Source organism: Malania oleifera, chromosome 2, assembly GCF_029873635.1.
Source record: "Malania oleifera isolate guangnan ecotype guangnan chromosome 2, ASM2987363v1, whole genome shotgun sequence".
Lineage (NCBI taxonomy): Eukaryota > Viridiplantae > Streptophyta > Magnoliopsida > Santalales > Ximeniaceae > Malania > Malania oleifera.
This window is the reverse complement of record NC_080418.1, coordinates 8,276,359-8,420,537: the sequence shown is the minus strand read 5'-3', so window position 1 is coordinate 8,420,537 and position 144,179 is coordinate 8,276,359. Positions and strand designations below refer to the sequence as shown.

The window sequence follows — 144,179 nt, the reverse complement described above, 5'->3', positions numbered from 1 at the left end:
CTGAATACTGGGGAGCATGCAATCCCTCCAAGGCATAGTTGACGAAAATCCACACACTATCTGAGATATGTGGTTGCACTCTGATTTGAAATAGCTACAGTATCGTGCTTTGGTCACTAAATCTGACTAAAATAATTCATTAGGATCAAATACTATATAAGTATCTTACTGTTTTATTATGATTCTAAAATAACCATAATACTGTAAATCTGATCTAAAAATACTGTAATATTTGATTAAAATAACTGTAATATCTAATCTGTATTATCTGACTGAATAAACTGTAATATCTAAGTGTTATGGATTTGAAATTCTAGAAATTTTGGTATTCTATAAATACTGTAAAATATGTGTCTGTATACTAATATATGTTAGTATAATGTTTGTCTGTATATATATTGTAATTTATAATTCTGTAAAACTAATAAAACATATTTCTGTGCAAAAATACTGTAAATCATGGTATTCTGAAAAACTGTATAAATTCTGAACTGATATGATATTAACTCATGTCATACAATTAAATAAATAAAAACCCTTGTACAAAAATTTGGAATTTTTTATAATGAAAATAATTTATACTCTGTAGAATTTACCCCGAAACAAATAGATATTACTGATAAAATTTCTGAAATTCCTAGCATAGTATATTTCCCTTACCTAGGTAACTGAACTCGCCTACTAATTCTAACTCACGCCCACGGCGTTCATAATTCCATTATCCTGAAATTATACACATATATATTTTCTTGTTACTAACTGAATTTCCTTAATAGTTTTATACTCACATTTCTTAAATTATAAACTATTTATCATTTACTTGGGTTCCTGAGGAAAAATACCCACTGAAAACCTAGCATATCTGTCGTGTATACACCAACCCTAAATTATACAAAATCCCAATTTCTCCATTTAACCTCAGAAATACATTCACATCTAAGCTTATATCTTTAATAATTAAATAATCAACCCAAAACACTCAAATAACACTTTTACCTCAATTTTAGGATGGTTCCCCAAAACCCCAAATTGAAATTCTATTCTACCTATGTTGTAGAGAATTTTCCCAAGAACCCTGTGGTGGTTTCTGATCATTGAAATGAGACTTAACGAAACATAATTTGTAGAGAGAAGTGAGAGAGGTTCGTGGGTTTGAGAGAGGAAAGAGAGAGAATATGATTTGTTTTAAAAAAAATGAAGTTCTCTCGGTTCTTTATAACTTTCAGCACTAGCCAGAAACCTATTACCGGTTTTTGTGCTTCTAAGAAAATCATCGCCGATTTTCTATTAATCGGCCCCTAATTTACCGTTTTGCCTTTACCCGGTTGCGGTTAAAATCCCAAAACTATTGCCAGTTTTTTAGCTCCTTCAGAAAACCGTCGCTGATTTTCTTCTACCTTACTCAAAAATTTATTTTTTCATTTTCTTTTATTATTACAATTTCTAGGTCACTACAATAACCGTTGGGAATACCAAGGGAATTATTAGAATTTTTTTAATTGAGTTTTAAAAAATTAACTCTATTTAATCTCAATTAACCTCAGTAAAAATTAGGCTAACCTGAGAGTTTCGGTCGACCACATTTTAAGTTCGGTCTACCAAGGAGATTTTGAATTGAGGTTTTGGTCGACCATATTTGAGACGATTTTGGACCCTCCGAGGTTTGGTCGACTAAGCCAAGTTCAATTGACCAAATTGATAGGTTCGATCGACTAGGACATTTTTCAACTAGAAGTTCGGTTGATCAGGGCGTTAAGAATCAGTCGCATGCCAATTCAATCGACCAAACCGTTCAAGTTCATTTTAAAAATGGTCGATTGAATAGTCAACCTATTGACCCTAGGAGGTTCGGTCGACCAAATAGTCTATGTAGGTTTGGGTTCGGTCGACCGAACACACTAATTTAGGTAATAATTTTTATCAGAAGTTAGCCCTGTTCATATGGGTATAACTTTTAAGTTATGGGGGGCTTGTTATGAGGTGCTTGGGGACTTAAAGTCAGTTTATGGCCTACGCTTTTAAATTAAACCCAAAAATCTGGCGTTGGTCGACCGAAGGGTGATCCCTAAGATCAATATGTGATTTTGAGCTTATAAGATCCAACATGCACGATATGCATCAATTATTACAAATTGTTCTCAAAAAATATTACATGCCCGAATATAAATTACAACAAATAAATATGTTAGGTCTTCATTTTCTTCAAGTTACCACATGTCATCATATGATTTCATCAATATGATCATGCACACAAACTTGACAGACATTAAATATCATAATATTTGTCATAATTAAAACGGAATATGATCCATAAGGTCAACAAACTATTTTTGGATATTAAAATTTCTGATAATAGATTGTTAAAATAATAAAAAATTATAAAATTTAATTTTTAATTTTTTGAAAAATAGCTAAAAATGAGTGATAGAAATAGATAAGTGACAATAAAAATAAATTTATCTTTATAATCTATTTTTTTACCATGGAGAAACTGAATCGGAAAACAAGAAATAAGAAAGATACTCCTAGTTTTAAAAAGTAAAAACTACTCTTTTCATCCATCTTGAAAATGAGAATGAAATTCTGATTACACGAGTTCATCAGCAGGTTACATGAAAATCGTAAAGCATTAATTGATCTCACGTCTCTTATGTCAATAACAAACAAATGAACAAAGTGCATCTGTACAAACCTACACTACCAGTAACGTACTAGCTAGCGCAAAAGCAAAAACACGGTCGCGCCTCATTGCGTTTTATTCTACCTAGGGGGAGTTTCGGTGACGTGGAGAGCCTGCATTCGAGCTCCTTGCCGGGTGTAGTATTTGAGGGCGTGCCGGGTGTAGGAAATTGAAGCCGGGGCACCCCGACGACGAGTGGCGAGTGCCAGACACCGGCCGTGGAGATTCCCGAACACCGGCGGCTACACGGAGATTCTGTGACGCAACGGTCAGGTGCTGACCCAAGTGTGGAAAGGAAGGGTTGCCCTAGCCCAAACAAGGAATTGGTGAATTGCATGTCTTGCATTTCCTTCGCTTCTGGCAAAATTAAGTAATTATGTTTTCAAGTTGAAGTAAATTCTAAATTAATGAACCAAATGGGGATGGTGTTAAAGCAAACTGAAGCTGTGAATGATTGAATAAGAAACATTTTGAACTTATTAAAATGTATTTTTGGATGAATTTAATTGGTTTATTTATGATCCAATAAGAGATCACCTCTATTAAAAAGTTATTCAATGCAAATAAAGGATGCCTTATACTATTATAAGTCGCTTATGTGTCCAACAAACAAATTATTAGAGTATAGTTATTTTTGCTCAATAACTTTATTTCGTTATGGTTCTCTTGGTTGAAAGCATCAACAGACTCTTATGAACCTTATGTGTTTACTGTCATAGGTGTAGTAACCTAAACCTGAAAATTAAAAGAAAATAAATATGAAAGAAAGAAATAAAGAGAAATAAAAAAAAAAAAAAAGGAATTTGGTAAGACAGGGCCCAAACCGGCGACGGTTTCACAGGCGCAAAAAAAATTAGCGATAGTTTCGAGTCAACTGGGTGAGTCAACCACAAAACTGGCGAAAATTTTTTGAAGTGAAGAGAAAACCGTCAACAGTTACGTGATTTTTCCACGAGCTGGTAACAAGTTAAATGATAAATTTGGGCCGATTAAAGATAAAACCGGCGACGGTTATCTAGAAGCCTGAGAAAATCGGCGATGATTTTCTGCGTAGAGGTGGTATATAGAAGGTCCTGTGAGCATTCCTCAAAAGAAATAAAAATTTCCTCTCTTCCTCTCACGAAACCCTACGGTTTCTCCCTCTTCTTCTCTTCGATTCTCGCTCCATTAAGGCTTATTTTTGACGATTCAGAACTACCACGAGATTCATGAGATCATTCTTTGTAAAGCTACTAGAACAGATCGTTGAATTGGGATTTTGGGGCACCATCCCAAAATCAGGGTAAGTGAGATATTTTAAATGAAGTATATGGAACCTAGGAAGTGTTAAATGAGTAGTGTTCTAATATTTGAGTAAGTTGATATTTTTGGAATACAGGGTCTCATTTTTCAGTTCGATTTAGGCAGAATCTCGAGGAGCAGGTAAGGGGAAAACGTTATAGCAGTTTTTCATTAATTTTAAACCGGTTAAATTTGAGTATAAAAAAATATGTATATTTAGGAATGAATTATCTGAACAGTTAGAAATTTGGAAAATAATGATTTTAAATATATTTTATATAAGGGAAAAACCGTGTGGTATGAAAATAACTTTCGTAATTAAATGGTTGCGAGTACTGCGTGATTATGATTACTGTTCGCTTGTGGATACCATTTGGGTTGTAAATTATACTTGATTATGAATACTGTCTGATTGTGTATACTATGGTGAATGCATTGATGTGCTTGGATGATTGGTCATGTTATGTATGTGTATTGTTTTATGGTTCATGTAAATTGCGATATAACATTGGAAGTCGTATGAGGATGTCATTATATCGTACTTGATATAAATCTTCATATAATGTTGGAAATGGTATTAGGAGATCATTATATGGACATTTACATTAAGGGGGTAAAACATTGGCAATGGAATGAGAAGTTTGTTTTACCGATTAACTATGAACAAGGTTGTGTGTGTGTGGATTTGTAACCTGTGTGGTTGGGAAGCTTGTGTAGTAACCTGTGTGGTTGTGAGTCCTGTGTAGACGATATTCCTGTGTGGATGTGAGTCATGTGTGAACTGTATCACTTGTGTGGTTATGGACCCTTTGTGGGTGTGCATGAAGTATGTGTGTATCTTGTGTAGATGGGTTGTGATATGTGTGTATACGTGGTTCTCCGTGAAATGATGACATTGGATGCTCGTAACTATAATTACATAAGTATTTATGGTAAAGTAGAATTCTCAACCTGAGGGCTTGCTGAGAAAGGCGAGTGCCTTGGTAATTTTCTGTGGGTACCAGAGCAGAGGAAAACTACTTATATGGGCTGGTAATCTTCCCTATTCTCGGAGAATTTGCCTGGATACATAACCTGAGGGCTTACTGAGTAAGGTGAGTGCCCTAACATTAGTGTTAAAGTAGAGGGAAACTACTTGTATGGGCAGATAAACTTCCTTATTCTCAGGAATTATCGCTAACAAAATATTTATGTTGTGTGTATGTTATCAGATGTCAGTGATGTAATTGATGATGCGGATTCTTTAGTGCTAATGATATTAAATAATAGATGATTATTTTTGTATGTACTAAACTCTCTGCCACACACTATTATAACTTTTTCTTTCTTACTGAGAGGTGTCTCACCCTGACGATTTATTATTCTTTTCAAGTCCTTTAGGTGATCGAGTTTAGAAAGTTCTAGGGCGGAGTTTAGTTTTGTGAGTGCTTAAAGGAACATATATATGTTAAGTGTTATGTTTAATTTCTTTCCTAGATATATGATATGGAGAATTTGGTTATACTACTTTATGGGTTTGTATATATGTTTATAGTACTCTAGTATTATATTTGAGGTTGTTTAATTAGTTCAGCTGCATGAATGGTATCAGAGACGTGTGATTGGTCTCATAACACGCTGGGCCCCACTTGACGGGTTCGAGGAGTTACAATAGGGTTATACACGCAACAAAAAATAAGGACATTTATGAGTGTAATTTTCTTCTACATTAAGAGCATTAATCTCTATGAATTGTGTCATTTTGTTGGCTAACTTATGTGATTGGACTAATGATTTCTGACTAAACTCACAATAAAACTCTATATGACCTTTGTTATTTTATATTTTTTTTAAATTAAGGTCATCATCAATTTTGAATATGATTTCAATATGTCCCTCGAGTTTCAAAATCATTTTGGTTATATTTGGTTCATGAAGTGCCTATAAGATATATAATATAATATAGAGAGAATTTAATGAAAACTAAATAAAAGTGCAAAGAAAAAAAATCACTGGTACAAAAGTTCATGTTATTACAACGAATTAAGAAAGGAATAGACATTTTCAAGACAAAATTTGCGAACAGTTATTCCTTCTCTATTTCTTGTTATAAATTTATAAAAAAATTTTATGTTGTTATTTTTTCTATGATTATATTACATTTTCTTATTCAAACTATCAAACTAATTTATATGACAACTACTCTATTAATAAGAGTGGACATTTCACAAACCAAATATAATGTCTAAATCACAAACATTTAATAGCAAACCATGTAAGATATTTTATTCAAGATTCATGAGTATTATTGAATTGTGTTTGTTTTTGAAAAATGATATTGAGTCATGAGCCAACTTTGACTTCTAATTAATTCTAAATAATTTTGAACCTTGTTACAAAACCTAAAACCTACCACTCTGAACTTTTTATTGCTTCCAAGCACCCAATAGACTCCAAATTTTTTATAACCTCTTAACTACTTGTAGCCACTAGGCTCCCTATATAAGCTTTTAAATAAACTTTAAATTGACTTGTAGCCTTTGATCTTCCTATAGCGTCAATTATAGCCTATAGACTTCCTATGACCTTGAGGTTTCCTACAAAACTAAAAATTATTTGTCTACGGCCACTCTACAATTTCTTGCTCCATGAGCAAAGGTTTCACTGTAACGACCTCAAAATTTACATCATCATCATCATTTTTTAATTATATATATATATATATATATATATATATATTCATACCTAAGCAACAGAAACATAAATCATATAACCATATATACTATACAATATCAGAATCCAGTACATACAGACCATAGTCATACAAAATAATTCATTCCAGTATCATCTACCCCAAAAATAAAAAACTCTATCAAAAACTCACCCTACAACCAAGGTAATCAAATAAACTCCTTATTCGCGAGCTTGATCTGCTTGTCTAGTTAGCTCACCTGAAAAATGATAAAGTAATGGGGTGAGACGACGCTCAGTAAGTGAAAATATGCTATTACTAATGTGTGGCGACTGAGTTGTAAAACTATAAAAAAAGTATGTAAAACTGCATGATCTGGTAAATCTGTAAAAACACATATATCATATGTATAGTAGCTTAAAACATATGTATCATCTGAATTTTCTATCATTCATACTACTAATATCACATTATATACAACAAAAGCTGTAAAATTGTATACATATACATAACTGTGATTTATCCCTGAAACTCTGTATGCCATGATTTGACCCCTCATGACAGGGTTGTGCGGCCCGTAGGCGGGACTTAATCTGGTCTGCCCTCCAGATAAGTCACTATACTCTACACTACCTTAGCCCAGCCAAACTGCATACTCTCCTAGGTGCAGGACTGGCTGCTACCTCGTCAAACCGGCCCCCTTAACCCAACGAAATGGGAAGCTGCATATTCTCCGAGCACGGTTGACGGTACCCACACACTATCCGAGATATATGGTTGCACTCTATTCTGTATATAGCAACGATACCGTGCTCTATATTCTGTGTTTGTACTGTATCTGTCTGTAATCTTTCCATAGGGATCTAATACTTTATATATACATACTATCTTCTTTATACTGTTTTCATTATGTTTTCAAAATAACCATAACACTACATTTCTGTACTGTAAATATTGTAATATCTGTAGCATCTTGATGCTATAACTGTATAATCTGTCTGTACTTTCTATCTGTATAATCTGTCTGTACTTTCTCTTTGTATAATCTATCTGCACTCTTTGGGTGCTATGGTATTTAGGAAAACATAACTTTCTATATACACCATATATACTGTTCTATCTGTATACTGTTAAATATCTGTCTATGTAATCATCTGAGTAAAACTGTATATGTATACATATTCTGTCTATATAAAAATCTGTAAAATATCTAACTATATCTGTATAGCTTGCTATATTGAAAACTGTACAAAATTTCATATCAGGTAATATCTACTCCGGCCACACATACTTTAAAAATTCACATTTTGTAATATAACTGGTACACATGCATATATAAATGTATAAAATTTCTGATAACATAAATAAATTTCCTAGCATAGCATATTTCCCTTACCTTATCTCTGAAAAGTCCCTACTGTACTCTAGCCCTATACCCGCAGGGTTTTCCACTTAACACCCTGAAAACAACATCCCCCAGTACAAAACATCAGTATTTTCTTACCTCTAACATTTCTTATAACTACAAGGAAGGCATAATCGGAATAAAATACATTACCCTGAATTGGGACGAATTTCAAACCTCTTTCACCAACGATCCGCTCCGGCAGACTTGTAGAGAACTTCGTTAGGAGCATCGTGGTGGCTTCAGATCGTCGATCCGGCATGAAACAGGGCCGGGATCGAAGAGAGAAGGAGAGGGGTGCGTTTTAGAGAGAGAGAGAGAGAGAGAGAGAGAGAGAGAGAGTGAGTGAGTGATTGCTGCGCCAAATTTTGCAATTTAATCCGAGTTTTCATTATTTATAAACTTGAATTTGTCGACAAGACACGTCATCTCGTCGACAAGTCCTTAAGGAATTTCGTCGACAAATTTCAGAGTGGCCCAAAACACCCTCTCGGTATTTTCTCGTCGACGAGGCCTACTTATGCCCTTGTCAATGAACTCCCTGTGTTCGTCGATGAGGCCCTGTGTAAAAATATTCCGAGTTATTATATTCAAAATGCAATGTCGTCGACGAAGCCTGCTGCCTCCTTTTGTTTCTGTTTTCATTTCCCTCTTTCTTTATTATTTAATTACCATTATTCTTCGGGTCATTACATTCACTCTCGTATAATGTTTATTTATGAAAAGAAGCTAGTGGCGGATCTAAATTAATATGACCTGAGAATAGAAACCTTTGCCCATTCCTAAACGACTTCAACAAGACCAAACTTTGAGATTTTCTTGAGCATACTCCTGAGGGTCTATCTGCAATATGAACTGAGCTTGAAGTTTCCCAAGTCTTATTGCTGTATTGAACAACCTAGAGTTGATAAAATTCTGAAATTATAAGAACATGAAAATAACAAAGCAAAATTTAAAAATGTAAGCCATGACTTCAGTTAAAATCTTAATAACTGATCCTGGAAGTACTTTAATAGGATGTTTCATGGCTACACTCTACAGGTTCAGCACAACCCAAGAGCCAAACTGAATCCCTTTACATTTGAAGTTTATTCAGGTTTCGAATCCCCATTAAACTTTCAAATTTCTTATTCCCTTTGACCTTTTAGTTGTTCAGTGTCCCCCTTGAACTTTTTGCTTCAATGTTACTCTTCAACTAAGGTCCACTAACAAAACACAAAATATGGTACTCTTACAAAAATGCAAGGTAAGGCTGTATATTATAGACCTATCATGGTCCGCCCCTTCCTTGGACCCCACATGCGGGAGCTTTGTGCACCAGGCTACCCTTTTCAATGTTGAATGTCCCCCCTTAAACTATTTATTTGTTTCAATGTCCTCCATCACAAATAATTTTAGCTGACAAAACAAGCAATATGATGAACTAGTCCTCAATTTGTGAGGCACACTGACTTTTTGCTCATATAGTTTGCCCTCGTTTTTTAAATTTTATGAGGAAAATTGATTACTTGGTAAGAGAATTAGTCCATGATTCAACATGACTCTAGTAAAATTTGTATTGTAAATTATAATTAAACATTATAGACGATAATGTAAAATAAAAAGTTATTTTATCTCACAAATTTAGTATTTTGTATGTTAAGATTTGACGGTGGCTGGGTGACATGGAAACAAATTAGAAAAGGCTATTTCATTTGCAGAACCACCATTATCAAGCGCCCTCTTAGAATCAATAAAGTTTTAACAAGAATGATGAAAGAGGTTAAACGGCACAAAGGGGAACTTAATGCACTTTCAGTTTCAAATCTCAGATGTAGCATATCTTGACTTTTACAAGTAAATAGCTTGGACTTGAAATAGTTTGTAAAATACAGATACTTGTGACGAGGATAACTCACAAAAAAAATCTGTGAATTCTTATAACTAATATTATAAGTTTATTTAAACATCATAGATGACAAATATAAGATCAGAAGTTACTTTATCTCAAAAAATGAGAACATATTTGGCATTTTGTATGTTCAATTAATGGGGATTTTATAGTAGGGGTCGACGTGTAAATAAATTGGAATTTTCTTTTGAGAGGAGCATTGAAACAAATCAACAATTTAAAGATCCAACGAGCTCGTTGAAAGTCAGCCACAACTTTAGGGGAGAATCCGAAAAGCAATACAATTATATAATGACATCCTAAAGGGGCAATTTTTGTGGTCGATCCTGACATGCACTGAATCCCATAATGCTAATTGTGAACCAAAATTAGGCTGAAACTCAGATTTAAGACAATGTCTATGTACACAACATCTAAAAACGGTACGCACACACATTCATGTATGCATGCACAACAAGAAATCTTGTCATGGAATCCGGTAAATAAAAAGACAAGGTGAGTAGAATGAAAGAAGGAAAAAGCCTTTGCCTAGCCTTTGGTTCAGAAGCATTCTTCTGCTGAAACACAAGAACGAACATTATTGCTTCTTCTGGCTCCAAGTCATCCAGTTGGTTCTCAAACAAACAATGCGTGCATATCAACTCTTCCCCCGGGTTCATCTCACATGTACGATGGCCGTTGATCTGAAATATAAGGTCTGCATCTACATAACCAATATCTTTCAGAACATCGATCTGCAAATGAACACCAAAGGTATCAGGAGAGAGTATCAGTCCGGAGATCATTCAGACCAGAATTAAATACTATAGAGCACAAATATTTAAAAGGTTAAAAACATGGTAGGTACCCGGCCATAAAAGTCTGCCATCTTCTGGAGCGCTTCATCTGACATTTGAAACTGAAGTGCATTAACTTCTTCTTTGTGCTGTTTAACCTCTTTTGCCAACTTAATGTGCTCCACCAATTTCACACACCCATGACACTTATATTCTCTGCCATTTTTGCAATAGGCTGTTCCATTTGTTGTATGCTTCCACGACATTCATGTCTTTTAGCTTCAAATCTATAAAAAAACCACCATTACCAAGTGCCTGTTGGAATAAGTAAATTTTAACAAGAACGATGAAAATTCCAAAATCATGGTCAAATATAATACTAATTGCTACCACAGGCATACGTAGGAATTGCAGACCATATTTCCAAACAAGAGCACTTCATAAATAGGAGCAATTTTAAAACCTTTGTCTACAAGATTTTTGTTTGCAATAATTTAAACATTTAGTTCACAAATATGGTGCATCCAAGAACAAAAGGCACATATATTTTCTTAAGAATGACTGTTACTCGGAGAAGTTAACTTCCCATTATTTAGTGTTGGCACCGGAGGAGTCGATAGGTGTGCTTGATACACATGGATGAGCACCAACTTGACCCAAAAGTTTAAGCCTATTGAGTCTTGGGCTACACCATGTATATAAGCACCCATCAAATACTCACTTTTTCCAATGTGGACTTGTGAGTTCCAATTACTCCCCTTTGAACGGAAGCTCCACCACTCGTGAGTTCCAACTGTTACACCTTGAACGGAAGTCATCTTCTCCCTTATGGGACTAATTCTCCAATAGTTTGCTCAAGTGGGTTTTACCACTGCATCTTACGTGTCTCAGATTGTATTCCAAATAGCTACAAAAAAACCAGGATGTTCATGAACAACTTTTTTGCTTAGCAGGCTCGCAAACCAAGTATATAATCTCTAAATGACAAATTATTGCAGGGTATATATAAGATTTTTCCTTCAAGATTCAAGAGCATCATTGAGTTATGTTTATTTTTTAAAAATGGTATGCAAATGTCTCATGCTACATGCGCTACCTAGTTGAGTCATATAACACAAGAGCAAACTTATACTTCTAATTAGATCTAAATAATTTTGAACCTTGTTAGAAACACTAAAAAACTCCAAACTATTTATTGCTTCCAAGCTTCCTATAGCCTCCAAGTTATGAACAACCACCTGACTACTTGTAGCCACTAAACACCGCACCTCCTTCAACCTTTGATATAAGCTCCTTCAACCTTTGATATAAGCTTTCGGGCTACATTTAACTTTTAAGATCCCATAAATTTTGAACTAGTTATAGCCTTTGGTCTCCCTATAGTATCAATTATAAGCCTTTAGACTACCTACAACCTCAAGGTTTCCTACAACACCAAGGATATAATCTTCAAACTATTTTTAATCGCTAACCTCTATAGTCTAAAGGTTACAATATCTTTTTAGCTTCAAGACTCTCAACAATCTTCAGCTTTCTATATGTAGCCTCTATGCTATATAATTTATGATGTAGTTTTTGCCATCCTTACTTTCCTACCCTCGTGCATTGTATATTTATTTATGAAAGAGGAATTAAATGTCCAACATCAAAATTGTGACCCATTTATTGTAAAGTTATACTAGTGCTCAAAAGTCATTATGTGGGAGGATAGGTATCTTGGTGCATGATGAAAATAGTGGTTTGGCAAAATTAAAAGGAAAGCCTTGTACCAATGCTCCAAAGCTAAATTCCCACAAGTATTTAACAATAACGAATTAATTTAACAATCACAAACTTAACTTAATACAGATGACTTTAATTTTGGATTTTTTTTTAACGAAAATTCCAAATTTATTGATCGCCCTCACTTATGGCGGAGGAAAACCGTGGTTACAAACAAGTTACAAACAAGTTACAAGAGATTTAGAATTAAACTAGCAAAACCATCTGAGGCAACAAGACCATAACAAACCTAATAGAACACGACCCAAAATCCAACTAAAACAAACTAAACAAGACCATATGAATCAAAACAAAACAAACACAAACAAAAACAAAATACCTGCAAATTGATGACAATTACCTGCAAAATAAAAACTTGAGGAAAACATACGAGAACAAATGATGTCAATTAAAAACGAAAGTTTGGAATACTCATCTTATCCACACAAATTAGACCTCTCATTTTACTCGACAACACATCAACTACAAAATATCTCTTCATGTTGCCTCCCTTGCCTTGACAAGCCAAGTAATCCACCACCTGATTATCTTCTCTAAATTGGTGCTTTATAGAGAATTGAAGGGCTTGTAGCTCCTCCTCTAACAATTCCCAAAAGTCCCATAAGTACCAGGAAGAGCAAATTCCAGATGTGATCCAGCCCACCACCAATTCCGAATCGTTTTCAATACAAATATTCTAATATCCCAACTCTTTACAGAATCGAACACCACTAGTAAGAGGAGTTGGGGCAATTAAGTGAAAAATGTATTTTGTTGTTTCGAATTTGCCCCGTTTAACTAAAACCTACTTTGAATCTGTCCTAAATTTAAATAAGGAAATATATATATGGATGGTATGTGTGAGTGTACCTATATGTATGCATATAGATATAGTATTTTTCATACAATTATTCTTAGATGTTATGTATTCTTTTTATTTTATTTTATTAAAATGATTATGTTATTTATAATTATATTAAAATTGTGATTAATAATGTTATTTTAATAATGTAAAGACACATGAATTTTTAAAAAAAAAATTAATATATTTATTTATTATTAGTGGGGCAAATTTGAGTTTTGAAAGGTGATTTTACTTCAAATGAGGGGAGGTTGTGTTGAAAGTGGAGGGCTTGCATGCGTTGGTTACTTGCCAAGTGTGGGGAATTGACGCCTGGAGTACCTCGACCACGAGTGGAGAGCACTGGACACTGGCAGTCACACGGAGATTCTATGACGCAACGATCAGGTGCTGACACTCGTGTGGAGAGAGAAGGGCTGGTCTAGTCCAAACTAGGAGTTGCATCTTTTGCATTTCTCTCACTTTTTGCTATAATTATCTGTTGTATATGGTGGCTTATTTCTTGGAATGACTAAGTTACACAAAGGAAGAAGAACATGTTACATGTTTCTGGAAGAAAACCATCGATAGTTTTCTGAGGCTTTGCTGAAACCGTCAATGATTTCACTGAAAATCTTAGACATCTCAGAAATTGCTCTCTGTATCTCAAACCGTCGACTGTTTTAGAAGATCTCAGAAAACTATTAATGGTTTCGTTCCTGAGCTGCGAGATAGAAATTCAAAATTTGAATTTAAACGTTAAGTTGGTTGGTTTTGGGGTGGAAACCTCTGAAGGAAAGTCTATTTATGCTTATCTGAGTGTATTGTGAAAAAGAAGAGACATCATTTTGAGAAGTGTATTGTGTACTCTATAATTTCTTAGTGAAATTGTTGTAATGATTGCTTCCGTGGATGTAGGCATTGCCGAACCACGTAAATTCTTGCGTTATTGTTGTTCTTGTTATTTCTCATATACAGATTGTGTCACTTGTTGCATTTTAATTATTCTGCTATGCTTGTGCTTCTTATATCTGATATCTGATCATTATTACAACAAATTGGTATCAGAGCGATTGTTGTCATGGGATCGGGATCATCTTCTGCAAGATTTGACATCGTCAAATTTGATGGAACCGAGAATTTTGGTTTATGGCAAAGGAGAGTGAAAGATATTCTTGTGCAACGAAAAATAGGAAAGGCTTTACTTGGCATTCAATCGGATGGAATGGATGAGGCAACATGGGCAGAATTGAAAGCAAAGGCCACTTCTACAATACGCTTGTGTTTGGCTGACGAAGTACTCTATCGGGTGATGGAGGAGGATTCTCCAGCGGCTATATGGTGAAAGTTAGAAAGCCGGTACATGTCTAAATCTCTCAATAATAATTTTTTTCTTAAGCAGCGTCTTTATTGACTTAAGATGGTTGAAGGGTCAAACTTAGATCAACATATTAATGCCTTCAATCAAATCATTAGTGATTTGATGAGAGGTGATGTTAAGTTTGATGAGGATGATAAAACTTTGATGTTACTGAACTCTTTGCCATCGACTCGTACCTATGAAAATCTTGTGACCACTCTTACATGGGAAAAAGAAACTCTTGATCTAGAAGAGGTAACAAGTGCCTTACTAAATTTTCATCAAAGGCTGAAAATATGTGATGAAGGAGAAGGATTTGTGGTGAAAGGAAACAATGAGTGTGGCAAAGGAAGGTTCAAAAGTGATTCAAGTTAGAAATGCCGAAATCAATCCAAGAAGAAGAAAGAAATCCGGTGTTATAAATGTAGTAAAAAGGGACATGTGAAACCGAAGTGTCTGGATTGGAAGAAAGGAAAATCTAAGAAACATTAGGGTACTTCAAAATTTGCGAATGTTGTTCAAGAAGGAGATTCAACGTGTAGTGATGGTGATGTTCTATCAGTTTCAATGGGGTCGGATAATCTAACAGACGCTTGGATACTTGACTTAACATGTTCTTATCACATGACTCTGAAGAAGGAGTGGTTCAACACTTACATATTAGCGAATTTTGGGTCAATTCTTATGGGTAATGCTGCTTCTTGCAAAATCATTAGCATAGGAAATGTAAAGATAAAAATGTTTAATGGTGCTGTGAGAACGTTGTGTAATGTAAGACATATACTAGAGTTGAGGGAGAATTTGATATCATTCGGTACTTTGGATTGTAATGGATTTAATTACAAGTCCAAAGGTGGAGTTCTAACGGTATGGAAAGGTAATATGACTGTAATGAAAGGGTAGAAAATTGGATGGGAATATCTACACATTGCAGGGAACTACAATTGTAAGTGGAGCTGCAGTCGTAGATGTTGAATCAGATAAGATCGTATTGTTGCATATGCATCTTGAGCATATAGGGGAGCACGACATGAAATAACTACACAAGAGGAAATTGTTGAAGGGCTTGAAATCATGTCAATTGGAATTTTTTAGGATTTGTGTTCTTGGAAAACAAAATGAGGCAAAGTTCAAATTGGCTATAAACAAGACAAAGGGTATTCTTGACTATGTGCATTCAGATGTTTAGGGCCCAATCAAAGTTGCATCAAAGGGTGGACATGTGTATTATGTGATTTTTGTAGATGATTACTCACAGAAGGTCTGGGTTTACTTCATGCGTCACAAATCAGATACGTTTGCCAGGTTTAAAATTTAGAAGGCTGAAGTGGAAAACTAAACAGAAAGAAGAATCAAATACTTAAGGTCAGATAATGGGACCGAGTATGTTGATTCTCAATTTATGGAGTTTTGTGCAGAGCAGGCATGAAAAGACACTTTACAATTCGTTGGACACCTCAGTAGAATGGTGTGATAGAATGGATGAACCGGACTCTTGCTAAAAGGGTTTGGTGTCTCAGATTAAATGTAGGGCTACTGAAGAACTTCTGGGCCGAGGTAGTGAGTATGACTTGTTTTCTAATAAACCAATCACCAAGGGCGTCACTAGAGGGTAGAGTGGAAGAAGAGGTTTGGACGGGAAATGCAGTAGATTACTCTGAATTGAAGGTATTCAGGTGTCTAGCCTATGTTCATGTATCTAGCGAGGAGAGGTATGAGCTTGACCCAAAGTCTCGTTATTGCATCTTTTTGGGATATCCAAAGGGTGTAAAGGGGTACAAGTTTTGGGACCCAGTGGCAAACAAGGTGGTGATCAGCAGGGATGTAGTCTTTGATGAAAAGGCTATGGTGAAGCGTACTCAAGATTTTGATGAACAGAAATAGGAGCCAGAAAGCTAGGGCAGTGATGAACATGTTATGCAGGTGGAGTTGGAAGCTCAAGGTAATGGAAATGATTATGGTCCTATGGTTGGAGGGAGCTTTATCTTGGAAAGTTAGCAAGTCGGCGATATTCCTTTACGAAGATCTAGACATACTATCAGGCCTCCGCCAAGGTATGGGTTTGAAGAGTTAGTGTCTTATGCTTTTCTTACAAGTTGCAATGATCCAACTACGTTTCAAAAGGCAGTGCACGGTCAGGAGAAAGGTAGATGGATGGGAGGAATGATTGAGGAGATGGAGTCACAATATAAAAATCAAGCTTGGGATTTGATGGAGCTTCCAGAAAGGAAAAAACTGATATGCTGCAAATGGGTATACAGGAAGAAAAAGGCAATTTCAGAAAAGGAAGGTGAGAAATTCAAGGCACAGTTGGTGGCAAAGGATACTCACAGAAGAAGGGGATATAAGTATTTTGACAACATGTTTACGTTACTCACAATATTTTAACGTTTTTAATGTTATAAAGTATTTTTTATTTTAATCACCAAAGTGATTAAATCATTAAGTAAAATATTCATATGTTTGATGCTAGAATGGTATTAAATTATTTTAAGATATCAAGAATCACCCTTAGGTTGATTAATTGTTCTTATAGTATAAGGATAATGTTTTGGTATTATTATTATTATTATTATTATTATTATTATTATTATTATTATTATTATTATTATTATTATTATTATTATTATTTTATCTATTTATCCAAAGATAATAGATACTTATAATGAGTGCATATAATGTTACCAAAGTAATGTTAAAATTAAAAATTTAATTAGCACAATTTCAAAGCTCTTTACATTAGTGTTTTTTCCAAAGGAAAACATTAATATATTTATGTTTGGGATCTTATAAATGTTTCATTCAAAACATTAAGTATGGTTAATTTTTGAAGTACTTGTTCCTGGATCATTACACTTGCATGCTTCATCTATTCCAATGTTTAATGGGTTGAATTTTGCTAATTGGAATGAACAAGTTCAATTTCACCTCGGTGTATTGGATCTTGATTTCATACTCTTAAGTGATCATTCTGCTGCTATTACTGATTCTAGAAGTGCTGAAGAAATAACATATTACAATAATTGGGAAAGATCAAACAGGTTAAGTTTGATGTTTATGTGAATGAGTGTTGCAAATAACATCAAGACAACTATTCCCAAAATTGAAAGCGCTAAAGAGTTTTTAAAGTTTGTAGGAGAGCATTCCCAAAAAGTAGATAAATATCTTGCTAGACATTGATGGGTACGTTAACCACTATGAAGTTTGATGGTTCACGTACTATGCATGAGCATGTTGTTGAAATGACAAATATTGCAGCAAAACTTAAGACTTTGGAAATGGATGTGAATGAAAATTTTCTTGTTCAGTTCATTTTAAACTCATTACCAACTGAGTATGGACCGTTTCAAATGAACTTTAACACCATGAAAGATAAATGGAATGTGCATGAGTTGCACATTATGCTAGTTCAAGAGGAAACACGACTAAACAATAAAGGAATTCACTTTATTCATTATGTGAACAATCAAGGAGCTGAAAAGAAAGCAAAGAAGCATGGAAAGGGGAAAGAATTTTTAAAGGATAATGAATCCTCTTCTCATATCCAAAAGAAGGTATCAAGTAAGGACAAATGTCATTTCTGTGGAAAACCTAGACATTACCAGAAGTACTGCTTGAAACGGAAAGCTTGGTTTGAAAGGAAGGGTAAGTCTAGTGCTCATGTATGTTTTGAATCAAATTTAGCTGAAGTTCATTATAACACTTGGTGGATTGATTCTGGATGTACAACTCATGTTTATAATATGATGCAAGAATTTCTTACAATTCGGAACATAAACCCAAATGAGAAGTCTATCTTCATGGGGAACAGAATAAAAGTGTCAGTTGAAGCCGTCGGGACTTATCATTTAATCCTAGACACTGGTTATTGTTTGGATTTATATGAGACTTTTTTTGTTCCTAGTATTTCTAGGAATTTAGTTTAATTATCTAAATTGGATGTTTCTGGGTACACTTGTAATTTTAATAAAAGTTTTTTCAGTTTATTTAAGGATACATGTATGGTTGATTGTGGTATGCTTTGTGATGGATTATATAAGTTAAAACTTGATAATCATTATGTTGATACTCTTTTAACCTCGCATCATAGTATTGGCACTAAACGAAGTTTAGTGAATGGATGATCTGCTTACTTGTGGCATAAACGGTTAGGTCATATTTCCAACGAAAGACTGGAAAGATTAGTAAAGAGTGAAATACTTCCACGTTTGGATTTCACTGACTTTGACATTTGTGTAGATTGTATTAAAGGAAAGCAGACAAGACACACAAAGAAAGGAGCCACAAGGAGCACTCAGCTTCTAGAAATTATACACACTGATATATGTGGACCCTTTGACATAAATACCTTCAGTAATGATAGATATTTCATCACCTTTATCGATGATTTTTCACATTACAAATATGTCTACTTGCTACATGATAAATCTCAAGTGGTAAACGTTTTGGAGATTTATGTAAATGAAGTTGAAAGGCAACTAGACAGAAAGGTGAAGATTGTTAGATCTGATAGAGGAGGTGAATATTATGGAAGGTATAACGAAATTGGACAACTACCTGGTCCATTTGCTAAATTCCTTGAAAAATGTGGTATTTGTGCTCAATACACAATGTCAGGTACACCAGAACAGAATGGTGTATCAGAAAGGCGTAATAGGACTTTGATGGATATGGTTAGGAGCATGATAAGTAGAAAGTCTTTACCCAATTTATTGTGGATGTATGCTTTAAAAACTGCCATGTATGTATTAAACCGTGTTCCTAGTAAGGCCGTTCCAAAGACACCATTTGAGCTTTAGACTGGCAGGAAACCAAGTTTGCAACACCTACATGTTTGGGGTTGTTAGACAGAAATTAAAGTTTATAATCTATAAGAAAAGAAGGTGGATGCAAGAACAATCAGTGGTAATTTCATTGGTTATCTATAAAAATTGTAAGGGTATATATTTTATTGTCCTAATCATGTCACAAGAATAATTGAAACTGGAAATGTTAGGTTCATTGAGAATGATGAAACTAGTGGGAGAATGGTTCCATTAAATGTGGAAATTAAGGAAATTACAACTCCCGCTATTCAAAGTAAACCTTTTATATAAAAACCACAAAAGGATGTGTTAAGGTGATCTCAAAGAGAAAAGAGATCTGCTAGCTCAAATGATTATGTGATTCATCTTCAAAAGTCAGACTTTGACTTAGGAATTGAAGATGATCCAATTTTGTTTTCACATGCCATTAGCTATGATAATTATGATAAATGGATGGATGCCATGAAAGAAGAGTTAAAGTCTATGGAACAAAATGAAGTCTACGATCTTGTAGAATTGCCAGAAGGTTACAAGAGAGTTGGATGTAAATGGATTTTTAAAACCAAACGAGACTCTCGTGGTAACCTTGAACATTACAAGGCCAGACTTGTTGCTAAAGGCTTTACTCAGAAAGATGGTATTGTCACACCCCGAACCCGCGGATGGGCCCCAGGTGTGATTTTAGTAACCTAACATGTCTCTATATAATTTAAAACGTACATGATACTACAGTGAATGAGGGTTTGACCCCGTGTGGTATACGTAAACCCTATACACAATCACATACACATACATACACCTCAAATACACAGCGAAAATGTTCTTTCTAATACATACAACGTACCATACCAGAGTCTATACATGACTAGTGTCTACGCTCCAAAATACAGTACATACCCCAGGTGTCCACAAAACCCTACAACGACCACCCGATTACAAAAATCAGTACTTACTCAAGTACTCTACGTAGCTAACCGACACTCACGCTCCCGAATGCTGGGATACTACTTTCGCTACTCGAAGGACCTGAAAAATATTTGTATATTCAGGGTGAGACACCTCTCAGTAAGGAAGAAAACAGTTTATATCAGTGTGTGGCATACAAGTGTTATTTCGACATAAAACATAACACAATACAGTTTCAGTATTTTCACAATCCAGTTCCAGTAGATACGATACCAAACACATGGTCAGTGTTGTCACACTCAAGCGCCCGATATCCTACAATAACTGAAGCCTCACAACAATATCATGCTAATACGATGTCCACTCACACCCATCAATGACCAGTCGGAACAAACAAGCAATATTTCACACCCTCTAATATAGAGCCGGACACTCTCGCCCACGGTAATTAGCCGAGACGTGACAAATTTTATAAAACCTGGAACAATTTGGAACTCATGTTCTTATACCCATTAGCTTACGGTAATTAGCCGTCCCAGCTGTTTTACAAAACCTGGAACATTTTACATACAATAATTCACTCCACACTTATTTTAGTATAAAACAATCATATCATTTTCAATTTGAGAATACATTTTAATACAAATATAGGTACGACCATCTCATTACTATAGTTATATACAACATACGATTTTCCAACAAAAATAGAGATGATACTCGAAACCCCCAATTTTCCTCAAAACTGTAACCCGAAAATCCCGCATTTTCACTCGATATATTTTCCCAAATAAGTAGCCAATACATACATACAATAGTTAACTTTTCAAAAATAACTGATATAAATAGAATCCCCTTACCTTTTCCTGAATACCAAAACACGAGCTCAACGGCTCCAAAACAACGAACCGAGGCACCAAAACCTAAACAACAAAGAACAATATTTTCTTACAATACTATTCTATATAGATATACTTGAACAAAACAAAATCGGACCCTTACCTTGATTTTGGGTCAAAACTCAAAAATCCTCGAAACGAATTTTTGATTTGCTATAAACGTAGAGCTTCTCCTCATGATCCACATAGTAACATTGGATCGTTGATTTTGGCAACATATGACCTGAAATCCTAGAGAGAGAGAGAGGAAGAGAGAGAGGTTTTTGGTTCCTTAACCATTAAGAAAGTGAAAAGAATATTTATAACCCTTTGACCTGGCCAGCCTCATCAACGAGCTGCAGAAGGAAGTTCATCGACGTCAAAGAGGACTCGTTGATGAGCCTAAGATTTCAGGATTTCCCAAAATCTCTCGGTATCTCCTCGTCGACAAGATACTGAATCTTGTCACCGAGCTAAACAAGAGGCTTCGTCGACGAGCAAAGAAGCCTCGTCGACAAGCACTGCAGATTTTTACCTTTTAAATTTTCCTTCCCTTTTCCTTATTTATTTAATACACTTATCTCGGGTCGGGTTCTCACAACCTCCCCTCCTTACAAAAATTTCGTCCTCGAAATTTGTAATCTCTCTTTTACCAACTCAACTACATGCCCAAACGCATACTCGACTCTAGAAAGAGTCGGCGGCCACCCACATGGCAGCCCCATCCCAAATACATACATACCCTCACTTTTGGTGGAGGAATACCATGGTTACATACATTGTCTCAGGAGCTCACAATATTACACACTCTCCCAGAGACTAACCACATGACATTACTACAATAGCAGAATATTACATACATACATACCCATACCGATCCTGCTATCAAAACTACTACTTATAACAACTATGGGTATTTTAGGCGTATTTCCATCTCTAACTCCCAAGAAGCTTCCTCAACCATGTGATTCCGCCACAGTACCTTCACTAACGGTATCTCCTTGGTACGTAGCTTCTGAACTTTACGGTCTAGAATCTGAACGGGTATCTCCTCAAACGCCAACGCATCCCCAATCTCTAAAGATTCGTAACTAATAACATGTAAGAGATCCGACACGTACCTTGTAACGCCCCGAACCCTTAAACCAGGGTCCGGTGCATTATACTTGATAATCCATAATTAACATAACCTACGCAGCGGAAAACATGATCATAATCTCCATATAATATAATACAAGAGTTTACTAATTCTAACTACCAACCATAATAAATTAATCATCCACCAGTATTCAAATATATATGTCTCCAAACCATTATTCACTAATACCAGTATGTTTCACAACTATCCTTTCATAACTGATTTAAAACATAAAATATACATATTAAAATTAACATAAAGATATACCATTTTTCTTATATCTTCCAAAAATGTTATAAAATCTCGAGCTCTCAAGCTCGATCCTGAGAAATCCTGAAAAAAATGAATTCATATTCGAGTGAGACACATCTCAGTAAGGGAAGAAACCATATATTAAAACAGTGTGTGGCAAACATGAGTTTATATATGACATATTATTTAACATTTGAAAATCGTTAACATAATTTCTGAAATTATTCCCTGAACCTAATCAAACACATGCAAATGTTTAACCCACGAGATTACCCGAGGATAGGGGTGATTACCCGCCCATACAAGTAGCACCCTTCTGCTCTGATACCTAGGCAACCCAAAGGCGCAGCTAAAGCATACCAGGGCACTTACCTGACTCAGTAAGCCCTCAAGTGTTAAATTAATCCCGTACTCACGCATTCAACAATAGTTTACCGGCAAAGGCCCCAAGGATAGGGAATTCTACCCACCCAAACAAGTAGATTCCCTCTGCCCTAGTGCGTTATGCAGCTACTGCCACATCTGAAGCTACTAGTGCACTCGCCTTACTTAGCAAGCCCTCAGGCGAAAGGTATGCTTCGCCCAATCGTAACATGTTCTACATACATACATAATTCTATTATCATAATACATCATTTTTTTTCTGTCATTATACATTCATGCACATTCATTCCTGTTCATAACTTAACTTTGCATTTCGTTTCACTTTAAGTGACTCTTTCCCATTTACATCATTTACCTTTGTCATTTCATTTCATTGCATAACTTTTCATTTCATTACTTCGTACTACAGCTGGTCTTTAGCCATCATCAGTTAGTCTACGTAGAAACGTGTTAAATCTGCTAACACAGCTCCTTTTAGCTGTCATCAGTTAGTCTACACAGAAGTGTGCTAGATCTGCTAACATGGCTCTCTTTCAGCTGTCTTACATTTACATGGTTGCATTTAACACACACAGGCAACATTGTCCTTATCATATTTTATTCTCATTGCTTTACTTACTTAGCCTGCATCTCATAGATTTAATATATATTTACACAGATTCCCATGCCACACAATTTAGCAATAAAATTCATACACTGCCTGTAAAATAGGCCAACCAACATTTAATGTTTATATACTGAAAATACCTTTCATTTCTTATTTAATTATCCTGAAAATATTTTTCCACTTTCATCAGTTCATTTTCACATTATCTAATAAACAGCCCTAAACTTGAAAAAAATATAATTTAAACAGTTGGCATTTTACGCATACTGAAACATATACACATACATATAACACAATTTATTTTTCCATTAAATTCATAAAAATTCTAATTTAATATATATTTTTTCCCTTACCTGATTTCTTGAACTACGCCAACAGGGACTCCGAAAAATACCTGCGGCGCTCACCCAGACCTTGAAATTAAATTCCTAGTTCCAATAAATTATTCATGAATAAAATATTAATTTAATACTTCCTAGGGCCATAATTCTTAAATAAATAAATATACCCTTAAATTTAACCAAATTGTCAAATTTCCCAAATCCCACTCTTGCTTTGGAGTAGGGCCTATAAAACCCCAATTAAAAAATTACCTACGTCAAAATGACGACAACGACGATTAGGACCCAGTGGTGGTGCCTGATCGTCGATTCAATAGTAGATTTTACCAGAAATTGAGAAATTGGGGAAAATTGTCTTTCTCCAAGAGCAGTGCCTAAGTCGTTCCCACGACAAATCTGCTCCAGCAGAAATGTCGGTGGCGGAGCTAGGAACCCAACGGCACCTTCCGTTTCCCGATCGGTCGAATATTTATCAAGAAATGAGGAGAGAGAGAGAGGTGGAGATGGAGGAGTAAGAGAGGGTGAGAGAAGGGAACTGGGAGAAGAAGAAGCACGCAGGAAGCCTCTCTGGCTTCTTGCTTTTGTTTTGTTTCTTTTTCCTTTTTTTTTTTTTACTTTACTTTAACTTAACATTACTTATATATATATATATATATAACACTTATACTTTAACTTTTATATATATATATATATATATATATATATATATATATTTTAAGTTTACATAAATATTACATATATATCTTTATTCCATTTTTTTTTACTATTTATTTATTTAATTTAATAACATTTAATTAATTCATTAATTAATTAATAATTTTTTTTTCATACAATTTATTTTTATTTGTTTATTCAATACATTAATTTAATATTGTGTCCAATTAATTAATTAATAATTTTAATTAATTTTTTTTTAATTATTATTTTTTTTCAGGTTATTACATACCTGCTCAACATGGAGACGTGAAACACCTCATAGATCTCAGAGAGTGCTAGGGGTAGTGCAATTTTGTAGGCCACCGGACCCACTCGTTCCAGTGCCTCGAATGGTCCGATGTACCTCGGGCTCAGTTTGCCCTTTTTTCCCAAATCTCATCACCCCTTTCATCTGAGCAATTCTTAGGAATATCGTACCCCTAACCTCAAATTCTAACTCACGGCGGTGAATATCCGCATAACTCTTCTATCGACTCTAAGCTAATTTAATCCTATTTTTTATCAATCTAACCTTCTTAGAAGCCTGTTGTATGAGTTCGGGACCCAATATCTGTCGTTCACCGACCTTATCCCAATACAAAGGAGACCGAAACCTCTGACCATACAATGCCTTAAACGATGTCATCCTGATACTAGCCTGGAAGTTGTTGTTATAGGAAAATTCTACTAACGGAAGAAACTGAATCCAACAACTGCCGAAATATAACACGCAAGCCCATAACATATCCTCAAAGATCTATATCGTCCTTTCTGATTGTCTATCAGTTTGGGGGTGGAACATTATACTGAAAGTAAGCTTCGTCCTCAATGCTTCCTGCAAACTCTTCTAGAATCGAGAAGTGAACTTCGGGTCTCAATCTAAAATAATGGACACCGGTACCCCATGCATTCTGACTGTCTCCTACACGTATAAATTTGTTAGCCTACTTAAAGAGTAGCTAACCTTCATTGGTACAAAGTGAGCATATTTGGTCAACCTGTCCACAATTACCAGATGGCATTCTGCCCGTGTAATGCTGGTGGTAACCTGTTGACAAAGTCCATGGAAATATGCTCCTTTTTTACTCCAGAATACTCAATGGCTGCAATGGTCCTACTAGCCTCTAATGTTCAGCCTTTACCTGCTGACACGTCAGACATTGCCTCACAAATCAAGCAATCTCTCGTTTCATGCCACTCCACCAGAAGGACTCATGCGAATCTCGATACATCTTCATACTACCCAAATGTACCGTATACAAAGAAAGATGCGCCTCCTCCAGGATTGTCCTCTTTATCCCCTCGTCGTTTGGAACACATAGTTTGGTCCCAAACCTCAACACACCTCCCTTGGAGATGTTAAAATCTGTAGTCAACCTTTGCTGCACTTTCTCTACAACCTCGACTAACTCTGCATCATTAGCCTACGCGGCCTTAATCCTCTCAAATAATGTTGGCTAGATTACCAAGCTAGCAATGAAATCCTGATGATTATCATCCACCAACACCACATCAAGACTCTCCAGCTCCTATCTGATATGATGCTGACCTACTACTGCAAATACTGATGCGTGCTCTAATTTCCGACTCAACACATCAGCCACGATATTAGCTTTCCCCGAATGATAGCTAATGGTGCAATCGTAATCCTTGACCAGTTCCAGCCACCTCCTCTGCCTCATGTTCAACTGCTTTTGTGTGAAAAAGTATCTGAAGCTCTTATGGTCAGTGAAGATCTCACACTGTTCACTATATAAATAGTGTCTTCAGATCTTCAACGCATATACTACCACCAAAAACTCCAGATCATGCATGAGGTAATTCTTCTCGTACTCCTTGAGTTGCCGAGAAGCATAAACAATTACTTTTCCCTATTGTATTAGCACACATCCTAAACCCTTCAGCTATGTGTCACTGTAAATCACAAAACCACCATCCCCAGATGGGATGGTTAAAACCGGAGTAGTGACCAGTCGGTGTTTCAACTCCTGAAAACTCTGCTCGCACTTGTCGGTCCAATCAAATCATATACCCTTCCTCGTTAACCAAGTCAGAGGGCCAAATAATTTAGATAATCCTTCCATGAACCGCCGGTAATTCCTAGCCAGTCTTAGGAAACTCCGAACATCCTGCACGCTCTTCGGTTTAACCTAGTCAACCACTGCTTCTATCTTACTAGGATTAATTGAGATACCACCCTTCAACACAACATAGCCTAGAAACGTGACCTGATTTATCTAGAACTCACATTTATTCAGCTTAGCATATAGTTTCTTCTCCCATAGTACCTGAAGTATCAACCTCAGATGGTTTTCATGCTCTTTCGAACTACAAACTGATCCATATATTCATGGAAAACCATGTTCATTAGGTCCATAAATACTACCAGAGCGTTAGTCGACCCGAGAGGCATGACCAGAAACTCATAGTGACCATATCTAGTCCAGAAAGCAATTTTCGCAACATCCTCAGTCCTAACTTTCACCTGATGATACCCTAACCCTAGATAGATCTTAAAAAAGACCTACGCTCCTTGGAGTTAGTGAAACATATCATCTATACGAGGCAATGGGTATCGGTTCTTCATTGTTACCATGTTGATCTCACAGTAATCAATACACATTCGCATCGACCCGTACTTCTTCTTCACGAATAATACTAGAGCTCCCCATGGAAAAACACTAGGTCGGATAAAGCCCTTGTCCAGTAGTTCTTGCAACTGCTCATTTAACTCTCTAAGTTCAGCTGGAGCCATCTCGTATGGAGCTTTAGGAATCGGCGCCTTACCTGACAGCAAATCAATAGCGAACTCTAACTCCCAATCAAGAGGTAAACCGGGTAAGTCTTCTGAGAATACATCCAAAAATTCGTTAACCACTCGGATATTTTCAAGTTTTAGATCATCCCATGGCTGTTCTTTCACACAATCTAGGTACCCCTGACAACCGTCCAAGAGTAACCTTCTCGCATGTATAGTTGATAGAATCTATGGCATCAAACGCACACACGATCCCACAAACTCATACTCCTGCTCCCCAGGAGATCTAAATACTACTACCTTCCTACGACAATCAATCACCACATAACTAGAGAATAGCCAATCCATCCCCAATATGACGTCAAATCTGCACATGTCGTACACTGCTAGGTTCCCCAGTAACAACCTTCCCTAAATAACCACTGGGAAATTTCCTAATATCTTACTACAAATCTTTACACTCTCATTCAGTGTAGCCACAGACAACCTTTCATCCATAACTTGGGTTTCAACCCCACACAGTTTCACAAAACTTGCAGATATAAAAGAGCGGGTTGTTTTCGAATCAAATAAGACAACAACTCTATTCGAAAACAATAACATGGTACCTGTCCCCACATTTCCAGTATGTTCCACATCTGCTGGAGTAAGAGAGTACACCCTTTCCGAAGTCATGTTTGCCTAATAGTTTTATCGAGGCGTTTGATTACTTCCATGGTCTAACTCTGTGCAGGCATATCGCTCTTCTGTGCCTGATAGTTTCGGGATATGTAGCCCAGTTTGTCATAGTTGTAGCAGTTACCCCAGAATGGCTAACATTCACTGTCATGCCACTTATGACACCTGGTGCATTGCACAGAAGATGGATTCCACTGAGAACCCTGCCATTCGGTATTCTGGTGATAACCTGAATCGTAGTTCTTCTTCTTCTTCCACTGTCCCTGTCGAGGACCAGTCTGAGAACCAGAAGATCTTGGCCTCTTCTTCTATTCTTGTACCACCTCATCCCCCTGAAGGTCAGCCTCAACTATGGTGGTTTTATCCACCAGAACAGAAAACTCTCGAATCTATAGCATACCCACAAGCCTACAGATGTCCTTCCTCAGACCCTTCTCGAACCTCCGAGTCTTCTCATACTCGTTTGAGATCAAATTCGAAGTGAAACGAGATAGCTCAATATATCTGGCAGCATATCTTTGCACCGTCAGGGTTCCCTGAGTCAGGCTCGAGAACTCATCAGCCTTCGCATCATAAGTGGAAGCCGGGAAGTATCTCTTGAAAAATACCTCCTTGAAGTGGCTCCAAGTCATACCATATGGACCAGCTCTCTACTTCTCAAGGAAACTCACAGCCGTCCACCATCTTTCCACTTCTCCTGCCAACTGAAAGGTAGAATAGAGAACCTTCTACGAGTTAGTGCAATGAGAAATTCCAATATCTTCTCAGTCTTCTGCACCCAATTACCTGCTACTATCGGATCGGGTCCTCCCATAAACATCGAAGGGTGTATGCGGGTGAACCTCTCTATGGTACAATCTGTAGTAGTAGGAGAATGTTCACGTCTCCTAACACTTCGCTCAATCTCCCGCAGAACCTGTCTTGTCAAGCCTCAAGGCACAGAAGGAGACTTATCACTCGCAGTCCCCTCGGAACCACTTTCCAAGTTGTTATCCTTGGGCTCCATTCTGAAAATAGGATAGGAATCGATTAGAATTCCTACATCATACACAATTAACACTATTATTGGAAGTTAATCATGTTAACTACAACTCTCACGGGTCCAGGTTTGTCCTACCGCACCGACACGAAACCATCAATGGTTTGCCGTGATTTTATTGAAATCGTTATTCGAGAAAAAACACAGAACCCCACCAATGAGTCCCTGTCTAGCAACAAGACAACCCTTGACCTACTCTACCCATTTCCTACATCCTATAATCTAGTATTTACACCTCGCTACGCCTAACCAAGTCTACAAGACCTTACAACCTAGTTAGCTCTAATACTAAACTGTCACGCCCCAAACTCGCGAATGGGCCCCAAGTGTGATTTTAGTAACCTAACCTAACCGTCATGGTAATCAATGCACATTTGCATCGACCCATCCTTCTTCTTCACGAACAATATTGGAGCTCCCCAGGGCAAAACACGAGGTCGGATAAAGTCCTTGTCCAGTAGTTCCTACAACTGCTCATTCAAATCTCTAAGTTCAACTAGAGTCATCCCGTATGGAGCTTTAGGAATCATCGTCTTACCTGACAGCAAATCAATAGCGAACTCTACCTCCCGATCAGGAGGTAAATCGGGTAAGTCTTCCAGGAATACATCCGAAAATTTTTTAACCACTCGATTATTTTTCAAGTTTCAGATCATCCTGTGGCAGTTCCTTCACACAAGCTAGGTACCCCTGACAACCGTCCAAGAGTAACTTTCTTGCCTGTATAGTTGACAGAATATGTGACATCGACTGCACACACCATCCCACAAACTCATACTCCTGCTCCCTAGGAGGTCCTAATACTACTACCTTCCTACGACAATTCACCGCATAACTAGAGAATAGCCAATTCATCCCCAATATGACGTCAAATCCGCACATGTCGTACACTACTAGGTTCCCCAGTAGCAACCTTGCCTGAATAACCACTAGGTAGTTTCCTAATATCTTACTACAGATCTTTACACCCCAGTCGGTGTAGCCACAGACAACCACTCATCCATCACTTGGGTTTCAACCCCACACAGTTTCACAAAACTTGCAAATATAAAGGAGTGGGTTGCTTCTAAATCAAATAAGACAACAACTTTATTCGAAAGCAATAACATGGTACCTATCACCACATTTCTAGCATGTTCCGCATCTGCTGGAGTAAGAAAGTACACCCTTGCCAAAGTCGTGTTTGCCTAATAGTTTCTCCAAGGCATTTGATAACTTCTATGGTTCTAACTTTGTGCAGGCATATCGCTCCTCTATGCTTGACAATTTCAGGATATGTAGCCCGATTTGCCACAGTTGTAGCAGTTACCCCCAGAACGGCTGACATTCCCCATCATGCCACTTATGACACCTGGTGTATTGAACGGAAGATGGATTCCCTTGAGAACCCTGTTGTTTGGTATTCTAGCGATAACCTGAACCGTAGTTCTTCTTCTTCTTCCACTGTCCCTGTCGAGGACCAGTCTGAGAACCAGAAGATACTGGCCTCTTTTTCTGTTCCTGTACCATCTTATCCCCCTGAAGGTCAACCTCAACTATGGTGGCTAAATCCATCAAAATAGAAAAACTCTCGAATCTACAGCATACCCACAAGCTTGCGGATGTCCTTCCTCAGACCCTTCTCGAACCTCCGAGTCTTCTCATACTCGTTCAAGATCAAATATGGTGTGAAACGAGATATCTCAATATATCTAGCAGCATATTTCTGCACCGTCAGGGTTCCCTGAGTCAGGCTTGAGAACTCATCAGCCTTCACATCATAAGTGGAAGCCGGGAAGTATCTCTTGAAAAATACCTCCTTGAAGTGGCTCCAAGTCATACCATATGGACCAGCTCTCTGCATCTCAAGCAAACTCACAGCCATCCACCATCTTTCCACTTCTCCTGCCAACTGAAAGGTAGAATAGAGAACCTTCTACGAGTTAGTGCAATGCAGAAATTCCAATATCTTCTTAGTCTTCTGCACCCAATTACCTGCTACTATCGGATCGGGTCCACCCATAAACATCGAAGGGTGCATGCAGGTGAACCTCTCTATGGTACAACCAATAGCAGTAGGAGAATGTTCACGTCTCCTAACACTTCGCCCGATCTCCCGCAGAACCTGCCTTGTCAAGCCTCGAGGCATAGAAGGAGACTCATCACCCACAATCCCCTCGAAACCACTTTCCAAGTTTTTATCCTTGGGCTCCATTCTGAAAATAGGATAGGAATCGATTAGAATTCCTACATCATACACAATTAACACAATCATTGGAAGCTAATCTTGTTAACTACAACTCTCACGGGTCTAGGTCTGTTCTACCACACCGACACGAAACCATCAATGGTTTGTCGTGGTTGTACTGAAATCGTCATTCCAGGAAAAACATAGAACACCGCCAATGAGTCCCCGTCTAGAAACAAGATAACCCTAGACCTACTTTACCCATTTCCTACATCCTATACTCTGGTATGTACACCTAACTACGCCTAACCAAGTCTACAAGACCTAACAACCTGGTTAGCTCTGATATCAAGTTGTCACACCCCGAACCCACGGATGGACCCCAGGTGTGATTTTAGTAATCTAACCTGTCTCTGTATCATTTAAAACATACATGATACTACACTGAATGAGGGTCCGACCCCGTGGGGTACACGCAAACCCTATACACAATCACATACACATACATACACATCAAATACGCAACGGAAATGTTCCTTCTAATACATACAATGTACCATACCAGAGTCTATACATGACTAGAGTCTAAGCTCCAAAATACAATACGTACCCTGGGTGTCCACAAAACCCTACAATGACCACCCGATTACAAAAATCAGTACTTATTCAAGTACTCTATGTAGCTAATCGACACTCACGCTCCCGAACGCTAGGATCCTAGTTTCGGCTACTCGAAGGACCTGAAAAACATTTGTATATTCGGGGTGAGACACCCCCAGTAAGGAAGAAAACAGGTTATATCAGTGTTATTTCGACATAAAACATAACATGATACAGTTCCAATATTTTCACAATCCAGTTCCAGTACATACGATACCAAACATACGGTAAATGTCATCACACTCAAGCACCCGATATCCCGTAATAACTGAAGCCTCACAATGATATCGTGCTAATACGGTGTCCACTCACACCCATCGGTGACCAGTCGGAACAAACAGGTGATATTTCACACCCTCGGATATAGAGCCAGACTATAACTCCCCGAACCCTTAAACCCGGGTCTGACGCGTTATACCTGATAAAATCCCTGATATTCCAATATTAAACCATACATACGCAGTGGAAAACACAACTATGAACCTCAATCATACAAATAATACCAGAGTTTCCTAGTTCTACTTATAGATCATAATATCCTTCAACACCTACATTTCTATAAATACAAAAATCTCCAAAACATTTCAGTATGTTTACAACCATTCCGTTCTCAACCAACTTAAAACATAAAACATGAAACATAAAATATTTACGTCCCAAAATATTATAAAAAAAATTATACCCTTTTTCTCAAAAGTACTATAACAGTTCGAGCTCTCTAAGCTCGATCTCGAGGAAATCTTGAAAAAAGACAAATTCATATTCAGGTGAGACACATCTCAGTAAGGGAAGAAACAATATATTAAAACAGTATGTGGCTTACATGAGGTCCATTAATATCATTTTAATAACATTTGCAAAACATTATCATAAACACTGAAATCATTCTCTGAGCCTAATCAAACACATGCAAAAGTTTTAACCCACGAGATTACCCAAGGATAGGGGTGATTACCTGCCCATACAAGTAGCACCCCTTTGCTCTGATACCTAGGCAACCCAAAGGTTATAGCTAAAGCATATCAGGGCACTCACCTTACTCAGTAAGCCCTCAAGTGATAAATTGATCTCGTACTCACACAGTTCATACAAAATTTTTCCGACGAAGGCTCCTAAGAATAGGGAAATCTACCCGCCCATACAAGTAGTTTCCCTCTGCCCTAGCACGTTAGGCCGCCTACTTCTACACCTGATACAATCAGGGCACTCGCCTTTCTCAGCAAGCCCTCGGGTGAAGAGTTTGCCTCTCCCAAACGTAACATGTTCTACTAGCATAAGTACTGCTAATACCATAATATATTACTCTTTCTGTCATTATTCAATCATACACATATGTTCATATTCATAGCTTAACATTGCATTGCATTTCACTTTAAGTGACTCTTTCCCATTTTACATTGTTCTCATTTCACATTTCATTTCCATTTTATTCATTTCCCTTTTCATTTCATTTCATTTCATACCCAGCATCTTTCAGCTGTTTTACCTAACATTTTTTAGCTGTCATATATTTACCCAACATTTTTTAGCTGTTACACATTTACCCAACATCTTTCAGCTGTTTTACCCAGCATCTTTCAGCTGTTTACCCAACATATTTCAGTTGTTTACATGGTTGCATTAACACAGACAAGCAACATAGTCCATATCATGTTTTATTCACAATGCATTACTTAACCTGCATCTCATACATTTAACATATATTTGTACAGAATCTCATATCACACAGTTTAGCAATAAAATTCATACATTGCCTGTAAAATAAGTCAACCAACATTTAACGTTTATATACAAAAAATACCTTTTATTTCTTACATAATTATCATGAAAATATTTTCCACTTTCATCAGTTCATTTTCGCATATACGTATCTAATAAACAACCTTAAACTCGAAAAAAATGTAATTTAAATGGTTGGCATTTTAAAACCATACCGAAACATATACATGTACATATAACACAATTTCTTTTTCATTAAATTCATAAAAATTCTGATTTAATATATATTTTTCCCCTTACCAGATTTCTTGAATTATGCCAACAGGGATCTCGAAAAATACTTGCAGCGCTCACCCGGACCCTGGTTCAAAAACCCTAGTTCCATTAAATTAATCTTAAATAAAATACTATTCAAATATTTCCTAGGACCATAATTCCCAAATGAATAGTAATACTCGCAAATATATCCATTTTTCCAAATTTCCCAAATTTCACTCTCGCTTTGGAGTGGGGCCTAGAAATCCCAATTGAAAAATTACCTACACCAAAATGACGACAATCGTGATTAGGACCACGTGGTGGTGCCCGATCATCGATTTAACCGCATATTTACAAATAAATTAGGAATATAGGGAAAAATTACCTTTCCCCAGGAGCAGTACCTAAGTCGTTCCCACGACAAATCTGCTCCAGTAGAAATGTCGGCAGCGAAACTAGGAATCCAAAGACACCTTCCGTTTTTCGATTCACCGCAAACCCGTCGAGAAATTGAGACAGAGACAGAGACAGAGACGAAGTGGCCATGAGCTGGCGCAGGAATTTGCAGAGAGGGGGTGGGGCGTGAATCAGGCTCAGGCACTCGAGAGGTAACATTAACAATTGAATTGGATTTCAAATTAAAATCCAATTCATTTTATTCTATCTTTATATTATTTTATATTTTATATATATATATATATATATATATATGTTCCCATCATATAATTTACTTAATTAATTCATTTAAATAACGTTTAATTAATTTATTAACTCTATTAAATAATATTCAATTAATTAACTAATTAATAATTAGTCTAATTTCATTTTATTTCATATATATACATATATATATATATATATATTTTCCATACTATTCCTTTGAACTATTTATTTATTATTTTATTTATTATTATTATTTTCTAATAATTTTAATCATTTTAATTTTTCGGGTCTTTACACGGACACTCTCGCCCATGATTTAACCAAGATATGGCGTTTGCCCACGGTAGTTAGCCAAGACATGGCAAATTTTACAAATCCTGGAACAATTTTGGAATTCATGTTCCTATACCCATCAACTTACGGTAATTTGTCGTCACAGCTGTTTTACAAAACCTGGAACATTTCACATACAACATTTCATTCCACACTTATTTGAGTATACAACAATCATATCGTTTTCAATTCGAGAATACAGTTTAATACAAATACAGGTACGGTCATCTCGTTACTACAATTTTATACAACATACGATTTTCCAACAAAAATAGAGATGATACCCGAAACCCCCAATTTTTTCTAAAATTGTAACCCAAAAATCCTGCATTTTCACTCGATATATTTTCCCAAATAAGTAGCCAAAACATACATACAATCGTAAACTACATGTTTACCGATTCCGATTTCAAAAATAATTGATATAAACAAAATCCCCTTACCTTTTCCTGATTACCAAAACACGAGCTCAATGGCTCCAAGACAATGAACCGAGACACCAAAACCTCAACAACGAAGAACAATATTTCCTTACAATACTATTCTTTATAGATCTACCGGAACGAAAACGAAATCAAACACTTACCTTGTTTTTGGGTCAAAACCCGAAAATCCCTGAAACGAATTTCTGATCAGCTATAAACGTAAAGCTTCTCCTCTTGATCCACGTGGTAATTTCGGATCGTTGATTCTAGCAACAAACGGCCTGAAATCCTAGAGAGAGAGAGAGGGGGGATTCAAGTTCTAGAGAGAGAGAGAGAGAGAGAGAGAGAGAGAGGTTTTTTGTTTCTTAGCCATTAAGCTAGTGGAAAAGATATTTATAACCGTTTGACCTGGCCAGCCTCGTCGACAAGATGACATCCTCATCGATGAGCCGCAGAAGGAAGTTCGTCGACGTCAAAGTGGACTCGTCAACGAGCCTGAGATTTCAGGATTTCCTAAAATCTCTCGGTATTTCCTTGTCGACGAGCTACTGAATCTCGTGGTCGAGCTAAACAAAAGGCTTCGTCGACGAGCAAAGAAGCCTCGTCGACGAGCCCAGCAGATTTTTACCTTTTAAATTTTCCTTTTCTTTTCTTTCTTTATTTAATACACTTATCTCAAGTCGGGTTCTTACAAGTATTGATTATAAAAAGACCTTTTCACCGGTCTCTAAGAGATATTTTTTTAGAATCATTATGGCTTTAGTAGCTCATTACGATTTAGAGTTACATCAAATGGATGTGAAAACTGCCTTTCTAAATGGGAATTTTGATGAAGATGTTTACATGGATCAACCATTGGGTTTTACAATTGAAGGGAAAGAAAATTTAGTGTGTAAACTTAAGAAGTCAATATACAAACTTAAACAAACTTCCTGACAGTGGTATCTTAAGTTTAATAATACCACTGGTTCCTTTGGATTTAAAGAAAACACTGTTGATCGGTCTATATATTTGAAGATTAGTGGGAGTAAGTTTATATTCCTGATTTTGTATGTTGATGACATTTTGCTTGCAACTAATGATCTTGGACTATTACATGAGACTAAAGAATTTCTCTTTAAACAATTTAAAATGAAAGATATGGGAGAGGTAAACTATGTGATTAGGATAGAAATATTTCAAGATCGGTCCCAAGGACTGGTTTGTTTGCCTCAGAAAGGTTATATAAATAAAGTTTTAGAGAGATTTAAGATAAACAAATGCTCAATATCACCCGTTCCAATTCAAAAAGGAGACAAGTTCAGTCTCATGCAATGTCCTAAAAGATGATCTGGAATGGAGGCAAATGAAGGATGTACATTATACATCTGTTGTTGGGAGCTTGATGTACACTCAAACGTGCACAAGGTCTGACATTAGCTTGTAGTTGGAATGCTCGGAAGATATCGAAGTAATCCAGGAATAAAAATATTTCAAGATTGGTCCCAAGGACTGGTTAGTTTGTCTCAGAAAGGTTATATAAATAAAGTTTTAGAGAGATTTAACATGAACAAATGCTCAGTATCACCTGTTCCAATTCAAAAAGGAGATAAGTTCAGTCTCATGCAATGTCCTAAAAATGATTTGGAATAGAGGTAAATGAAGGATGTACCTTATGCATCTGTTGTTGGGCACTTGATGTACGCTCAAACATGCACAAGGCCTGACATTAGCTTGCAGTTGGAATGCTAGGAAGATATCAAAGTAATCTAGGAATGATTCATTGGAAGGCTGCAAAGAAAGTTCTTAGATACTTGCAAGGAACGAAATATTACAAGCTTATGTATTGAAGGTCTGATCATCTTGAGGTGGTTGGATATTCAAATTCTGATTTTGCTGGGTGTGTGGATACAAGAAAGTCCACATTTGGCTATGTATACTTGCTAGTCAGAGGAGCAATTTCATGGAAGAGTGCGAAAAAGTCAATAATTTTTGCATCCACTATGGAAGCTAAATTTGTAGCTTGCTTTGAGGTTACAATTCAGGCTAATTGGTTGCAGAATTTTATTTCAGGACTTGGAATAGTTGATAGTATCGCCAAGCTGCTAAAAATTTATTGTGATAATTCCGCAACTTTCTTCTTCTCTAAGAATGATAAGTATTCCAAGGGTACTAAGCATATGGAATTGAAATACTTTGCTGTTAAAGAAGGCATACAGAAACAAAAAGTGTCGATTGAACATATTAGCACTGATTGTATGATAGCAGATCCTTTGACGAAAGGATTGCCGCCCAAAATATTTATTGGTCATGTTGAAAAGATGGGTATTATTGAATCTTAATATATGTTGTTCAATTTGATAATGAAAATGTTTCTGTTATTTCTGTTTTCCATTTTGTATACATAATTGTTATAGAATAACAATAACAGGATTAAAGTTGGACCTAATGTATGCCTCTTAGCTAAAAAAATCATTATATGTAGTGGAACTTGTATTGTAGTGCATGGAAGGAACTATGTTAATAAAGATGATATGGAACCGCCATGACTCCTACAAGTTTTCTACATATTAATGATAACTAATGTATGCACGTTATGATCAACTATGTTAAGTAATTTCACTTGAGCCAAGTGGGAGAATGTAAGGCATAAATAAATTGCCTCAAATAAAATTATGATTATATTTATTTAAGTAATATGAAAGGTTTTTAAATATAATAATGTTATAATAATATTGGTTTCCTATTATTAAGAGTCTATTTGCAATAATGACTTCTAATGACTTCTTAGAATTTGAGGAGTCATCATTATGATAAGTTATGAATGTTAATTAATCACTTGATGGAAGTGATTAGTATATAAAGGTGGTTGGGGTTGGTCCTATTTCATCCTAGGAAGCTTGTGCTACTTTTCCATCAAATTAAGAAAAGTACAAGGAAATGTAAGGATGTGAGATAGAAACACAGCCCAAGGATATTCACTAGGAAGCGCGGATCAAGGTATGAGTTTCTTGTTTGTTGTATAAAATTATGAGTTTTGAAGATCCAATGATTAAATTCTGTTTATGTTAAACTTACACTGTGGTCTGACATACTTCGATTAGGATTGTGTTAGGGCTAGTAGCCTATTATAATCTTCATTTGGAACAAATGGATGTGAAGACGGCATTTCTTCACTGTGACTTGGAGGAGCAGATTTATATGATACAGCCAAAGGGATTTTATGAACCAGGGAAAAAAAATTTAGTTTGCAAGTTGAAGAAATCTCTTTACGGACTGAAACAGTCTCTAAGGCAATAGTATAGAAGATTTGATTCCTACATGATCAATATTAGCTACAAAATGTGTGAGTATGACTGTTGCGTATATGTGAACAAATTTGATGATGGCTCCCTCATTTTCTTGTTATTGTATGTCGATGATATGTTGATAGCTGCAAAAGATTTAATTGAGGTGAATCAGTTAAAGGAACTGTTGCATAAGGAATTTGATATAAAGGATCTTGATTAATCCAAGAAAATACTTAGGATGGAGATTTGTCGAGATAGGACTATAGGGAGATTATGGCTATCTCAGGGTGGTTATGTGCATAAGGTGTTTGAGAGGTTTAGCATGACTGATGTAAGACCAGTGAGTACACCTCTAGCGAATCATATTTAAGTTATCTACTGCAGATTGCCCAAGTATGGATAAGGATATCCGAGATATGTCAGAGGTCCCCTATGCTAGCACTGTGGGGAGTTTGATGTATGTCATGGTATGTACAAGGCTAGATTCGGCACACGTTGTAAGTGTGGTAAGTAAGTTTTTCTCTAATCTAGGAAGACAACATTGGGAAGTCGTCAAATGGATTTTCAGATACTTGCATGGTACATTGGATTATGACATCATGTTTGGTAAGCAACAGGGTTGTCCTTCAGTTATGGGATTTGTAGATGCTGATTATGTTGGAGATATGGATGACAGAAGGTTTACAACGGGTTATGTCTTTACCCTTGTAGGAGGACCGGTATGTTGGAGATCCATGGTTCAATCCTTGGTAGCAATGTACACGACTGAGGTGGAATATATGGCAGTTGCCGAAACTCCAAAGGAAGCCTTATGGCTTACCGATTTGGTCAAAGAGTTAGGATTACAATAAGATGGATTGGTGCTGCATTGTGATAGTCAGAGTGTCATTTATTTGACAAAGAATCAGGTATACCATGCTAGAACCAAGCACATTGATGTGAGGTTCCACAGGGTTTAGGAATTGATTACTTCGGGTGAGCTTGTGTTGGAGAAGGTTCATATGTCTGAAAATGCAGCGGATACTTTGATGAAATCGATGACTAGTGAAAAGTTCAAGCATTGTTTGGACTTACTTCATATCTCCAAGTAATAAAAGGGAGATAAACCCAACTTAATGATCTAAAGTCGAGGTGGAGTATCAGGGTATGTTTTTTTGTGTTTCTTTAGGGGCAAAAATTCGCCAAGGTGGAGATTGTTGTGTATGGTGACTCATTTCTTGGAATGACTTGGTTACACAAAGGAAGAAGGAAACCGTCAACAGTTTTCTAACGCCTTGCTGAAACCGTCAACGATTTCGTTCCAAGGCTGCGAGACCAAAATTTAAATTTTAAATTTAAACGTTAGGTTGGTTGGTTTTTTTGGAGAAACCTCTGAAGGAAAGTCTATTTATGCTTATCTGAGTGTATTGTGAAAAAGAAGAGAAATCATTTTGAGAAGTGTATTGTGTACTCTATAATTTCTTAGTGAAATTCTTGTGCTGATTGCTTCCGTGGATGTAGGTACTCCTGAACCACATAAATTCTTGTGTTGTTGTTGTTCTTGTTATTTCTCATATACAAACTGTGTCACTTGTTGCATTTTAATTATTCCGTTGTGCTTGTGCTTATATCTGATATCCGATCATTATTACAACATTATCATATTTTGAAGGTTAAATAAAATCAAAATTAATGAACCAAGTGAGGATGGGGTTAAGCAAAGTGAAGTCATGGCTGATAGAATACGAAACATTTAGAACTTATCTAAATGCTATTTTTGAAAGAGTTTATTTCACTTAATTATGATTTAGTAAGAAATTATGCCTACTAAAAGGTCATTAAATGTGAATAAACGATGCTCTTAGCTACTTTTACGTTCGACAACCAAACTAATAGGAAATAATTATTTTCATACAATAACTTTGTCTATTTCTTCATCTTATTGTCAAAAACGTTCATAAATTCTTCCAAATCATATGTTTTCTATTACAGTGTTACACATGTGATAAAAAAAAAAATAAAACGCATTCACGAGTGACAATCTTCTTATATATTAAGAGCATGAATCGCTATTAGTTGTGCGTTAATTTCATGAGCTAATTGAATGATTGAAATCATGGGGAAACTTATATTTTTTTGGTAATTTAAGTCCATCACCAATTTAGATTATATTTGCAAAACTTTTCTAGTTTCAAAATCATTTAGGTTTCATTTGGTTTACAAATACATATTTCAAGGAATATGATAGATATAAAGATAATCTAATAAAAATTATATAAAGATGCTATAATTTTAAAAGTGATCACTCATAAAACTTTATTTTATTTCATCTAACATGAAATGAGAAAGGAATAAACATGTTCATAATAAAGTTTGAGAATAGTTAATCTATCTCTATTCCTTATTATAGAATTATAAATATTTTTCCATTGTTATATGTTTTATGATAATAACACATTTCTTATTTAAACTATCTAAGTGTATTTTTCATTTAGGATTCAAGAATACTATTGAATTGTGTTTATTTTTTAAAAAATAAATGACATGTGAACGTCTCATGCTAACCCATTTTTGCTTTAATTAATTTTAAAGTAATTTTGAACCTTGTTACAAACTCAAAATCAACAACCTCCAAACCATGCATTGCTTCCAAGTAGACGTAGCATGTTATTCCTAGGTGAATTGATGCATTTTTCAAAACTCAAAAAGAAATTCTAATTGTAAAACGTTAACTACGTTAAGCATTGACTGATAATCTTTTATGTCGATCACAAACAAATGAACCAAGTGCTTCTGTACAAGTCTATACCCCAGTAATGTACAAGCTTGCTGCAAAAACAATGTCGCGCCTTATCGCATTGGCAGCAAATTCCATTTTCTTGTAGAGTGCAGAATTACCCATAATAGCAGCAGCGTTTTTAAACTCTCGACACGTCTCATCGAGTCTGACAATTGTCCTAACTATGAGGCCTTCAGGAACATCTGTGAGTTCACAGATATCCGCAAATGGAGTACCCTGCCAGAAGGACAAGGTGACAATGTGAGGAAGATGAGCCAATCAAGAAATCAATGATGGATCTAAATTAATATGATCTGAGAATAGTAACCTTCGCCCATTCATAAACGACTTCAACAAGACCAAACTTTAGATTTTCTTGAGCATACTCCTGAGGATCTATCTGCAATTTGAACTCAGCTTGAAGTTCCCCAAGTCTTATTGCTGTATCGTACAATCTAGAATAGATAAATTTCTGAAATTAGATTCAGAACATGAAAATAACAGAGTAAATTTAAAAAATTTTAAGCCATGATTTCAGTTATAATCTTAATATTTGATCCTGGAAGTACTTCATAGGATGCTTCATGGCTACACCATGCAGGCTCCGCACAATCCAAGAACCAAACCAAACCAATCCTTTACATTTAAATTTTCGTCATGTTTCAATTTCCCCTTAAACTTTCAATTTTTTTTTTTTTAAATTCCCTCAGATTTTTTAAACTATTTGTGTCCCTCTTGAACTGTTTAATATGCTTTAATACCCCATCACTATTAATTTCAGTTCATAAAACAAGCGAAATAATGAGATAGTCAATTTGTAAGGCATTCTTACATTTTTGTTTGTTCGACCTCATTTTTTAAATTTATGAGGAACTAGACCATAATTTAATGTGACCAATATAAGGTAAGAAGTTGACCAATATAAGGTAGGAAGCTATTTTTATGACTCAAATTTTGTATTTTGCATGTTGAGATTTGACAATGGCAGGATGACATGGAAAAAAACTGAAGTACTAACAAGAATGGTGAAAGAGGTTAAACAACACAAAGAGGAAGTTAATGCACTTTCAGCTTCAAACGTCAGATGCAGCACTCCAGCAGATACCATATCTTAACTTATAGAAGTTAATAACTTGGATTTGTGATAATTTGCAAAATACATATGCTTCTGATATTGAGGATAAATCTGCAAATTCTTATAGCTAATATTATGAATTATATTAAACATCATAGGTCACATATATAAGAAGTTATTTTATCTCACAAATTGTGAAGAAATTTGACATTTTGAAACATTGGGATTTGACAGTACACGTGCCATGGAAATAATTTGGGTGGCATTTAAACAAATCAACAATTGAATTTTCTAACGAGCACATTCAAAGTTAGCCACAACTTTAGGGGAGGAAAGTGTATTTTGGCTAAAAAAAAAAAATCAATATAATGACCTCCTAAAGGGACAACTGTAGTTGTGGATACTTACACGCAAGACATGTACCGAGTCCAATAATGCTACTTTAAGAACCAAATTCAGGTCGAAACTCAGATTTAAGACAATGTATACGGTACACAAACATCTAAAAAATGATGTACATATTCATGTATGCTTGCACAAGAAGAAATCTAATCATGGAAACTGGTAAATAACAAAAAAAGAGGTGAGGAGAATGAAAGAAGGAAATAACCTTTGCCTAGCCTCAGACAGCTTGGGGGTAAGAGAAGGTTCAGAAGCATTCTTCTGCTGAAACACAAGAGCAGACATTATTGCCACAGCTTCTTCTGGCTCCAAGTCATCCAATTGGTTCTCAAACAAACACTCTGTGCATATCAACTCCTCCCCTGAATTCATCTCACATGCGATGCGACCTTTGATCTGAACTACAAGATCGACATCTATACAACCAATATGTTTCAGAACATCTATCTGCAAATGCACACAAAAGAAAACAGGAGAGTATCAATCTGGAAATCATTTACACTAGAATTAAGTATTACAAAGCACAAATGTTTAGAAGGTTAAAAAACATGGTAAGGTACCCGGCCGTAAAAGTCTGGCATCTGCTGGAGTGCTTCATCTGACATTTGAAACTGAAGTGCATTAACTTCCTCTTTGTGCCGTTTAACGTCTTTTGCCAACTTAATGTGCTCCTCCAATTTCACACACCCATGACACTTATTCTCTGCCATATTTTGCAATAGACTATTCCATTTGTTGTATTTATTCACGACATTCACGTCTTTTAGCTTCAATTCTAAAACAGAACCACCATTACCACGTGCTCCCTTAGAATACGTAAAATTTTAACAAGAATGATGAAAATACCAGAACCATGCTAAAATTGAAAACTAATTGTCCCCACAGGTATCCATAGGAAGTGCAAACCATATTTCCAAATTTATTTTAAAATCTCTCTAGAAGACTTTTGTAAATTTAAACAGTTTTTAGTACACAAATATGGTGCATCCAAGAAGAAAAGGCACATTTTTTTTTCTTAAGAATAACATTTGTTATTAAGGCCGGTTAAATTTTCATTATTTAGAACAATGCACAAACAAAATAGTAAGTAAATCAAACAATGGCCGAGTGGAGAGCCTAAAGGTTTTGACAATAGGACATCAACGTTGGACATCTCATGTTCAAACCTTAAGTGATAGGGAGGGTTTGCAATGGGGGATGGGCTGTGTCTATTGTGTAGCCTTGGCAACAGAGGCCTCGTAATAGACCAAAAGATTAACAAAGCAGCACCAAGTCCCATTACTTGAGTTTGGCTATATGAATCATTTTTGGACATTCCACTCAAAAAAAAAAAAAAGGCTGCAAAAGAACCAACATGTTCATGAACAACTTGGTGGCTCAGTGGGCTCGTACATTTACATAAACAATGATTATAAGCCTGATTTTGAGGCTCATTTAATGATCATTCTGAAGAAGGTTAAGCTAAGCTCATCCAGGCGCATGAACAGGTCATTTATAAGCTGGCTATGACTCACATATACGCTCAACTGGGTTCATCTATGGGCACCTTCCCCTTTCAAAGGGACATTCGACTTTTGACCCAGATGTCTCCTTCCAAACCCTAACTCTTCTCTCAATGGTCCAACCAGATTTTTGTGTTCTTATGGACATATTTGCTCTACAAAAGCAAATACTCTCTGTTTGGTTGTAACAATTGCAGTGTCTTGAGTTGAGCTGAGCCTAGATCAAACTGAAGCAAAGCTAGAGCTTGATTTTCCAGAACCTAATTTTTCTTTGAGGAGCTGAGCTCAGGCTCTATCCTCAGGCCTGATTTGAGGTCGAGCACATTTAAAAAGTGACAAGATGAACATGCTAGAGCTTCACTCAGTCAGCTTAACTGTGACCGCACTACTCAATATTGGACAACATTCTTTGAATTTTGAAAACTAGAAGGATATAAAATCCTTTCTTACCATCTCAATATAAGTATTTCTTGGTTTATGCCTCCCTTTCCAACTGCCTCTAACCTCCATTAAGTTACTATTTCAAGAGGTTGCAATATTTGGTCTATGTTGCAAACCATGTTAAGCACCCATTTTAGATTCCACAACTCCGAACTTAATAGGAATTAGAATGTCTTCATTTCTTATTTTATCATAAAAGTACATACACCCATCCATTACAACATTCTCATTTTAAAAACACCTCTTTTTGTATAGGTTATTTCCTAGTTATCCAACATTCGGATCTATATAACATCATTGATATTATAGTTGTCTAAAATTTTCCTTCAGATCAAAAGATATCTAATTATCACATAGAACACCAAAAGCACTTGTCCATTTTAATGGAACCTTAACTTTATGCAAGGCATCTTCAATTTTTTAAATTGATCCAAGATAATGAAAGTTCTATTTTTAGGAGGTTTTTTTTTTTTTTTTTTAAAGGAGAAAAAGATACAAAAAAGGATAACAAGGAGTCCTTAAACATAAAACGAGGAAAAAAAGGGAAAAACCAGCATCATCTTGATAGTGCCACCCAGTCATGGTTAACATCCTCAAAAAAACAGCCTTAGAACAGCCTGCAGTATAAGTCAGAAGAAAAGCACCTGTCCCAAAGAAGATCCAATGACAACTTCTAACCAAAAAATATTCTAGCATGCTTTCCCAACCAAATTACACAAAGAGAACCTTCACAACCTGCAACCATTCTTACCCAGTTATCCTTCCCAAAACCATTAAAAGACATACTCAAGAGCTCCCCCGCCGACTTTGGACATACCCACACTTCACCAAGAACTCCAAATATTGTATTCCACAAACCCCATCATCAAGTCAACAGTGTAGAAACAATGGTGAACATCCTAGGAGCTAATCCCGCACATGAGGCACATAGATAGAGACAAAAGCCTCCAAATCTGCAGCATATTGGTGGTGTTAACTCTATTAAGGGCCAACAAGCCAATTAGCCAAACAAACGCCTTTTACTTACAAATAGGGACTTTAGTCAAATATACTCTATTTCAAGGAGGTAATTGAACATTCAATTTAAAATTTTCTTATCATCGTTTGAATTACAAGAATTTTATTTTAGGTACCTTACCTTTCCTCTATGTATCCTGCAATCTCTAGATACCAAAGTTTCTCTCCATTTTTCTAATTTTTGTTATACTCTGTTTCATCTATTTAGACAGTATTATCCCCAAAAAAACGTACACCATAGAGCCTCATCTTGGATGGGCATAATACATCTATCCGTGATCACTCAAGATTAACATGGTATAATTGTGTTGTTGGAATCAATTTGGGCTGTAGGGCAGTTAGCAGTTTTAGGGTGATAGCGTGTCTTTTATCTTTGTTTAGGGGGTAAGCCAATGTCCCCCTTTTTCAGGGTCCAATGAGTGAGAAACAATAGGCACCTACATGCATGAAAAGAGCCTATATCTCAATAGTTGGTTGTGTTACACTTGTTTATTATTGTCTCTCTAGTAGCCCTATCTCATGTCCTTATATTCCTAGAAGTGTGGCATGGAAAAAATATGGGATTGATGATGGATAGCAAGGGAGAACAGAAAGGAGTCATTCAATCAGGTAGAATTGGTTACTAGGCCTACAGCAGAAGGTGGATTGGTCTTGTTCAAAATTATGTCATTTTTGTCCTCAAAATGTGTCGTGTAGTGTTTTCCTAACCCCTCACCCCCAACTTAAAACTTCAGTGTCCTTACTATTGTATGGACAAAAAGAACATGTAAAGCACAAAAAGGAAGCTCTATATGGTGACTGATAATCTAACAGGTGTACTTGCAGCAGTAACATCCACATAAAACCTAGAAATATAAAGAAAAGCAATGGTACACAGAACAAAAAGACAGAATATCACCATATATTCATTAATCATGGAGGCAGTACAACGAAAGATATATACAATAAAAGTCAAAGTGCATCCACATAAAATTCATGGTGATACACAAATCAGAAAATACAAGTAAAATAAAAAAGTAAACCACTATATAGATGCACATAGTACAAGTACAAAGGAGAGCGCTCATAAAAATCCTAAGTATCCAGCCCTAATCGTCCTTAGTAGATCCGCTAGCATCATAATCAGAATCGCTGCCCACCAAATCACTGGATGCATTAGATGGAGTGCTCACATCAGATCGGCAAACCACATCAGAGCACGAGCTCGAAACAAAATCATCCTCGTTAGAAAAACTCTCTTGTTCATCTTCAGTTCCTCTTCTTCTCCTCCTCCTTTTTCAGTTCTTCTTCTTCTCCTTCTTCTTCAGTTCTTCTTCTGCTTCTTTTTTTTTCATTTATTCTTCAGTTCTTCTGCTGCCTGCTGCCTGCAGCTTCTTTATAATTAATGTATAACATTTTTTTTATTGAATTTAGCTGCTGCTTTGTAATTTGTTTGGAAATGCAGTATACAAACTATACATTTTTCTGAAATATATTATACATTGCTTTTGAATTTAGGATAACCAGTTTTAAATCTTAAATGGATTCTGGAAGTAGAAACTCTAGCTCTTCAAAGAAAGATCCTGCATGGAAGTATGCGCATTTAGATGATAAAAAAAATAGAAATAATTTGACTTGCAATTTTTGTGGCAAAGTCACAAAGGGAGGAATATTTTGGGCAAAACAACATATTGTCGAAGGATTTTGAAATATAAAAGAATGCTCCAAGTGCCCTGCTCATGTACGTGAGGAGATTAGGGAGTATATGTTGAAGAAAGATCAAGAGAAGGAAGAGAATGAGTTATTTCCCGACTTTGATGACATAGATTGTTATTGTGAAGATGAAGAGGATGAAGTTCAGGAAATTGACTCTTGTGGCAAGAAAGTGCATAGTAGTGGAAGTCGAAGTCGAAGTTCATACCAATCCACCTTGAAGAAATTAAAACAGAAGGGGCCTACAAACTTGTTTTTCACTCATAATCCAAAGAAAGCGGTTCAAGCTAGAAAAAAGGGGAAAGATGAAGCAAACATCAATAAATGAGGCGTGCAAGAAAGAATTAAGACAAAAGGCAATGGCAGATTTTGCTAGGTGAATGTATGATGTTGGAATACCATTTAATGTTGTACGTTTGGACAGCTTTGTAGTGGCACTTGAATTTATTGGGCAATATAGCCCTGGAATAAAGCCGCTTAACTATCATGAAGTGAGAGTTCCTTGCCTAAAGCAGCAAGTTAGTCGAACGAAAGAGTTGATGAAGGTCCATAAGGAAGAATGGGCAAAATATGGATGCTCAATTATGCCTAATGGTTGGAGAGATTCGTGTTGCTAATAAAGACATAATAAACTTCTTAGTGAACTCTCCACAGGGATCAGTGTTCATCAAATCAATTGATGCTTCTAATATTGTCAAGAATGCAGATAGAATGCACAAATTACTTGATGAGATGGCGCAAGAAATTCGAGAATCAAATGTGATTCAAGTAGTAATTGATAATGCTTCAAATTATGTTGCAGCAGGTAAGAACTTATTTCTAGAACTACATTCTAGAGTGTATCTATTCTTTATTTTAATATTTTAATGGCTTCACTCTTTTATTTGAACAGGGAGATTGTTGGAAGCAGAGAGGCAACATTTATATTGGACACCATGTGCTGCCCATTGCCTCGATTTAATATTGGAGGATATTGGGAAGATGCCTTCAATTCATACAACTTTGAAAAGGACAATGTTTTTGAATGGTTATATTTATAACCGCGTTGGTATGGTGAACTTGATAAGACAGTTCATTGGAGGAAAGAAGTTATTGAGGCCTACAGTTACAAGATTTGCAACTGCCTTCATCACTCTTCGTTCAATCCACCTTCAAATGAATAACTTGAGGAAGATATTTACTTCTGAAGATGGGAATACTACTAAATGGGCAGAGGAGGCAGCTGGCAAAAGAGCAGCTAGTATTGTTTTGATGCCTACCTTTTGGAGTACCATTGTCTATGCTCTTAAATTGACAGGCCCACTTGTCCATGTACTCCGTTTGGTTGATGGCGAAAAGAAACCTGCAATGGGATATATTTATAAAGCAATGGATAGGGCAAAGGAAATTATAGCTAAGGCTTTTGGTCAGAGAGAGGCTAAATTCAAAGAGGCATTTGAAATTATTGATACGAGGTGGGGATGCCAACTCCATTAACCTTTGCATGCAGCTGCACACTACTTTAACCCAAAATATTTCCATTCAAACCCCCACATTTCGCAAGATGAAGAACTCATGGTGGATTTGTACAAATGTATTGCAAGGTTCATGCCAACCCTTGAAGTGCAAGATAAAGTTTTGCATGAGTTGGAAAATTACACTAGCGCTAGTGGCCTCTTTGGAATTGATTTGGCAGTGAGAAAAAGGAAGATAAAAGCACCGGGTAAAGTGGCATTTTTTCCTGGTAATTGGTAAAGTGGCATTTTTACAACCTCTTTCTATCTAAAATTATTTTCGCTATAAGGTATTCATTTAAAATTTATTTTATAACAGCACAAAGGTGGATATCATTTGGATCATGGCTCCAAGCTTGCAAAAGTCTGCTGTGAAAATCCTTAGCCTCACATGTAGTGCTACCGGCTGCAAAAGAAATTGGAGCATATTCCAACATGTAAGTCATTAGGATATCATGGATTAAAGAACATGAACTACCAATCTACTACTTTTTAGAATCATTATTTATTATATTATTTTAAACTTCTTGCAATTTCATAGGCTAGCCCAACAACGCTTGAATGATTTGGTATTTGTGAAATATAATCGAACTTTGAGGTGTCGATACAACAAGCATGACACCATTGATCCCATCCTTCTAAAGGAGATGGATGATAGTAATGAGTGGTTGATTAGTAGGATGGATGGCAATTCCGATGAGGATGATGAACTTGTGTTCGAAGATGATTTTTGACTTGGGGTTCTGTTGCTAGAGCAGTTGGAGTAAATAACCCCCTGCATCACACTAGATCAAGAATAAGTACAAATATATCACCATGTTTTAGAGGAAGAGCTTCATCTAGCAATGCTAGGGGCCGAACTACAATGTTGGAACTTATAGATAAGGATGAGATCCAAGTGGAGAGTGCAAAGGAGATAGAAGAGGAAAAAGATGTTGGAGAAGAAAATTCTAATAATGAAGAGGAAGATGATATCTTGGCAGACTTAGCTGATGATAAGTGACGACTGATGATTGAGGAAGGTTTTTTAGATTTTAGACTTTGACTCTTGTACTCTTTTCTTTTGATGTTGAACTATGTTGATGCTTTTGGGCCTTCGGCCTGACAATTTCATTAAATTCCCAATTTTGGTATTGAATATTTTGGTATTTTAAATTCTAATATTAATATTGATGTATTCATATATCAATTACCCACCAAATAGGCATTGTACACAATTTTAATAATTGTGTGCCTTACCTTCGTGAGGTGTGCCCCTTTGCCTCGCGCCTCAGCTCCAAGTACCCTTTGAGCCTCGGTGCGCCTTGCGCCTTTGACAACTATGGCCCCTTCCTTTGTCTTGCCTTCCAAATCCAAACCTATTATTTGTGCCCAATCCACCTACATCTTCATCCAATTTGAGTCCTTTTCGTCGCTTGGATCATCCCAATTTGTAGGTATACACAGCGACTCAAGGGAGGAATGCCTTCTCAAGCTTCTACTACTTTGCCTCTAGTTCCTTCGTCAGATGATCTTATTTCCCATGATGTTGATCTTCCTACTGCTGTTTGGAAAGGTTAACGCACTTGTACCCAACATCCAATCTCTAATTTTGTTTGTTATGATTTCTTGTCACCCTCCTATTACTATTTTGTTCGTACTTTGTCTTCTATTGCTCTTCCAAAGTCTATTTCTGAAGCCCTATCCCATTCTGGGTGGAGGACTGCAAGGGTTGAAGAGATGCATACACTACATGATAATGATACTTGCGATTTAGTACCTTTTTCCTCCTGATAAGTCTGTGGTTGGTTATCGATGGGTATACAAATCCTGATGGTTCTGTGGCTCGTTTGAAGGCCTGCCTTGTTGCTAATGGATATACTCAAGTGTATGGTTTGGATTATTTAGACACATTCTCCCAGGTCGCTAAACACGTCTCAATACGTTTGTTCATCTCTTTAGCCACCCCTTGTCATTGGTCTCTACATCAGTTAGATGTGAAGAATGCTTTCCTACATAAGGATCTTCATGAGGAGGTATATGGAGCAACCACTTGGGTATGTTGCTCATAAGAGTTAGTCTCAACATGTTGGTTTAATAAATCATTATATAGATTAAAACAATCTCCAAGAGCATGGTTTGGCCATTTTAGTGTTGTACTACTTGAGTTCGGCCTCTGTTGGTGGGCAGTAGATCACTTTTTATTTTATCATCATACTCCATCTGGAAAGATTTTTCTTATTGTGTATGTGGGTGACATTGTGATCACTGGTAATGATGATTAAGGCATCTAAGGACCTAAAGCTTATCCTATAGAATAAGTTTCAGACCAAGGACTTAGGACAACTGAAGTACTTCTCGGGTAAAGATGTATTGAGATCTTGTAGAGGAACTTCTTGTCACAAGGGAAGTATGTTGTTGACCTTTTAGATGAGACAAGGTTGTTGAGATCCAAACTTGTTCATACACACATAGACCCCAATAGTAAGTTAGTTCCAAATATGGGTGATTTGTTGCCTAACCTAAATTGGTACCAGAGACTTATTGGGAAGTTGGATTATCCCAAAATCACTCAACCAGAAATATCCTTCACAACAAGTGTTGTGAATCAGTTTCTCGATCCCCGAGAACAAGTCACTTGGATGCAGTGATTCGCAATTTGAGATATCCCAAAGATGCACCAAGGAAGGTCTCTTATATCAAGATCAAGGTCACACTCATATTTAAGGATATACAGATGCAGATTGGACTAAGTCACCTTCCAACAAAGATCCACAACTAGGTATTTTATCTTTGCTTGTGGCGATTTGGTGTCTTGGAAAAGTAAGAAACAAATTGTGATGACTAGGTCAAGTGCTGAGTCAGTGAATAGGGCTATGACATACACTACATGTGAACTTTTTTGGTTGAAGAACATGTTAAACGAACTAGGTTTTCCATATTCTCAGCCCATGGAGTTGATGTGTGATAATTGAGCTACTATTCATATTACCTACAACCCAGTCTTTCATGAGCGGACAAAGCACATTGAAGTTGATAGCCACTTTATTCAGGAGAAACTTGTACAAAACTTCATTACAACCACTCATGTGAAGTCTGAGTTTCAGTTGCTAATTTGTTCACTATAGCCTTGGGAGGTGCTCGTGTGAAATTCATTTGTAACAAGCTAGGAGCATACGATATACATGCTCTAGCTTAAGGGGGAGTGTTAATGGTTATTTAGTCATTTAGCATTGTTATTATATGTTAAAGAGTTTTTTTAGTAATAAGTGTGAGTCAGTAAGGGTGTTATGGTCACTATTATAGTACTTGACATATAAACAGAGGGAGAGACCTATCATTAAGGTAAGGTCTTCCATTTTGCCCAATTATTCAACACCCTAAAATTATTAGCTTTCCATATCATTCTCGTTGTAGAATAGGAACCATATGTGGGTCTTATGAATCATACTTCACATGATCAAGAAAGCCACTTAGATAATTGCCCAAATACACCATAAGGACATAGCAACACTATAAGTCCATCTATGACATCCCCAAAATAGAATGAAAATATTCTAATTTTTTTAATAGAAAAAGAAGAGATTTCATTCAAGAATAAAGAATATATAGAAAGGAGCAGAAGAAATCTTCTTTAAAAGGGACAACACCACTAGCCACTCTCATATTGTAAATTCATAAAACATGACCCTCCAAAACAACCAGCTGAAAAAGCCCAAAATGAAGCCATCAATCCCATCCATAGTATAGATTGAGACATCCTCTTCCCAACAAATATCTAATCTTTTCTTTGCAACCAAACCCTAAAAAGTGGAAGAAAACCACTCCACAAACCAAACCATCTCTAAAACACCCAAATCTTGAAAGAAAAAGCCAACAACTCCATTGATTCCAAACAAACTCAACTCCTTCCAAAAAAATCCAAACAACTTATTCCAAACTCTCCAAGAAAAGGAAATGCAAGAAAAGATGAGACGTAGATTCTGAAATGTCAAACCAAAGAATACACATATCCAAAGAAAAAGCCTTAGAAGGCCTCCTACTCTACAAAATATTATTATAGTAACTCTATTGAGAACAACTAACTAAATAGAAGCCTCAAACTTAAGAGGGTACTTCAGCCTTCCGAATTGTACAATGAGGCAAAAGATCATGTTGTCACAAGTCAAATGCTAAAAGCCATATTCACAAGAATACTCCCTTGAAGAATCAAGGACCCATGACCCAAAGTCCCTCCTAATGGAACGTGATAGTTCTTCAACAAGAACAAAGAAGAGAGCTTCTTCGACACCATATCATTAAGAACCCTATAAAATTGAAATCCCAAGAGAATTCATCCCCACTAGAGATGAAAAAAGATAACTCCATTATGCAATAAGGAAAACTAACACGGACGAGGAAAAGAAACTCAAAGCATAGAATTCCCCACCCAAATGCCTTCCTAAAAAAATAATTCATACACCATTACCCACAATGAATTTGGTGTAAGGGACTACAATATACACCTCCAAGGACTCTCAAAGGAACATCTTAAACCCAAACTTGCATCCCACCCATTTACCTACAAGCTAAATTTACTTTAAATAACTTTGTGAAAGGGAATTCTTCTCTAAGGGAAACCGTCAAAGCCATTTACCTATTAAACAAATGTTTTTAGACATAAACTTCCAAGGACCCAAGCCCCTTCCTTCTTAGCCCTACAAACGAGCTCCCAACTAGCCAAGGGGGCTATTTGGAATTGTCCTATTTTCCATTTTCTGCTTTCATTGCTGCTTATTGAAGAAACAAATTATGACAATGCGTCAGTGTGTTTGTTCACAAGTTGTTGGCATCATCCTTGTTTTCTATTTTCATTTCTATATGTGAAGAAACAAACTAGGATAATCCATTTTCTTTTTCTTTTTTCTAATCAGCAAAGGGACAATTTATTAAATAGGGAAAAGGCATCAAGGGGATGCTACCCAAGTACAGCAAAGAAAGTGAAAACAATACAATTTCCATTGTAAGGTGTCAAGAAAATCAAGAATTACATAGATGGCCCTCCCAATCATCTTACTGTACCAATTAGAAATCACAACTAACCAACAATCTTTGATGCACAGAGGGAGATGTTCCCTCAAAAGCTCTTCTATTCCTTTCCCTCCAGACAATCCCTTTCCCTCCAAACAATCTAGAAACTAACAAGGGGAATGGGGAAAACAAACTTCCTTATGACCTTATTTGCTAATACCCCATCCCAAGCCCATAAATCACCCTCAACCAAAGATGCAGTGACCCACCTTTGTCTAACCATGGAAATAACAAAGCTCCAGAGGTTTCTAGTCCACGAACAATGCAAAAGGATGTGATCAACTAATTCATATTGTTCAAAACAAAGAAAGCACTTAGTCACGAGCGGTAAGCCCTTTTTTCAAAGGTTATTGAGGGTAAGGATCTCGCCAAAAGTAGCCTCCCATGTCAAAAAGGTGACCTTTGAGGGGGCTGCTGTTTTCCAAATGGGAACCCAAGGGAAATTAAATCTGCAACCTGCCAAGGAGCTGCGGTGATTGAAGTAAAAAGTGACAACAAAAATACCATCTTTGTTCAAGGACCACTTGGGCTTACTGGAGATGTTCTAACACTAAAATTTATAAAGGTAACTCATGAATTCCATCAAAATATCCATCACCCAGTCAAAAGTGTTCCTAATAGAAGGAATATTCTAGATCAACCCTTGACTAGAGAACTCCCGGTGTTGGCTGGTAAGGGAATCTTTGTTGTAGGCTAGCCTAAATACAGATGTGTATTTGGTACTGAGCTAGGATTCCCAAGACTAGATTTTGTGCCAAAAGCACACATCTTCCCCATTTTCCACCTAAAAGAAAATACGAGGGAAGAAGTCACTCCATCTTCTCCTAATGCATCTCCAGACACCTACGTCGTGGGGTTCATTCCCCATTTTTGAAATCTAGCCATTGTGGGGGAGGCCATATTTAATGGTAAAGACTTCTCTCCAAAATGCTCCTCCTCAATCATGAATCTCCAAAGTCACTTTGCCAAAAGAGCCTTATTGAAGGTGAGAAGGGATCTGAGGCCTAAACCTCACTTTTGCATGGGCTCTCTAACTGTGGATGTTGTGAACCCTTTAACAAAAGCAAGATCTTAGAATTCTTGATCTTCACTCCTACACAATGGCCTTAGAAAATTTTAGCAAAATCCTAGATGGCTAAAGGTCGGACTTAGCTATATGTTTAAGCCTCAATTTGAAGAGACCCAAGCATCACTCTTTAAACTACTCATTACATCTTCCTATAAACAGAGAGAAGATTATGCCTCTATGTTAACTAATTGTTATATGTGCACGAAGGAGGTTACCAAGGAGAGCGTGATCATGGTCCTTTTCATATGAAGGTGGAATTTCCTTTTTTCATATGAAGGTGGAATTTCCTTAGTGGATAGTGATGACGCTATTGGTTGGGTCAAAAATACTTTAGCTTTAACTGCACTCTGGAAACATCTAAAGTTGAGATTGCTACTATAAGTCTGGATGATGATGCTATTTAATGGTATGGCTGGTTTAAAGCTCATTATGTAATGCCTTTATTGGCAAAATTTGTTTCAAGATTACTTGTCTGATTTGGGCCTACTAGATATAAGAATATTGATGGAGAACATGCCAAAATACAACAAACTAGCATTGTCTTGGAGTACCAAACACAATTTGAGTGTCTATCAAACAATACTAAAGATTGACTCAAGGAACTTACAGAGCAAACAACAAAGGGTTTTTGTGTTGGCATTGTGATGAGAAGTGGCATAAAGGGCACCATTGGCAAAAGGGATGACTCTTGATGATTGTACTAGTGGGGGAGGTAGAAGAGGTTGAGGATGACAGTGTTGACTTAGGTTAGGAAGGTGTACAATCAGATGATGATGATGGATCTATTACTTCTTCAATTCATGCTTTAGCTAGGTATGCTAATCCTCAAACCATGAAAATTAATGGCTTCCTAAAATGCAAACCTGTTACTATCTTAATTGATACAAGTGACACTAATAATTTCATGGGCCCTAAAACTACTAAATGGCTAGCCAATCTTATGGAGCAATGTGAAAAGTTTGATATGAAGGTTGTGGTTGGAAGGACATTGACATGTCAGAGTGAGTGCCCAAAGGATAAGCTTAATATGCAAAATCATGAATTGTATGTTGATTTCTTTTTGATGCCACTAGAAGATTGTGGAATGGTTTTGAGCATTGAATGGTTAAGGACTCTAGGTGATATAGATTGGAATTTTTCAGAATTAGTTATTAAGTTCGTCATGAACAGCCCGAGAGTGACCCTTAGAGGCAAACATTTTTGGTAATGTCACTACAATTTCAAGTCATCATTTGGAGAAGCTCCTTAAAAATAAGTGACATAGCTGCCACGTACAACTTCGACTGCTAGTGGAGCTACAACATCAATCTAGTTAGGATGAAGGACTAGAATCTCTTATTTCAAAATTTTCTAATCTATTTGTGGAGCCATAGGGATTACCACCTCAACAAACACGTGATCACCACATTCCTCTAATGCCAGGTAACGTCCCTACTAACGATTTGTTCTGATCGCTATCCTCATTTTCAAAAAGCAGAAATAGAAAAGAAAATGAAAAAGAAATGTTTGATGATGGCATAATTCAACCAAGTGTCAATCTATATTCCTCTCCTTTCTTATTGGTGAAGACAAAGGATGGCTCTTGGTAGATGTATGTTGATTATCGAGCACAGAACAAGAATGTTGTGAAGCATAAATTTCCTATCCTTATTGTGGATGAGTTGTTAGATGAGTCGGGAGGTGCCCAATAGTTTACCACACTTGACTAGAAATGCTATCACTAGATTCAGGTACATGAGGATGACATTCAAAAGATTGTGTTTAGAACTCACGATGGCCATTACAAGTTCTTATTAATGCCTTTTGGGTTAACCAATGAGCCTTCATCCTTCAAAATTCTCATGAATGATACCTACATAAGTTTGTCCCCATATTTTTTGATGATATCCTAATATATAGCTTATCACTTCAAGATCATTTATGTCATTTGCGAATTGTACTCACCATTCTTCACCGGTATCATCTGTTTGCCAAGAAATCTATATGCAGCTTTTCTTGACTGCATGTGGAATACCTTGGGCATATTGTTTCCAAAAAAGGTACTTTAGTTGATCCTTCTTAAATACAAGCAATGACAGACTGTCCTATTCCACAACCAACCAAAATGCTGCGAGGATTTTTGGAATTGACTAGTTACTATGACAAGTTTTTCAAGGATTATGAAAAGATTAGTGCTCCACTGAGTGCTCTACTAAAAAAGGATGCATTAAAATGGAGTGAGGAAGCTGAACAGCCTTTGTCAAGCTTAAGCACACAATGTCCACCACACCAGTTCTTGCCTTGCTAGATTTCAACAAGGTGTTCATCGAGTCTGATGCATCAAGTGTTGGCATTGGTGAAGCTTTAAGGCAAAACAGATGCCCCATTGCTTTTATAAGGTGCTCTCTCCATCCCACATTAGCATGTCTATTTATGACAAATAGATGCTAGCCATTGTGCATGTAGTTACAAAGTGGAGACCATATTTAATTGGATGGCATTTCCAAATCCGAATTGATCACAAAAACTTAAAGTACTTTTTTGGATCAATGAGTCTTTTCCATGGAACAATCGAAATGGGTCATTAATTTGTTGGGCTATGACTATGAGATTATTTACATGAGATGGATCGAGAATGCGGTGGTAGATGCACTCTTATGACTTCCTGAACAAGTTGAACTTGTAACTATTTTTGTACCTGCATGTACTACTCTTCAACAAATTAGCAAAGAATGGTGACAAAATTCGGAGACTAGAGGCAATATCCAAAAGCTACGAGAAGACCCAACTTCACTCCCTCCTTACTTTTGGAACTCTCACAAGAAAACAGGTTCTAAGGTACATCCAATTTTTCATGTCTCTTCCCTAAAAAAGAAAGTAAGGAAGCAAGTTGTTGTACAGCACTGCTTGCTTGATATTGCACCTACTAGTGAGGTTCAAGAGCAGCCACAAGCAATCTTGGATCCCTTGGTTGCCAAACATAGAAGTCGAGACATCACAAAATTTTTAGTTCACTAGTCTCACTAGTTGAAGATGCAACTTGGGGAAACTTATCAATCCTTGGAGAAGAGATTCTCAGAGTTTATTGCTGCTCAGCCTTGAGGACAAGGCTGATTTGAAGAAGGCGGTATTATTAGGATTCCCAAACCAATTTGGAATTCTATTTAATGTTGACTCCAAAATCAAGTAGGATTTTTATTAAATGTGTTAGAATTCCCAAATCAAATAGGATTGAGTCCGTTAAGGACTTGGATTGGGATATTTTATATTCCTAATAAGAATGGGTTCCCTACCCTATATATATGTAACCCAACGAAGCTTTTTCATTCAAGCAATAAAACAATTCATAGTCTTTGGCTAATTTGGAGGCAGATCCCCTTGAAGTGATCAACCCTATTTTCCATTTCTATTTTCCATCCTTTCAATTTCCCCAATTTCTCTACAATAAAGCCCTAGGGTCTTATCACCCCAAAGACAAATAAAATCTCCCATGACTTTTGATATACTGGAATTCTAAAAACAAACAAGAAATAAAGAGGAATACTAGAAAACAACCCTAAATAAGGGTGATGCAATGATCTAAAGAGAACAAAGCATCCTTCCGTCCATCCAAACACTTGGACACTTTTTTCACCAGAAGATCCCAAAACCTAACAACCCTAACCCCTAAATAAGTCAAAGCTCAAAGTAGAATACCACACTGGTAGGATTCCCAAATCAATTAGGATAATATTTAATGTTGGGATTATTTAATCTTGGGATTTTTATTTAATGTGTTAGGATTCCCAAATCAATTGGGACCGAGTCCATTAAGGACTTGGATTGGGATATTTTACATTCCTAATAGGAGTAAATTTCCCTACCCTATATATATGCAACCCTACAAGACTTTTCCATTCAAGCAATAACATAATTTATAGCCTTTGGCTAATTTGGAGGCAAATCGAAATTAACAAAGTCCCAAATGGAAGCGAGGCTAAAGATTGAACTTAGCAATATGTTTAAGTCTCAATTTGAAGAGAAACTACTCATTACATCTTACCATGAAAAAAGAGAAGAAGATGCCTTTACATCAGCAAGTTGTAGGGAGCAACCATACAAGCGTGAAGGACGTTACCAAGGAAAGCATGATTATGGTGCTTCTCATATGAAGGTGGGATTTCCTCGGTGGGACAACAATGACCTTACAAATTGGGTTTCTAGGGATGAAAATACTTTCGCTTTCACCGCACTCCAAAAACATATAAAGTTGAAATTGTTTATTTTAGTATGGATGACGATGCTATTCAATGGTATAATTGGTTTGAAGCTTGTTATGGAATGCCTTCATGAGCATAATTTGTTTCTGGATTATTTGTCTGATTTGGGCCCACTGGATATGAGAATATCGATGGAGATCTTGCTAAAATACGCCAAACTAGCACTATCTTGGAGTAGCAGACACAATTGGAATGGCTATCAAACAAGACTAAAGATTGGAACGAAAGCCAACTCGTCGGTACTTTTATTGGTCTCCTACCTAACATTAGGCGTGAGGTCAAAATGCGTCGGCCACGAACTATGACTACTACAATTTCCTTTGCACTGTTAGAAGAAAGGAAGTTGGGAGAAGAATGGCATCTCTCCAACAAGATCATTAGCAAGCAGAATGTCAATAGCACTATAACATTACTTGCTCCTCATAATCCTCTTGCCAAATGATTGACTCAAGAGGAACTTAAAAAGTGAATGACAAAAGGTTTGTGTTGGCATTGTGATGAAAGTGGCATTAGAGGACATCGTTGCAAAAAGGGACGACTTTTGATGATTGAACCGGTGGAGGAGCCAAAAGCCAACCCCCTCTCCCTATTCTAGTGAGAAAGGTATAGAATCTGATGATGATGATGATGAATCTATCACTTCTTTAGTTCATGCTTTTACCTAGTTATGCTAATCCTCAAATCATGAAAATTAGTGGCTTCTTAAAACACCAACCTGTTACTTTCTTAATTGATACAGGTAGCACTAATAATTTCATGGACACTAAAATCGCTAAACAACTAGCCTATCATGTGGAGCAATGTGAAAAGTTTGATATGAAGGTTTTAGATGGAAGGACCTTGACATGTCAAAGCAAGAAGGTTAAACTAACCATGCAAAACCATGTCTTGTATGTTGATTTCTTTTTGCTGCCACTAAAAGACTATGAAGTAGTTTTGGGTATTGAATGGTTAAAGACTTAAGGTGATATAGCTTGGAATTTCTCTAAGCTAGTTATGAAGTTCGCATTGAATGACCAAATAGTGACTCTTGAAGGCAAACATTGTGGTGATGTCACTATAGTTTCAAGCCATTGTTGGAGAAGCTTCTTAAAAAGGAGCGACATGGTTGCCCAGTACAACTTCGAGCACCAAGGAGTTACAACATCAATATGGCAAGGACAAAGGACTAGACTCTCTTATTTCAGAATTTTCCAACCTATTTGCGGAGCCATAGGTATTGCCACCTCAATGAACACATGATCACCACATTCCTCTATTGCCAGCTAGTGTCCCTACTAATGTCCGCCCTTAGCTATCCTTATTTTTAGAAAACAAAAATAGAAAATATAGTGAAATACATGTTAGATGTTGGCATAATTAAACCAAGTGTCAGTCCATATTCTTCTCGTCTTATTGGTGAAGAAGAAGGATGGCTTTTGGCAAGTGTGTGTTGATTATCGAGCACTAAACAAGAACATTATAAAGGATAAATATCCTATCCCTATTGTGGATGAATTGTTAGATGAGTTGGGAGGTGCCACCAATCCACCAAACTCGACTTGAGATCAAGCTATAGCCAGATTCGAGTACACAACGATGACATTCAGAATACTGCGTATAGAACTCACAATATTTATTACGAGTTCTTGGATATGCCTTTTGGGTTAACCAATGTGCCTTTGACCTTCCAAAGTCTCACGAATGATATTTTCCAACCTTACCTACGTAAGTTTGTTCTCATATTTTTTTTTTTTTATCCTCATATGTAGCTCATACCTTGAAGATCATTTAGGTTATTTGCGACTACTCACCACTCTTCATGAGCATCATCTATTTATCAATAAATATAAATGCAGTTTTGCTCGATTGCATGTGGAATACCTTGGGCATATTGTTTCCCAAGAAGGTGTTTCAGTTGACCCTTTTAAAATACAAGTGATGACAAACTATTTGTGGAAGCTTATTCCACAAACAATCAAAATGCTACAAGGGGTTGACTGGTTACTACTGCAAGTTTGCCAAGGATTTTGGAATGACAAGCGCTCCATTAACCATTCTATTGAAAAAGAATGCATTCAAATGGAGTAAGGAAGCTGAACAAGCCTTTGTCAAGCTTAAGCACGCAATATCCACCACACCAGTTCTTGCCTTTCCAGATTTCAACAAGGTGTTCATCACTAAGTCTGATGCATCAGGGGTTGGCATAGGTGCAATTTTAATGCAAGACAGATGCCCCATTGCTTTTACCATTAAGGCTTTTTCTCCATCCCACATTAGCATGTCTATTTATGACACAGAGATGCTGGCCATTGTGCATGTAGTTACAAAGTGGAGACCATATTTAATTGGTTGGCCTTTCCAATCCGAATTGATCACAAAAGACTTAAGCTTTTTTTGGAGCAACAAATCTCTTCCATGGAACAACAAAAGTGGGTCACCAAGTTATTGGGCTATGACTATGAGATTATTTACAAGAACGGGATTCAGAATGTGGTGGCATATGCACTCTTACGACTTCCTGAACAAGTTAAGCTTAGAGCGATTTCTATACCTGCATGTACTACTCTTGAACAAATTAGGAAGGAATGGAGGCAAAATCTAGAGACTAAAGGTATAAAGACAACTTCAGTCCCTCCTTATTTTTGGGACTCTTTAAACTTACTGTACAAAGGGAGGATTTTATTAGTGCCTAATTCAGCCCACAAGCAAACCATACTGCAAGTACATGCATCATCAGCTGCAGGTCACTCTGCTTTTCTTAGAACCTACAAGTGCATTTCTCAGGAATTTTACTAGAGGGGAATGAAGAATGAAATCAAAAAGATTGTGACAGAATGTGATGCTTATCAACGACATGGGGGGAAACCGTGGCGAGTCCAGGCTTTCGACAGCATCTTCCTATTTCAGTAAAAGCTTGGACTGAGATCTCCATGGATTTCATTTAGGGACTACAATCTTCTTATGGTAAGTCTATTATTTTTGTTGTTGCGGACCGCCTCACAAAATATGCTCTTTTTCGTGCTATAACTCACCCTTATACTGCTACAAGTGTTCCTCAAACTTTTGTTGAGAATATTGTCAAGTTGCATGGAATTCCCCGGTCTATTGTCTGTGATCGTGACAAAGTCTTTACAAGCAACTTTCAGGAGGAGCTTTTCCGTTTGCAAGGAACACAATTGAATATGAGGACTGCATGTCATCCACAATCAGAAGGGAAAACTGAAGTTGTTAACAGGTGCTTGGAGACTTATCTTCATTGCTTTGCTAATGGCAAACTGAAGGATTCGGTGTAATGGCTCCCATGGGCAAAATGGTGGTATAATACCACTTATCATTCCTCCATCAAGTTGATTCCATTCGAGGTTGTTTATGGTCGAACTCCTCCTGTTCTGGCTAGGTATTCAGCTGGATAATCTAGAGTTGATAAGTTGAGAAGTTAAATGATCGAGACCAAGTGCTTCAGCTCCTCAAGGAAAATTTTGTTGAAACTCAAGCTTGTATGAAACAGCAAGCTAATAAGCACCAAAATGAAAGGGAATTCTCAGTGGGAGATTGGGTATTTCTCAGGCTAAAACCCTATAGACAAATTATCCATGACTGTTGGTTCTTCAATAAAGTTGTCTCCACGGTTTTATGGGCCTTATAAGATCCTGAAACGTATATGCCCTGTTGCTTATCGTCTTGACTTACCAATGGGTTCTAAGGTACATACATTTTTTCATGTCTCTTGCCTCAAAAATACTGTGCAACGCCAGTAGCCTAATGTCGTGTCTACTGGTGAAGTTCAAGTGCAACCACAAGCAATTCTAGATCGCCAAGTGGTCAAACATAGAAATTGAGACATCATAGAAGATTTAGTTCATTGGTCCCACTTGCCATCTGAAGATGCAACCTGGGAAACTTATAAATCCTTGGAGGAGAGATTCCCAGAGTTTATGGCTACTCAGCCTTGAGGACAAGGCTGATTTGAAGGAGGCGAGAATGTTAGGATTCCCAATTCAATTGGGATCTTCTATTTAATGAAAGGATTCCCAAATCAATTGGGATTTCTAATTAATCTGTTATGATTTTCATATCAATTGAAATTCTATTTAATGTTAGGATTATTTAATGTTGGTATTTTTATTTAATGTGTTAGGATTCCCAAATCAGCTGGGATTGAATCCATTAAGGACTTGGATTCGGATTTTTTACATTCCTAATAAATTCAGATTTTTTACTTTCCAAATAAAGTAAGTTTCCCTACCCTATATATATGTAACTCAATGGAGCTTTTCCATTCAAGCAATAAAATAATTGATAAGTCTTTGGCTAATTTGGAGGTAGATCCCCTTGAAGTGATCAAACCCTATTTTCTCTTACTAATTTCCCCACCCTATAGTGCGCACAATGCAACCCCCTCATTATCCACCTCCATCCCTCTCACAAAACCCCTATCAACAGCCCTGTCTACCAATCTACTCAAAACATCAACTACAAGAATAAACAAAAGGGAGCAAGGGGGTCCCCTTGTCCAACCTTCCTCAAAGCCCTAAAGAAAAATTTAGGTTCTTCATCCATAATGGCTGAAAATGAGGCATTAGACAAGGTTTTCCTTCATCCAAGCCTGCCACCTCTCACCAAAACCCTTCCTAACCAAGGCTCCCAAGAAAATTCCACCTAAGTTGATCATAAGCCTTTTCAAAATCCAGCTTAAACACAGCCCCGCTCTTTTTCCTTTAGAAACATCCTCCACAACCTCATTTGCTACTAAAATAGCATCCAGAATCTGCCTATACAAAAGCACTTTGAGACTTAGAATAGTGTCCCCTATCCCTATTCGCAAGGATTTTAGCAATAATCTTATACATACGAGTAACTAGATATAGGCCGAAAAATTTGCAACCTTAATAAACCAACACTTTCATATTCTAATTTGAACCAGAAGATTCCCACTTCTACCCAATTTTGGAGCCTTGCCTCCCACTTCTTCCTACACTATGCACTTGCTCCGGCAACTTCACTCTTTGTCCTAAATCTGATCCCTACTCAAATAATTTAATGCATTAAAATGCAAATCACACATATAGCACAGGAATCAAATCAATTTATTCAAAGGATTATTTTTATTTTCTACAAGGCAAGTATAGGCCACTTATATAGAAACTTCAGCCCAAAAAAAATGTTTCAAATGAAGGGGCTCATGTCATATATTTCATACATATAACTAAAATGGAAAATGGAAAATTAAAAATGGTTTCGCACTTCCCAACCACTTTTGGGAAACAATAAATGGAAAAAGAAAGTAATATCTGGCATAAATAATTTATTTTGGGTGCATATCTCTGGGTGCGTTTATAATTCACACGAGTAAGCAACTTGCCAATATGGAAGAACCAGTCATAGGACTCATAGGAGATCACTTAAAAATTTAGCTTCTCCAAGGTCAACCTTTGGCTAATCAAGAAAGTTGGTTTCATATGACTTGGTTAATGTTAATTAATTTGCAAATAATTTATGCCACTCAAATCAATGCAACATGACTCATCATTCATCTACTAACAATTCCCAAGCCAAATGGGTGGGAGATGTGGCTGTGTGCCCTTTCCTAAGTTTTTTCAAAAAAGAGGATGGCAGTTATGTTATTGATTTACTTTAATAATTCCCTTAAATCAATAAAGTATGATCCCAAGCAAGTGGAGCTACTATGGGTTTAACCATTTAGTCTGGGGTTTCATAAACAAGGTCTTTTTTCAGAAATTACACTTACCAGCAGGAACTCTGAGGATCCCACACGATGTTTCAAAAATAATGTAACTGTCCACCAGGACTTGGTTATTCTATTATTTATCTTTCCTCTCATTTGATAAGTGATGAATATAGTAATGAAAGGCAATAATACCAACACTATTTTGACTGATGAGGAAAATTTTGCACCAAATTGCAGTTTAAACAAAGAATCTTTCTTCTTGTTGCAGCTTAAAAACACAATTTAGCTCCAATTTTGAAAGGAACTATTTAATCATATTAAAGGGGGAAAAAACTACTTTTGAGCATTCTTAAATTATAATACTTTTGACATTATTACTTCCCATCAGTATAATTGACTGCGGGAGCTGAATTAGCTGTTGAGAAAGGAAGTGATAGAATCACAATTCAAGGGGAAATCAGTGTTAATTTTCAAACATCACAAGAGATCTACACAATTATTAGGAAAGTCAAGGACATAAAGTAATTTAATCTTCTTTCGTTCAGAAAAAATTTACTTCCAACCTTGTTTTCAAAATCAGACTAGACCGGCCAGTCTGACCTGGTTGGACCGGAACCAGTCACCCTACTGATCCAGGTAAAGAGTTGAAACCAGAATTGAAGTGAACTGAGATCAACTCAGCTGACCTGGCCAAACCCATCTGGATCCGGTGAACAGGCTGGGTTGACCCATTTCACACATTAAAAATGAAACTTCAATTTGGCATCAAAAGGAGGGGAAGGGGGAGCTGACCGGATTTGATCCCACCATGTGCCAGATTTCATGGTGGAGTATTACCACCGTGACCACTGTTTGTTTGATTGTAGGTCAGAACACAAAAAATATATATCCAACTCATTCACCTAATATGTATGGTATGGATATACATACATACATTTTTTTAATAGCATACATACATGAATATGAACAATGTATAATTTTACCAAATTTTAAACTCTTTCACCGTAAGGCCTTGTTTGGAGCTTAGAAAATATTTTTAAAAACAAAAAAGAAAAGGAAATACGAAAAAATTCAAAAATATATATATTTAGGTATATCAAGGAAAATGAGAAGGTAAATTAAATATTTTAGCAAATCAGTGAATAAAAGTTTTTAATTTATACATCATTAAAATCTTATTTTCTTTTCATTTCTTTTTCACAAACAAAATACTTAATTCAAGAGGAACTTAAATAAATTTATAAATAATTAAATAAAATTTTTAAATTATTTATTATATAAATATTAATTAATCAAAATTTTTTCTTCTTTTAATTTTTTTTATTGAATCAAATACTCTCTCACTACTATAAAATTTTATTTAATTTTCAATGATAATAATAATCAATTAATCATCATCATCGCTACTCTATAAATATATGCACATATATAACATTACTGGTCCAAACATTGGTTTGACCCACCAGTCCGACCAGTTCACCAATCTGATGACTTCACCGAGTTGGTCACTGGTCCAAGTTTTAAAACCATGCTTCCAAGAATGGAAACAGAGATCTTCAGAAAATTTTCATTTTTGGTGGTTTGCCCTTAATGAACTAAGGATGTAAATGAAATAAATAAAAAATTCTATCTATTCCTACAAACACAAACTCATTCCAAGATTTTTATTAACGGATTGCAAAACCATGCAGCAAAAAATGTTTCCTGCATTTTTTCCTATTTTACTGATTTAAAAATGACTAAGTGTTTTATTCCTGGGACAAGCACGGCATTTCCCTCCTATTAGTACAATTTTAAAACAACAAAATATTGCAGGGCAACAGGAAGGTAGGACATCATATGCCACAACGAAGATTCATCAGTGCAATATGCAAACATGCATAGAGGAAAGGCCCATCAATTCTCACTTCTAAAATTCTTAATTGCTCCATCGGTAGAAGAAAATGTATTAATATAAGCTAGCTGGTTTATCTTTCTTTAATACATTAATAACCAAAAATTCATTACTGTCAAGAGTCATACCTTTAAATGGATCAAGAGCTGGAGGATACTTATTGCCATTTGATTTCAGATTCAACAGCTGTTGAACAGTCTTGGAGTAAGCGGAACTGCTACTCTCTTCAAGAAGCCCAACTTGGTCAATCTTTATTTTGCCGCAATTGCAAATGCTTAAGAACTCTTTACTATCAATTCCTCTAACCTCATAGCTTACACCAGCAGCAACACCACGGTGAGGTAATTTTATATGGACAATACCTGATCCTTTGCGAGAAGTGCCAGAAGAATAATAATCGTCCTCAAAACCACGTCTTGATTTTGGCACCAATACATAACCCTGTGCAAAATCCCCACTTCTTTTATCTTGTAAAATGCCACTAGCCGGATGAGTTTGCACCATCAAAGGCAAATCGGGTATCAGCACTAAAACAATGTATTGTTTATTATTACTAGAAGCCGGCTTCACAACTACCCCAAGTAAATGGTCCTGGGCCTGCCAATCATAAAAAATATATAAATCAGTCACTAGATAATTGGCTGATAATTTGACAGCTGTAGCACTTCAACAACCAAGCAGAAAATTTCTTGACATTGTATTATTGAGACTGGCCAAAAAGACTGAATCAGATACACGCCCTCAGAAAGCTGTGTAATTTTTCAATGTTGACAAGTTGCAGCATTCCCACTAAATTTATCTTCTTTGAAGCTAGCACGAGTTCTAACCAATTTGACACCAGTGAGCTCTGCAAATCAGGGATTAAGTTTCTTTTGTTGAAAAAATGTTAATGGAAACTAGCCCAAAGAAGAAAAAAAAAAACCAGCACAATTCAATTCAAGAAACTGTTTAGTATTAACCCTCCCCATAACAAGATCTGTGTGGTACTATCTTAAACAAAAGAAAAATGTTTGAAAAGAAACTGTTTAGTATTAACCCTCCCCATAACAAGATCTGTGTGGTACGATCTTAAACAAAAGGAAAATGTTCAAAAGATTAGGATTAAGTTCATTTTTTTGAAAAAATATTAATGGAAACTAGCCAAAAACAAAACAGCACAATTGAATTCGAGGAACTGTTTAGTATTATCCCCCTCCATAACAAGATCAGTGTGGTACTATCTTAAACAAAAGGAAAATGTTTGAAAGATTACCAACAAGATGAGTCTCCTCTAATTTCATTACTTTTCTTCTGAGGTTATTTGTTTGGACGACAATTTAATCCAAGTCAATGCATGAATCCTTGAATCAACAGGGCAGTGCACTAGAAAAGTTTGGAGACAGTAAAACATGAGACCCTAGAAAACTTAACCTAGCTGTAAACACTTACCTTGAATCAGTTATTCATTTTAGTAGCAGCAGCAACTAGCTTAATTGTAGGAAAGTGAGACCTCTTTGTAGCATCAGTAAGCATCGATTTAACCCATGAGACAGTGCAGTGATCAAATTTAGTTGATCAAAATGCATTCAGGTATTTTGCTGGACATTTTTGGAGTCCAAAACCCAACTTTGGGATCCCAAAATTCTACAGCATCTGGAAAGGCCCATTTGACACCATTTGCAGCTGGGAACAGCAACTGCACATTGAGGCAGCTGGAAACAAGTGTTCTGAGAAAGCTGAAATTTGGAATTTTTTCATTTTATTTTTTAATTTTTTTAAAGCTTCTGGAGGGTCTATTACCCTTTTGAGAAAGTTACCCTCTTGCAAACTAAAAAATTGCATCGCTAGCAATTAGCATGCATAATAAACCCTAGTTCAGTTGGAGGCACAATAAGCAGCAAAGAAAGTGACCAGATGCTGCCCATGACCCTGCCCCACAAGATAATCATTGACATTTGACAATCAAAAGCGGAAAAGAATTTTGAAAGAAAGCGTTTGTAGGATAGAACTTACAATCTTGCAGAGACTTGAAAAAATCTAAGGAAGCCTGGAGCCTTAAATATTTTCACTTAAAATATTTTATTTTTTACTTAAATATTTTAATTCAAATTTTTACTTACAATATTTTTAACAAGATTGTTTTCCATTGTTTATTTTTTACTCAATTATTTTTAATTAATTTTTTTTTACCTATAATTTTAAAATGATCATTTTTATTTAATATTTATATTTTTATTGAATATTTACTAATATATTGAGGGAAAGTCCTAACCCAACGGAAAGGTTTTATGCCCAAACTTGAGGGTCACTTGTTTAAACAACACAGCCTCCAAATCTTGAGGTAAGGCTACGTATATCATGCCCTCGCCAGACACTGTTTTAGAAGATAAAGGATGCATTGAAGATAAATACAGACACATCAGAAGAAGTGAATGGAAGAGTACAGACTGAAGTAATGATAGATAAAACAGAATGAGATTGTGAGAGTGAGGACCAAAAGAATTTTAGTAAAATAGGCAATAAGATTAAGTGAAGCAGAAGAATATTTTATAAATTATCTTACAAATATAATCATTCAAAAGGTATAGATCCAGAACTAAATAATTTAGCGTAGGTTAAAAACCGTAGAAATTGTTCAGAAGTAATAGTAGTATTTGTAACTGAGCGTGCTGGCAGCAGCCACTAGTAGCGTTCAGAAAACATGCCAAGGCTGATTCTAATACCCAACAATGAGAAGCTTAGTTGGGAAATTTTTTATAAGCAAAAATTCATTAAAGGGAAACAAGGGAAGCACCAAGAGAAGCTTAGTTGGGAGTCTTAAGTAGTGAATCAGAGAAGTATTGATTGTTATATGTACTGTTTGGTTGTGTCTAAAATTAAGTACTGATTATAAATACTTATTTTTAAGTAGTGTTTTGATAGTCACTTTTTCTTACAAATACTGTATGAATTTATTAAAATAATACTATTATAAAATTTCAACATATAATTAATATGTTATAATAAACAACAAAATTTTGATTATTATATATGCTAATTAAATTAATATTTTAATATTTTCTAATTAACAGGTTAATTAACACTCTAATTTTAATATCTTAAGCATTGTCTAATTAACAAATGAAATAAAGGTTTTAATGAATATTTGTAATAAACATTTGGATAGCTGTATAAATTTTTATAATATTATTAGTAATTTTCAACATATAATTAATATATTATATCACATAAAAAATTATATTTAATTACTATGTTAATAAACATAATTTTTAGTTAATTAAATTATTTTAGTTATGTTATAGTTAATAATTTAATTAATATTAATGTTACTTGACATTTTAATGTTTTTTAAATTAACAAATTAGTTACCCATTTAAATGTTGTCTAATTAACACATTAATTAAAATTTTTAATTAATTTTCAATATTAACATTAGTTATATGTTTCAATAACATTTCAATGTAATTTACAATATTATTAATTGAAAATATAACATAGTAAGTAAACATAAAATGTTAATATTTGTTATGTTTGTCATGGTAATTAGCATCAGTTATATGTTTACATTTTTAATTAAAAAATGTAATAATTTGATAATTAATTGCCAAATTTGGTTTCTATAAACAATTTATAATTCATTGCCAAATTGGGATTCTATAATAATTATTTAAAAAAAATCAAAACATAGATTGACGACTGTGCAGGTGCCCCCCCTGGGGGGGCGATGCTGCAAACGAGGAGGCAACAGCAGAGGTGGTGAAGACAAAGGTGGAGGTGGAGGTGTAGGAGGCAGAAGCATCAAAGGCAGCGGAGGAGGAGGCTTCGGCGGAGGAGATGACGACAATGAAGGAGGAGGAAGAGGATGAGGAGGGAGGAGACATGAGAGAGTTGTGCAGCAGCTGGAGAGAGAAAGAGAGTGTGAGAGAGGGGGGTATGAGAAAAACGAAAGGCAAAATTCTCATTTTGCCCAATCGTTGTTCAATGTAACAAAAATGGCACCATCTCTCTACAGTGATAAGTGCTTCTAAGGGCCTTAAAAATTACTTCCCAAAGAACTTTTTCTAATAAGTAATGCTGCACAAACTAAACGCCTCTTTTTTATACGAGTATTTATTTTAGATACTTTTCGCAATAAGCACCTTTTTTTAAAGATGTTCCAAATGGGGGCCTAATTATATGTTTCAAGTTGCAGGATTTATTTATTTATCTCTGATTTTAGATGTTGGGGGAATAGTAATTTTAAGCTTTGTTAGTATGGACCAATTGTGGTGTTTGGGTCACAATTATGAATTTATATTATTGGTGTTTCATTTATGTCCAAGAGTTCTTTGGTATATAATCTTTAGAAGCCCAAGTGCTTGTTAAACTAGGATTGCAAGATTCGTATATCTAACTAAAAGAGAACTATTTTCAGGGACTTTCCAGCTACTGTCCTCTGTGTGGTTTGCCTGACCCGATCAACCTTTGCTGCAACTCCTAGGAAACCTAAAGCAGTTCAAATGAGAGGATGTTCGAAAAGATCACAGCTAAGTGTTCAAGGAACTTATAGAGGGAAAAAAAAAATCATTATCCAGTTCAAAAGTTCAATACAGGCTACCAGCACACAAAGAGCACTTAGGAAGACAAGTACCACTTTGACAATTGATTGAAATAGAAGGATATAATTCAAGTATAAAAGTAAACTATTCCCAATAACTCACTGATTGTGATTTCACCACCACTACTCTGCCAGGTGTAAGAAATTTTTGGGCAACAGGGGACTGCATGACCATCTCGGATATCTGATTACCATATTTCTCAACCTCTGAGTACATCTCATAGTATTCCTCAATTGCCGGTTCACCCTTTATACATCTACATGCAAACGTCGTGCTCAATAAACTATGAACATATACAACTGAAGCGGAACAAATCTTGTGCAATAATAAGAAAGTAGCAATACAACTGCAGTTGACTAGTTTCTGGAACTGAATTGAAATCATAAAGACAACCATCAGGCAATTATTGGTACAATAGTAATATCCAAAAAAAGAGCAAACAGATTCGACACCGCTAGTCCTACCCCCACCATGACTCATGCACAATCAAAAAGTAAGGATTAACTGACAACCATGCAGTCCAATGTTGTGAAAATAGAAACATTTTGATATTACACTACAGCCACAGGGTGCTACATGCAAAATAGATTATGTCCACAAATACTCATGTGCAGCCCAAATTACGCATTCTGCATGTTTTTCTAGAATTACACGTCAGCACAATATTTAAAATAAACAAACAAGTTTGTCGTGAACACTACAAAAAAAAAATTTTTTTCTAAAAAGTAATAAGAGTATCTTAAAATTGCTGGCATGACATTGTTAATGTCAAAAAGCACCTTCCAGATACCAATATATCAAGGATAAAAAGTTTGTTGTGAACATAGAAAATATCAAAAATGATAATAAGAGCATCTTAAAATTGCTGAATGACATTGCTCATGCCAAAAAATGCCTTCTGGATACCAATATATCAACATGAGGATAATTGATGGGCGGCAACCACCACGACACTCCATCACTCTTAACAATGTCGGCAAGCTCACCTTCTAAAACCAGGTTGAAATATTTCCTCTCAATCCACACAGAACACTTTGCGACTGACATGGCGAAGGAGCAGGGAGCAAGAGATGCAAAAGGGGAGAGGAAAGGCGAGGTCAGAGGCAACAAGAAGAGATGGGAAAAGGACTAGGCCTGCCAACGATGAGAAGAGATGAGATGGAAAGGAAGTTAGGGTTACAGCTAGAAGAGGGAGTGAAGTCAAAAGGAGAGAAGAAGAGGAGGGAGAGGAAATAGGGTTATGGCAAGAAGAGAAAGTGAGATCAATGAGGAGAAGTTTCAGGTTCGAGTTAGTCTGCAAGAGGGGGGTTTTGTCTCTCATTCCTCTTGCAATTTTGTGGTATATTTGGAAAGAGAGGAACAAAAGAGTTTCAAAAAATTCAATCTTGACGCTTCAGTTCACCAAAGAGCAGTGCTTTACTGCAGTTGGCATAGTGGACTTGTAGCAGATGAGTTTAATGTAATTTTTGATTTTTTGTGACACCCTTTAGGGTGGTTGATTTCCTGAACTTCGGATTGGCATCCCCTTGATGCCCTCTTAATATATATTTTCTTTACTGATATATAAAAAAAAAAATTTCATGTGAAGAACACCTTTCAACATAAAGATTACTGCAACTCCTGTTATTTATAGCCACTTTCATATAATCATATGTAAGTAAAATATTTCATCAAGGCTCTGGCTTGATTTTGCATTACTCATAGAGAGATCAACACAGATTACTAGACAAGTTTGAAATAATTTGTCATGTGTCGTGGAAAAACTTATTTGACAAGATAATCCCCTTAAGAGTTTCTAGCTTTCAATTGGTATAATAAAGGAGGACAATACTGGCATACCTTAAATCGTAAGTGGCAGGTACATAACCTTTTGATCAGTGGGGCAGTTACACTGCAGTAACAACAACAACAACAACAAAACCAAACCTTAAGTCCCACTAGGTGGGGTCGGCTACATGAATCCTTTTCCGTCAATTTATGCGATCATGTACAATTTCTTTCAACAAATTCAGGGCTATTAAATCCTTAATCTCTATCTCATTCCAAGTTATTTTAGGTCTACCCCTACCCCTTCTACTATCCCTCACAATAACTAACTTACTCTTCCTCAGTGGTGCACTACGTGGCCTACGTTGCAAGTGTCCAAACCATCTGAGTCACCTCTCCCTTATCATATCTTCTACAGGAGCTATGCCTAAGTTACTACGAATATGTTCATTTTTTAATTTATCTTTCAATGTCATACCATTCATCCATCTAAGCATTCTCATCTCGGCAACTTTCACTTTTTGGATATGTTGTTTCTTAGTTGCTCAGCATTCTGATCCATACAACATAGCTGGTCTTGTAGCCGTCCTATCAAACTTTCCTTTTAATTTTAAGTGTATTCTACAAACACAAAGCACACTTGAAGTACTTCTCCATTTTACCCAACCTGCTTTGACTTTATGCATTACATCCTCTTCAATTTCTCCTTCAGCTTGCATAATAGATCCAAGGTATCAATATATTCAAGTGCTATTTATTTTTACATCTTCAAATTTAACTTTGTCTCTAATATTCCTCCTATTATTGAGATTACATTCCATATATTCTGTCTTATTTCTACTTATTCTAAAGTCTCTAGAATCTAAAGCTTCTCTCCATAATTCTAACTTAGCCTCTACTCCACCCTTAGTTTCATTAATCAATACAATATCATCTGCAAACAACATATACCATGAAACCTCATTTGGGATATTAAAGCAAAAAGATAAGGGCTAAAAGCATATCCTTGTACATCTAATGTGAAATCCTCTAGTCTCTCCACCTATAGTCCTTACACTAGTCATTACTCCATTGTACATATCCTTAATGACATCAGTATATCTACTACATACACCCTTTTCTTCTAAAACCCACCACAGAACTTCCCTAGGTACTCTATCATACGCTTTCTCTAAATCAATAAATACCATATGCAAATCTCTCTTCTTTTCTCTAAATTTTTCCATTAATCTTCTTAAAAGATATGCTTCTACAGTAGATCTTCCAGGGTTAAAACCAAATTGATTTTCTGAGACCATCATTTCTAGCCTTAACCTTTGTTTAACTACTCTTTCATCATATGACTTATAAGTTTAATTCCACGATAATTATCACAATTTTGAATATCTCTTTTATTCTTGTATATAGGTATTAAAGTGCTTTTCCTCCATTCATCTACCATTTTCTTAGTTTTTATAATTGTGTTAAATAAATTAGTTAACCATATAATTCCATTATCATCTAAGCATTTCCAAACTTCAATTGGAATGTTATCCGGTTCTAGAGCTTTTCCATTTTTCATTTTTTTTAGTGCAAACTTAACTTCGTTAACTCTAATCTTGCAAATAAATCTCATATTTTTAGCATTTTCCTCATTTTTTCAATTCTAAGTTTAAGTCTTCTATTTGGTTTTCATTAAATAGCTCACTAAAGTAACTTCATCATCTTTCTTTAACGTCTTTGTCCTTAACCAAGACAATATCATCCTCGCTTTTTATACATTTTACATTTCCTAAGTCATTACTCTTCCTTTCTCTACCTTTAACAAGTTTAAATATATCTTTCCCCTTATTTTGTATCCAATCTATCATACAAATTATTAAATGATCCATGTTTAGCTTCACTAACGGTCTTTTTCCATCTTTTCTAACCTCTTTATACTTTTCAAAGTTATTAATATTTCTACATTTTTTCCATGTTTTATACCAAATTCTTTTTGTCTTTACGACTTTTTGAACATCTTGATCCCACCACCAACTTTCTTTACTATTCTAGAATCTTCCTCTTGACTCACCTAAAATCTCTTCTGCTGTTTTTTAAATAGAGGTATTTATCCTACTCCAAAAAGTGTTTCTATCTGCACCATCCTCTATAGTCCAATCACCATCTTTGATCATTTTATCTTTAAATTTTATCATATTTCTCCCTTTAGGTTCCACCATCTAGTTCTCTTACACTGATTTATTTTATCATTTCTCTTCCATTTTTTAATACATATATCTAATACTAAAACTCTATGTTGGTGGTTAAGCTTTCACCTGGGATAACTTCACAATTCTTACATGACAAACGATCTACCCTACCAGGCAAGAAAAAATCTATATGACTTTTATTTTGTCTAGTTTTGAATGTTATTAAGTGTTTTTCTCTCTTCATAAAGCAAGTATTCATTGTAATAAAATCATATCGTATGACATACAAAGTCTAAGATCATCTCTTCAGGATCATTTTTGTCTCCATAGCTATATCCTCCATGTATCCTCTCATAACCTTTATTATTCCCTCCAATATGTCCTTTCAAATCTGCTACTATGAATATTTTCACAATCCCTGATATGCCTTGTATGATACTATTCATATCTTCCCAAAATTGTCTCTTAAGATTTTCTAATAAGCCTACTTGAGGAGCATAAGCACTGATGATATTTATTATCACTTAGCCTAAGACCATCTTGATTTTTATAATTCTATGCCCTACTTTATTTACGTCTACAACACTGTCTTTCAAGTTTTTTTCTATAATAATTCCTATCTCATTCTTATGTTTTTCTTTTCCAGTGTACCAAAGTTTAAATCCTGATTTATCAATTTCTCTAGCTTTCTCCCCCACCCACTAAGTCTCTTAAAGGCAAATTACATTAATTTTTCTTCTAATCAGTGTGCCCACAATTTCCATGCTTTTACCTGTAAGTGTGTCCCTATATTCCATGTTGCTAATTTAACCCTAATCTCCTAAACAAACTTCTTTACCCGCCCACGAGTGGTGAGAAACCCCTAGAATCTTGGGTGCCACCCAATCTTCACCAAATCAGGAGAAAATAATGCTCCAAACATAGTTTGCCATTCAACAATGGAGAAAGTGGAGTGTTGTCGTTGGACTCAAGGCACATACAACATTCAAGACTAAGAGACTTTCCTGGTATGTAACATATAGTGCGTGCTAATCCTATTGAGAATCACAGTTCAGATGAGAACAATCTTGAAGGGGACCTTTGCCTTCCATTTGTAACACATCATGGGCCTTAATTCCTGCCACTCTACTCTTGAACAAGTTGATTTTTAAACTCAAAACCTTTTCAACCAACTAAATAACAGCCCTCTCAATTTTATTTTATGTTTTATGAACAAAGAAGCAAGAAAATACAAGAAGCAAAGGAAAATAAAACAAGGAGATCAAGAAGTCCTTCATTTACGAAAAGAAAAACAGCTACAGAATCACAAAAAAGATAAAAACCAAAGACAACTCAATGAAGCAAAGCCAGCCAATCCACTATAAGTCTTATAGCTTCTAGAGACAAATGACAAAAGAAACCATTTTCCGACAAATAAACCACTCTACTCCAAAGCAAGTTATTAGGAGTAGCCACACCTTTGAAAACTCTGGCATTCCTCTCCAACTAAACACACCAAATAATTGCCATAACAATGAATCACCACAAAGCTTTCCTATCTTTTTACCAAACCCCCTAAACATGATATTACAAAAAGCCTTCAACATGGCTGGGTGGACCCAATTTTCACCAGAATTTCCAAATAAAATATTCCAAACTGCCACAGATTGGTGTTGATTTTCTCAAGGATCGCAGTCAAGAAAAAAAAAATTATTTTTTCAGGGGACTTTAGCTTTTTAAATCAAAGAGTCAAAGGCAAAAGGAGTAGCATTAGGATCACAAATCACTAGTCAAATAAGAAAAGGACATGCAAGAAAATTCCCCATATCTAAGTTCCAAACCATTTTATCACACACCAAAAGGAATCAAGCAAGTCAGTCAAAAGTGCCAGTTCATTAATCTCTCTCTCATTAAGATTCCTCATCAAGTGGAAATCTCAAGAATGTCCATCCTCTCACAAAACAAGAAAAGGAGAAATTGAGGCTTCATGAATATTTGATAACCGAAAGAGACGAGGATGCGCAAGAGCCAAGGACGCCTCAACCCCTTTAGCATCCCGCTTATGTAGTAAACCAAATTTATAGCAAATTATCTTATGCCAAAGAGAATTAGAATATAAAGGAAAGCGCCATAACCACTTCGCCACCATAGACATGTTTTATGACCCCAAATTACCAAGACCAAAACCCCCTTCCCTTTTAAACCTTCTCATAGTCAGGCAGCCAACAAGATGGTCTCTACCAATCTCACATCACCCTAATAGAAAAAATCCCTCAAACTTCTCTAGCCTCCATGCCACTGAAAGGAATTCTAAGGAGGGAAAGATAATACAATGGGATGGAGGGCAGACAAGTGCAGATACGAGCAATATAATCCCTTGAAGTGAAGAACACTCCTTTCCATTCATCCAATATCCTAGCTCACAAAACCGGTCCCAGAACGACCCTTAGAATTACCTCCTCAGGGGGCACCCAAGTAGGTGATGGACCAAGTCAAAACAACACAACCCACTAGCCTAGCAAAAGGTTCCATATTAATACCTAGACCCACCAACTCTTAGAAACGTTAATTTTCAACCCCAACTTTTTCAAGCACATTCAAGATGGTCATCAAATTAGAGAAGCAACCAAATTTTCCAAAAGAAAAAGGATGGTATCTTCAGCAATGGAATATGTGAAATGGTCAATTTCTCATGCCCTACCTTATTTCGTTCAACCAAACCTCTTTCTATTGCTTTATCAATTATCCTACTTATAGCATCAACCACAATAGTAAAGAAAAAAGGAGAAAGGGGATATCCCTCTCTAAGACCCCTAGACGCACAAAAAGACTTGGCCTCACCATTCACTAATACTGCAAAAGATAACAGAAAATAAACACCCCCAAATCCAATTGCTCCACCTTAAACCAAAACCTTTTCTATCCACTACCTTGTCCATGAAACTTCAGCTCACCTTATCATAGGATTTCTCATAGTCAAATTTTATACCCCACTTTTCCTTCGATCTACATTTTCAACCAACTCATTCTCTTCCAAAGCAGCATCCAGAATTTGTCTATCACCTATAAAAGCACTATGACCAAGAGAAACAATACCCTCTAGGATAGTAGCCAATCTCTTGGATAAGATTTTTGTCAAAATCTTATACACACTAGTAACAAAGCTAATCAGTATAAAATCCTCGACTCTAACCACACAGTCTCTTTTAGGCACCAGAGTCATAAAAAGTAGAATTCATACTCCTTCCTACCAATCCATTGGTAAAAAACTCATGAAGGACTTCAACAAAAACTCTCCTGAAGAACTCCCAACAATCTTGAAAAAAAAAAAATTCCATAATAAAATAATTTGGCTTGGGAACCTTATTTCTATTCATCTAAAGAACCGCACTCTTAAATTCCTCCTCCCCAAAGGTCTCTCTAACCAATCCGCTTTGCCATATAAGACACGATGAAAATCCAACCACTCATCCATAGCCCTTACCTCCCCCTTGTCTGGGAAAAAAAGGTTCCTATAAAAATGCGTAATTAGACCTACAATACAGTCAAGATCCTTAGTAAACTATCATCCTTTATCTCATTAATAAAATTCATTCTTTTACTACCACTCGCCACCCTATGGAAAAGTATAGAGTTACAATCCCCATCCTTAACCCAATTCATTCTAGATTTCAACTTATCTCTTCCCTTGAAAAAGTTGGCCAAACTCATTGGATCACTAAACTCGCCTACCAACTAAGTCCTCTAAGAGAGGTGCCTACTCAGCTATCTATCAATCACACCAACTCTTGAGGAATACAATTTTTTCCTAGATTGAACACCACAAAAAGCTTCCACAATCTAGACTTTCAGCTTCTCTTTCAAATACCTCAATATTTTCATAAAACAAAAACCCCCGCAACCTTCCACAATGCACACCCCCACCAATTCTTAACTAAGATCCAAAAATCAAGATAAAAAAACCATGTGTTTTCAAATCTAAACGGAGTAGGACCTCATTAAATAGGGTTAGACTTAAGAAATAAAGGGCAATGATCAAAAATAACTCTTAAGGGTAATGTAGGAAATGCATCCTCCTAATTTGTAAATTGTAATTGTTAGATTACCCCTTTACCTAAAGGCTTAAGCTGTTAGGTTGTGGGCCAAAAATGTATATCAAGCTTTAACACTCCCCCGCACGTGCAGCCCAACAACAGTGGAGAGATAAACACACAATAGATATACCCATTACAGGAATATGATAATTTTTTAAACACCACACTATAAATGCAGGCAAAAAGACTAGAACCCAGGATCTCCTAGTAACTAGCTTTAATACCACATTAGTAAACCACTTTATCTTAAAATCTTAAGCTATTAGATCATGGGCCAACAATGCATATCAAGCTTTAACAGTAATAAAAAGAAAACCTATCAATCCTAGTAGCCATTAATCTATTAGGCCATTACAATAAGTGAACCTCATAAATTGGGCATTCCGAAGAGAATGTCTCTCAAATCACACTACCTAATAAAAACATCAAAACTGTCAAGGTAGTTCTAGAATCTCCCAGATACTCATTAGTGGAACTGATAAAATTGAACCCCACCCCCAAACACACAAATGGGGGAAACACATGCCATAAACAGCAGCTAACTTGTCTCACAACATACCCCTGAACCAAGCGTTATTAGGTCCATACACTAAGGTAAACTACAACTGCCCTTTCCATTTAACATCTATACAAACAGACAACAAAAAAGAACCAACTAAAAATATCCACTTTGCTAGTGAATCTAGTAGCAATTACAATACCACCTGAGGATCCAGTACAAGCTAACCAACCCAATCTTTAAACCTGGAATCCCAGATGCTCCTAATAAGAAACCTATCCACCATCTCCAATTTAGTCTCTTGAAGCATAACAAAATCTGCGGCACCTTTGCTTATAATTTGCTCTATCTGATGATGTTTACCAAAGCACCTCAAACCAAACTTTTCAGCTCAACAACTTCATTCTGCCACCTTGCTGCCCCTAACCCTCTTACCTTTATCTCTGCATAGTTAATATTCTCCATATTTATTATTAGATGCCAGTTTTTGCAGTTCTTTCTCCATTTTTACTTTTTGGGTTGACAAATTCTTGGAGTTGGAGAAACATCAATCTTTACATCCTCACCTAAATGATTAACTACAGAGCAGTCCACCCTATCCAGAAGCGCCCGTGGATCCCAGCTGTCTCTCTCATCCCCCAATGACCTAAGGTTAAGGTCCTTCCTACAAAACCTATATCAATTTGGCATGAAAGGTAATTCTTTTCTAAGTTAACCACAGGCATAGGTATGATAAGTTTTTCAGAATTTAATTTTCAAAAAAGAAAAAACAACTCATCATGAGACCTAGAAACTCCATGTACAGAATTATGAGCACAACGGTTGACCGAAGCAGGAAATGTAGAATGACAGGAGTACAAATTACCCAGGAGGTTATCAGCTGCTAAATCCCCACATCAAAACATTTTGAAAATCCTGAAAAAAATCTTACCAGAGTGATCAGGTAGGGAACACCTGAAAAAATTCCCTGCAGCCTCAAGAAGTGCTCCTCTCCTGAACCATCATTTACATTGGCATTTAGACATTACTCAGGCTCAGCACCAGCGTCTGATTCTTCCAAATCGTCTGATTGAGATGGACACAAATATTCATCCTCATATTCCAAAATCTGTTCAGAAGAAAATTGATGTCCTCTTCATACCATTTTTTTCCAATTCAAGTACTTGATTTGAAAGAGGAACTTCCTCCTGAGTCTTCGGTTCCTCCCATAGGCTGCAAACTTGCTTCCCTGTCTCTACTTTCTTCAATTCACACTTTATTGCCGAATATGTTTCAGATCCTGTTGGATCCTCTATAAGACCCTCCACAGCTCTATCCCATTTATTTAAGGCACCAGTCCTTGCTTCTTCTGAAGATAGTTGTTCATCCTCACGCATGTCTGGCAGGGAGAATGGAATGGGTATTGGAATGAGAAGAAAAAGAATGGAGAATGGAAATTTAAATAAGAATGGAATAATCACTCCCATTCTAATGTTTGTTTACAAACATGGAATGATACTAGAATGGATTGGACATTCTTATTCTCTTTCACATTCTCAACTTTGATAAGACCAATTTTTTAATAATGGAATGGAATGGCAGTTGAGGAAATTGATCGTTGAAACATTTAAACAGAATGTACAATTTTTTAATTTTATTTAGTTGAACATTTATTAACGATATGTAAATAAATTTAATTTTTTTAAGTTCAACGCTTATTGATAATAATTTCAAATTATCTTTGTTTATTATGTAAGTTATATTTTGGATTGAAGAGTATCTCTCATTCCTATTCAATTCTCACTTTGGTAAGAGAATGCACATTCCTTGATCAATTGAATGAAATGTTCATCCTAACTTTACGTGGGAATCAACATGGGGTTGGAGTCAGCAATCCCACCTAATAAGGCACATCCAAACACAAGAATGAAAAGAAAAGGGTGAAATGAGCATTCCATTCCATTCTCACCTACCAAACAAAGCAATGATAGCTTGAGGTATGGTTTGACGGATCAAAGAAGCGGAACGGTCTACTCCTCCTTTTGAATCATTGGGATCGGTTTTCTTGATAAGGATTCATTATGATCCAACAATACCACCTATGTCGTAGGCATGGTTTTAAATAAAGGCCGCAACCATTACGTAACTCCGTTACGTAAAGGTTTTTTGGGTTACCGATACCGTTACACACCGCGAAATCAGTGGGAAGAAAAATCACGGCCGTAGCGGCCGTTACGGACCGCGACCGTTACGTAAAGGCCGCTACAGCCGTTACGTAACCGCTACAGGACTGTTACACCAAAAAAATATTTTATTTTTTACTTTTTCTTCTCACTTTTTCTCTCTCTCTTTCACATATCATTCTCAATATACCAAGTAGCAGGGGGGGGAAAAGATTATAATGAGGATGACAATAATACAAAATTTACTTTTTCTTTAAATACTCACAATAGATGCATTAATTAACAATTTCAAAATACTAACTTGTTAGGAATTTTTTTTTAATAATATTAGTAATGTGATATTTATGTTCTTTATTTTTCAACTTCAACCTTCTTTCTTTTCTAGCTATTTTATATTTATATTATTCGTTTGTCTTATGTGTCTAATAGACTAATGGACATGGTCTTAAATTTCCACGAAATTGTCGAAATTTCCGTCGAAATTTCCGATTTCCGTCACCCTCGAAATCGAAATGGCAGTCAATTTCCGTCTTGCATAATTTCCGTCGAAATCCCAACGAATCATCCGAAATTTATCGAAACCTCGAAATTTTAGCGAAATTTGTCGAAATTTTAACTATGCAATGAAATTTTGTCGAAATTCAATCGAGAGATTCAAGAGTGAAGTGAAATTTCTCTTTTAATTTATTTCATTTATTTTATTGAAACAAAAGGTTATCACAAGTGCTTTTGAAATTATATGAAAAAATAAACTTATAGTAACATTTTACTTAACCATTCATGTCTAAATTATCAATATTTGTATAATAAATAATTTTTAAATGATTTATGAATTTCATTTGCATTAACTGAATATGTTTAATGTACATTATCTTACAAGCATGTTTGATACACATACTATTTTACGACTTTTCCACATCATACAAAACATAGATGTATTTAATTTGTAATGTATTAGTCTTAAAACTAATATTATTATGTTTGTTAACCATTTCTATAGTTTCACAAATAATTTCATGTTTTACTACTAGTTTCCGTTATTTTTTCAAATCGAAATCGAAATTGACATTGAAATCGAAATTTCCGTCGAAATTTCCGTACTTTTGGAGCTTCGAAATTTGAGTCGAAATCGAAATTTAAGACCTTGCTAATGGAGTGTATAATATATTTTATTTTATTAATTCATTTAGCACATATAAGAATTTATCACAGATAAGAACAATGAGAAGTATAAATACGCACACACGCGTAATTTTCTATCAATGATGGTTTAAAACAAATGTAAACTTGTTGCCCTTACCAAATAACTTAGTTACTCGAACTAAAGGGTTCAAAATACACTAAAACCCTTTCTAAGAATGGCCAAAAGCTTAAAACATGCAAGTACGCTAATATGCACAAGGTTGTGCGTGCTTCAAAAAAATTCACGGCCGTTACACCCACTTCCTGTTATGTAACATCCGCTACTCCTGCTTCCCATTGCACCTGTTACCATTACGTTACGCTACCCGCTACCGCGATTTAAAACCATGGTCGTAGGTTCATCTCTTGGTAATTCCAATCTAGGATTAGGATTCAGAGTAGTATTACTTCAAGAATTCACCAACTCGTAGCCTTCCCTCACTTCTGAATGATCCTTGTGTCCCTATCACAACATCCATGGCATCTTTTCGCTTCAAGTTGTACAGAACATACCCTCCCCTCCCCCCGCAAAAATGCTCAATTGAGGCCCATCTTGCATGTACTTCTTTGCATTGGGCTTTGATTTTTCCCCTCATATGTGGCCAGCCCACTTATAAGGTAATGTAGGACAAGAAGCAAGACTTTGGGAAGATCCATGTTGGAGACTACTTAAGTAGAATTTTATTAAGAATTGTTGGGTTTAATCAGTAGTTTATTATATTTTTAGTTCAATTAGTATTGAATTATGTGTATTTTGGGGGCTTGTTTGTAATATTTGTGTAATGTTGGGGCATGTTTGTAATGTAATTTGGTTTTAGGGGTTTATGTGTAATTTCATGTGTTTAGAGGATTTCTTATAAATAGTGTGTAAAAGCCATGACTTAGGAGTTATAGATGAATTTGAATTGAAAATGAATGTGAGTGAGTTTTCCCCTTGGTAGTTGGTATCCCCTCTCTCCTCCCTTCCCCTTCCTTCCTCTCTTCTAACTTCTCCATGGCTGCAGAACCTTGATGCTGCCCCTGCATCATCTGGTATCAGAGGCCAAAATCAATCTCCATTCTTCCATTTCAATCCCCCCATTGTCCCCTTCTCTCCTCTTCTGCCCTGTTCTTCTTCCGCTCTTATCTTCTCTTCTTCTATTTTTCTCTCCTAATTCTCTCAATTCTCTTTACTTCTGATTTCTTCTCTTCTCCTCTCTTCTCTGTTCTGATCTCCTGTTCTGTCCCAAATCCTCTGCTGCCCTGCAGCCTTCTGCCCTCTTTCTTCTTCTCTGTTTCCCTTCTCCTTCTCTTCTTCTTTAATTCTCTCCCAAAACTCTCCTAACTCTCTTTCTAATTTCTGAATTCGGTTGCTGTCTCTTGGCAGTTTCTGTCCAGCAACTCGTGCAACCTCCCATCTTCCTTTCTCTCCTTCAGTTTATTAATTCTACCTCTCTCTCTCTCTCTCTGAATTTTAGTTTAAAAAATAAACGAAAAATCAATTCTGCCGTTTCTGAACATTTTCCAAAATTCCAGTTGCAGCCCATTCTTTGAAACCCTAATTCCCAGCCTAGATTCTACAACACCACCCACATCACCAAAAAACAGAACTCCCCGTACTCCTATGCTTTTCTCATCACACCATCAACACCATTGTACTCCCCATTCATTGATCTCCCTTCACCCAAAAATCATTGCCTGAAAGTTGCCTCCGGAAACTCACGCACCTCACATGCCAGCAACTGCCAGTGGGATTTTTCCAGACTTCCCTCCTCCTGCCAGAATCACAAGAAATTGATTCCCAGCTACAAGAAAATGGTGTTTTCTCCACGATATTTTGATGTGCAGCAAGGCATTTTGATCACAAACACAACATAATGCAAGCAGGTGTGATAATTTGACATGAAAAACTAGAAATTGAGAAATTATTATACCATCAGCACTTGGGAGCATGGAGTTTTCGTTGCCAGCAATAACAAATAAGTTTGCATCACTGTGTTTGTTAGTTTTCTTTGTGAATTTGTTTTATTTCAGAGGGACAACCAATATCAGGGTGAATTGAAGATAGTTTTTGAGAAATTGGGAGTAAAGCTTGTCGGATATTGTGCTAAAAGGATGTTGGGTGATATAAAGCTGCAGCATATATATATATATATATATATATATAGGAAAAAGGAATGCCATTTGCCAAACTTTGGGCACAACTTCAAGCTTTTCAGCACCTTTCTCGAATGTGGAGAAAAGGTTTGCAAAATCATCATTGATGGAAGATGTCCAATGAACGTGGTTTCCATAAATGGAGTCATTCGTATGCAACTTTATCTGGAACCCCATCCAAAGCCTTATGACATATCTTGGATTGATAACAATACCTTACATGTTTATGAAAGATGTTTGACACCTATCCAAATGGGTGTTTTCTTTGATCATGTTTGGTGTGATGTCATACCTATGAAGATATGCCACGTACTCCTTGGTTCTCCTTGGTTAGATGATTTGGGTACAACTTAAGGACATAGGAACACAGGTCATCCACTACAATGGGAAGAAAATTATTTTAAAGCCTACTCTACCAACCAACCAGGACAAAGAATCTGAGGTTAGTGATTTTGTCAAAGTTACTCAAATTGAAGACACTACAAGCAAGGTAATGGAAGTGTTTGAAGAAATCCAAAATCTTTCAAACATTCCTCTTGTAGAGTTGGTCATCCCTGATGAGTTCACTGAAGCTAATTCTCAAGTCATGTCTATGGTGCTGCCAATGGAATGCAGTTCCTTGTCTCATTCAAGCACTAGATTTTGAAGAGTCCAAGTTTGCTTCTCCCTTTTGATCCTACAACATTTCAAAATTCGAGGCTGAATTTTTTCTAACTGGGGGAGTGATATAGGACAAGAAGCAAGACTTTGGGAAGATCCATTTTAGAGACTACTTAAGAGGAATTTTATTGAGAATTTTTGGGTTTAATTAGTAGGTTTTTTATGTGTATTTTTGAAGCCTATTTGTAATATTTGTGTAATTCTGGGGCATGTTTGTAATGTAATTTAGTTTTAGGAGTTTGTGTAATTTCATGTTTTTAGAGGCTTTCTTATTATAAATAGTGTGTGAAAGCCATGATGTAGGAATTGTTGATGAATTTGAATTGAAATTGAACGTGAGTTTTCCCCTTGGTATCTCCTCTCTCCTCCCTTCCCCTTCCTCTCGGATATCGATGAGTCCCAAATGCTTCAGATTAGGAAAGTTCCAACTTCTCCCATTCTACTGTAGAAATAAGATGTCGAGGTTGATCTTATTAACTGACTCCTTCACCACTCTCTTTTCGCCACCTTCCTCCTAACCCCCAAATATTCCAACAAAGAATCTTCATTTGACACTACTGAGACCTCCCAAGGACTTGCCACCTTCGTTATAATTATCCCACACTAACCTATCCAATTCCCTGCTCAATTTCCTAGCTTTTTTTTTTTTCCCAAGTTCCTCTATCTTCAACATAACTCTCCATGCTAGAATTTTCCAAAATTCAGACCCAACTCATCTAGAAGATCCTAAATGGCAAAGTTTTCTCATTCATCCTCCAAATAGTCCGTAGTTGTGGAGGACCCCCTTTTGTTAACTCTCTATGGCACAATGACTAAGCAAAGTTAGTTTGAAGCAACATCAAATCTGGACAAGCACTCCCAAAAGATGTAGTGTTCACCTGACCGTCCCCGAGGTCCATCATTGCAAAAATTGGTGCGAAACTGGGAACAGCGGAATTTGTCATAAGACAGATGAACTAAAGCTTGGTCTTCCATGGCATCTTGGAAATTGTCCTCTTAGTTCAAGCCGGCATCTAAACACGAAGCTCTCTGTATAGAAAAACCACAATCCATTTGATTCGAAGATCAAATTGGCACTCTCTTTCTCTGTATCTTTGTCTTCCCCCCAAACAGCCTCCACTGCCCCTTTATTCCTCCGGCCTTCCAGTGGCCTTTCCTTGCTTTGCCTGACCATTCGTGCCCAAGAAGTATGGACCTTGGAAGAAGGCACATTTGACTTGGATCTCCCAACAATAGTACCTCTTTATAGGCTTCATTATGAGCCCCCGATGACAGCCCATGCAGCTTCCCTCTTTTCATCTAAGATTCTCATTGCGACTAAGCCAAGTTTTCAAGCAATTATGAGTCTTTTCAGTATTGGACGCCTAAGTATCTTTGCCAGCTTCAAAATTCGAATTTGCATATTTCCCAAAAGTGGAAATGAATTTCTTTTCACAAACCCTCAATGATCTGCATGGTCAGGCTTTCCTTCCCATATCTCCTCCTTTCTTTACCATACTCACCAGATTTGCTCCATTGCCATAAGACAAAGCTTTAATTCATTGAAAAAAAATAGACAGTTGTTCGTGCTAGTGATCTCTGTCCACATTCGATGAGCTGCAATCAAAACATTGCAGCGTCTGGCTGAAGTGGTTTGAGTTGCTTTTCTCTTTTTTCTTATAGCAAAAGAGTAATTTTCATTAATAGATTGGGAATATACAAAAAGGATAATAAGACATCTTCCTAGAAAAAATCTGGAACAAACCAGATAGGAAATACAACAAACAGAACAAGAAAGAAATAGAAACAAACAAAAACAACCAGCACAAATAACCAACTTAGCAAATAACTCCAATCCTGTTGAATATCTGAGAAGTTCACTCTTTCGAAGTACCCATAGACAACATATCAAATCGATGCCAAGTAATGAATTTTCCCCCAAACCAGCAAAAAATTCAACTTCTTCCCCAAAAAAATACGTGCATTACATTCTAACCATAACCCCCACAGCACTGCTAAATATGCGCATTTCCATACTCCTGCCCTGTCATTTCTCCATCCAAAACCAAGAAATGAAACTGCCAAAAATTCCTCCATCGCTGGAGAAGCCCAACTCTCTCCCGATAAACCAAGTGACTTATTCCACTCTACAGACAAAATCACAATTAAGAAATAGATGGGGTGCTCTTCTAAACTATTATAACAAAGAACATACACATCTGGAGAAAGCACCTTCATTGCTTCCTGAATTTTCTTCCATCCATGCCTCGACTATATCTGGAACACAGAACATCTGAATAGCCACCAACTGGTATCCTTTCCACCGATAATCGACCCAAAGCATTCACTCACAGTCACAGCCATACCATGACAAAGTGATTGGGAGCTCTCAAGGTCTTCACCCATGGCTTCGGTGCCTTTTATAAGAGGAAGAGGTGCAGTTCCTTCAACAGCCATCATCACTCCAACAGAGATATGCAGAAGAGACGAGTCAGTTTTTCAGTTATGTGCAAAGATCTTCCCTTTTCCTTATACATGAAGCATAAGCATTTTTTGTTGATCAAAACAATGATCTCCCCTTTGATACCCAATCAGATCATACTTCTCTAGTAAGGGTTTGATGAAGGTTAGGGTACAGGGGAACACTCTGGCTGTAGAAGAGATTGAGAAACATGCATGTAAGATTTTGGGTTGAGGAAATATGATAAACTATGTCATGTTAGAGTCAAGGGCTATTACAGTCATGGTTGCGAGGAAGGAGGTCGGATGTGGGATTCCGGTGGATAGATTCTGAAAGAAGTTCATGGTATCTCCTGGAAGTCTTTCATGATATCATTGGCTGTGAGGGTGGCTCATCCATTTATGAACATAATACAAGCCAAAAGAAACAAAATTGGTGTTATAACATTAAACAAAACCCACATCATCGCATGAAGCAAAAATGAATTAATATGAAGAAACATGTACAATCCAGCAAACAAGTTGTAAACTAAAAATTCTGCCCTTGACATACTTAGCGGTCATTTGGTATCACTATCAAAAATTATGAAAATGGAAACCAAAAATGAAAACTGAAACTCTTAAACAGAAACTAAAAACTGAAACCTAGCAACTTCTTTGGTTAGAATTTCTAAAATAAATTAAAAACCTAACTGAATTCATGTTCATCCTTGTCCTTGAATCAAATTACAATAGAAGATACGATTACAATAAGAAAAATGCAAAAAATATAAATTGGAAAATAGTAGAATAAAAAATAGAAATTCATCATAATAACTTCATTTAATTATTATATTTTTAAAATTATTTTTTAGTGCACCAAGAACAATCACATTGTACATGACAATTGAAAATGGTGAAAAAATGATTTTTTTGTCAAGTTGTTAGAATCATATGATTCTCAATTCAAATCGTATGATTCATATCGAGAAAGGCATAAATTGGTTCGAATGGCATTGGAGAATAGCAAAAGGCTTTGAATCGAGATGAATCATATGATTCGCCTAGTGAATTGTCGAATTGTATGAATTGTAAGATCAAGATCCAACCCCTCGATAACCCAACTTAAAGATCTTTAAATTTTTTCCCATTCTCACGATGGATTTATATTTTCTATTTACATGAGTTCTGTCCTCCAAGAGAGAAGATTAAAAGAAAACCTAAGTTAGGGAAGGAAATCAGTCTTGAGAAGAAAACCAAAGTCGATTAGGAGGGTGAGCTTTTGGTTGGCACACTGCTCTATCCACTCTCTATATTAAAAGATCTCATTTTTATTATTTTTTATATCTTAATAAGTTTTGTTTATGTTTTTTACTTACTTTTTCTTGTTTAAGTTGTTAGAGCAAGCCCATGCATTAAAAATGACTATTTTGTTATTCAACACCATAAAGTTCAGTGTATTTTTACTATCTTACTTGTTGTGCATATATGCAAGTCATTTGGAATTGATTTTTCAAATTTTGTACAGAATCTTACAATTCAATTCGATTCAAAAGTCATGTCGATTTGACAACTATGTTTTTGAATTATTTTCATTTTATTTTTTCAAAAATCTAAAAATTTTATGGATATTTTTATTTAATTATATTTTTAATTCACATGGTCATTTGATTTTAAATTTAATTAAAAATTTAGTATCGGATGAATGATTTAATCCAAGAAAGTCAATTTTGGATACTAAATTACTGTAGTAGCACGCTGCTACAACAACTGAAAACCATAAATGTTTTCAATTTTTGTAAAAACTAACAAACGCGTTTTCATAACCAGTTTCTTCACTGTGCAGCAACAAAAAATAGAAACAGTCCTTACTCAATAGTTTTTATAGGCTGAGCAAGCTTCACCATTAGAAGTTGTTGCTTTTCTGGAAGCATCTTCTGAGCATGAAATTCAGCAAAACTTCTTTTCAACATGTCCTCCACCTACATATGGTTCCCAGTCATCAATGACCAAAGCAATGTGTAAAATGAGCATTACTGCAAGGGAAAATTTTGGCTTCAAATTATTTATCAAAAATGGAATAGAATTTTGTAGACAAAGTAATATCACTTTTGTGGTAGATAGGATAGTTAATGCTAATATACAGTCTCTCAGCTGCATTAAACACTGTAATTTTAGTCCACTTGGTGCCCTGGATTTTTCAAGAACTTGTTAGCACAAGAGGATATCAGTATTAGCTACTTCTTGTCCAAGAATGGCAAATGATAACACATCAAAATTGAAGAGATATAATCAACAGCGAATGAGAGTGGCACTCTTCTATATCGATGAAAAATATGTTTTTGCTCCTCCCTCGTGTTTGAGAAATTCACGTATATTGATTGTACAACCAAGCTGTGTGCTTGGGAAGAAGAATGCACAGCTCAGGCAACAATTCTGATTCATGAGGACAAACATTACCCCTATCTATACCCTCTCAGGAAGATTATAAATAACTAGGGATTGGATGCCATATTATTTTGTTCATCAACCACCCTCATCTTCTAAAATTCACGGAATCCGATATGGCTGACAAAATGCATCACATCCAAGAAAAGCAATCTCTACCAGAATGCTTCAAATTGAAACACACAAGATCTCAGAGAATTTGCACCAGAGCTGGTGTATTTATTTATTCAAAAAAAAGGAAGAAGAAGAAGAAATAAAGAAAGAAAGAAATAGCACACTGCAACAGGCTCTTAAACCACGTTGGAACATGACATACACAGCCTTAAATCCGCATTTGGAGAGGGACAGTTCCATGATGTAAACCAGTCACCCTTACCATTATGTCAAGACTCACCCTCCAAGCGTACACATGGATAAAATGTCTAAAAACTGTGTGTGCACACACACCCATATACAAAACCTACATTCAACTTGTCACCAGGGGGCATCCCAATGGTTAGAGAGCATGGGATTTTCATATTGGAGTTCTCATGTTCCAATCTGCGGAAGCGGTGGGAAGGGCTTTCAGATGGGGGATGGACTACCCCTCATTGTCTAGCTCAAGCCCAGTAGGTCTCCCAATGGAAACCCCCCCCCCTCCAAAAATAAAAATAAAAAGCGCACACACACACATGCAACATAGTATGTGAATATTTAATAATAAGTGCACATGCACCACTGTGCCTATATTTAACCAAACTTGCCTGCAAGCAATCAGAGCCTACATCATGAACAATTTGACACCAACTCACAACCCTAAGTAAACACTTCAATATGACACAACACCAAATAGAAAGAAAAGAAAAGCATCAGAACTCCAAATTCAAGATGTATTACAGTATTGTTACATGATTTATATGCAGTCCAACAAACACTTCTTTGAAGTACCTTCAATTCTTCAACGCGAAGAAGATGCAATATCATAATATAGGTCAGTCGAAATTGAGATTCAAGCCTGGTTGCACTTCCAACTATGACGTGCTTCAAATCCCTCTCGTCTGGGATTTCATCACGACACAGTATAACAACTGTACCAATTTTATCAAGTCCTCTTCTGCCAGCACGACCAGCCATTTGAGTGTATTCTCCAGGAAGTAATTGTCTAAATTCCCTACCATCAAACTTCCTCAAATTATCAAAAACAACCTGCAAGGAAATTTTATGTAGATTTAAATTCAAAAAAAAAAAAAAAATGTTACAAGTGATGCATCTGCAATTGGGTGCCACATGGCGTATAGTTAAGAGATGAACAGGTAATATAATTACCTACATTACGTCTTCCATTTATAATACTCGCACATGCACGCACGCACGTGTGAGTGTGTGTGTGTGACACGTATATACTAACTTGTAAATTATGGAGTAATTACTACATCCAAATTTAAAATCTTGAAAAGCCTTTTAATGACTTAGAAAACCAATAAATGGCCATATTGCATCTTATTTTTTTCAGTAGGCAAGCTGGATTGTTACCACTAACCAGATAAGAAATGGGCACACAAACTGGGACACCAAGACACTACTTTTACATTGGGCCTAAGAATGTATATCAAGTTATATCCTACATCACCCACCACCCCCACCACCACCCCCCATCCCACTCAAATATGAGACTTCGCACATGGAGTTGTGAAGAAATTGAATTCAAATGGATGCCTAAGCATAAACAAAACAAATGCACTATAAGTCTATAACAGATGTAATGGGGTCATAAACACAGATTACAAGACTTCAACCCAGCACATTAAGAAACTAGAGCTCAAATACCATGCTGCATCACCAATTACCACAAAGTTTGAGCTATTATATAGTGGACCAAACCAAACTTCCACACTTCCCATTAGATGTGAACTATGTCCTCTCGATGGGGATTACACAGAAAATGACACATTAATTGGGGCAAATACTCTAAAAATGAAAAATGAAAATTGAAAATTGAACCCAAGACCTTCTAGAAACCATCGCACATTAATGGGGGTAAATACTTTTGGAGCTCTTGACCACTGGTTTTGATAATTAACCAGCAATTTGTACTGCAACGGGATGACTTCTTCAAAATTGACAATAAGCTAAAATTTGAGGGGAAAACAAAAACACCAGCTTCTAGTTTCAGACAAAACCACAGGCTAAAGTATTGTAGTCTTAGATCAACAAGCAAGCTAAACTTCACCTGGATCTAGAATTTGCAAGTACTATTGAGGGTCATAGGGTTTACAAACAACGAAATTGGAACTAGGGTTTGAATGTAACTTGTTTCTTAATGTCTGAAATAAGTTGCCAAACCTCAACTGTTCTCGGATTAGGATCATTGCCTATTTAGGCTAGGGCTCAAGTATAAGCATCACAGTCTATGAAATTAGATTTTTAGAAAATATTAGACAAAAATATTGTTGGCTAACAACTTAAAGTGCATGTAAAAGTTTTTATTTGTTTGAGGAGTTGGAGGCAACTCAATAATCAGGGTGTTGACCAACAGAAGTATCACGAGCCAATCTTGTTCAAAGCATTATGTTTGTCTGTGACTGCTTGACTTGTGTATATAGGATGGGTAACCATCATGTAAATAGTAGTATAGTTTCATTCATTGAGTGTGGTAATGCCTCAATGTAAATATGATTGCTCAATCAGTTTTCTGTTTCCTCATGCCAAAGCTAGAATAGCATAGAAATATCTTCAAGAGAGGATGAGTGTTCATCAGTCAATGTAAGACTCACTAACATTTGTAAACGTGTTTAGCCAACTTGCCACCCTCACTAAACACATGCTGCCTACGGAGGTGTCAAGAATGAATTACATTGTTTTACCGTTTGTTGTGTGACTTGTCTACTTGCTTACTTGTTGACTACTCTCGCTTAACTTTGCATTCAATGGTTTAGAATTTGTTCATGTGGTGAAACAGTGGTACACTTTCAGCTAGCTAGTTAAGAAAAAGTGTTATAACTAGTGCGACACGGCCCTTCAAAAGCTATTAAGTGTTCAGGCCGTGGCAGTTGGTATCAAAGACTGGTTAATTGCTTAGTGAATTTCATTGCCTTCATATTGTGGGAATGTGTGAAGCATCAGTAGGAGACCGTGACAACCAATACCGAAAGAATTGAGGCACAAAAGTTATAAGCTAGCTAGTTAAGCAAAAGTGTTATAACTAGTGAGTTTCATGTATTTTGTGCCTTTTGTTCTAAAAATAAAGACTCAATTTGGTTATCTAGTTCTAATACTTCGAAGTGATAATGCTAAAGAGTATTTTAGTGCACAATTACCTACTTATATGACTTAGTTTAATATTGTCCATCAATCATCTTGTGCCCACACTCCTCAACAAAATGGGGTTGCAGAGAGGAAACACACACATTCTTGAAATCACTCGCGCCTTACTTTATCAAATGCATGTACCTAAAGTATTCTGGAGTAATGTTGTACGTACTGCTTGTTATCTAATCAACAGGATGCCATCCTTTGTTCTTAGTGTAAAATTCCCTACTCCATTCTCTTTCCTAATTCCCATTTATTGTCTCTCCCTCCTCGTATATTTGGATGTGTGTCATTTGTTCATCAACTGACTCCTAGGGTGGATAAGTTGGATCCTCGTGCTATAAAATGTGCCTTTCTAGGCTATTCATATACTCAAAAGGAATATTGTTGCTATAGTCTTGTGTTGCATCGCTTCTTTGTTTCTACTAATGTTACCTTCTTTGAGTCTACACCTTACTACACCCACTCCCTAAATGCTTCTTAGCTCAATGAGTGTCTTCCTTTGCCTAATCTTCCAATTCTACTTTGTTTTCCTTTCCCAACCAACCATCTAAGTCTCTATGTAGTTCGAGTCCTTTTCATCATCTTGATCATCCTAATTTGCAGGTGTATTCACGATTGCGGCTCCAAAGAATAGAGTCCCCTCTAGCTTCTAATACCATGCCTTTGGTTTCCTCATCTAATGATCATACTCCCCATGATGTTGATCCTCCTATTGCTATTCGGAAGGGTAAACGCAAATGTACTCAACAACCCATTTCCAAATATGTTTGTTATGACTTTTTTTCAACCTCCTTTTATTGTTTTGTTACTACTCTATCATCTACTACCCTTCCTAAATCTACTTCAAAAGCCTTAGCCCATTTTGGGAGGAGGAATGTTATGGTTGAAGAGATGAATGCTTTACATGACAGTGGCACTTGGGACCTGGTACCTCTTCCTCCTAACAAGTCTGTGGTTGGTCGTCACTGGGTTTACATTGTGAAAGTCAACCTAATGGTTCTATGGATCATTTAAAGGCACATCTTGCTGCTAAGAGATATACTCAAGTGTATGGTCTGGATTATTCTAATACTTTTCCTCCGGTTCTCAAACTTACAGCAATGCATCTGTTCATTTCCTTGGCTACTACTTGTCACTGGCCTTTGCATCAATTAGATGTAAAGAAATGCCTTCTTGCATGGTGACCTTGAGGAAGAGGTTTATATGGAGCAACCACCTAGGTTTGCTGCTCAGTGGAAGTCAAGCTTAGTGTGTCAACTCAAGAAAGCTCATATGTATTAAAACAACCTCCCAAGGCATGGTTTGAACATTTCATTGTTGTAATAACTGGGTTTAGTCTTCGACGGTGTGCAATGGATCATTCTGTGATTTATTGTGTCATACTTCATCAGGTAGGATTCTTCTTGTCGTTTATGTGGATGATATCGTTATTACAGGTGATGATAATAAAGGTATTCAGAGTCTCAAAATTTTTCTACAAACTAAGTTTCAAACCAAAGAATTGGGACCACTGAAATACTTATTGGGTACAGAAGTGTCTAGATCTTGTATGTGAGCTATTTTGTCAAAGAGGAAGTATGTTATTGATTTGTTGGATGAAATTGGGTTGTTGGGATCTAAACCAGCTCATATACCCATGGATCTAAATAGCAAGTTAATTTATAGATTCTTCAAGGACAAGTCATTGGGACACTGTAATTCACATCTTGAGATATCTCAAAGGTGCACCCAGAGAGGTCTTTTATATCATGATTAGAATCACACTTATATCCATGGATATACAGATGCAGATTGGGTTGGGTCGCCTTCCGAATGGAGATCCAAAATCAAGTACTATATCTTGTTTGGTGATAATTTGGTTTCTTGGAAGAGTAAGAAACAAACTGCGGTGGTCAAGTCAAGTGCTGAATCAAAATATAGAGCTATGGCTAACATTACTTGTGAACTTGTCTGGTTGAAGAACATGTTGGAAGAACTGGGTATTTCTCATTCACAGCCTACGAAGTTGATGTCTGACAATCAAGATGCTCTTCATATTGCCTCCAACTCAGTCTTTTATAAGCGGATGAAGCACATTAAAGTTGATTGCCAGTTTGTTCGAGAGAAACTTGTGCAGAAGTTCATTACTACCGCTTATGCAAAGTCTAACATGCAGCTTTCTTATTTGTTTACCAAAGCATTGGGGGGAGCTCATGTTAAATTTATTTGTAACAAGCCAGGAGCATATGACATTTATGCTCCAACTTGAGGGAGAGTGTTACAGGTTATTTATGCCTTTTGGTATTATTATTAATTGTTTTAGTATGTTAATTAGTTAAGAGTTAGTAAGGGTATTATTCTCATTAGAATGTATTTAATTTGTATTATAAATAGAGGGCGAGACCTATTTTCAAGTTAGGTCATTCATTTTAATCAAAATCTCAACATTTATAGTTGGGCAAACTTGAAGAGAGAGCTCAAGAGTTTTTTCCCGATTTAACTTTTATTTTAAAAAATATATTAAATAATACCCCATTCTGGGAAGTATTTTCCAGAATGACTCTGACGTAATCTCACTACTCGGAGTAGAGAGATTTCCCACGTGTATGACCTTATGCAAATCTCACTACTTGGAGTAGCGAGATTTGGTTGCCACGCGTCTGTACCAGATTGGGGCTGGCATTTGCTTAGATCTCACCACTCCAAGTAGTGATATTTATTTAAATCTCGCTACCCGGAGTAGCGAGATTTGCTGTGCACCGGAGTAGCGAGATTTGCTGTGCACCTATTAATTGTTTTTCCCTTTATTATTTATTTATTATAATAATGATTAATTAAATTGTTTTCTAATTTATTGGAGGGAAGAATCAGTTATTAATTTAAATTTTCACATATAATAAATTACAGTTCGTAATTTAGTTAAAAATATAACAGTCATACACTATAAATATACACTAATTATATTTAATTAAATAGGGAAATCTTTTATTATTTTATTGAGTAGGAAATATTTAAATATTAATTGAAAATAATTAATATTTAAATAGTTTAACATGTTCCAAACAGAGCTTCTGCTTCTTTTGTTGCCGCTGTCTCTGGCACAAAGAGAGCCACTGATTCTGTTGCCCAAGAAGTTACTGCTGCTGCTGGCGTTGTCAGCATAAATATTTATAGAAGCATAACGCTTCTTTTATTCTCTTTTGGTTCTCTTTTCGTTCTCATGTTTTCTTTTACCATTATTCATTTGTTTTTCTCTGAAAATAAGTTTTAGTGATCGTATTCCCTTTGATGGAGTTAGGATTTCAATTTCCGCAGTTCTGGCATTTCCAATTTTGGGTTTGTTCGTCTATTATCCTCTCTCTCCCTCTGTTTTTGTTCCACCATTTTCCCTATAAATTCTAATGTCATTTTTATTTTGCTAATATAGGTGTTTCGATTTTCTTCTGTTAAGGGTTAACCGTCCTTTTTTCAATTGCAGAGAAAATTGAAATGATGAAGAGTAGAGGATAAAATCTTGATTATTTTCATATGTAAAATACCGAAGTAAAGTTTCTAATTTTTCCGGATTTCAAAACCTGCAAAGAAAAACCCATTTATTAAAATATTAATCCATTTTTGTTGCAAAATTAATCTTCTCGGCAACCAGCCAAAGCATATATCAACTAATCCTCTAGAGTTATTTTTTCTTTGGAGTTTCGTGTAATTGAGAAATTGTCCCTCTCTCCTACACCGTCTCTTTCTTGCTACCGTGGAACCATTAAAATTTAGATAACTTTGAGAAGGGTAACTCATGAGGATCTGCCTCCATTAATTTGGATTGTTAAAAGATTGGGATCATGGCTGAAACTGAAAGATTGGGATAATTGCTGCTTCATGTCACTGTTTATTCTCTCTCTCCATGTCTCAACTAATATATTACTTATTAGTCATTACTATAATTAATTTTGTTCCTTAGGAGCAGTTAGGTTGTGGAATGGCCGCCTATAAGGGCTTATAAGATGAATAGCTTGGCTAACCAGGCAAAGACTCTAACCTCTAAAGAAGATGAGACATGCGAGAATGATAAATTTAAGGATACTTCAAAGAAAAAAGTGTACAATGGTAGCAATAAGAACAATACTGCTGCTATGGAAAAAGGACATCTTGGGTTTGTTAAGGTTAACATGGATGGATTGCCAATAGGGAGGAAAGTGGATCTAAATGCTCATGCTTGCTATGAGACTTTAGCCCAAGCACTTAAGGACATGTTTTTTAATCCCACCACGAGCATCACTTCCATTCGTGAGTGTATTCTTTATTTTCTATATTTTTTATCAGTAATGTGTAATTTACTTATTTTCTATCAATTCGATCTTAAAAGTTTTGATGTGAGACTATTGTTAAATCATTGTTGCACCTCAATCTAACGACTAGCTTTTAGATCCAAGTGGTTTAAGATGGCATAAACATTTTGACCTCAAAGTCAAATTAGTAGGACTAGGACAGTAATGAGTTGCATAGATAATTATGTTTTAGTTTTAAAATGTAATTATAATTGTGTAACTAGGTTCGAGTGGAGAAAGTGAACAAGCAAGAAAGGCCTCCAAGCTTTTGAATGGATCATCCAAATTTGTGCTCACTTATGAAGATAAGGAGGGGGACTAGATGCTCGTAGGAGATGTTCCTTGGGAGTATGCACCTTTCATTTCATTCTAAATGATTATACTAGTGCAATATATATATACTTACGTATATATGTTTTTGTGAATGTGTCTTTGTGTGTATATATGCACATATTTATGCCTGATGTTTTTATATGCACCACTAAGCCCCAAATGGATGGATGTCAAATGACAAGGCTAGCCCTGTGGAAGACTAGTTGGTCTATTTCGAGCAACATTTTTAGGTTGGTCTATTTCGAGCAACATTTTTAGGTGTAGGAGCACTAGTTGCACTACTAATTACCTAATATTAAACATTTTGGACTATGCTTTTATGGCCTGTTTCATTCAAGTTCCTAGGTACTTTGGATAGGCAGAGACCTATGGGCAGCGCATATCAAATAGAACATTATAAGAAAAGACAATATTGTGGTTGGAAATTTAGATGTTTTGTAAATACTGACAATATATATGCTTTTTTTTGTTTTTTGGTTTGTATATAGGATGTTCCTCAACACGGTGAAGAGGCTTAGAATCATGAAAATATCGGAAGCTAATGGACTTGGTACCTAAAATTTTTAATTACACTAGCATCTGACATTCAAAGTTTTCTATGGACACTGACCCCCCACCTTCTGTTTGCTTAATTGTTAATTTTCAGCTCCAAGATTCCAAGAAACTGATGGTCGGCAAAGAAAAGAAGCTTGTGTGCTTTTCTTTATCTTCCTTTACCCTTTTTATGTATGGAATTACTTTTACCCCAAAATGGCAATACTTCTATTTTGCTAGCTCCAAAACTGTATTAAATAGGCTCTGGGTCATATCAAATATCATTATAGTTTTTACCCTAAAGGTGGGGGATTGGGAGAGAGCACATCTCACTGCAGTTATAAAAGCAAATGATAATTAATCATAGTGTTGGGTTTGCAAAATACACAAGTATTAAAAGGCGAGAAAAAGATGCAAAAAAGTCACTAGTCGAGCAGAACATATATTATTTAATAATTTATATACTAGATGGGCTGGATGGGCATTAAGTATCCCAAGCAAATCTCGCTAGATGAACCAACGAGATTTGCCACGCGTCCACACAAGCATCGTTTCACAAAAGTAAATCTCGCTAATCCAAGCAGCGAGATTACGTCAGAGTCATTCTGGGAAATACTTCCCAGAAAGGGGTATTATTTAATTTTTTTTTTTTTTTTTTTAAGTTAAATCAGGAAAAAACTCAAGAGCTCAATGCCAAATTCTTTCCTGATAATATTAAGTACAATGCTCAGCACAAATTGTGAGATCTCAAGCACACTGATACAATCTGGGAGTATGTGAAACAATTCTCTACTTTGATGTTGGATATCCGAGAAATGTCAGAAAAAGATAAAACTATTTTATTTTCTTTGAGGGGTTGAGATCATGGGCAAGGGCTCATCTTCATTAACAAAGAGTCCATGACTTGCCTGCTACACAAGTTGCACAAATCGATTGACTAACTTTGCTGAAGAGAGTTCCTCAAAGTCCAAAAAGGATGGCAAGTTGGGTGGAAACAACAAAAGTCTTTCAAAATGGGCAAACCCAAAAGTGAGGGAGTTGACAATAAGGCATCAATTTCAAATGAAGTTTCATCATCTTGGTCTTTAACACATCTATTGGTACGGGTAAGCTGGCATGCTTCTTATGTCGAGACCCTCACAGAGTTACTCATTTCCCTCACAAGTCATCGATTTGCAAGCCTCCATTGCGAAGGGGGCACAAGGAGATAATGAGGATGAAGAGGAAACCCCAAAGATGGGTGCAATGCAGTTACTCAACACGTTGGAAAGATAGACCAAAAAACCAAAAGTTACCCAAGTTAAAGTGTTAATGTTTGAGGATCTACAAGATCAATGGGAAGAGCGCGCATGCTATGGTGGATATCAGGGCTATCCATAACTTTGTCTCAAGGCAGAAGCGCAAAGACTCAACTTGAACTTGGAGGACTTTGGACGCATGAAAGCAATTACTCCGCAACTCAGCCTACTTTGGCAATAGTCAAGCAAGTGACCATGAAGCTTGGATAGTGGGCGGAACATGTTAATTTCAAGTCGTGCCAGTGGATGATTTCCAAATGATACAAGGAATGAATTTCTTAAGAGAGACTAAGTTGGGACCAAGGCCGTTTGTAGGATACCTTTTGTCTAATAGGAAATCACCTTCGTACAGTGCGAGTCGTTGTGGAGAAAGGGGACGACGAGAAGTTCCAATCAGCCATGCAACTCAAGAAGGGATTGCAGAGGGGTAAGCAGACATATCTTGCCGCATAGATGGTGAACAAAGAGGTAAGCCAAGAATAGGTGCCTACTCCATCCAAGATGTGTTAGATGACTATAAAGTGGTGATGTAGAATAAGTTACCGCACAACTAGCCTCCACGACAATTTGTTACTAGAGGGGTGAACCTCCCGCTACAAGGTCGTACCATATGACACCTCCAAAGTTAGCAGAGTTAAGAAAACAACTTGATGAGGTATTGGAAGCAGGTACTATACGCCCTTCCAAAGCACGATTCAGAGCATCAGTGCTATTTCAAAGGAAACATTATGGGAGCATGTGGATGTGTGTGGACTACCACATGCTCAACAAGGTAGTCATGTGCAACAGCCAACAAGTATCCCTTCCCACTAAAGTCAGAATGACGATAGCAAATGGTGATGAGCCGATGACTACTTGCATGATGCAATATAGACTTATGAATTCTTGGTGATGTACTTTAGGTTGGAGAATACACTAGCGACCTTCTGTACACTCATGAATAAGGTGTTTCATGACTACCTTGACAAGTTTATCATGGTGTACTTTGACGACGTAGTTGTCTACAGTTCTACTCTTGAAGAACATGAATAGCATCTAAGGTGTTCGACAGGCTAAAGGAGAACAACCTTTATGTGAAGAAATAGAAATGCTCATTCGCTTAGAGCATCAAATTCCTTGGTCATGTGGTTGAACAAGGTCATATCTAGATGGATGTGGAGAAGACAAGAGCTATTCAAGATTAGAAGATCCCAACAACAGTGAAGGAGTTTCATTCCTTTCTTGGACTCATCAACTACTAAAATTGGTTAGGAAAGATCATAGGTGGAACTAGATGAAGGAGTGTCAACGATCCTTTGACGACTTGAAGGAATTCATGATGCAAGATCAGGTGCTTGCTCTTTCGGACATCATAAAGCCCTAGCTTTAAGGTACAAACAGATGCATCAAACAATGCCTTCGTGGAGTCTTGTTACAGGATGAGCATCTTATTGCATACAAGAGCCGCAAGTTTAGCGAAGCATAATGGGAGTACACAACTCACAAGAATGAGGTGCTAAGGGCAATGCTTTGTCTTCGTGTGTTGTGACACTACCTACTTAGGTCGAAGTTTGTGGAGAAAACAAATAATTCGACTGTCAAACACTTCTTTAGACAGCCTAAGTTATCCCCTCAAGCAGGTCAATTAGCAAGAATTCCTAGCAAAGTTTGGTTTCTCTTTCAAGCACTAGGTCAAGAAGATGAACCAAATTACAGATGCACTGAGCAGGAAGGTCGAGCTTGCAGCCTTAAAAATGGTAACACACTTGAAAGTAAGCAAGGTTACATGACAGCCAGGAGCGCATAAAAGAGAACCTTATCAAAAATCCAATTGCTCAAAACCTTATGAACTTAGTGGAAGAGGGCAAAGTGCACCAGCTCTGGTTAGAAGATGGATTTTTTGTGACATATAGTAATTGGCTCTTTATGCCTTGAGTTGGAGACATGAGGAAGACACTGTCCAGAGGGTATCATGACACCATGTGGGCAGGCCACCAAGGATAGCATCGCACTTTTGCATTGTTGAAGCAAATGTACTACTAGCCACACATGCGTGATAAAGTGGTTGAGTACACCAGAACTTGTCTCACCTACCAACAAGACAAGGTGGAGAAAAAAAGGATTACAAGGCTGTTGGAGCCTCTTCGAGTACGAATGAGACAGTGGAAGAGTGTCTCATTTGACTTCATCACCAACTTGCCAAGAGTTAGAGACATAGGGTCTATGCTCGTGGTTTTAGACAAGCTTTTGAAGTAGGTACTTTCAGATCTCACCGAAGTATTGTTCCGTAAAGGAGATAACCTACTTGTTTTTCAACTTATGGTGAAGTATTGGGGTGTTCCCCAAGACATTGCTAGTGACCAAAACACAAGATTCACAAACAAATTTTGGACAAAACCTTTTAGAATTCTCAGTTCACAGCTTGACATCTCTTCAAGATGTCACTCGCAAACTAATGGACAGATGAAGAGATTCAGTGAGCTAACTAAAGGAGTACTTGCATCATTTTGTTACAACCAATCGAAAGAATTGGGAATTATATTTCAATGCCTGAAAGACCTCAACAACCAACAAGAGTCCTTTTGAACTTGTAACAGGCCAATAGCCATCGTTACCTCACATAGTGAAAGAGTCTTATAGAGTCTGAGAGTGTACATCTTCACCAAAGAATAGAGATAAAACATCAAGATTGCCTAAGCATACCTTGAGGAAGCTTCCTAGTGGATGAATAAGTGGGCATATCAAGGAAGAATATTGTTGCTAGAGATAAAACATCAAGATTGCCTAAGCATACCTTGAGGAAGCTTCCTAGTGGATGAATAAGTGGGCATATCAAGGAAGAATACTGTTGCACTTAAATGTGGGTGACTTGGTGCTTGTTAAGCTCCATCAAAAACAAATTAGGTCACCATGAGGTCGAGATATGACGCTACTTCACAAATATGAAGAACCAATCCCCATTTTGGCTAAAGTCGGGAAGACCTCTAACAAAGTTGATCCTCCGACTTGGATGAAGGTGCATCCTCTGTTCAGGTTAACTATCTCAAGCCGCTCATCACTAACACTAAGCATCCAAGTAGAAATCAATCAACCAAAGCACCACTAAAGACATCGCAATCAGACAAAAGAGAAGTTGAAGTCATCCTTGCAAATAGAGAATTCACACCATCAAGGAAGAAGGGCACATGTTCTTCATGAAGTGGAAAGGCCTTGGAAACAAAGAAATCAGTTGGATGTCAGCAAAAGACATGGAACCATTCATGGATAAACTTCAAGGGTACTTAGTGTCGAAGTCTATAAGCGTGTCAACTACATAAGTGGGAGAGAATGTCACGATTCAAGCTTGTTCAAGGCATTATGCTTGTTTGTGACCACTTGTCTTGTGTACATAAGATGGGTAATCATCATGTAAATAGTAGTATAGGTTTTATTCATTGAGTGTGATAATGTCTTAGTGTAAATTGGGTTTATCACTCCTCAATCTGTTTTACATTTTCTAGTGCCAAAGCAAGACTAGCATATAAAACTCTTCAAGGGAGGATGAATGTTCATCAATCAATGTAAGACTCAATAGCATTTGTAAACAGGTTTAGCCTACTTGCCTCCCTAGCTAAACACACATTGCATACAAAGGTGTTAAGAATGAATTACATTACTTTACTGTTTACTACTTGACTCTTGTCAACTTTCTTACTTTGTTTACTACTTCCACTTAACTTTGTATTCGATGGTAGAGAAACTTGTTCACGTGGTGAAATTGCGACATAGTTCGACTAGCTAGTTAAGCAAGAGTGCTATAACTAGTTTTCACGACCCTTTACAAGGTGTTACGTGTTTGGCCTGCTTCAAACACCTCAACACCCCCCCTCTCCCACAAAAAAAAAAAACTCCACAAAAAAAAAATCTAGAAAAGAGCTGGCAGCAGAAGAAGAACACAACACAAGCCTACGAGTCACATTAAGAATGCATTAGGGTTACATCACAACCATTCAGAGTATGGAAAATTATACTTAATGATCTCCATTTAATTGAAAGAATACAAGGGCATAATATGTTGAAAAGACTCATCGGTCTTATAGAATTAGAAAAAGAGCAGAAATTTTACCATGTCTAATGCAAATTAATACTAGTAAAAGACTAATAAAGGTGCAATAACATAACTAAGTCTTGACTTTTATTAGGAAAAAAACCATGGGATGCCATGATAACCAATGTCCACAAAATATTAAATTCTCTTACATTACATTTGACTATTCAAAGGTCCCAGGTGCACACTGCATCCTTCTGCATGAACCAAATCAAGGCTTACACCTTGCAAACATCACACAGCTTTTATACACCATTGAAAGGTGCAACTATTGATCCCCATAAGAAACAAAAACACAGATAAATAAAAGATACATTGATACTAGTTCCAAACCACTAAAAAATTATAATATTGCGGCTGATATATTTTGTTAAGTTATAGCAATGCCATTAAAACAAGACTCACTGTTCTGGCTGGGGCATTGACCCCCATTGCAAATGTCTCAGTTGAGAATAAAACCTATAACAAGAATGAAGAAAAGCATCTATCAGCGATTATCCCCAAAAGGCCCACGACAATACAAATGCAAGTAAATGGGCAATAAACTGCAGTTTAAAAATGACAGAAGAAATAAAGAACCTTGACTGCAGAATTTATTTAACCTCCTCAAAGCATCACCATTAACCATGACATCATTGCAAAATACCAAAAAGAACACCTGACAATATTAATGACACTTAATTAATACACCAACTAACCTTAACTACACCACGGCAGAAAAGCATTTCAACGACTTCCTTAACAATTGGAAGCAGCCCAGCATGATGCACACCTATCCCTCTATGAAGAAGGCTTTGAACTCTGACAACCTGTACATCGCTTAAGGATGTCAAATCTGGAGTTTCAACATAATTTCAAAAAATAATAATAACAATAATAAACAAGTAAGCAACAAAACCTGCGGTAGGCTCCTGTCAGATCCCTTTAACCGCGAAAATGCTTTGTCACAGAATACGCGTATTTCACTTTTCTCAGAACTACTAGTGAGGTCAATTCCTGTCAAATTATCAGCTGATTTATCGCACCGGTTCTTTGAGAAACAAAATATAACCACCTAAAAGCCACAAGTTAACAAAATTTTTCTTGGATTAATAAAGGCCAAATTTATACTTTTAATTGCTAGTTTTAAATGACGATATGAAAAAGAAAAAAAAATTCAGAAATTATGGTGATACAGGAATTAAACAATTAAAAAACTCCCACCAACCAATTCGATTTGTCAGTCTCAGCACACTAATTCTAATATAAATCCAGTAGTCAGACAGTATTATATTAAATCTAGAATCAGAACTATGACTCTTAACTACATATTTTTAAGACCAAAGTATATTCTCATAGGCTGTTGTATAATTTTCCCCTTCGAAGAATGTCAATGACCATCTGCGATATTGTCTTTGTGCAGAACCATTGTTAATAGAAATAAAGATCACAAGTAACAAACATATATTTCAGAAAAGACATAACCATACATACAGGCAAAAGTGACTTTCTTGAAAGCTTGTTTATAAGCGACATCCATATAGAACCTTCTGATCTTCTTGACATCCAATTGCTGTGGCCACCACCACTGTTTTGGTAAACCCCACCAGTTCCAGAGAAGTTCCCCAAATTTTGGTGCTTACTCTGTTTTACACGGCTTGGGTTTTCACGCCTTTGAGCTCGAGCACCATCATGGGCTGCTACAGACCCAGAACGTGATCCAGCACCGCTTCCTATGCTCAAATTCTTTTTATTGTAGGCATCTTTAGCAGCTTTCAGTCCCTGATTAATAAAAGTTTCATTTTCACATACTTTGTAAAGTTCTCCAGAATAAAATAGGCAGTGCTCCAATGGGACTGGCCTCTTTGTAGTCCTGATAATAAAAATGTGACAAACAGTGAGAGAATAATGTGAGCAAGTGTTTTTTTTTTAAATGACATAAATTATTTTTCTTCTGTATATGTTATTTCTGCAAAAAGAAAAACTCTAGGAAAATTAATTAAAAGGCTGAAGAACTTTAAAAAATAATGTCTCTTAGACAGTGAACAAAATTGAAACTTTAATTGCCATAACAAACTAGAAACTTACCCAGTAACGCGGATTTGCTTTTTCTTCGTCCGACCAATCCAATCAGCAAATTCAATGGTGTTTGGTACCTACAACAGCGGTGCAGTTCAATGTGCAATGTTAGATATATGAAAGCCTTATTCAAGTACCTAACAGAAAAAGAATCTGCCGGTCAACATTTTGATGAAAATGGATGACCTAACTTGAAGATAGGTCTCTTCCTCTATTTATAACACAAATTAAATACATTCTAATGACAATAAATCCCTTACTAACACTCACTAATTAACATACTAACACACTTAATAATAATAATACTAAAAGACATAAATAACCTCTAACACTCCCCCTCAAGCTGGAGCATAATGTCATATGCTCCTAGCTTGTTACAAATAAATTTAACACGAGCACCCACCAATGCTTTGGTAAATAAATCAGCAAGCTGCATATCACACTTCAATTAAGCGGTAGTAATGAGCTTTTGCACAAGTTTCTCATGAACAAAGTGGCAATCAACTTCAATGTGCTTCGTCCGCCCATGAAAAACTGGGTTGGAGACAATATGTAAAACAACTTGATTGTCACGCATCAACTTCAGAGGCTGAGAATGAGAAATACCCAATTCTTCCAGCATGTTCTTTAACAAGTTCACAAGTAGTGTGAGCCATAGCTCTATATTCTAATTCAGCACTTGACCTGACCACCATAGTTTGTTTCTTACTCTTCCAAGAAACCAAATTATCACCAACCAACATACAACACCCAATTGTGGATCTCTAATCGAAAGGCGACCCAGCCCAATCTGCATCAGTATATCCAAGGAGAGAAGTGTGACCCTGATCACAATATAAAAGACCTCTTCTGGGTGCACCGTTGAGATATCTCAAGATGCAAATTACTGCGTCCCAATGACTTGTCCTCGAAGAATCTATAAATTGACACACAGCACTTGTTGCAAAAGATATATCCAGCCGAGTGACTGTAAGATAATTCAACTTTACACCAAGTCTCCGGTATTGTCCAAGATTAGGTAGCAAATCACCCATATCTGGCACTATAGGTAGCAAATCACCCATATCTGGCACTAACTTGCTGTTAGGATCCATGGGTGTATCAACCGATTTAGATCCCAACAATCCAATTTCATCCAACAAGTCAAGAACATACTTCCTCTATGACAACAGTTCCCATATGAGATCTAGATATTTCTATACCCAAGAAGTATTTCAACAATCTCAAATCTTTGGTTTGAAACTTAGTTTGTAGAAAAAGTTTGCGACTTTGAAAACTTTTATCATCATCACCTACAATAACAATATCATCCACATAAACAACAAGAATGATCCTACCCAAAGAACTATGACGACAAAACACAGAATGATCCACTGCACACTGTTGAAGACCAAACTCAAGTACTACAACATTGAAACCACCACAACATGCTCTGGAAGACTATTTTAAACAATATAGAGCCTTCTTGAACCGACACACTAAGCCTAACTCCCCTTGAGCAACAAACCTAGGTGATAGCTCCATATAAACCTCCTCCCAAGGTCACCAAGCAAGAAGGCATTCTTCAAATCTAACAGATGCAGAGGCTAGTGACAAGTAGTAGCCAAGGTGATTAACAGACGTACTGATGTAAGTTTGGCAACCAGAGAAAAAGTAGAAGAATAATCCAGACCATACACCTGAGTATATCCCTTAGCAACAAGACGAGCCACAGAACCATCACGGTTGACTTTCAAAAGTGTAAACCCAGCGACAACCAACCACAGACTCCTCAGGAGGAAGAGGTAACAAGTCCCAAGTGCCATTGTCATGTAAATCATTCATCTCTTCAACCATAGTATTCCTCCATCCAGAGAGGGCTAAGGCTTCTGAAACAGATTTAGGAAGGGTAGTAGATGATAGAGCAGTAACAAAACAATAATAGGAGGGTGATCAAGAGTTATAACAAACTTAGTTGGAAATGGGATGTTGAGTACATGTGTGTTTACCTTTACAAACAACACTAGGAGGATCAACATCATGGGGAATATGATCATCAAACGAGGAAACCAAAGGCGTGGTAGTAGAAGCTAGAGGAACTCTCTTCCTTGGAGCTGTCGTAGTGAATACACTTGTAAATTAGGATGATCAAGACAACAAGAAAAACTCGAACAATCGAACTACATGGAGACTCAGATGGTTGGTTGTGCAAGGACAACAAAGTAGAATTGAGAAGATTAGGCAAAGGAAGAGACTCATTGAGCTCAGAACCACTCAGGGACTGGGTGTAGTAAAGTGTAGGCTCAAAGATGGTAACATCGGTAGAAACAAAGAAGCGATGCAGCACAGGACTATAACAACAATATCCTTTTGAGTATATGAGTACAAAAAGACACATTTTATAGCACGAGGATCCAACTTATCCACCCCAAGAGTTAGTTGGTGAACAAAGGACACACACCCAAACATACAAGGAGGGAGAAATAATAAAGGTGACTTAAGAAAGAGAATTGGGTAGGGAATTTTACCACTAAGAACAAAGGATGGCACCCTGTGGATCAAATAACAAGCAATAAGTACAGCATCACTCCAAAACACTTTAGGCACATGCATTTGATAAAGTCAGGTGCGAGTGATTTCAAGAATATGTCTTTTTCCTCTCTGCAACCCCATTTTGTTGAGGAGTGTTGGCATAGGATGATTGATGGTCAATACTGAATTGAGTCATATAAGTGGTGAATTGTGCCCTAAAATACTCTTTACCATTATCACTTCAAAGTATTAGAACTAGCAAACCAAATCGAGCCTTTATTTCAGAACAAAAAGGCACAAAATACATGAAATCACTCGGAATGATCTTTTATTAAATATAACCAAGTCATTCTTGAATAATCATCCACAAAGGTTACAAAGTACCGAAACCCCAACTTGGACACAACTCTACTAGGACCCCCAAACATCACAATGAACTAACATAAAAGGGCTTGCGGCCTGTTTATTGACTCGGGAAGCAAAAGGGACACGATGGTGCTTTGCCAACTGACAAGATTCACAATCAAGACTAGACACAGAACTCAAAGTAGGAACAAGACATTTAAACTTTTTCAGTAAAGGATGGCCAAGGCGAAAATGAATTTGGAAAGGTGTGGCAGCAGCAGTGCAGGTGGTAGAAGGAGATAGCAAGTGATAAGAGTCCACCAGCTTCACGCCCTCCACCTGTTGGAACTTGGAATACTCTTCCTCTAACATGGATATAGTACGTTGCCCCCCACTCGGCCCCAAAAGTGAGGAGTTTGGTAGTGGCTGCATTGGCCGCCTCCAAAGGTGTGAAGCCGGTGGGGGCTGCATTGGCAATACATGAAAGTCTACTGTGGACATACCAGCAGTTCTAAATAGTATGATTACTCCATCCACAATTTATGCACTTGCGAGGAGTACCTCTACCTTGCCCGTCTCTACCACCACAACCACTAGAACCACCTTGATAACTTTTGTGGTTGTTTGGTAGAGAACTAGAATCACCCTGCGTAGCAAAGGCTGTCCTCTCAGAGCTAGATGCAAGAGCAGGAGAATGCGTGCTAAAGGAAGCACAACGGACACGAGAATAAGCATCAGCAAATGATGGCAGCTCAACACTACTAAGTATCTACGACAGGACTGCCTCAAACTCGAGTCTCAAGCCTGCTAGAACATGAAGGACCATCATCTACTCCCTTTGCTCCAGCATCTCACAAACGTTGGCAATTATAGGTTGCACGATGTTAAGCTCTTCATAAATACGCTTCATCTCTCCAAAATAATCTACAATACACCTATCCCCTCAGTGTAACTAAAAGTACTCCTGGGATAAATCATACATACATGTAATGTTATTAGAGTATAGAAGCTTGATAGAATCCCAAATCTCTTTGCACGTATCTAGATGCATACAAATCCATGCAATCTGTGGCTCCATTGAACTCTATAAGAGGGAAATAATCAAGGCATCTTCTTGAACCCACACTTCTTTTCTCTTCTCATCAGAAGGATCAAATTGGAGCAAGTGGTCAAATTTTCCTAATCCTGCTACATAAACCCGAATAGCTTCAGACCATTGAACATAGTTCTTTCCATCCAACTTTTGAGTCGTTATCTGTGGCAGTGATGTAGGAAACAAATTTTTGGGATTCATAGACTCCATCCCAACACTCACAAACCAGCAGCCACGCCAATGTCAAACAAGAAGAACAATCAAAACAAATCATGACAATCACAAACTATGTGAAGCACCAACACAACCACGAACAAGGTGAACGACTCACCAGCTGATATAGCACTGCCACAGCCTCACAACTGGACATACGAACACTGCCACTGCTCCAAGAAACTCACAAAGAAGCCTTCACAAACCCCAAACAGAGATTAAGGGAGCACTGCGAGTGCATGGTCAAAAAAGGTTGGATTTTTTAGCAAAAAACAGGCCCAACAACTTGATAATATTGTCTATAGAAGGAATCAGACCATGGCAAAGGTATTAAAAAAATAAAAAATAAATAAAAAGGTGGCCGGAAACTCACTTGCGCCGGGGCATGGGGTTGGCACGGCTGGAAATTGGCCAGCACATGGCAGCTTTTCCGGCAATGGGGTTCGGAGGGTTCTCTGTTTGGGTATATAGTTGGTTTTGTGAAATAAGAAGGGGTGGAGATGGAACTGAGAAGGACAGCGGCGGGAAAGGCTTTTCCGGCAACAGCTGAGAAGAATAGGGTTTAGGTTGGATCACACTCTGATTCCATGTTGATTAAAATGAATGACCTAACTTGAAGATAGGTCTCTCCCTCTGTTTATAACACAAATTAAGTACATTATAATGACGATAATACCCTTACTAACTCTCACTAATTAACATACTAACACACTTAATAATAATAATAATACTAAAAGACATAAATTACCTCTAACAATTTATAACATATTATTTATTTTTATTTTTAATCTTGAGTAGCATGCAACAACTTTATATCCTCACCCACCCCCCCCCCCTCTCCCCAATTCACTTTCACTTGAGCAACGTCAGTCTATTAAGGTTCAAGACCACGGAATTGCAGGAACTTGTAATGTCCCTGGAAATTGATAAGCTGCTGGCAACTCAACATCTACCAGTCTGGGAGTTAATCTTTGCTGTGCTCTTAAGTGAGCAATAATTCAGTGGAATTTGCTAGCACAAAAACCATGATCTGGGAAGAAAATGCCTCAAAACGTGCAAAAATGAAAAGAGAGTCGGGACCCTGGTTCTATCCAGTTCAACTGGTCCATCCAGTTTGTCAGTTTCTTCCAAACTCCACTTATTTTTTAACTACTCAAAAATCCAATAAGAAGGAGCGCAGATAAGGAGCTAGTTCCCAGTTCAATCAACCAATCTGGTCCAGTTCCAAAACATTGCTAAAAATCAGTCGCCCCCCAATGTATACACAATATGAATATCTTTAGGAAAGAAAGCTTCCCTGGCAAACAGACCCAATGTGTATCGGGCAAGGAAGGGGGAAACAAAACAACAAATTTTTTAAGTGCTATTAAATATTTCTTTTGTCATTCAAGGGAAAAATAGACTAGGTGCATAGCAAATAAAAGGATGCAGCAGAAAACACCTTTCACATTAATATCAACTTAAATACCAAAAATAATATGCTTATGCAACCTTCTCTTGTCTGCTAAAACCTAGGCAAAGAAATATGAAGGCAATTATCACTCATTGAAGTAAAAAATCTAACATACTATCATTTTCATAACTTATGTTACAACTTACAACAACCAACCATTTTGACTTAATAACAATGACAATTCACAACCAAGTATAGTGGTTGATCTCCACTCAGCTGCACCTCAATAATTTGAGTAAGCAGGAAACGCAACACTAGAACTTAAAATAGCTAAAATAGTCCAGAATAAGTAGTATCTCATTTTAGTTGATAAGTGAAGCTCAATTGGTTGTCATTGCACAAGATGAATCAACAGGCAGTCATCAAAATTTGGCACAAAGTTTTCTTTTCTAATAGAAAAGAAGGTATATTGAGAGAGAGAGAGAGAGAGAGAGAGAGAGAGTATACAATCAGTGTGAGGACATGAAATCCTCAAAAAGAGACAGAAAAACAAAAGAAAAAACTGAACGAAATTAAAAAATAAAAAAAATAAATAACTAAAATTAACCAAGAAAACCCTCTTTGATCCCTTCCCATCATTGTTCAAACACTTCAAATTAGCTAATTGCCACTGACCCTTCTTCACCTTAGATTTACCACCATCAAGCTGAACTTCATTTCCTCCATAATCAGATAATTTGAGGCCCAAATTATCCAATAAAATCTGAGTTTGATGGTCCTTCCTAGAAATCCCTTGAACAGGAGTGGGCAGTATTCCATCACTAACCACTTGCTCTTTAACTGAAAAATCATCCTCAAAAATACTAATTCCATCCAAACCTTCCAATGGAGGCAGCAGCACATGAGATAAGACCTCAAGTCAATCAGAAGAAGAGTCAGAACATGGAAGAATAGCCTTGCTGATCCCAAATCTCATCCCAAAGTAAACCCTTGTCACATTCAAATCACTGCTGCCTGCACTATCATCATCTGAGACATCCTCTCACCTCTTTTTATCCTTGCAAGTGTTAGCCCTCTCATCAATTGGCTCCTCCACTATACTTAGAAACACCTTCTCAATCTCTTTTGATATTTTTTTTTTTTTTTATTCTCTCCTTAGAAGAATCTCGATTTTCTTCCTCATTTCAAAACCCGCTTGCACTTCCATACGGCGAGCATAACCTTTTTGACTCCTCAAATTATCTGAATTTACTCCCTTGTCATCTGTATTTCACTCCAAACTAGCAATAAAATCCTAAATTTCATCCTCACAAGTATTATGACTCTTAGAGGAAACTCCCCCTATTTCATCCCCAACAGTTTGGCACTAACGATCCTCTCCTCTACAGGAGAAAAACTTCCCTCTATAATAGTTGTTATATTTTTAGAATCAAAACCTTTCTAATTGCACTTCTTTCTCTCTTATGTTTTCGGAGCAACTACTTCTCTCCTCTTGGCTACCGTGGATCTTACTTGAAGACAAGTGAAGCACTGTGATGGTAGCATCTTGCTTCTACTCCAAAGGTTGATGGAGTCCCACCATCTCACAAGTTTCTAAAGAATGACCATGGGCTTCATTAAAATTGGGGGCCTGATTTTTGGGCCTGCCCATTAAGTTGGCCCAACTGAGACTTACCCCGAAGATTATTTTTCTTGTTAAAAAAACCCAAATTAGAAACATAATCCTCGTTATGGGCTTGTTTAACTGACTGGCCCAACAGCAAGGGTTTAAAGAGACCTTCATTACTATCTAGCATACGGCCCAGGTCTTAAATATTCATAAAAGGCCCAGGCCCAACCCACCCAACCTTCATCAACCCTTCTTCTGCAAAGGAAACAATAGCAGCCTCTAGAATCAACTCCCCAACCAGAATCCTTCTTGCTAGCAACTGCAACTAATCATGAATCGCTTCATGCGAAGAAACCTGAAGGACTTCCTCTTGCATCTTTCCCCTACAGCGGCCACAAACTTGCTTAGAACCTGCTAAAGCTCCAGCCTCTGACACATCCTTGAAACCTGACTCCAAGAGCAATTCTCATTGATTTTTTTGCTACCTTCACCATCAGTGCCAGGAAGAAAAGACCACACCATAGCACTAAATTATTCCCCAAGACAAAGTCATCTGTTGCCTTTGGACCCCTCAGGAACAAACAAAACCTCTAACCCCTTCATTCATGCCTTAATCCGAAAAACTTTCGTGCCCATGTCACACGAGTCACAATCCAATTGTTCTTATAACCTCCCGGAAAGCTTTGAAAACCATTACCAACTTTCAATAAGTAGCAAAACAACATGCGAAAACTAGGTTGCCACAACTGATGGAAGTCTTACCCAATGATTCCATTGCCAATTTTTCTCAAGAACTAACAGCACCATAGAGAACAACGAGAGTGAAATGAGAGGTAAAGAAGACTTTGCAAGAGAGAGAAAAAGAGGACTCATTGTGAGAGAGTCGAGTTGCAGAGAAATTTAATTTTTTCAAGCCACTAAAATTAAACCAATCTCTTTCAATTTGGCGCAAAGTTACAATTTATAACAACGATAAGCAAACAAAAAAACTTCATCTAATCATCAAACTGCCATCATTTTTATAAACAACTTATCTAAACTACAATGCAAAGACAGATGTAAACAACAACAAAAAAACTCGAGAAGTCACTACTGTTGCTGAAAGGAGGACAATGTTGATATGCCTTGGAAGCATGATAATAACTTCTTCCCAAACAACACCTCTTTCAACGTCATTAACATAGTGCACTTCATCAAAAATAACCTACAACCAAGCAACAAAAAAGTATCTCAGGAATACAAAATAGAAAAAGGGAAAACAGATAAGTGCAGGTAAGTAACGAATGTCTATACAAAAGGGAAACTGCTTTGAAATAAAATACCACACAAAAATAGCCCCTTTACCCATTCAATGTCACGTATAATATCAGCACCCTTGTAGAGCATTGACCTCAATATTTCAGTGGTCATAATGAGACAAGAAGCTTCTGGCCTCAAGCTAACATCCCCAGTCAGAAGGCCAACATCAAACTTCCCACAGAAATCCCTGTACTTCTGGTTGCTGATGGTTTTAATGGGAGCAGTATAAACAGCTCTTGTGCAATGCTGCATTTGATAAACATATATTTAAAAATTCAGATAAATTAGTAACAGTACAAGGTCGAATGTAAAACTGATGGTGCTCGAGAAAGAGCTTTAAACTTCTGAAGATCAGAAAAAAAACAATATTCATTAAAGATTTCAATCAGTGAACTAAATTCAATGACACCATAAGGACAAAAAGAAAATGACAAAAGGGTAAACCTTTGATGCCAAAGCAAATGCATATTCCGCAACAACAGTCTTTCCAGCTGATGTGTGGGCTGCCACAAAAACAGAGTCCCCTCTTTCAAGATAATAGATAGCCTGCAATTTCAGAGAGAAAAAGGCTCATTCAAGCCACTTCTAGAATATAGAGTATGACCAATATAACTACTTGTGCAGGACATGAAGGATATGCACAAGAATTAATTTATGTAGATTTAAACAATAGCTAACCCTACTAATATAGCAAAAAATTTTAATGAGAAATGACAAAATTCTGAGAATAATAGAAAAAAAAATTCTTAATACTGAATTGAAAAACTGTTAGAAGAAGAAACAAAAAGGTGCTGTGGCACCATCTCTGTAATTTTTTTTAAAGTACAAATTCTGATTCTACGTTTGAAAATCATTTTAGAGGATGATTACTCTTGAGTCTTGTCAAACATGACTGCCTAAAACTCTTTCATTTTTTGAACATAACAAGTAACCAAACCCATAAAAAGAGATTGGCTAATGGATTTGTCAAGGAATGAAAATTTCAGTCGCCCCAATGACACTATATTTAAAAAATCCATCTTTTTAGCATGTGGGAATTACATTAGCAATTAAAGAACCAAAGGATGAGTCCTAAAGTAGGGTAAACTTTATTTGCAACTTCTTCATCTGTTGGCACGAAGTTGCTTTTCCAAAAATACAATCTTTTCTACACAACCATAAGCAACCAAATAGATGAATGGCGTATGTACATGAATGTGCATATGAATCAATTAATACCTCCTTTTGGAATTTATCCAACTCAAAAGGAAAATCAAGCGCAAGGTCAGGAACAAGTTCATGAAAATGATCAGCAATCCCTTCACGACTTCCACTAACAGCCCAGGCCTACAGCACATCCATTAATAAAAAGAATTAAATATAAAGCAGGGAGAGTGGCACGCTGCAAATCAATAAACATGATATTGTTAACATGTAAAAGAGTTGTCATAAGCTCCTACTTTATAAATGTTACCTCTTTCTGCTGTTGTCCACCACCATCACCAGTTCCATCTGCTCCTGATGCAGATTCTCTGGACTCAACTGACAGAATCTCATCCAGCAAAACAGACTCAGAGTCCTGAATACCACTAGCCACATCCACCTCACTGACTTCATTTTCTGACTTAACAGACTCTGGATCTGACAAATGACCTTCACAAACAGTGCTGACATTAGAAAGAATGTGGGAAAAAGACAAAAGAATTCCACAGCTTTAGGAAACTATTTCTCAGAGACTCAATTTTCATGTCAACATTGCCTTATACTTGAAATAATCTCTCTAAAGACAACTATGGGGCCAACACATCCAAGACAACACAAATGTCCACCCAACTCCGATACTTGTTTAGACAACATCAGAAGTTTCCACACACTTGCTAATAGACCTTTTGTAAGGATGCCAATAAATTGCTACAATTTTTAATGTTTTTACATTCTCTCCTGATGTTTTGTATGCAAACAGACATTTAAAAAAATTTAAATAAACGTCCAGTTCAGTAAATAAACAAATAAAATTATATATGTAGCAATATTATATTCAGGTGCAGATGGTGGAGAGTTGCTGTTCCTGACATCAGTGTCCATGTATAACTCAACATAGCTCGTGTTCATTCCCTTAAATCATAGATTGCCAACACTAATGAGATGACAATTGTCAGACCCATCATCCAGTGACATAATCAACTTAACAAGATAACCAAACGTGAGTGGAACTTTAGTTTTCTCATATCAAGTTTGTCCATCTGTCTTGGAACTATGTGGTTCATTTCTCTCAAATCATGTTCCTCCCTCCCTCTCTCTCACCCTAATGTGCACAATTAGATTTCTCTTTATTTCCTTCAATAATATGAGTGCTATAGATAAACAAAAAGAAATAATAACAGCTAATACTTTTCACTGGAGCAAACTTGCTTCCAGGGATTCATTTCTGGCAAAAGAATCTACCAATTTTGCCCACTAGCTTCACTAATCAGATGAAACCAGATACTCTGTGCAATTTAACACTCCAAAAATATTCACAAATCATCCAAATTACTAAAAAATTGTTCTTAATACTTCCATAATAACAACATAAGCTTCTTTTACCCAAACAGAAATATTTTCTGCACTCAAATTAGAACTAAAATTTTCCTGAAATGTTCAGCAGCCACAATAATTCCATGACTTTTTCCAAGTCTCCTTTCAAAATTATTCCATCTTCCACATTTGTCAACATAGGGCTTCACAGAAAGGCTACTTCTTCGACCCTTAAGCCATAAAATTTTGAAATTATATGCCAATCTAATATGTCAATGTGTCCTACCCTTCTGAAACCGTGATATGAAAGACCAACTCATAACAAGTGCACAACCTCAACTTAACTGAAAGAACTTGAAATAAGTTGAGGCCAGAACATCTGAGACGAGCCAAAACCAAATCCGCCAGAAGATTAATTATCCTGAAGTTAGACCAGATTTGCCATACTTCAATATCCCAAGCACAACTAGATAAGGTCTACTCAGCTTAGCTCATAGGAAGCCCTTAGCCAATGGATCATAATGTAATATGAATTACTGGGTACGACAAAATCGAAGTGCAAATCATACACACCATCTCCCTTATATTCTGCAACAACAACATCCTCTTCCCAAGCTTTCTTGAATAAGTCATCGAACTGCACAGACAACTCATTCTGCAAATATTATACACACATTAAGATTTAGTCAAGCATTTGAGGTAAGGTGCCACCAAAAAATGTTTCTAAAGAAGTTTAAACGAGCATACATGACACATACACGTATTCTATAAGCTAAAGACTATATTTAGTGGCCCAGATATTATAATGGAAACAAATAGACGCTGATACAGTTTTTGCTAGTCTATATAAAAAACATCACAGCACAGTAACAACTGACCAGATTTTCATCTGTTGCACTGTTAAACACACTTTGCTCCTTATGAACATTCCAAGAGTACGAATGGACCTTAAAAAGAGAAAACAATATCAAAAAGCTTTACAAAATGAGGAATCAGGGTTTTGTTTAGAGTTTTTAATAATAAATCGAATAGACTTACCTTGAGATCGCCAAGATCCAAACCTTGCTTGAAGCTTGGAGGAATGGACTGAGCAGGACCACCATTGAGAACTTCACGTACCCATTCACCATTTGATGCACCAGGAGGAAGAACCCTTCCTAAAGATTGAGAATTCTCCAAACCACCAGGGCGAAAAGGACGGTTGTTAATGGTACCCCTAACATAATCCTTCGAAGATCCAGTCACACGTGGCGAGGCTCCAGAATCTTGAGCTGCAACCACTAGTTCTGATAACTCCACCTAGACCAGGATTATAAGCAAAAAACTCAGGTTTCTTTCTTTTTTTTCTTTTTTCTTTTTTTAAACTTAGTATCTTGATATCTTATCACCAAATCATTACTTAAACCAAAAGCTTACGCTGTTTGGCTGTAAACCAAAAGAATCCCCAACAAGTGCTGCTCGATTGAATGGGGAGAGATAAATTAACAATGAATAACACTCATTATGGAGAACAAGAATTCTATTTTTTTTTTTTTTACAAATAGACGACAAAGATAGGCAACAATAATAGAACCAAGAGTTCAATACATATCAAATCAATACTTTACCTCAGTGTTTTAAAAGGCAAAGGCATAAAGCACGGGAATTTAACCCTTAAGAGGCAAGCCATGAGCCTTAAGGCATTGAGACATGAGCGTTTCTAGAATTTCATTTTTAGATTAAAATAAATAAATGCAAATAAATCACATATATTTTTTAAACAAAGAAAAATTAACAAAATTTAAAAAATGCAAAAAAAATTTATTATTCGTAAATTATTTGTTGGCCATTCAAAAAAACTAACTTGAAATCATTGAATACATCATGCAAGAGATAGCAATATCATTATAGTTCAAATTATTTTCAAGATCCAAGATGCAACTCTCTATTATTTTGGAAAGACTGAGACCCAAGAGTTTTAGAAATCAACTCATAGTATGACCTCTCTTTTATATAAACATATAGCTAAATTTTCTAGCCAAATCTAACTTGAGAATCACACACTCAAAATAAGTAGCCTCAACTAAGAAGGCACAAAAGGCATGTCTTTTGCACAAATGCATAAGCCTCTGTGTGTAATCCATTGGCCTTTTTGGGATTTGGTATTTTAGATTGAGTTCAAGGCGCTTTAGACATGCCTCATCTGAAGGTGAGCCTCAAGTGAGCATTTTAAAACATTGCTATATCTAAAAGCTTAAGTTGTTGGATTGTGGGCTATCAATGTCTATCAAGTCACACATTTTAACACTTGACGTAAAAATAATTGGATCTTTTTTGTAAAATAGAATGATCACATTGAGCAAACAAACAACCCATACCTCAACTGAACTAGGTTCCCATTGTCCTTGCACCAATCCCTTCTTTGCCCGTCTGAATGGCAACTCCCATGTAGGAACCACAACAAATTGAGGCACTGATGGCTCTGGCCGTACTTCTGCCTTATCAAACCAATCAAAGTCCCACTGCCTACCACATTTTTGTGGAGAAAATTCTTCAGGGTCCAGTCTTGGCAAGAGATATTTCTCCTCTATATACTCTTTTATCGATTCAGGTGTTTCCTTCGCAAATGCAGGTGGCTAAATAGAAATAGAAATAGACATATGTGATTACAAGAAAGAAAAAATAATTGGAATGCTACATATCTGAATAGCTACGTGGTTACCTAATTAGATACCACAGAGATATGGTTCAACATGTGATTTCAGGGCCAATTTGCACATAACAACTTAGATACAAAATTGCAACAAGCATGCACCAAATACGCACCAATAAAATATTTTTGGGTGCATATCATGCTTAAGATGCATCCTAACCACTGGAAAATGGGGCCTGTGGTGAACTTCACACCTACAAAAAAAGCACCATCCATTGCTTCAAAAATATTTTTGTTCTAAAGCACCATTCATTCCCCAATAAGAAACAATTTGGTTTTCTAAGACACAGCAACCTTATTAACAATAATCCTAACCACCTAATCAAATATATATACTATTAATTAGACAAATGACAAAACCACCACCCATTAATGTGTCATTAAGTCCATCGTTGTGTCCTTCTCGAATAATACTTGATCAGATTCACTTAAAAAAAAAAAACAAGGCATGAGTCCACCCAGCCACCCACTTTAAAACACCGGCATTTTGTAACCTGGCTGGGCTAAGTTAACCCAATGATGCTTATTGGTTGATGTTTCTCACCATCCAACTGAACTCTAAGAGAATAAATTTGATATCTCATGAAACAACCTGTACATCAGAGCAAAGAATGATATACCTTCTTAGGCATGGTAGGTACAATATTTTGATCATAGTTACCTGGAACATGGTGCATTCAGGGTCGTGATACAAGTGCAGGAATGGTCTATGATACTTAAGTAGACAGTTCTTGGAAGGATAAGCATATCCAGTATGCGATTTCAGGTTGTGGTGTGTTGTACCACTTAATGGGGTCCATTAGTTGGTACACTATGCCAAATCAGGGTACGTTTATCACTATCATTCTTCCTTAATTAAAGTATATAATTTAATATGAGCAGCAAGAGTTAATTAATAAATTTATTTATTTCTTTTAACGTAAATTAATTTGTTCATTTTTTATTAATAGAACTATGTTACTGAGTGAATAAAGTAGTTGGACTCTTTAAATAAATAAGTTAATTTAAAAATACATGAGTTGTACTCAAGTAATGCACAGCATCACAAATCTACAGTTTTCTAGTTATGAATGTGAGACTTGTTTCGCATGTAAAAAGGGGGGTGAAGAGACAGAAATTCCTCAATCACTCAGACATCTCTCTCTCTCTCTCTCTCTCTCTCTACCTCTCTCTACCTGTTCGACTCCATCCACCATTGCAGCAGCAGGAAGCCTGAGCCTTCTTCTTTCAATGTTGCATGCTTCACAGCCCTCTTCTGTCACTGTCACAGACTCGCAGGATTCAAAGCAGCAGTCTTGCGGCAGCAATTTGACAGCTACCATCCCTCTACCCTATGATTCTACCATTCAAGGTTCAAGCATAGCTCTAACTTGAACTTCAACAAATGTTTGAAATCTTTCTTACTATTTGTTTTGAAATTTCTGAATATTTTCATATGATTTGTACTTAAAAATGGTTAAGAGAACTGGGTAGCCACTTTTGGCAATTTGGATCACAAACCCCATTGATCCAGATGCCATCAACCTGCAAATTGGTATATGCGATCTAGATTGCAATTCTAGTGGGGGAAGTAACCCAGGTAACAATGGTTTTCCAGCCAACCCTTTCTGGGTTTCACCAATCTTTCAAAAGAGTGATGAGGGCCTTATTTGTTACCTTGACTGAGCTAATCGATTTGGAATACTAAGGGGCTCTATGTTGGAATTCTATTCCAAATATTTGTATAGTTTAACACAGCAATAAATTTTTATGTTGTAGAAAAAATGAATGGAAAAATAATTTTTCCGAAAAATAATGTAATAATCTTTGCATAGAACCTTGGATCCATAAATGCTAAGGAACTCACAAAATTATAAAAAGGCTATAGAAGACTGCAAAGTGCATAATGAAGCCCATGAAGGCCTTTTCGTTATTTCTCGCTTATTTTCATTAACAAACCATTAAAATGGATTGCTTGAATTTTTATTTATATATTTGAGGTGCTAAATTTATTTTGCTCTCTTTTACAAAATAAGTGACTAGAGGAGCATCTTGAAGGGGCAAGAGAGGGCTAGCTATTAGCTTCAGCTGGGGACGGCACCAAGGAGATATTCCGAGGTGTAGTTATTTTTTTGGATGGAAGAGACCAGAATAAGCTAGGCTAAATATAATGGCATAGATTTTAGTTATTTTCAACCTTATTCAATATTATCCTCTTTTCTTTGAGTATGGTCCTCCTTCGAGATTTTAGTTTTTATTCAACCATGATCATTATCCTACATATTGATTGTGCTCATTGTTAAAAGACAGAAATAAAATTGATGAAAATAAACCTATTTTGTGCAGACACATACTAAATCAATTTCAAATCTTACTGTTCCCAATCACATTTTTTTGAAGTCAGCATTGGATTGACAAAATAAATGGCGTAGTTTAATTCAAACAAAGAAAAAACAGCTCTTTGCCTCTTACATCGTTAATTAAATGGTGGGCAATTCTTTTGTGCCTTGTGGACTTAAATATCATTATTGTATGAGCACATAACTAAAAAAATATATAAATAGATTTATCCAGTATTTAGGAGCTTGCAATTTGGTCCATGATTTAGATTGTGTGGATTTGCATAAAATGCAACACAAAACAAAATTATGCAATTCTTGCGTATTGATTTGTTAGTGTCAGAGTTTGTGCAGTGTAAAACCCAGATCAAATATACTGGATTGATCCAATGTTACTAGTATCTGCTAATCCTTTTCAATGAAAAAAACAACGCAACGCCAAAGCAGATCTTTTCTTCCCAAATATCAGATAAGTGATTTTGGGCTTCACCCATGCATGTCTTCTGTTAGACCCTTGCATCCTTTGCAATTTTCATGCACAAACCTCTTTCATCAGCCGACGGATGACCCTCATTTCTTACTTTTTTCAAAAAATAAAAAGCACGGACATCCTGGCAGATTTCTTCATCCGACGGCCATTATACCTTTTTTTTTTTTTTTTTTTTGACAATAAAATAAATAAAATAGCTCCGCTAACCCAATTACCCAAATCAAACACCATACCACAATAGCAGGCTCTGTTTAACTATTCTTTATTTATTTTTTTCAATCCACTGCATTTTCACGGCAACCAAGCAGGAAATCAACGAAACAACAAAACTAAACAAGTCGTGCATGTAAAAATTTGATGGAATCAAAGAGTATCGCTTCGCAACAAAACCCGAAACAACAGTAAAACCACTACGAGCATCCAAAACACAAGCAAACAAACATCAATTTTGGCACACAAACTTCAAGTGAGATGGAACACTGACGAGGATAAAATCAGGCAGTGACTTCACGGGATCTGCGCGTTCGACCGGCGGGAGAGGCTCGAGGCGGAGGTGGCCACTGTGGCCGGAGAACCCGACTCGGAAAGCGAGCTCGCTTGCTGCTTCGATCCGGTCCATTTGCCACCGGCACTCTGCGGTTCACATGCGACGGCCTATGTACGTTTGGTTTCGAAAAGGCTGTGCTTTTCGCGGGTTTGAGCGTGGAGTGGGAAATTAGAAAGGAATATGTTGTTTGTGATTTGTTACCGCCCGCACTGCTAGGGACGCCGGTGCCCTCGCTGACGCTACCGCGAGGAATAGCCCTCTTCGTCTTTGCTAAAAACGATTTCAACTATTTTTTTTTTTTTTTTTTTGGCATATTGAGAAACTCGAACTGGCCATTTCAAAGAGTTACTATACTTTAAAAAATTTTATTATATATATTTGATTGAACAATTTAGGCCTTCTTTGGTATAGCAATGGAACATAGTCGCTAAATCTATTACTATCTCTTTTAAGAGTAATAGATTTTAGGATTTGTTTGGTATTGTTATGTTGGGTTTTTGTGGAGCCTAGTTATGTTTTGATTTGGATGACGACCCGATCTTTATTTAATTAGAGATTTTTATCCTAAGGCTTAGTCCATGGAGCAAAAGCTTGGGCCGTGAGGCCCAAGCCGCAGCCCACATGGACTAAGCGGTATAAGCCGTACTCGTGGGGGTCCCCCCGAGGAAAATTTTTTGAAGCCCATTCGGAACGGAACCCTAGGCGCAACATATAAAAGGGTGCTTTCGGGTGATTAGGGTTTTCTGTGGTTGTATCCGCGAGAGAGAACGAGAGCGAGAGAATTGTATCGCCACACTCTCTGTGCTTTCTTCCTGATAATATTGAAATCCCTGCAACTCCGTGGACGTAGGCAAAATTGCCGAACCACGTAAATATTGTCTTGTGCGTGTGATTGAATTTTTCTTTGGCGTTATTCTTTCTCTATCTGTTTCTCACAGGTTTCGGGAATTTGTTCGTATATTCCTAACATGCTATTATTTTTTATTTTGAGTTTTTTTTCCCACAATGAACAAATATATTATAGAAATATTTTTATTTATATTATTAATTTTCTATTTTTATTGTCAATTTTCTGTTATTTAACAAAAAAATTGAATGTTATATTATGTGATTGTCACTTATTTTCGCAACATATTACCATAAGTTTTATTTTTTAATTAAATTATTCATTTAATATGCTTTTAAATTAAAATAACAACAATCATATGAATTTAAATATAATTGAAATAAAAATATGCCTAAATTTCAAGAAAAAAATAAAATCAATTACAAAAATATTTTAATTATTTTTCAATTGTCATGCCTAATAAATTTTTTATTGTAAGGAAAAATTTGAAAATATAACACTTAAGTAAAAAATAATTATAATAATTCTTATTATAGTTTTTTTTAAATGTGTATTGAAATTTTATTATTTTAATCATATGTTTATAATATTATTTGTTTTAAAGGCGAAAATAAATGCTTTTTAATTAGATTTTTAATTTATATTAATTTTATAAATATTAATTAGTTTCTATTTTCAATTTTTTGTTTTCATTTCTATAATTTTTAAAATAATACTAAATGGGCTCTTAAATGAAAGTCTGAAAGTACAATTTTAATTGTTTATAATTTTTAAAAAAAAAAAAATACATTGGTTTGTTTGCTAGTAACTGAGCTCACGTTTATCCACTTCAGAATCGAATGCCCTTCCAAATACATAGTTGAGCTACCCTCTTGAATGAAAAAACATTGAGCACTTATTTTCTATTTTTCATGTGTTATTTTTTGTTTTATTGTTCTATACAAGTGAAACTCATAATTTTTGGAGCATTATTAAAACCTAATTGACATCCAATAAGCCATGTGATGACCCCAAAAATGTATATACGAGTAGAGTATAATAATAACAATCAAATAATAAAAATGGTCAATATCAATACAAAAGTATTTTTCTGTAGGATCATTGATTCCATATTTGATACCTAAAAAAGATTTTGTCTTAATGAATGTTCAATACCATTGCGACTCAGTCGCTCCCTAAATATCAGTCTGGTCAAAATAAAATTTCACATGATAAACAGGGTAGACACTGTTTATACACGTAAATAAGTACATATTGTTGTAACTGGAGTCAGGAAAGCCAGAAGTTGGAGACGCGTGAAGAGCGGTTTGCAATTAATCTCCATTTATCTCATGATTGTAAACCTCCCCATTTGTGATTGATTATATTTAATTGTGATTAAATATTGAGTTAAATATCAACCCTATAAATAGAGAGTTGAGGAATGTAATATACACAAGTGAGAAGTTAAGAGAGCACAGAGAAGAAAATAGGAGGAAGAGAGGGAGAGAGAGAGTGAGAGTTGTAATTTTCCGGCGAATAGTAAATTTGTGGTGTGTGCTCCATGGACGTAAGTCGATATTGACCAAACCACGTTAAAATTTTGGTGTCACATCTTTCTGATTGCTAACAGGTTCATAACAAGTGGTATTAGAGCCCGGTTGGAGTAGGAAAGCTAGATTGGAAGTGATCCTGAAATCAGAGCTTTGTCCAGTGGCTCGAAACTAAATTTTGAGGCCACCATCACATTCAGCTCACCGAGATGAAGAGAATCGTGCAAGTCGGAGCTCGAACGAAGTCCAGACGAAGGCTCACGCTTCCTTAATCGCCTTACCGAAGCAAGACGCTTCGCCACGAGCCAGTGACCAGCTCCTCATGCGCCGCACGCGTTGCACGCGTCTTCCTTACCCGGACCTCCTCAACCCGACCCGGAGACACCCTCAGACCAAGTCAACCTGAGAACCGATCCCGACCTAGATCCGACCTGCTGTCTCAAAGCCACGTCAGCATGCCATGTCATCATGTGGGCCCCACTACCACGTCAGTAGGTGCCACATCAGGTTGCCAAGTTAGCATGCCACGTTAGCATAACCGACCAGGTTTGACCGTAACTTTGACTGAGCTTTTTGAAGTCGTTTTGGGTCTTTTTTCGAGCAACTTTAACCATTTATAGGGTTTTCGATTGTTCCGGATCCAACCATTCTATCCATTTGAGCTAATTTCATCTATAAATCAATGAATCGAGATGTCGAATGAAAAGAGCTCAAAAAATCGAAATGTTTAATGGCAACAATTTCGATTTCTAGAAGATGCAAATAGAAGATTATTTGTTTGGGAAGGAATTGCACTTACCGTTAAAGGGTAATCCAGTATCCATGAACGAGGACAAGTGAGTGTTGCTTGATTGAAAAGCTCTCGGAGCCATCAGATGACGTTGTTGAAATCTATGGCATTCAATATCAAGCATATAACATCCATCAAGTCTCTGATGGATGCGCTCTCTATTATGTACGAGCAGCCTTCAACCGCAAACAAGGTACATCTCATGAAAAGACTATTTACGATGAGTATGTCTACAGGTGAAAGTTTCAGCAGACATTTGAATAATTTCAATGAGTTGTCAGATCAACTCGCCTCAGTTAGGATAACGTTTGATAATGAGATTCATGCCCTACTAATTCTCTGTCAGTTGCCCGAAAGTTGGAATGGCGTTGTTACTGTCATAAGTAGCTCCGCAGGAAAATCGAAACTTGTATACGATGAGGTCGTCAACATGATTTTGACGGAGAAAATCGGAATGCAGTCGAACCATGGCTCCACTTCGAGTTCAGCCTTGAACATGGAAAGTCGAGGCAAAGGAAACAGGAGTGGATGATCAAACAACTGTGGCAGATCTAGGCCCAGGCATTCTAAATCTAGAAATCCCAGAGGTACTCAGGACACAGGTTCCCAAAGTACAAAAGTTATTGAGTGCTGGAACTGTGGAAAAATTGGTCATTACAAGAACCAGTGCAGGAGTCAGAATAAAGAATATGAGACAAGGGCAAAGATAGAAGCAAATATTGCTTCCGAAAATGATGAGTTGTTGATATGCTCTTTGGAGAGCGAGCAGGAGTCTTGGGTCTTAGACTCCGGAACCTCATTTCATGCCACTTACTGTAGAGATTGCCTAGAGAAGTACACACTAGGTAATTTTGGTAAGGTGTACCTTGGCAACGATCAACCTTGCGACATAACTGGCAAGGGAGTTGTGAAGATCAATATAAACGGGTCAGTATGGAAGCTGAAGGATATCAGATATATTCCAGACCTAAGAAAGAATTTGATCTCAGTTTGTCAGCTGGCAGATGAGGAATACACGACGAAATTCATTGGTGATGAATGAAAAGTTTCAAAGGGTGTACTAACGATTGCATGAGGTAAGAAAAGCATAACACTTTTTCTAACCTCCAATTCCTCTATGTCTATTTCAGTTGCTGCAAGAAATGACGGCAGCAACATCTAGCACCAAAGACTCGGTCACATGAGCGAGAAGGGATTCAGGGTGATGCACTCAAAGGAAAAATTGAGTGGTCTATGGTCAGTAAAGATTGACACATGTGAGGATTGCATATTTGGGAAACAGAAGAGGGTTAGTTTCCAGATAAACACTCGTGCCCCAAAGAAGAAGAAACTATAACTAGTCCACTCAGAATGTGTCGAGACACAACAGCAGAGTGTCGAGAATCCTCAGGTGGAGGAACCAATGGAGCAGATCATCGCACCACCGCCTCCTACTCCAGCTACGAAGCTTAGGAGATCTAATCAGTCCCATGTACCAAACAGAAGGTATATTGATTACTTACTTCCTACAGATGGAGGAGAACCCGACTGCTATGATGAAGCATGTCAGGTGGTAGATACGAGCAAGTGGGAGCTTGCGATGAAGGATGAGATGAAGTCCCTCACCTCCAACAGAATGTGGGAACTAGCTGAGTTGCCCAAAGACCTTGACAACAAGTGGGTGTACAGAATAAAAAAGAAGCATGATGACTCCAAAAGGTACAAGCCTCGGTTGGTAGTCAAAGGCTTCGAACAGAAGGAAGGGATTGACTATGCTAGCATCTTTGCACCAGTTGTGAAGCTGACAGACATCAGATTAGTCAGCAGGAATCGAACAGACAAGAAGGTGGTGATTACAGAGAAGCTGAAGTTGTGTTCAACTTCAGTTGGTCTTCATGCCCGAAGACATATTTTGAGCACATCATTTATTCATAATACTGGTTAAGAAGGCGTCTTCGTCTCCAAGTAGGAGATTGTTGTAGCTGGAGACAGGAGAGCTAGAAGCTGGAAACGCGTGAAGAGTTGGAAAGCGGTTTGCAATTAATCTCCATTTATCTCATGATTGTAAACCTCCCATTTGTGATTGATTATATTTAATTGTGATTAAATATTGATTTAAAAAATCAGCCCTATAAGTAAAGAGCTAAGGAATGTAATATACACAAGTAAGAAGCTTAGAGAGCAGAAAGAAGAAGAGAGGAGAAAGAGAGGGACAGAGAGAGTGAGAGTTGTAATTTTCTGGCGAATAGTGAATTTATAGTGTATGCTCCGTGGACGTAGGTCGATATTGACCGAACCACGTTAAAATTATGGTGTCACTGTAAGAACCTGAAATATGAAAAATGGGTTTAAATATTAAGAGAGTAGCAAAATTGGAAATTGCCCGGGTCAAAGGGCTATAAAGGAAATTCTCATTTCTTCCAAGCTAAGCAAACTTTGATTTTTATCTCTCTCTCTCTCTAAACCTCTTCGTACTCCTTCTCTCTAGAATTCTTTGACGATCGTTGACGGAATCGGAAAACGGAAGCTACCACAAGGATCATGGAAGGATTTTCTACAACTTCTACGGATCGGAATCTCGTTTCAGAGATTTTCAGGTTTTGGCGTAAAATTGAGGTAAGGCTCGGTTTTCAATTTTGATCCTGTAGATTTGTAGGTAACTGTCTTATGAACATATTTTGTACTGTGATTTGTAGGTTTTGGAACTCGGTTCGCTATTTAGGGACCTTGGAGTTCGGGATTTGCTTATGGGGTTAAGGTAAAGGGAACTATGTTTATATTAGTTATTTTTGAAATAGGACTCAGTGGAACTGTGGTCCACGGTCCTGTGTGTGTTTTGGATACTCATTTAGGGGGATCTAATGGGAAAAACTATGGGTTTTTCATTATTACAGTTTTGGGAAAAAGGGGACGACGGGCTAAATCCTGGGTTTTGTTGAAAACCGAGTATTTGTGTGATTTATACTGTGATATTGGGATGGTCGTGCCTTGACTTTGTTTAAACTATATTTTTTTGGAAAATCATGATTTAGATTACCAAATGAGCGTGGTTTGTTTGGTTATATGAGCATGCATGTGTGTGTGATATGTTGAAATGCTAATAGGAACGCGGTTCCGAAATTGTCCCAGGTATTGAGAGTGTTCGGCTCTATATCCGAGGGCGTGTTATCGCCTGCCATGTAGGCAAGAGTGTCTGAATCTATATCTGAGGGCGTGATCCTATTCCGGCAGATCAGGGCGAAGGGTGTGGATCCACCAATTTAGCGCCGGTACGATGCTATGGGAGTCGGGGACTAGCCATGTGCCGGTGGCGCCGTGTTCGCGGGTTGACTACAGGCCAACGCCGTATGTCGCGGGCCGGCTTCGAGCCGAAGAGTGTGACGACACTGAGGATTACTAATCATGTGTATGTATTGTGATGGGGCTGCGTATAAATGGCCGTCGTATGTGTGTGTGTATGCACTGTGTAAATTAGTACTAGAATGCATTTAACTGCGTGTATGTTGTATCATGATAACACTTAAATGCCACACACCGATATAACATGTGTTCTTCCTTACTGAGAGGTGTCTCACCCCTACTGTATGTACATTTTTACAGGTCCTTCGGGTAACCGGAACTAGCGTCCTGGTGTAGGGAGCGTAGTGGCCGGTGTACTGCGTTAGCGCTTGGGTAAGTGCTAGGACTGTAGTTTTGTTGGATTGCCATTTTGAGTTGTATTTGGGCACCCAGTTTGTACGTTTTGTTAAAGCCATGTTCTGCTCTTGTATAGACTCTGGTATGGTACTACATATGTTGATATAGAATGACTTTTTCCGCTGCGTATATGATTATGATTGGATGTGTTTAGGGTGCCTAGGAATCCCACGGGGTCGGACCCTCATCCTTTGTACTATATCTGTGATGATTTGTATGATACAGGGACAGGTTAGATTATATTTTCACCCCAGGTCCCATTTCCGGGTTCGGGGCGTGACAATCACATCTTTCTGGTTGCTTACAGGTTCCTAACACATATACATAAAATAATGTTTTGACTAATGTAATTTGTATAATAATAATAATAATAATAATAATATAGGTATTATATGTGGATCCCACATGACTGGGTGGAGCCCACACGAGTCTTAGATTCAAAGTTGTTTTGACATGTCAACTGCGGTCTTCATGCACTGAAAGTCTCCACATAAACCATATATACCTACAAAGAGTTATGAATTGAAGTATGTTTTGAGTGTTTGTGCTTGTGTGAGGGTTGAACCATAGGACATAAGTTGATCAATTTCGTCTTACATCAATGTTTTTGTATACACTTCATAAATCTCGCAATACAAGTTATCATTCCAACATCTAGCGCATGTGGGGCTCATAAGACCGTGTGAGGACTATTGGAATTGTGTGGGTCCCACATGAGTCTCAAAACTGCGCGGAACCCACAAGACTATAGGGGGCCGAAGTTATGCGGGACCCACAAAATCACATAGGATCCACATGATGTCTTGAACTCGAACTTGCTTCTTCCTTCATGATAAATAATATATTTGATAGCGACTTTTACTGTGCTCATTCTACCATTCATACTTTTTCATAAATAATATGCACAGTAAAATAATATCTTCGACCAACATACATTGCAGAAATATATGATAAAATATATATAATTATTATATGATACATTAATTCGTCTCGTGAGTATTTCCACATCTAGTGCATACGGGTTCATAAAACCGTGCGAGGACTATTGGGGTTACGTGAGGCCTACATATGGGTCTCGAAGTTGCATGAGACCCATAATACCATGTGGGGCCCACATGGGTTTTTTGGAATTCGAACTTTATTCTTCTCAAAGGATGTAATGATTTTAAAAAAATTAATTAATTAATTAAATGAAAGTGTCGACAAACACTCCAAATTTTTTTTTATTTTTCCCACATGTAGCCTCATCTCCATCCCATACCTCTCATCCCATGCTCATCCCATGTCCATTAATTTATTTTTAAAAAATTATAATTTCACCTCTCCACATTTTTATAAATTTCATTTTCTTCCAAAAAAAATCCTATAAATAAAAAACTCTAAACTTTCATTTTTCACAAAACTTTTTTCAATGGAAGAGAAGGATTAGTGCGTGAAAGAATTAGTGGTGGAGGGATAATTTTTGTTATAATTAAAATTCTCACTCACCCACTCTTTTCGATCTCATTTTCAAAGATATTCATTGTGACCGTCTCACAAGATTAAGAGTAAGTAAGACAGCTTTTCGCCTTTTATAAGATGCTAGTCCACGTGGCCTCGTTGACGAGTCACATTTCCTCATCGACGAGTCCAATAAGGAGTTTCGTTGATGAACACCTTCTCCTCATCGACAAGTTTCGAGCTTTGAAAACAGTCCTCTCGATAATCTCTCGTCGATAAGACATGCGTCCCCGTCAACGAGCACAAGAGCTTTACTCGTTGACAAGCACTTCTACACTCTTTGACGAGACCCTATTGAAACCCCTTTTAAATTTTTTTTTCCTAATTTCTTTTATTATTTAATTACTATAATTCTTCAGGTCTATACAATAAATATGGTATCAGGTACTCAGACGTCACTAAAGTAGCATCCCAGACCCCATGTGGTAGGTCAGGGGTTACAGGCAATGTTAAGACCCAGTTCAATTACCAAATTGAGCCCAACTGGTCTTCCTTACAGGACAGAGACTCCCTATTTCAATTTACCGAACTGAGCCAAACCGGTCTCCCTTACGAGGTAGAGACTCCCCAGCTCAATCAACAGGCTGAGCCAAACTAGTACATAAAATACTTTTTGTACAATAAAAATGTTTCTAAAAAATAAGCGGAAATGTACAACTTTAAAGCTCAAACATGCACTCTAGTATGATATGATTTATGTTCAATAGAGTAAGAGTGCTTTTCTCAAAATCATTTTTTCAATATTTGAAAAATAATATATATAATAAGTTCTTCAAATATTTTACCCTAATAAAATTTCTCCCAAAAATATTTTCAATAAGAAGTAGGAGAACCTAGGGCTTTGGTTTTTCAAATGATTTTTGCAATATAAAAATTTATCTATGAAAGCATAGATGCAAAAAGACTTTTCCAAGCATAAGATAAATATGAATGTAAAAATATGTGCTCAAGTCTTTCAAAAATATTCAATAAAAATTTTCTCCAATAATATTTATCAACAAAACAAACAGGAGAAACTCATATATTACTCTCAAAATAAATTTCTAAAAATGTGAGTTTAAATGAGAGTAAGTGTACTTTGATATGAAAATGTATACCCAAATAAAATGAATGCTCATTTTCAAAAGTATTTTTCAAATGAATGAAAAGAAAGGGAGTGGGAGAGAATACAAATTTTACCCCAAAAAAATAAAAATAAATACGGAGGAACTATGATTAAGAAAAGATTTGAGAGGATTTTAAAATTAATCAAAGTTGCTAAAAAGAGTTATGAAGGGGGTATTTATAGAATTCTTGAAAATATCACCATTTGGGGACACAGTTGGTATTTTGAAATTTGTTTAATTAAAATTTAACCGTGTTTAAGCGTTGGAACATGAGAGGTTCGGCCGGTTGACCCTAGCGTCAGTCGGCTGACCTCACACAATAATTTTGAATATCTGAAGGGGTTCGATTGGCCGAGCAAAGGGCCGATTGGCTGACCAAAGGCGATTTCCCTTTTTTTGTAGGTTCGGTCGGCTGGCCAAATGACTGGTCGATCAAGTCATGATGTAACGACCCAAAGAATAATGGTATTTAAATAATTAAAAAAAGAAAGGAAAATGGAAACAGGAACAAAATGAGGAAGCCGACTTCATCGACGATGTTGTATTTTGAATGTGATAATCCCAAGAAATTTTTCAGGTCTTGTCGACGAACACAGGGGTTTCGTCGACGAGGGTTCTTCAGGATCTCGTCGACGAAGTTTCATCTTGTTGACGAGAAGATACCGAGAGAGGATTTTTGGAAGTTTGAAATTTGACGACGAGGGTTCAGGTTCATCAACGAACTTTCTACAGGACTCGTCAACGAGGTGACGTGGCTCGTCGACAAATCCCGCAGTATAAATAGTGCTAAACTCATTTTTTTGCATAGGAAACTCATTGAAACCCTTTCTTTTCTCTCTCTACGGTCTCTCCCTTTTCTCTCTTTGATTTTGGCCCCATTAGTCACTGAATCGACTATCTGAGGCCACTACGACACTCTTAGGAAAGTTATTTGCAAGTCTGCCGAGTAGATCGTCGGTGCGGCTGAGTTGGAAACCAACCCAAATCCAGGGTAAGACATTCTACTCAGTATTTACCTATTTGAGAGTTGTAGAAAGCATAGTACGCGTAGTAATATTGAACTTTAGTTCTGGAAAATGTCGTTTTCAAGGTGTTAAACGGGGAACCCTGCGTGTGCGGGACTGTTTGTTTTAAGGGCTTTTCAGGACTCAGGTAAAGAGATAAACTAAACTAAACTAATTATTTTATGAAAATGTATGTATGTTATTACAGCATCTGATTTTAGGAAAATAAATATATTTAAAAATGTTTTATATTTGGGAAATACTGCTGAAAATGATGGTATGTTAAATATACGAAAAACTTGTTTCGTGTGGCATGAGTAGAAATTATTATGAAATACTATTTTCTGGGAATATGATAAAAGATATGGATTTTATAATGGAAAATCGGTGTACGGGCTGAGATTTTTATATATTTTCCGGCGTACGGACCGAGCTATGTGTATGATTTGTCTGCATACGACCAAGTTATGGATATGTTTTGTCGGCTTATGGGTCGTGCTATGTATATAATTTGCCGGCGTACGGGCCGAGTTATGAATATGATTTGCCAGAGTATGGGCTGAGCTATGGTATGATTTGCTGGCGTACGGGTCGAACTATGGTCAAATGTGAAATACCAGCGTAAGGGCCGATGATTTTCATAATATATGTATATATGCAAAACGATATGATGATGTTGATCTGGTAATTAATGGTATGAAATATCCATGTATCACAGTTTCATTATATGTTATATGTTATCAGAACCTGGTTGGCTTGGTCTAGGCTAGCACTTGTATGGTACCGATGCTATGTGTTCATGATTCATCATTATATTTGTGTTAACGCCGCTGTACAGAGTGGTATGAGATTGGATGGTCGATGTGGTTTTAAGAAGCGTGTGAGCGCCCCTGGTGTATGGACCAGGTTTAGCAGACCCATCGGACTTACAGATTGTATTTTTGACTTTGTAGTGGTCGGTCAACCATTGTCAGGTCTGGCCTTCGGGGCACACAACTCAGTCATGTGGGGGTAATATATGACAATAACTAGCTAACCTACCAGGATTGTTTTGTGTTATTATTTATATGAGATAAATTATGCTATGGAAACCATTATGTTATGCCATGTTATGATTATACATGTTTTTCCCATAAATATATATATATATATATATACAGTTTTACTGGTTATGTTCATGATTATTTATATATCACATAAATGCTCATGTTGCCACACACTAGTGTTAGTTTATTTCCCTTACTGAGAGGTGTCTCACCTTGAATTTTATAAACATTTCAGGAGCCCCTGATAAAAGAGCGGGTAAAGCTCCGCTGATATAGTTTTGTTGATCTGCCCTCTCTGAAGGGTAAGTTTTGGTGGGAACGGTTAGATTTTTGTGAGAAATGTCCCTAGGACTTTCTTTTTGGGATGTATATACTTAAATGCAGTGAATATAGTAACTCTGGTATTATGATGGATGATTTTGTATTTATGATATTATGATTGTATGTTTCCCGCTATTTAGACTTCCGTTATGTATTCTGATGTATCCCTGGTACCCATGGGTTCAAGTGGATTATGATCTGCTGAGTTTTGTGATATTGGTTTTATTATAATATATATATATATATATATATATATATATATTATGTGTGTGTGTGTGTGTGTGGAAATTAAGCAGGTCGTCACACATGAAGGCTGGTCGGCTGAGGCAATTTTGAACTGAAAACGATGGTTGACTGAGAAAGGTGGAAGGGTCAATTTCAAAGGTTGGTCGACTGTGGAAGCTAAGTTTAAAAACTTATCGGTCGACTGAGCCAAGTCAAACTTTTGACTTTTGGTCTAATGCATGGTCGATCGACTGAATTGTTTTGAACACTCAATGGTCAGTCAACCGAGGCTAGTTAAAACATAATTTTGGCCCTATTTTTTACCTTAAATTATTTTGAAAACCTCTGTGTGATTTTCATATTTAAGAAAAAAAAGTTTATCTTTGAAAAGTTTGGTTTCCTAAGGTCTGTCTATGGTTCGTCATGAGCATTAGGTCATATCATGCAGAGATATACATTATTACAAACCAAATATAAAAATTAAATGCATTACAAGATAAAACAATAAATGTCTTCTTCTTCTTCTCTTGCTCTTCTGGTTCTTCATGGAATACGCTGGATAATTTGTTTTTTAAGTCCTTCAGGCTTCCATTTCTCCTTTACCTCATATGTGTGTTGAGATATAAACCTGTTCAAACACTAAATGCACACATGAGATACGAGTGTTTTGTCAGTATCAAAACAGGGATCGAACTCAAAAAGTCAACAATTTATAATTGTAGAAACAGATGCTTCAGATATAGGATATGGAGGTATTATCAAGAAAATATTAGATGATCAAGAGAGACTAGTTAGACTTCACTCTGGAGTTTGGTATGGTCCCCGACTTAATTATTCTACTATCAAAATGAAGTTTTATCAATTGTTTTATGAATTGAAAAATTTCAAGATAATCTTTTTAATAAAGAATTTTTGCTCTGAGTATATTGCAAGTCTGTAAAAGAGATTTTGCAAAAAGGTGTTCAAAATCTAGTTTCCAAACAATTTTTTGTCAGATGACAAGCAATTTTATCTAGTTTTGATTTTCAAATTGAATTATCAAAGGTGACTCAAATTCTTTGCTAGATTTCCTTTTAAAAGAATTTCTGCAGGGAAGATCCCAATGAATAAGAAGGAGAAAAATAAAACCCCTATCAAAGCTCATTCCCTTGGAGTCAAAATTCAATCAGAAGACGACTATGCAATTCAACCAGCTTTAAAGGTAAATCAAGCTCAAGGTAAAAAAAACCCAGAAAAAAATATCCCATATACACTTTCAAGCGAGTGGGACCCTTCTAATCAAACCATGACAAGTGGGTCAATGTCATTTGGGTTTTGGGAATCTTAAAGGCTTTCTTTGATCCAGAAGATCAAAAGGAAAAAGAAGAGTTGTGATGTCCCCCTTTCAGGCGTTGTCACTTTCCTTATGGCCCTTGTGCCCTTGGCAACAACGGATACCTATTAGAGCACTCACTGAGATTGAGGCGTTACGTATCGCTGTCCCTCAATTCAGTAAGCCCCTGGGCGGAGAGTCTTACTTCGCCACAATCATTCATAAGCGAGAGTTTTTGGGGATCGGGGTAACTAGCCCTTTGCTCTGATACCAAACTGTGACGACCTGCTTAATTTCCACCTGTTTTTTTATACAATAAATACAATATCACAAATTCCAACTCAACAGATCATAATCCACCTGGACCTGTGGGTACCAAGGATACATCGGAACACATAACAGAAGCCTAAGCAGCAGGAAACATACAATCACAATATTGTAAATACGAAAACATCTATTTCATTACCATAAATACCAGAGTCACTATATCCACTGTATTTTAGTGTATACATCCAAAAAACAAGATCTAGGGACATTTCCCATAGAATCCAACTATCCCTACTGATACTTACCCTTCAAAGAGGGCAGACAAACAACACTAGATCAATGGAGCTTTTCCCGCTCTCCTATCTAGGGCTCCTGAAAAGTTTATAAAATTTTGGGGTGAGACACCTCTCAGTAAGGGAAATAAGCTAATACCAGTGTGTGGCAACATGAGTATTCTGTGTTATACATATACCATACAAAACATATTCAATAACTGTTTTATCAAATGTGGGAAAACATATATATCATCAAAACACTGCAAAACATACTGCATTTTCATAAACATATTTCATCTCAAATAATAATAATACAAAAACATTTCTAGTAGGTTAGCAGGCTGTTGCCATGTATTACCCCCACATGACTGAGTTGTGTGGCCCGAAGGCGGAACTTGATAATGGTTGGTCGACCACTGCCAAGTCAAAAGTACAGTTTGTAAGTCTGATGGGTCTACCTAACCTGGTCCATACACCAAGGGCGCTCACACACTTCTTAAAACCACATCGACCATCCAATCTCACACCACTCCGTACAGCGGCGTTAACACATATATCATGATCATGAAGACCATGGACACATAGCAACGATATTGTGCAAGTGCGAGCTTAGACCAACCTAACCAGGTTTTGATATCATATAACATATACTGAAACAATGATACATGGATATTTCATATCATTAATTATCAAATTAATCATATCATTTTGCATATATACGTATATCATGAAAATCATCGGCCTGTACGCTGGTATTACACATTTTACCATAGCTCAGCCCGTACGTCGGCAAACACATCATAGCACAGCCCGTACGCTGGCAAATCACATCCATAGCTCGGCCCGTACGCCGGCAAATCATATATGTAATGACCTCAAATTCCTTAACATAAAATGTAATATATTAAATAGAAAATTCGACCCGAACCTGTGGGTAATGGGACGCCTGTCAATCATAGCGGAAACCTAACCAGCAGTAAGTATAAAATCTCAATCATCCATCCATAAAACAGAATACCAGAGTTTACTACAACATCATAAAACTGTATTTATACACATCCTTGTAAACATCAAAATAACTCTATGATCAAACACAAAATAATTCTGACCCTAGTACAAAATCTTACCCTCCTAACGGGGTAATATCACTAACTCAATGGTGGCAACGACCCGCCGGTCACTCAGGGTCTCCTGAAAAATTAATTAATGTTAGAGGTGAGACACATCTCAGTAAGGGAAAATAAACTAAATACAGTTGTGTGGTAACATGAATATTTAACGTGGATAAATAGCTAGCTAATGTCATGTATTACCCCCCATGAGGGGTTGTGCGGCCCGAACGCGGGACCCGATAATAGCTGGTCAACCACTGCCGAGTCAAAAATATGTCTGTAAGTACGACGGACCCGCCGCACCCTGGTCCAGATTATCAGGTGGACGTCTACAACTCTACACTGAAAGTCACATCGACTATCCATCTCTCACCCCCTTGTGGGGTAGTTAGCACAAGTCTGAACATAGATATATGATCTATATGGCTATGGTACCCTGCTCCTGAACTAAACTAAGCTAACATCCGGGTTCTGAATATAATACGTGATAATATAGCATCATTTCATAATTACGGCCTTGTGCCAAATATTTCATAATTACGGCCTTGCGCTCAACATTTCATATATACGGCCTTGTGCCGAACATTTCATAAATACGGCCTTGTTTCGAATATTTCATAAATAAGACCTTGCGTCGAAATTATACATAAATACGACCTTGCGCTGAAATCATACATAAATACGGCCTTGCACCGAAATCTTTTCATATATTTATATTATTCTAAAAATAATCACTTTATCATGCATTTTCAATATCATATGGTACTGTATTCTTTCATAGTTTCTAAAAATATATTCTATTCTTATCATTATCATATCATGATATTCTTCCATATAAAATAATATTCATGCCACACATTTGCTGTATAAAACCATACATTGCGTTCTAAAATCATACTTTCTGGCATCTCATACATATATATACATTTAACATGGTAGCAGTATTTTTCTTAAACATACATTTCCTTTGTAATCTATAAATATAACACATGCTTCCATAAAATAACTTTTCTCATAATTAGTAATAATTTGCATGAAAATGACTGCTTTAGTTTATTCCCTTACCTGACTACTGAGAAAGCCCCTAAAATATCATAGTCTGACACCCGTAGGATTTCCTGATCAAGATCCTGAAAATGAAAACTCACAGTACTAAATTTCAGTATTTCTACGTGTACATCATTTCCTATAACTACCGTAAGGTCAAATTTGGCTTAAAAAGCCTTACCTCAACTTAGGGATGATTTCCAACTTGCTTTCACCAACGATCTACTCCAAAAGATTTGGAGAGAACTTCCCCAGGAGCGTTGTGGTGGCTTCAGATTGTTGAACTGGTGTGAATCCGACCCAAAATCGATGAGAGGGAGAGAGAAAATCGAAGGGAGGAGAGAGAGGAGAGAGATTGCTAAATGGTGAAGTTAAAAATTCGAATTTTTAGTATTTATAGAACTGGATTCGTCAACAAGCCATGTCATTCGTCGATGAATCTTTTAATAATTTCATCGACAAAATTCAGTCCTCGTTGATGAAATTCAGTCGGCTCAAACCTCTCTCGGTATTTCCTCGTCGACGAATTCTTTTATACCCTCGTCGACGAATCCTTTGGTAATTTTCTTTTCTCTTCATTTTTTAAATTCCATTTTTATTTGGGTTGTCACATCCTCCCCTCCTTATAAAATTTCGTCCTCAAAATTTACTATTCACGTAGTTTATTATCCCTTAAGCAGAATGGTCTACTTATTTTATTACTTACCCTTGGCAGAGGAATACCGTGGTTACAACTCAAGTTCTAGGAGATTACACATACTAAAAGAAAATTCTTCCAAAACTAAATATCTCATACTACCTATAACATTACATGTACCTGTGCAAGAAACATTACCTATTTACTCACATTTCAATTTACATTTAAACTTCTGGGAATAGTTGCGGATATTTCTGTCTGATCTATCCTCGAGCTCCCAAGAAGCCTCTTCTATCGCATGATTCCTCTATAAAACTTTTACCAGAGGAATCTTCTTACTATGTAATTTCTATTCTCTCCTGTCCAAAATCTGCATGGGTACCTCCTTATAGACTAGCGAGTTACTAAGCTCTAACTCACCATAGCTGATAACATGAGAAAGATCTAGGACGTATTTCCTCAACATAGATACGTGAAATACGTCATGTATCCTGGATAGTATAGGTGGCAAAGCTAGCCTGTAAGCCACCGGCCCCACTTTCTCTAAAATCTCAAATGGGCCAATAAACCTAGGGCTAAGTTTACCCTTCCTACCAAACCTCATAACTCCTTTTAACGGAACTATCTTCAAAAATACGTGACCACCCACATCAAACTCCAAATTCCTGCGGCGATGGTCGGCATAACTCTTTTGTCGGCTCTGAGCTGCACTGATTATTTCCCTGATAAGCCAAACCTTATCATACGCCTGCTATACCATTTCTGGACCCATAACTCGTCGCTCACCCATCTCATCCCAATACAAAGGAGATCGACATCTCCTATCGTATAATGCCTCAAACGGTGCCATGCCAATACTGGACTGGTAACTGTTATTATACGCGAACTCTACCAGTAGCATAAATTGAGTCCAACTACCCCTAAAATCTAGTACACATGCACAGAGCATATCTTCTAGTATTTGTATCATCCTCTCAGTCTGTCCATCTGACTGAGGATGGAATGTCATGCTAAACGATAACTGAGACCCTAAAGCCTTTTGCAAGCTCCTCCAAAATCGTGACGTGAATCGCGGGTTTCGATCTAACACAATAGATACAGGCACCTCATGAGAACGAACTATCTCTTGGATGTAAATCTTTGCCAATCGGCTGAGGGAATAGCTAATCTTGATAGGGAGAAAATGGGCAGACTTAGTCAACCGATCTACTACTATCACCCAAATCGCATTCTGACCATGCGATATTGACGGCAGCCTTGAAACAAAGTCCGTGGATATATGATCCCATTTCCACTCTGGAATAAACAGCAGCTGCAATTGACCCGCTGGCTTCTAGTGCTCAACTTTTACCTGCTGGCACATCAAACACTAGGCTACGTACTCGACAATCTCCCTCTTCATTCCACTTCACCAGTAAAACTCTCGCAGATCCTTATACATTTTTGTACTACCGGGATGGACTGTATACAAGGATCTATGAGCCTCATCTAAAATAGTCCTCCTAATGTCGGCATCAGTAGAAACACACAGTTTGGAACGGAATCGCAAAGCTCCGTTATCTGAAACACAGAATTCCTCTCCCCGACCACTCTGCACTCTGTCCATTGCCTCTACCAATTATGGATCTTCTTTCTGGGCGACTTTAATTCTTTCCTGCAGAGTAGGCTGTACTACTAGGCTGGCGATACATATTAGGGTATTACTCTCTATCAACTCAGTGTCGAGTCTCTCTAGATCCATCATGATCGGACACTGGATCTCCATAGCTACCAACGCTAATACTCCAAGCTTCCTACTTAATGCATCAACTACCATGTTTGCTTTCCCTGGGTGGTAACTGATAGTACAGTAAAAATCCTTAATCAACTCTAACCACCTTCTCTGTCTCATATTCAATTCCTTTTAGGTGAAGAAATACTTTAAACTCTCGTGGTCGGAGAAAATCTCGCACTGCTCGCCGTATAAGTAATGCCTCAAAATTTTCAATGTGTGTACCACTGCAGCCAACTCAAGATCATGGGTAGGGTAGTTCTTTTCATATTCTTTCAACTGTCTAGACGCATACGCCACTACCCTGCCATGTTGCATCAACACACAGCTAAGTCCCTTCGAGGACGCATCACTGTAGATAATATAACCCTCACCCTCAGACGTGATGATCAATACTGGCGCTGTGGCTAACCTTTGCTTCAGCTCCTGAAAATTCTGCTCATAGTTGTCGTCCCATCCAAATCTAGCATTCTTCTTCGTCAGTCATGTCAAAGGTCCTGACAAAGCTAAGAACCCCTCAACAAAACGACGATAATAACCGGTTAACCCCAAGAAACTCCTAATCTCCTGGATGTTCCTCGGTCTAACCCAATTCACTACCGCCTCAATCTTACTACGATCTACAAAAATTCCTCCTCCTAAGATAACATGCCCCAAAAACCCAACTTTTTCAAGCCAGAAGTCACGTTTACTGAACTTGGCATACAACTTCTTCTCCCTGAGCATCTGCAAAACCCGCCTCAAATGTATCTCGTGCTCCTCATAGCTCCTCGAATAGACCAGTACGTCATCCATAAAGACAACCACAAACTAATCTAAATATGGGTGGAAAATTCGATTCATTAAGTCCATAAATATCGTAGGAGCATTCGTCAGACCAAATGACATAACAAGAAACTCATAATGCCCATACCTGGTCCTAAAAGCCGTCTTCGATACATCTTCCGCTCTCACCTTTACCTGATGGTAGCCTGACCTGAGATCGATCTTGGAATACACCCGTGTACCCTGGAGCTGGTCAAACAAATCATCGTAAGGGGTAAAGGATACTTGTTCTTGATGGTCACCTTATTAATTTCTTTGTAGTCTATGCACATCCTCATAGACTCGTCCTTCTTCTTTACAAACAACACTAGAGCTCCCCACGACGATACACTATGTCGTATGAAGCCCTTATCAAGCAAATCTTGCAACTGGTCTTTCAATTCTGTCAACTTTGCCGGCGCCATTCTATACGGTGCTTTATAAATCGGCGCTATATCTGGAAGTAGATCAATGGAAAAATCTACTTCACGATCAGGCGGCAAACCCGGTAATTCATCTGGGAACACGTTTATAAATTCTTTCACCACAGGTGTATTAATAAGCTTTAATTCATTTTCTGACATCTCCTTTACAAAAGCCACGAATCCCAACCAGCCATTCTGGAGCAGTCTCTTTGCCTGAACAGCTGAGACCATCTGAGGTAAGGATTGCACTCGTGACCTTGCAAATCTAAATTCTGGTTTCCATGGAGGCTTGAATATCACTTCCCTTGCACGACAATTTATAATAGCAGAATTAGCTTCTAGTCAATCCATGCCAAAGATAATGTCAAACTCGTGCATATCCAGCACCACCAAATCAGCAGATAGAATCCTGTCCTGGACATCAATTGGACATCCATGAAGTATCCTACTACATCTCACCATTGATCCGGTCGGTGTTGCCACTAACAATTCAACATCTAATGATTGCGTTTTTGCCCCACATAATTTAACACACCCCAAGAACACAAATGAGTGTGTGGCAC

General features: G+C 36.8%; 1 protein-coding gene and 1 pseudogene across 1 annotated transcript; one reads left to right on the top strand and one right to left on the bottom strand.

Annotated features, from left to right (window-relative positions):
• Nucleotides 1-41,333: 41,333 nt before the first annotated feature.
• LOC131147730 (DExH-box ATP-dependent RNA helicase DExH11) lies at nucleotides 41,334-124,172 on the bottom strand. Its single transcript, XM_058097269.1, has 23 exons — nucleotides 123,858-124,172; nucleotides 120,231-120,488; nucleotides 118,912-119,172; nucleotides 118,752-118,820; nucleotides 118,447-118,528; nucleotides 116,831-117,009; nucleotides 116,596-116,703; nucleotides 115,822-115,923; nucleotides 115,423-115,623; nucleotides 115,172-115,282; nucleotides 106,924-106,991; nucleotides 106,330-106,708; nucleotides 105,755-105,910; nucleotides 105,555-105,665; nucleotides 105,262-105,315; nucleotides 91,961-92,218; nucleotides 90,458-90,567; nucleotides 71,620-71,773; nucleotides 67,069-67,537; nucleotides 43,435-43,649; nucleotides 43,083-43,321; nucleotides 41,726-41,852; nucleotides 41,334-41,634 (listed from the first exon to the last, which is right to left on the bottom strand). The coding sequence occupies exons 1-23, from the start codon at nucleotides 123,990-123,992 to the stop codon at nucleotides 41,422-41,424; spliced, it is 4,059 nt and encodes a 1,352-aa protein (XP_057953252.1). The 5' UTR covers nucleotides 123,993-124,172; the 3' UTR covers nucleotides 41,334-41,421.
• Nucleotides 96,097-99,516, top strand: LOC131149830 (auxin-responsive protein IAA13-like; annotated as a pseudogene).
• Nucleotides 124,173-144,179: the final 20,007 nt, after the last annotated feature.

Coding starts and splice junctions, on each gene's coding strand:
- LOC131147730 (XM_058097269.1), bottom strand. CDS start 123,992: ATGGACCGGATCGAAGCAGCAAGCGAGCTCGCTTTCCGAGTCGGGTTC. Junction 119,173..120,230: donor GGGAACCTAGTTCAGTTGAG/GTATGGGTTGTT, acceptor ATCCTGGTCTAG/GTGGAGTTATCAGAACTAGT. Junction 43,322..43,434: donor TGCCAGACTTTTACGGCCGG/GTACCTTACCAT, acceptor GTGCATTTGCAG/ATAGATGTTCTGAAACATAT.